General features: G+C 54.2%; 23 protein-coding genes and 1 non-coding gene across 24 annotated transcripts; 13 read left to right on the top strand and 11 right to left on the bottom strand.

Annotated features, from left to right (window-relative positions):
* Positions 1 to 2,811: 2,811 nt before the first annotated feature.
* Positions 2,812 to 5,450, top strand: COL26b_000932 (uncharacterized protein; the record flags this gene model as incomplete). Its single annotated transcript, XM_053173894.1, has 2 exons — positions 2,812 to 5,131; positions 5,197 to 5,450. 2 exons carry the CDS (start codon positions 2,812 to 2,814, stop codon positions 5,448 to 5,450), a joined length of 2,574 nt encoding a protein of 857 aa, XP_053042011.1.
* Positions 5,451 to 15,717: 10,267 nt separating this feature from the next.
* On the bottom strand, positions 15,718 to 18,775 carry COL26b_000931 (uncharacterized protein; the record flags this gene model as incomplete). Its single annotated transcript, XM_053173893.1, has 2 exons — positions 15,718 to 16,063; positions 16,116 to 18,775. 2 exons carry the CDS (start codon positions 18,773 to 18,775, stop codon positions 15,718 to 15,720), a joined length of 3,006 nt encoding a protein of 1,001 aa, XP_053042010.1.
* An 804-nt stretch (positions 18,776 to 19,579) lies between these two features.
* On the top strand, positions 19,580 to 22,304 carry COL26b_000930 (uncharacterized protein; the record flags this gene model as incomplete). The annotated part of the gene is made up of 4 exons (XM_053173892.1): positions 19,580 to 19,671; positions 19,740 to 20,355; positions 20,406 to 22,001; positions 22,053 to 22,304. The coding sequence occupies 4 exons, from the start codon at positions 19,580 to 19,582 to the stop codon at positions 22,302 to 22,304; spliced, it is 2,556 nt and encodes an 851-aa protein (XP_053042009.1).
* Positions 22,305 to 26,416: 4,112 nt separating this feature from the next.
* Positions 26,417 to 27,291, bottom strand: COL26b_000929 (uncharacterized protein; the record flags this gene model as incomplete). The annotated part of the gene is made up of 4 exons (XM_053173891.1): positions 26,417 to 26,643; positions 26,745 to 26,799; positions 26,853 to 27,000; positions 27,173 to 27,291. The coding sequence occupies 4 exons, from the start codon at positions 27,289 to 27,291 to the stop codon at positions 26,417 to 26,419; spliced, it is 549 nt and encodes a 182-aa protein (XP_053042008.1).
* Positions 27,292 to 33,393: 6,102 nt separating this feature from the next.
* On the bottom strand, positions 33,394 to 33,485 carry COL26b_000928. The gene has a single exon. It is a non-coding gene; the product is annotated as a tRNA-His (tRNA).
* A 770-nt stretch (positions 33,486 to 34,255) lies between these two features.
* Positions 34,256 to 36,297, top strand: COL26b_000927 (uncharacterized protein; the record flags this gene model as incomplete). The annotated part of the gene is made up of 3 exons (XM_053173890.1): positions 34,256 to 34,342; positions 35,005 to 35,024; positions 36,090 to 36,297. 3 exons carry the CDS (start codon positions 34,256 to 34,258, stop codon positions 36,295 to 36,297), a joined length of 315 nt encoding a protein of 104 aa, XP_053042007.1.
* Positions 36,298 to 38,278: 1,981 nt separating this feature from the next.
* COL26b_000926 (uncharacterized protein) lies at positions 38,279 to 42,355 on the bottom strand (the record flags this gene model as incomplete). The annotated part of the gene is made up of 4 exons (XM_053173889.1): positions 38,279 to 38,719; positions 38,780 to 41,376; positions 41,433 to 41,465; positions 41,518 to 42,355. 4 exons carry the CDS (start codon positions 42,353 to 42,355, stop codon positions 38,279 to 38,281), a joined length of 3,909 nt encoding a protein of 1,302 aa, XP_053042006.1.
* A 10,772-nt stretch (positions 42,356 to 53,127) lies between these two features.
* COL26b_000925 (uncharacterized protein) lies at positions 53,128 to 54,214 on the bottom strand (the record flags this gene model as incomplete). Its single annotated transcript, XM_053173888.1, has 3 exons — positions 53,128 to 53,514; positions 53,565 to 54,087; positions 54,141 to 54,214. 3 exons carry the CDS (start codon positions 54,212 to 54,214, stop codon positions 53,128 to 53,130), a joined length of 984 nt encoding a protein of 327 aa, XP_053042005.1.
* A 3,511-nt stretch (positions 54,215 to 57,725) lies between these two features.
* On the bottom strand, positions 57,726 to 59,307 carry COL26b_000924 (uncharacterized protein; the record flags this gene model as incomplete). Its single annotated transcript, XM_053173887.1, has 3 exons — positions 57,726 to 58,005; positions 58,058 to 58,912; positions 58,964 to 59,307. The coding sequence occupies 3 exons, from the start codon at positions 59,305 to 59,307 to the stop codon at positions 57,726 to 57,728; spliced, it is 1,479 nt and encodes a 492-aa protein (XP_053042004.1).
* A 2,333-nt stretch (positions 59,308 to 61,640) lies between these two features.
* Positions 61,641 to 63,314, top strand: COL26b_000923 (uncharacterized protein; the record flags this gene model as incomplete). Its single annotated transcript, XM_053173886.1, has 5 exons — positions 61,641 to 61,779; positions 61,836 to 61,861; positions 61,922 to 62,332; positions 62,385 to 62,839; positions 62,891 to 63,314. The coding sequence occupies 5 exons, from the start codon at positions 61,641 to 61,643 to the stop codon at positions 63,312 to 63,314; spliced, it is 1,455 nt and encodes a 484-aa protein (XP_053042003.1).
* A 151-nt stretch (positions 63,315 to 63,465) lies between these two features.
* On the bottom strand, positions 63,466 to 64,777 carry RMT2 (Arginine N-methyltransferase 2; the record flags this gene model as incomplete). Its single annotated transcript, XM_053173885.1, has 2 exons — positions 63,466 to 63,500; positions 63,553 to 64,777. 2 exons carry the CDS (start codon positions 64,775 to 64,777, stop codon positions 63,466 to 63,468), a joined length of 1,260 nt encoding a protein of 419 aa, XP_053042002.1.
* Positions 64,778 to 65,599: 822 nt separating this feature from the next.
* Positions 65,600 to 68,131, top strand: COL26b_000921 (uncharacterized protein; the record flags this gene model as incomplete). Its single annotated transcript, XM_053173884.1, has 3 exons — positions 65,600 to 66,145; positions 66,198 to 67,796; positions 67,850 to 68,131. The coding sequence occupies 3 exons, from the start codon at positions 65,600 to 65,602 to the stop codon at positions 68,129 to 68,131; spliced, it is 2,427 nt and encodes an 808-aa protein (XP_053042001.1).
* A 925-nt stretch (positions 68,132 to 69,056) lies between these two features.
* Positions 69,057 to 70,915, top strand: COL26b_000920 (uncharacterized protein; the record flags this gene model as incomplete). Its single annotated transcript, XM_053173883.1, has 3 exons — positions 69,057 to 69,239; positions 69,365 to 70,081; positions 70,139 to 70,915. 3 exons carry the CDS (start codon positions 69,057 to 69,059, stop codon positions 70,913 to 70,915), a joined length of 1,677 nt encoding a protein of 558 aa, XP_053042000.1.
* A 903-nt stretch (positions 70,916 to 71,818) lies between these two features.
* On the bottom strand, positions 71,819 to 75,986 carry COL26b_000919 (uncharacterized protein; the record flags this gene model as incomplete). Its single annotated transcript, XM_053173882.1, has 2 exons — positions 71,819 to 72,748; positions 72,804 to 75,986. The coding sequence occupies 2 exons, from the start codon at positions 75,984 to 75,986 to the stop codon at positions 71,819 to 71,821; spliced, it is 4,113 nt and encodes a 1,370-aa protein (XP_053041999.1).
* A 4,579-nt stretch (positions 75,987 to 80,565) lies between these two features.
* On the top strand, positions 80,566 to 83,903 carry COL26b_000918 (uncharacterized protein; the record flags this gene model as incomplete). The annotated part of the gene is made up of 4 exons (XM_053173881.1): positions 80,566 to 81,009; positions 81,062 to 81,128; positions 81,184 to 82,549; positions 82,643 to 83,903. The coding sequence occupies 4 exons, from the start codon at positions 80,566 to 80,568 to the stop codon at positions 83,901 to 83,903; spliced, it is 3,138 nt and encodes a 1,045-aa protein (XP_053041998.1).
* Positions 83,904 to 86,386: 2,483 nt separating this feature from the next.
* COL26b_000917 (uncharacterized protein) lies at positions 86,387 to 88,617 on the top strand (the record flags this gene model as incomplete). Its single annotated transcript, XM_053173880.1, has 5 exons — positions 86,387 to 86,431; positions 86,498 to 87,050; positions 87,111 to 87,703; positions 87,754 to 88,123; positions 88,178 to 88,617. The coding sequence occupies 5 exons, from the start codon at positions 86,387 to 86,389 to the stop codon at positions 88,615 to 88,617; spliced, it is 2,001 nt and encodes a 666-aa protein (XP_053041997.1).
* A 1,050-nt stretch (positions 88,618 to 89,667) lies between these two features.
* Positions 89,668 to 91,111, top strand: COL26b_000916 (uncharacterized protein; the record flags this gene model as incomplete). Its single annotated transcript, XM_053173879.1, has 2 exons — positions 89,668 to 90,233; positions 90,301 to 91,111. 2 exons carry the CDS (start codon positions 89,668 to 89,670, stop codon positions 91,109 to 91,111), a joined length of 1,377 nt encoding a protein of 458 aa, XP_053041996.1.
* Positions 91,112 to 92,179: 1,068 nt separating this feature from the next.
* COL26b_000915 (uncharacterized protein) lies at positions 92,180 to 92,878 on the bottom strand (the record flags this gene model as incomplete). The annotated part of the gene is made up of 4 exons (XM_053173878.1): positions 92,180 to 92,195; positions 92,252 to 92,421; positions 92,491 to 92,571; positions 92,630 to 92,878. The coding sequence occupies 4 exons, from the start codon at positions 92,876 to 92,878 to the stop codon at positions 92,180 to 92,182; spliced, it is 516 nt and encodes a 171-aa protein (XP_053041995.1).
* Positions 92,879 to 94,606: 1,728 nt separating this feature from the next.
* On the top strand, positions 94,607 to 95,319 carry COL26b_000914 (uncharacterized protein; the record flags this gene model as incomplete). The annotated part of the gene is made up of 2 exons (XM_053173877.1): positions 94,607 to 94,639; positions 94,849 to 95,319. The coding sequence occupies 2 exons, from the start codon at positions 94,607 to 94,609 to the stop codon at positions 95,317 to 95,319; spliced, it is 504 nt and encodes a 167-aa protein (XP_053041994.1).
* Positions 95,320 to 96,167: 848 nt separating this feature from the next.
* Positions 96,168 to 96,901, bottom strand: COL26b_000913 (uncharacterized protein; the record flags this gene model as incomplete). Its single annotated transcript, XM_053173876.1, is given in 2 exon segments — positions 96,168 to 96,219; positions 96,234 to 96,901. The coding sequence occupies 2 exon segments, from the start codon at positions 96,899 to 96,901 to the stop codon at positions 96,168 to 96,170; spliced, it is 720 nt and encodes a 239-aa protein (XP_053041993.1).
* A 5,075-nt stretch (positions 96,902 to 101,976) lies between these two features.
* Positions 101,977 to 102,825, top strand: COL26b_000912 (uncharacterized protein; the record flags this gene model as incomplete). The annotated part of the gene is made up of 3 exons (XM_053173875.1): positions 101,977 to 102,226; positions 102,285 to 102,587; positions 102,644 to 102,825. The coding sequence occupies 3 exons, from the start codon at positions 101,977 to 101,979 to the stop codon at positions 102,823 to 102,825; spliced, it is 735 nt and encodes a 244-aa protein (XP_053041992.1).
* Positions 102,826 to 105,178: 2,353 nt separating this feature from the next.
* On the top strand, positions 105,179 to 105,452 carry COL26b_000911 (uncharacterized protein; the record flags this gene model as incomplete). The annotated part of the gene is made up of 2 exons (XM_053173874.1): positions 105,179 to 105,235; positions 105,297 to 105,452. 2 exons carry the CDS (start codon positions 105,179 to 105,181, stop codon positions 105,450 to 105,452), a joined length of 213 nt encoding a protein of 70 aa, XP_053041991.1.
* Positions 105,453 to 109,028: 3,576 nt separating this feature from the next.
* COL26b_000910 (uncharacterized protein) lies at positions 109,029 to 110,153 on the bottom strand (the record flags this gene model as incomplete). Its single annotated transcript, XM_053173873.1, has 1 exon — positions 109,029 to 110,153. One exon carries the CDS (start codon positions 110,151 to 110,153, stop codon positions 109,029 to 109,031), a length of 1,125 nt encoding a protein of 374 aa, XP_053041990.1.
* A 2,230-nt stretch (positions 110,154 to 112,383) lies between these two features.
* On the top strand, positions 112,384 to 114,255 carry COL26b_000909 (uncharacterized protein; the record flags this gene model as incomplete). Its single annotated transcript, XM_053173872.1, has 2 exons — positions 112,384 to 112,435; positions 112,493 to 114,255. 2 exons carry the CDS (start codon positions 112,384 to 112,386, stop codon positions 114,253 to 114,255), a joined length of 1,815 nt encoding a protein of 604 aa, XP_053041989.1.
* Between the last annotated feature and the right edge of the window lie 2,483 nt (positions 114,256 to 116,738).

Below are 116,738 nucleotides of genomic sequence, written 5' to 3'. Positions count from 1 at the left end.
CCCAAGTTCGAATTGCCAGGGCTCCCGGGCTGGTCGCGGGTGACCAGTCCAGAACTGGGAACAGCTTCTGCCGTTGAAGGCTTGAAGCCCCAGGGTCCGGACGAGAGAGGACACAGCAGAGGGCTTCAACTGCCGCAACTGGTGACACTTGATTGCGACGCTGTAACTTGCGGGAAATATGGTCAAGGCTCGGAAGGGCTGTCGCTGGAATCGTGGTGATCCACCGGCGAGCTCTCGGGGGTGGTGCTCCAGGGTGATGAACCCATGGTTCGTGAGCAGCAATTAGCGACGGGAGAGCTCGCTAGCTCATTGCTCTGCTGGCCACTGCTTAATTGGCACTGTTCCTCTCGAGCGCGAACGGACGGGGCAGAGAAGGACTAGTGTCTGTAACCGTGGGATCACAGACTATTGGCTCCTGGCGGGCTTCTAGAGTCGAGTCAAAATCCGCGTCTCGACGCAGGGTGGTGATGAGAAACGGATTGAAGCGCCCGAGTGGCTCAAATGGAAGGTGATTGATAGACACGGCCAATAACATCTGCCCGCAAATGACAGGACAAATTGGGCAAGAGCCGAGGAAGAACCACAAACCAGTCAGATGGGGAAACATGGGTTGTATATCAGAATGTTTTCCCATGACAGGTCCGCAGCCCTTACAAGTTTTATGTACAGTATGGGCCAGCAAGATTGTCAACGTTGCAGAAGCCCATTCTTTCGTCGTGGATTTCGGAGACGGAGATAATTACTATGGTACACGTAAGGGCGGCGCGCACGACGGGTGGATGGTTCAGTGGGCGTTTCATCGGTCGTCGTAAGGGACGGAGCTCTAACAGCGACTGGGCAGGGAAGCTTCGCCCTGTTCCCTTAAGGTTGACAGCCGGGCTTCCTGAGCTCCCCGCGATAATCCAGAAATGTGCAGACTGGATGAAGACCCTCGGGTGTGCTCTCTGTGACTTGGCTGGAAGTATGGATATTTTGACTCGGCGCTACCACTTGTTTGTGAGAAAGGGAAAGGCAGATGGAGGAGGCCAAACCGGATGGAGCGCGTGCTTGACTCGGACTCGTTCAAAGAGTTGGAGTCTATCTGTATATTGGCCCGGGCCATACTGAGTTGAGAGCTCCGTGTAACATTGACGATGGAGATGGAGACGGAGACGGGCGGAGGGTGAGGTAAGGTAGCCTCGCATGCGCCGTCGTAGCATTTGCGGTTTCGTGCAAAATCAATAAAGCGCTGCGGAATGCCCTGCCCAGGACGCAAAAGAAGGCTTTTCTGGATTTATTTTATGCCTTGTGCATGTCGCGTCGGTCGGTCCTTGGTTCCTATTTCTGGTGCTTGTCGCAGCTTGTTCCGACCCAACACGAAGTCCCATACAGAATCAATTCCAGACCATGCCATACTAGACCATTTCGATTCGATTCGGAAGACGCACATTTCCTTTCCATCTTCCTCTTTCCTTCTTCCAACCGCGGATCGGCGCGTTCTTTGCTTCTCTTTGCGTCTCCGTCTGACCATTGCCATTCGTCAAGTAGCCACAGCTTGGGCGCTTGCTTTGGCTTTGCTTTGGTTTTGGCTCTTGCCCTTCTTCGTCGCTCCCTCACATACCGTTACAGCCTCCTGCTGCTCATCCTTCATCTTCTTATTCTTCCTTGGCTTATACTTGTTTGATCTTTTTTTCCGTCTCAACTTACTTAGATATTCACTACATCCAGACACTTTGGGAGGCCCTTCCCAGTCGAACGCTCTCTACCTTTTTTTCCTTCTCGTCTCTCCTTCTTTCTTCCGCTTTCCCCTCTCGTACGTCTTCTTTCCCTGACTTATGTTTGCGCCCGAACAAGGTCCAACCCAGCATAACTGGACACGCAGCCGGATCCAAGCAATGGTCGCCTCGTAAAAGGCACGTTGGAGCAACCGACTGACATTCCGCCGGCTGCGAAACGATCCGCCGCCACGTTCTTCCTTACCTGCTTCGTTTCCGACTTCCAACGCTTTGTGAAGGCACCATCCCTCACTTCATACCGAACGAACCGATTCGTCTATACCATACCTGACGCAGTCCAACCGATTCTACCAACCCTTTCCCATCCTAGACAAGGCGAGGCCGCCAGATCTGCACCTGCTCTGCTGCTGCTGCTGCTCTCCCCGTGCCTTACCCTAGGTATCCTGCTCACCAACCAACTCGGTGCTAAGACGTTGCGCCGCTGCATCCCAGCCCAATCGCGTGGTCGCCCAAAAAGATTGCGCGCCAAACGACTGGCGTTGCCCAGTCCCGGTCATCGTTCTTGCAGCTCTTGCAGCCGACGCAGCGCACACGCTCCTGCGCCGCCAATAACGACTGCATTCCCGTCCTTCGGCTCCTCTAGATCCCCTGTTGCCGGACGCCTTTGCTCGTTTCTGTCGTACATCTACCCTGTAACTGAAATCGCCGGGACCCCACCGACTAAGGCATTGACAACAGTGCGCTCGACGAGCTTGCCCAGGCATCCAGCATTCCCAGCATTCCAGCGCCGCTCTTCGATCCCTCTCATTCGGCGGCCTGCAGCTCAAGCGACCGAACCCAGCGAGGATCAGTCTCCTTGACCCAGTTATCACTCAAGCTCAGGACCACCGGACCCAGCCAACCCACGAACCGGCTCAGTCGTTGTCGGCCGTCCTGGCTGGACACGTACAGCATTGCGCCGTACCTAGAGACGTCTATCTCTGCGGAGGCACGCGGAGGGCCGGCCGCCTTGGGTTCAGCACCGAAGGGGAGGGTGCTCGGCGTCTTGAAGGACGATTCGTGACTCAATCAACACACAGGCATAAGCACGAATAAAATGTCGGCCGAGGGAGCTTCCGCGCCAGAGGAGGCAGATGCAGCCCACGCCAACATCACTGCAACCGCAACCGCTGACGCCGCCAGTGCCGGCGCCAAAAACTCCGTCTCCAGCCACCAACTGCAGCACCCACAGCACCCACAAGACCAGGCACAGGCCCCTCCAACAGCGGACCTTGACCTGGGCTTCTCTGACGTCTCTAGCCCCGAACTTTTCCAACTACAGGCCCCATTCGATGTCGTAAACAACAACAACAATACCATCGCCGACACCGAAAACAATCACACAAAGTCGCCCGCAAGCTCGACCCGCAGCAAATCCGCATCCTCGCATCTTGCTACATCATCACCATCCGGCTCACCCAACGCGAACAAAGCAATCCAACCGCGCAAGCCGTCGCCAGGACTCGCTGCACGCCTCAAAGCACTTGGCTTGGCCTCTTACAAGAAACCAGCAGACTCGTCTCCTAACCAACCAGACAACGTCGGTCGCCTTCCCGAAGATCAACTCCGCCAACTCGACGAGAACCACAAGTCGAATTCACTCGACTCGATTATCCATCGCCGCGGCCGCCCTTGGAAGGGTCTCGTACATCACAAGGCCTCGGAGACACAAAAGACACAATCCGTAACCTCAACCGAAGAGCCCGATACTGAGCCATCGCCGTCCACCGCAGACGTTGCCCCGGGCGCGTCTCTCGTCCTACCCGAGATCACAACAACAGAACCGCTGAACATGGAGACACACAAGTACCGCCTGCCCGACCACACCAATGGAAATGGCACCAAGGTCCAGCTCGAGACACGACGAGAACATCTCGAACGTCAAAACTCCTCGGATGTCCCTCCTCCTCCACCCCCGAAGGACACGCCGCCTATCCCCCAAGCCGAGTTCACGCCCGATCTCTCCTCGTATTTCAACCCTAGCCACCAGCGCCCCGGCTCAATCTACACACTTTCCCGCGCCTCCTTTGCCAATCAGCTAGCACAGCTCACTTCCCTCCAACTGCCCGACGCCGAGTCATTGTCTAGTAAAGTTTCCGCGATTCCAACCGCGCAGGTCGCCTCGAAGGCCCTCATCAATGCAGCTGAACAGATTAGGAGTTGGATTTACAAGGCGTCCGAGGTCATTGGTGGCTTGGATAGTGACGATGACGTCGAGTGGGCCTCCGCGGGCGGGCGTGAAGGCCTGGAGGAAGTCGAGAACGCTATCCATCGCTTTGAAGATTTGATCAAAGTCTACGTAAGCGCCATCGAGGAGCTGCAGTGTCGTCAGGATATTGCCAATGTTCCGCCAGCAGACCTCCACCGGGCAGTCTCTCAAATGGAGGCTATCATTGAAGAATGGGCCAACATTAAAGCGACGCTGAACACCGTCAAGGGTCAAGTTGAAATCGCCATGGAATGGGAAGAACTCTGGAACTCAGTTTTGGGGGATATCCAGACCGAAATGGACGAATTGAGTCGCTTGGTCTTCGAGATGGAGGAACGCCGGCACAAATCGCTCATCGCGGCTACCTCTGGCGACGGCGTTGACATAGGGGATCTTGAAAACATCGTTGACGACACGCCGGCGCCGGCACCGCCACCCAAGGTGCAAGCCCAGAACCGATTCTCCCTACCAGGCCTGGCCCTCAGCCCTGGGTCGACGTCGCCAGGGACACCTACGCTGTCGCAGGATGATTCAAGCCTGTTGGCTCTGTTCGCCCGGATGCAACCCTTGCGCGCATCACTCGATTTCCTCCCCATGAGACTCGCGGTCTTCGCTGCAAGAGCTGAAAAGTCGTTTCCTACAGCCTGTGAGGAGCTAGAGATGCGACGTGAAGGTCTCGACGGCAGCTACAAGAAGTTGGAGAAGGATGCCGAGTCTTTACGCAAGGAGCTGGGAGAAGATCGCTGGGTACTCGTTTTCCGTGGCGCCGGACGGCAGGCACAGAAGATGATTGAATCCGTCGAAAGATCGATGATCAAGTTGAGAGAGGCCATTGACACTGGCATGCATTTGAGCAACCCCCCTGCGATGAGCAAGAAGATTGAGGGTTACGACGCCAAGAAGACGCATTATGGTCCTGCTATTGAGCGTGTCTTGGCCATCATTGACAAGGGTGTTAAGGATCGACTGACGGTGAACGGCGAGATTCTCCGACTGCACGCGGAAATGCAATCCAAGTGGGAGTCAATCAAGGACGAGATGAGAGAGATGGATGTGGTGGTTGATGAGGTGCAAGCGGACAACCGCGGCCAGCAGTTGAGAGACTCCATCTCGAGCATGTTGTCGAATGATCGCTCAACTATAGGCAGTGGACGCGAGACTCCGGGCAGTTCGCCCCCTTCATCAGTCATCATGTCTAGCCTTGGCTTCGAGCCAATGACACCCACACCCAAGATCAGGAACCGTTCAGCGAGCAGCAGCAACCTGCCGCAGCCTTCGGGGCGAAGACAATCCTCGTTGCCAACCCCATCTTCTCGGAAGACTCTGACCTCTCGTCTGTCAAACATGACTTCACGACTGGGTACGCCATCGGCCAGCAACACTGGCAGTATTCCCCGCGCTCAGTCGACTTTGCCAAATCGCCCTCGGTGGAATGGGTCCACGAACACAGCAGATGTCGGCATTGGCCACAACTTCAAACCCCTTAGTCTCACGTCACCCAGCCCCTACGCTAAGAAGACATCACCTGTCCCTCGCCCGCCCTCGTCCCTGACCCCACGGTCTTCGTCACCCGGTGGTAGTAGGTTGCCATCTATTCGTGGTCCGCTCGGGCGAGAATCATCAGCTTCGCCCATGCCCGAAGACACGCCGACGAAGAGGGCCACTTCCAAGCTCTCGTTCCGCGAACGTCTTGCCTCTCCTGGCCCTTACTCACAGCGCACGCTGTCGAAACCGCGCTTGTCCTCGTCTTTGTCTACCTCTGGCCTGGAATCTCAATCTACTCGACGTGCATCTTTGCAGCCTCCCAGGACCTATTTGACCGCTGACGATAGGACACCAAGTCGTCCAGCCAGCTCTCTAGCTACCACTCGACGAACCAGCTTGCTGCCACAGCCTAGAGGGCCAAGCTCAAATGGCAGAGAAACCTCGTTGGGCATCACGCCTCGTGGGGCTACCCGCAAGACTCTACCCGAGCTGTCCGGCAGCACTTCCGCTGCGAGCAGCAAACCCAGATGGAGGGGCTAGGAGTCTTTCGTTGGGCACAAGAGGAGGACTGTCAGCTCGCCAGCAGCTCCCAGTGGTGCGGGTGCCGACGTGATGAGCAAGCCCCGCTGGCGGACTTGATACTTGATCATTCACAACGGAAATGCACGAGGCTTCCAAGTAGTTTGATGAGGGGGCCTCGACAGACATCGCCTGAACACATCGTTACGACTCGATACCAACTTTGTACATATTCGACTACGCTCCTTAATGGCTCACGGCAGGGCCATTTGGACGACTTCTACTTCTATTGCTTTGCGGCATGGCGTCGGGTTAGGAACCGTCGGATGGCGTATTTTCAGGAGCGGGAAAAAGCCTCTCCGGCGGTCTTGATTTATTTATCTTTTTTTTTTTTTTTTTTTTTTTTTGGAATGTTGGCATTATACCCGGAAGGTGGGCTGGAGTCTGGTCAATGGTGTATTTTGGGGGCACAAATGGCCTCCAGACCGGGCCATCCGTGGATGGATGGGAAGAACCAAGCCCCGTTGCCGGTCAAGACGCGCATCGTCATGTCCGGTCAACGAGGGGTACGAAATCGCTCTACCATACGCTACTACAAAATACCATTGGGGTTAAGAAAAAAGAAAAAGAGATTCGGTTGTTTCCGTTTGCTGCGATCGATGTGTTGGAACCCCCGACGAGACTTGTGGCAACCAAAGTGAACTTGGCTGGAGTATGTCTGGCAGTCGCAGGGGGAGAGAGGCATCACAGCGGGGGGAGGATGTGGCTAGATTGGCAGGCCGAAGACGTTATAAATTGATCATTCGCATACCCTAAAATGAACATGACAGGCCAAATGATCGCAACATAGCACCACATTCTCCCCGGTGATGGCTTATTACTCGCGTCTTTTTGGGGGTGAACTTCTTAGACACTTTAGACGAGACGAGGAAGGTAGGGACTGCTCAAGTATAGAAATAACATCATCCCAAGGAGGGAGGAAATGGTTCGTCATTGTCAACATTAAAATGCCAAATGTGCCTACGCTGCGCCGGAAGAAGATGCCCTGCCAAAACCGGTTCGACGCCTGACCCGCGCGAACCGATATCATGCTTGATAATCGCCCACTCCGCCGCCATGAATATAAAATATGCAGACCGATCAAGTTTCTTCCCTTGTTCACTCCCTCCTTCTGCCGCTTCGTGACCATGCCATGTAATGCAGTGTAATAGTTTTCCGTCGTCGCCAGTTCTGTTCGTATCAGACGTGTGCACATCATATACCCCTTTTCCTCTCTCTCTCGACTTAATGCGGCATTAGTCCGATGCTGCCGCCACCACCGCTCCTTCCACCGCTGCCGCCACCTCTCTTGCCGCCTCTAGGGAAGAAGGACGTGACGGTCGAATTCCTGGAGCTGGAAGCCGTCGTCCCGCCGCTACTCCTTCTGCTGGCCCCGCCTGAGGCCTTCCGTTTGGTCACCCCTCCCTTCTTGTACCCTCCGCCAGAAGCTCTGCGGTATGGCTTCTTCCCACCGCGCGCGCCACCACGGCCTCGTGTGCCTGATGATCCTCGTGTCGGCGGCGCTGTCTCGAGCTCGTTCACTCTCATTTGTTCATTCCACGCTTCCACCTCTGGTCTCAGCGGTGGTGGCGGGCCATTGAAATACTTAGAAGCCTCCTCTTCCTCCTCGTCGTCGTCATCTTCCATGTCCTCGTCCATGTCTTCATCAGAGCTGATCAAGTCAACAATGTGCTGATCACCGGCGTCCATCTGATCAGCTTCGTCCTTCGCCCCTATCATGGAATTGTAGTTGTCTCGGCAACGCTTGACCATAGGAATAAACTTAGTCCCGAACTTGTCAACTTTCTCGATCTCGATGCCTGGTATTTTGCGCATTTGCGGCAGCGTTGTTGTCCAGCGAATAGCCATTTCTTGGAAGCTTCGCTCAGAAAACAGTGGCTTTCGGAGACTTTGCGCGTTGCGCAGCTGCTCTTCGAGCTTCTTCGCCTCCTGCACAAAGTTGTGGACCACGTCTTGATGCAGTTCATCAAGATCTCCCAACCGACCGTCTGCCTCTATGCGAGGACCAACATCGCGAGAAGCGTGACTTCTGTTGCGAGACTTTGGCAGAGGCTCAAACGCGTCGTCTTCGTCATCCGACATGACAAAGCCATCCTTTGCGTAGCCGTTTGAGTGCAAAGACAAGTCCTGCTCCTCCATTTGTTGCAGTAGCATCTCTTCCTCTTCGTCCGTATCGAAGATGGTTGCCATGGACTTGCCCTTCTTCTTATTCTGAATTCTTGCCTGAGCAGGCGAGGACACATTAGTCGAGGGCGGGACATGTCTAGAAGGCCCTGCGCCTGTGTCTACATCATCGGCCTCTTTGCTCTTCTTTGTTCGCTTTTTCGGCTTTGGAGCCGAGGATTCCCTACCCCTATCGGAAACCTGAACCGACAGCAACAGCTTGCGGCGCCCAGACAGAAACATATGCGCATTGCGACCAACCTAGCACCATGTTAGTCACGATTGTAGTTATTAGATAAAGTAACATACGATGAGGTACGGGATGGCAATACCAGCCCGCTTGTTCACCACGTTTGTCTCCTCGAGTGCTTCCTCAGCAGTAAGTCTGTCGAGAATGCGCTCGACTTCATGCTGTTTCATCCCCCGAGCTATCCCGTGGGCGTCGTCTGGGTCCTCGTCTATGTTCGGGGGGTATTTCTTTCCCAAGAGAATCTCACGGCACTGATTGACCGTTAATTTTTCGTGGTTTCTGATGGTCTGAATAGCGCCAACAGCCTTGTCGGAGAAGTCCTGCTGCTCAAAAACAGCCCCCGCTCGACAGTTGTCGCACGTCTTGTTGCACTCGTCTCCGTTGAATACCTCGCCAAAGTATCGAAGAATTTCGACACGGCGGCAGTTCTCCCGATTGTCGCAGAACGCCGTGACCCGGTTGAGCATCGTTCTCTGCCGCTCTTTTTGGTCCTCATTGCCATCACCATCCGCGATCATCTTCCTCAAGGTGACGACATCTTGATATCCAAAATACAGAATGCAATCGGATGGGTTGCCGTCTCTGCCAGCTCGCCCCGTTTCTTGGTAGTAGCCTTCCAAGCTCTTGGGTACCGAATGATGAATAACGAAGCGAACGTCTGGTTTATCAATCCCCATGCCAAAGGCAATTGTTGCCACAACGACATGGATTCTGTCCTTCTGCCATTGCCTTTGAACATCAATCCGATCCTCGGGTGACATCTGTGCGTGGTAGTGATGGGCTAAAATGCCGTACTTGTCTCGTAGCTTCTCAGCCACCTGTTCAGATGTCTTCCTCGATAGCGTATAGATAATACCGCATTGCTGGTCGTACTTTGACTGAATGAGGTCGGCGATTTTGTGCACCAGCTCCCTCTCCTTCCGGCGGACTTCATACGTAAGATTCGGCCTGTTGAAACTCTGGCAGAACACCTCGCAATTATCCATGCCCAGATTATGTTTGATGTCAACAATGACGTTCTGGGTTGCCGTTGCTGTGAGCGCAATAATAGGTACGGTCGGAAAGTGATTCCGTAGCTTGCCCAAAGCCTTGTAGTCTGGCCGGAAATCATGGCCCCATTGACTGACACAATGCGCCTCGTCAATGACTATACGAGCAAGTCGTTTGCCTGAGTGGAGCGTTGTCAAGGCCTTCATGAAGGAGGGACTATTGTTCAGCATCTCAGGCGTGACGTAGAGTAACTGAACGAACAACTCAGGGCTTCTCTCCTTGAAGGATGAGAAGATTTGGTTTCGCTTCTGAGAAGTTGTTTCTCCGTTGAGAGAGACCGCCTGGATGTTCAGCGCAGACATGTGATCTACCTGATCTTGCATCAGACTGAGCAGAGGTGAAACCACAATCGTGATACCCCGGGTCTTCCCGCTGTTGATGATTGCCGGCAGTTGATAACAGAGTGATTTTCCTCCACCGGTCGGCATTAGCACAAAGGCATCCTTGCCGGCTAGAGTGGCATTGATAGCTTCAAGTTGATTAGGTCGGAACCCTCTCATCCTGAATCTGTCCTTCAAAGCCCTTCTGACATCCGGGGACCAGGGATGTTTCATCAACTCGGGTGGTATCGACAATTTTGCTTTAGACACTTCCCTCTTCTTCAAGGGTTCAGTGGATTTGGGAGGCTGAGCGAGATTCCCTGACGTTGCAGTAAGGACGCTTCTCCTCCTGGAAGCCGTTTCCGCAGAAGACGAGTGACGCGATTCAAAGTCTTGCGCGAGCGCAAGCATGTCTGCGTCCGCATCATCGCCGTAATCACTGGACATATCCATGGCGCGAGGGCGCGATGCTTTGACAGGGCTTCTGCGGCTTGGCAACGGCCTAGAGATCGGCGGCTCCGGATCAAATGCGCCGAAGTCATCTTCAATATCATCCAGGTAGTTGTCTTCGAAATCATCTCGTCGACTGGCTTTCGCAATCGGAGGGGCTGATTTCTTGGCGCTCTTGGGCATGGGGGGTTTGGACCGTGGGAACGGCGGCGGAGACCGATCTCTGGGGTCGGTTATTCTCGACGATCCGGGGAATTGTGTCTGATGAATGACTTGGTTGTCATTCTCCTCGACTGCCTGTGCAGATCTCAAAGCTCTGGCCGGGGTCTTGTGGCTAGGTTGGGTGCTCATTACAATAGCCTTAGACCTGCGGTAGTCGTCGATGAAAGATTCGCCGTCGATGCCCACACTCGGAAGATGTCGCTCGATGGATTGCTCCAAAGCCCTAACTTTGTCTGACACTTCATCCAAACGAATCTCGTCCTGCTCAGTGTCGCCACCGTCACCGTAGGCCGTGGCGATTTGTTGTACAAGCACCTCTTTCTCGCCTTGAAGTTTCGCGTGGGACTTGAGGAGTTCGTATGCTTTCTTGAGGCAAGATTGCTGTGACATCAACAACTCTTTCTCGGCTTTATGTTTATTGCGGTCTTCCCTTGAGCCATCCATCAAGACGTTCCGGAAAGTTTCGGAGTTGTGCACGAGCTTCTCCTGGATCATCGTCTCCTTTGCCTTCATGGCATCTGGGTTGTCCAAGATGAACTTAAGTACCGTGGACCTTTTCCCTTGCGAAGAGGGCGTCGGCTGTGATAGTGTATTCGTTGAGTCATCTTGGACAGGGTCTACCTCGAAGCTCATTAGGGAATCATCCGGCAGCAACGTCGTTGGCTGCGGCCTCGAAGGGGTATCAGGCGCAACGAGCTCGTCTGATGAATCTGCACCTCCAAAGGGAACAGATGCCGGTCTGGAGCGAGCCGCAGAGGCTGGCATGAAGTTACTTCGACTCGGTGTGGCCAGAAGCTCGGCGTCAAAATCCCCGTCATCGAACTCGTCATCTGAATCCTGTATTACCCGAGGCCGAGGACGTTGTTGAGTCGACTGTAAACCTGCCGATTTCGCCCGTTGATTCGACTCTGGGCTAGAAGAAATCCGGAAGGCCTTGCTCGGAGTGCGTCCGATGGCACTCTGGCCACCAACAGCCATTGGGAGCCGACGTGGCGTCCCCCGTTCTTGAGGATCATCGGCCATCTTGTACGTGCGCTGGGTTCGGCTGATTGTTTGTGTGATAGTCCGCTCTTCCACCATGCCCTTGTCTGTATTCGCCCTGCGGATGCTCGATGGTATTGTTTTGGTGCTCTTAGCCGCTCGACTGCTCTTTGGGGCTGGGGTGCCCAGCGTCTTGTAAATATCTGGAAACTCGTCCGAGTCTGAATCCAAGTCTCCTGTCTTGCTCATCTCCGTGCTCTTTCTCTTCTGGCCGCGCTTCGACAGCGGTTCCGGCCTCGAGGCCTGCGCTTCGTTCCATACCGTAACTCCTTCATCGAATGCAACCGAATCTGACGACAAGATCGTATCGTTACCAGTCAGGTCAAGGATTTCGTCATCATCGTCAAGTAGGTCTGGTGTTGACACAGGCGCCGGCTTATGGCGTCTGTCTTGGGATGATGAAGGAGCCACTCGATTTTTTCGTGTACTTTCTGCATCTCCAGTTCGTTAGCAGGTGCGTTTTGGCAATCGTCTTGCACAGATAGCCCACCTTGTTGCTGAAGTTGGGCAGTGATGGCTTGTTGGAAACGCCCACCACTGGTGGTTGAGGATGGCGTCAGCAATTGCTGCTGCTGCTGTTTCACAGCCAAAGAAGGCTTCCTAGTCTTCGAGGCTGAGGTCAGTTTCGCCATAGAGCCAGCCTCTGCCGTTATCGCCACCCTAGAATCCTGCGTCGTCTGTTCCACCGCGTTGGAGGCATGTAATGACGGTCTCGCATTCGTACGGCCAAAGTCCGATTGTGACACGGGTCGATTTGGAAGCTCCTGCTGGGATCCAAAGCCCCCAAAACGGGATTGTTGTGATTGTGACGGATCAGTGCCTGAAGGATCGCGAGCCGGCGGAAGGGAAAGATCGGTGGGTTTGCAGATAGAGATATTGCCGAGCAGCCAGGAGAGTTGATCCCCGAGGTTATTTCGAGTCATTTATTCGACGACGAGGGAAACACCTGGGGGCTGCTAGGCGTCATCGGAGAGGTATCTTGAGGCGCAAATGAGGCTCTTTGGCAGTCGTCTACAAGGTTGGTCGCGGTGTTTATGCCGAGCTCTGCACTGCGGGTGTCAACCGCGTTTGGCCCCCCACCCACTTTAGCTAGCGTGTTAGTCGCGTTCTGCCTTAGTCAGCATGTCAACCTCGACTTCACGTGAATTGGCGTTGCATGGCTGCCCGGCAAATCTTCGGCTTTTCCTCCTTACGCGTGATCTAAGTGCCATCCATGAGACCGAGCAATCTACAGGCTACGACTTGCTCATCAATGCATGTGGAGTGTTGTCCCGTGTCATTGTCTTCCATTGGATTGCCTCGACGACCAGACTTGGTGATGTTGTGGTCAAAATTTGGGGATAAATTGGCCGTTGCAGCCTTTGGCAATGCTATCGCCCTTGATCGAAATATGACTTCAAAACCCGATAGGAAGGAAATATAGTCGCGAAGACACAGAAAAAACTAGACTATCTCTTTTCAGGCCAGGAAGTCCTGCTTAAGCGGCCAAAAGCTCGCCATCCGAAACTGTACCTGCCCGTGCCATTTCTCAGACTGGGTATGGTTTGATGATTTTTCCCCGGCTAGAGGAACATGCAAGAGTTGAGCCAGAAAATGCTCTTGCCGTGTCCTGCTAGCCGGAAGTGTCCAAAATGTTTTTTCCTCTAAAAAAAACAAACGAAGCGCGAATCTTGGCTGCGAGTTACATTCGGGTTATGGTGATCAACAGGTATCAATAACATCTGCAGGAAAGTTTGTTGGATGGATGGAGGAGGGCAAGACGTAAAGTAAAAGAAGGTAAAACAAAAAAAGACCACCTATTTTTCCTGTGCTAAGGCGACTGCTTTTCCTGTGGCCTCTCTGATCACTCCACTACCGTCGTCGTCGTCGTCGTCGTCGTCGCCGCTTCTATTATGATCGTCGTTATTGTTATCCTCGTCCTCAGTCTCGTCCTCATCCTCGTCCTCGTCTTTATCGTCGCTGTCGCTACTATCGCTTTCAGTAGTAGTAACCAAGTGCACAGGAAATATAGCTGCGTAGACACAGGAGAATCAGGCGATCTCAAAAAAAGGGTTAAAAAATTCCAGATGGCAAAAGGCAGGGTTTGAACCCATAACCATATTAAAATCCCAGCGAGAAGAGGGCAAGGGACATCAGGGCGCAAGCACTTGGCCAGACCTGACCAACTGAGCCATTGACTCCCCCGTTCGATGTTGACCACGGTGGGAGAAACCCGTACTAAGTAGGTCACCCTTTAATGCGAGCCAAGGCCACTATCATCCTTCTCGACCATCGAGCTATGCACCGGAAACGACTGTATTGTTTTGAAGCTACATAGGTAAAGCATTCCCGTCGCGATCCTCATGTATCCATGACCAGGCTTGTTCCGCTAGCTTATTCTTCGCGGTCACTTACGATGCCGCGTCCCGAGCGTGTCGTCCTCTGGAGCCAGACCATTAGCTTGTGCATTGGAATCTAGGTTGTCTTGAATCATCTCTTACCCCGAGTGTGGTGTAGTCGCTGAGGTCCCCAGTCTCATCGGATGTTGCATCAGTAGATCCTGCTTGAACCGGTGTAAGCGTTCTGAGTTCAACATTTGCGAGCGACGAGGTGTTTTCTCACCAGTGTAATCTGCCTGGGAAGCAGAGACTTCGTTTCTCCCGCCAGATCGTGCCGCGGTACTGGAGGACAAAGCCTCGAGGGCTTCCTTTGATGGATCAGTGTACTCACCACGAGCATCCTGGGCAGCGATACCCTCCGTGGTGTTGTCAACCTTTCCCTGCAAGAACCCACCTTCCCGCAGTTTCTTCTTCTCCCCAGCTACCACATCTTCACTCTCGCCCCCTAACTCTTCATCCAACTTCTTCGACTTCTCATCATCGTGGCCTTCACACTCACAGCCCTCCTGAGTCCCATCGACACCCTCCTCACCAGACTTCAACGCCTCCTTGTTCCTGCCAGAGTACCCGGCAACGACATCCTTTCCCAGCTGTTCCTTCTGCTTCTCGTCGAGATCCCCTGCATCGGCTCCGCGATTGTACGCAGAGTACGCAGCCGACGCAACGCCCCCAATCTCCTTGTAATCGGGACCCTTGCCTTGAGCTTGGTGGGCTTGATAGTTCGCAAAGGCCTTCTTGGCGTCGTCGCCGACCTTGTCCCAGCCTTGCTGGTCAGAAGTCTGGGACGAGCTCTGCTGGTCCTTCTTAGCTTCGTCGTTGCTAGCAAGCTGCTTGGCAGTGTTGAGGATTGTGTTGAAGCCCATGTTGGATAAGTTGAACTGAAGAACAGGATGTTCAAAAGTGCTCTATGTGAATGCTTAAGAGATAGTGTGATGATAACGTGTGTGAACTAGATTCGAAAGGGCAGGATCGATAAGAAGGTGTCTGATGCGGCGCTTTTATACTTGCCATTCAGTCCCCAACTTCTATGCCCGCTTGTATGTTGACACGAAAGCCCAGAGACCCGAAAACGCAGTCCCCCCTGATTCCGCCGAACACATGCAACACGTCAAAACGCATCAGCCCTGGCCGACGTGCGTCCACGACCTTTCTTGGCATCACAACAACACACAGCCCAGCTGAGGCAACCACAACAGATGGATCTCTTGGCGAAGAGAGCACATACAGCCAGCTGAAAACACACAACTACCAGACGAAATCCTTGGCAACGAAGAGAGAAAAGGATCGCCGTTCGTCCAATTGAAGCCACGCGGGTTTCGAGATCGACAGTAGTTGCCTCCCGTAGGAAGAGAGCACGGGCGCACGGGAGAACACATCAGATGGTGATTTACATTGTACGACGTGGGACCGTGCCTGGCATCAGGAACAACAATCCAGGAACGTCGGCGCTTCGATCGGTGTCGCTTGAGGAGACAGCGCGTCGTCGCCTCTCTTAAGACGACCAATAACGAGGAAAGATAACCGACGGCAACGTTACTATTGTTTGCTGTCAATCTCAACGTGAACTTGTAATATGCTTTTATAAACTACTATTGTATATGTGTAGAGTGTAAGGTTGTCCTTCGTAGCCAGTCGCTTCTTCCCATTTGAACTCTGTAATGACTGTACACGCAATCGAAAATATAACCTGAAAGTCGCAAATCGCTTTGTTTCTCGTCGCACGCTATGCCGGGGTATGCTAACTTGTTTGTGTAGAATGTACTCGTCGAATACTGATACAGTCTGTGTGTATGTGCTTCGAAAAAAAATGGACGTATTAGAAACTGAGAGAATAGGACACGTCAGTCCACACCCCCGTCACTTCGATGACGACGTTGACGATGGTGCTGACTGTCCAAATCGCAATCAGGCCCCAGCCGATCTTGCGTGACATGATCCACTTGTTCATCGGAACGATGAGTAGGAGACCCAAGAGGGTGAGGAGGAGTGTGATGGCTGATATCATCAGGGTGCCTCCGATTTGAATCTCGTATGAGTGGTACTTGAAGGGTTTGTCAGGATGTTTCTTGTGCCGATGTTTGGCGGCCTGGACCATCATATAGACGCCGCCAATGCCGATACCGAGGAGAATGTTAAGCATGGGGCCGCCGAAGCATGCGGAACTACGTTGCTGTTAGTAAACTGTATGCGTCGAAAGGTAACGTTGCAACTTACAGAGCCATCACAGGGTAGCCAAGGCGGGCAACGGTGATGTCGGCGATGAGATCGCCAACGCTGTTGCCCGCAGCAAAGATGGTCAACCCGAGAAGAGCCTCCGAGATTCCCAGAATGACTCCGACAGCTTTCAAAACACCAACAACCTCTCCCGCAATGGTCGAGATCCAAGCTATTGCAATGATGAACCCCATGAAGCATAAAAGGAAATGGAACTTGGGTTTCTTGTCAGGGCTTGTCGTCATGAGTAGCAGGCCAAGAAGTATGGTAGATGCCAGCAGGGTATAGAGAATGAACCTGGCCAGCACTCTGTATGGGTGCTGGAAGTCCTCAAACATGTTGGCCCACAGGATGACCACTGCAAACAAGGGGCCCGTGAAGATTTGGATAGCGACAAGCCACCGATTCCACTGACCCGAGTCGTCAACAGCGATGCTACTCTCAGAGGGTAGAGGTGCCGCCGGCTTGACGTGTTGTGGGTGGCTCGTGGGTGCCTCAGCGACACGCGCACCGCTCGGATCATCGATGGCAATCAACGCTGGAGAACCCTTGGGAGAATAGGTGCGCTCGAGAGACGGCATGCGAGAATGCGTCAGGGTGGCTCTTCTAAAGCGTTGCCATTCCGACTCTTGTTCGATGGGCTCGCCCTCAGGCAATGTTACAGATCCATCGCCAGTGGTGTCCAAGCCGATCATGGGGTCCACCATGGTATCGTCAGACAAGTCGTCTGGACTTTCACTCTCAACGACCGGGAGGGTGAGAACGAGTAGCAGAATGCTCGGCACCGATATGGCACTGACGAATCTGTCCCAGTGACTCTTCTGCTGCCATCCTAGGAGTGTAGGAAACAATGTTCTCCAGAAGATGTGAGGGGGCGGCAAGATAGCATATGGCCACCATCTCACCGGCTTCGGTTCGATCACCTCGTAGGGCGCGAAGGGCATCTCCATGCGAGCTGGTCCAGGAGGCAATATGAATTCGGGCGGATCGGGTTGGGCTGCTGGCGTTAACACCATTGGAGATTCAGTGTATCCGGGAAAAGGGGATGCTGGCGAAGAGGTGCTGAAACTTGTACGTCTGCTTGTTGGAATCTGGAGGGAAAGCTGGCCGAATGGTCTGGGGTCAAGAGAATCGCTGCCGCCAGTGTCTTGTCGTGGGGGCGCCGCGTCCAACGGAGGAGGCGCCAGATTGCCACCAATCTTGTATGCAGGGGATGGACTTCGATTCCTGGCTTCCTGGGCTTTTACCTGTTGGATCGGGTTCGCTGAGCCTTGAGGAGGGAAGCGCCAAGGAGAGTGATCGCGACTGGGTTGGCGGGTAGAAACCAGTGAGCCGGGAACATTTCCAGAGGACAAGGCCCTATTCCTACTCTGGCCGAGACCTTCGCCGCCGCTGATGGTGTATCTGCCCGAATCTGAAGGTGGCCCCATAACAGTGCCTGATTCGCTGTTGCTTCGAATGTTATTAACTGAGTATGCTCGCCCGTGCATCGGTCGCATCCTCAAGTTGCTCTCCCTCTGCAGTTGAGCCAAAGCTGATCGAAACTCCAGGGCGCCGACCAAACTGGGACGAATCGGAGTAAGAGTGTTGCGTCTGCGGCCTCGGGGACGGAGAACACGCATGTTGCTCGCCATCTCCGCCACGACGTGCCTGCCATGATCGCTCTCCTCAACCTCGTCATCGCCCTCGTCCTGACCTTCGACCTCAATTCGCGGCCCAGCCTCTAGTGCACTGATATCACCGGCATTGGAGGCGCTGGCGGACGTAACTTGACGATCCTCGTCGTCGGGATCATCCCGGTACGGCTCCGGTGCCAGTTCATCGTATGGATGCCCCACTGCTCCGTAGACATGACCTCGTGCGGCTGCTTCCCGGACCCGCCGCTGGCTCCGCCTTTTCGAGTAGTAATGCCATGTGACAACGAAGACCACGTAGAAGATGTAATAGCAGACCATGGTTATGCACTCCCATAGGTGCAGGTGCCCGTCAGCCAGAAACACCATGGTGAAGCAGACGGCCACGATGAAGAAGCATAAATCGCGGACGTAGGTCTGTCTCCCCACTTTAAACTCCCGAACCAAGGCCATGGAACCGGCGACGACGGCGGTGATAAAGCTTGCAGCGCCGATCAGCTCGCCTACAGCCATGCTGGCGCTGTTGGAGCCCATGGCTGCAAAGGTGCTGAAGACATCCGGGGATCCATTTCCGAAGGCAAGGAAGGTAACACCCGCTAAGCTTTCGCTAAGGCCAAGGATCGTAGAGATGGTGTTGAGATTCACGCTGAAAAAGTCGCTGGCGGCGATGCCAATGGTGGTGAAGAGCAGGCCGAGCCAGCAGACGAGTATGGCGAAAGCGACTGGCTGAGCCTTGCCTAGGTTGCAGTAGTACAGGGTGAGATATGAGAGCAAGCCAGCCTCGTCCTCGGCGCAGTGAGCCTTGACGAAGGCACACTGATCCTCAGCGCGGTGAACATCCCGGCATTCCGTCAGCTCGTTCCTTCTCAGGAGCGGAGACGAGGCGTCGACATGCTGCGGGGCGAAGTGTCGTTCCGTGGCCTTGGTAAAGAATGACCATGTCGCGAGCAGGGTGAGAAGAAAGACTGTCGTATAGAATGGCCGCAAGCGAAGGCCGCTCCCCCTAATCTTAGAGGTAGCTGGCATGCTGACGTCAAATGTGGAAGATAATTGGCTCATAGGAAGCCATGGCAGAAGACTTGTCGCGGGCGCGTGCCTGGTGATGCCGCTCGTTCCGCTGCGGTGCGCGGATGAGGAACGAACGGGTGTCGCTGAGTCGAGTCGATATGCAAAAAATAGGATACGCAGGAAAGTCTGCTAGCGGGTGTGAGGTGAGCCGCAGGGCAGGGCGAGAAGATGCATGCGCTTCTCGCCTTCATGTACGATTCATGGAGACTCTGGGAGGCAGCCCGGGAAAACCTGCCCAAGGTCTTAAGGAAACGGCTGTGTCGCAAGTTCTTGGCCAAGATTTGCTGGTCTACGCAAGGCCGATGCTCTGATAGAGCCGAGGACACGCGTGGTAAATCCCCCTCCAACGTGGCTATGTTTCTTTGGAGCGGCAACTTTAAGAGAGGAGGGCGTGTTGCAACGGCAAGTGTAAGAGAGCGGTTCCAATTGGGCTCGGCAGAGAGCATCATCGCGTCACGTGAAGATAACAAAGCCAAGGGGGGTTGGATGGGGGGCGGCAGCAACCAAGTAAACGCTGGCAGTTGGGACGAAACCGCTCGGGCCCGGGCTTTCAGCTCCCCGCCTTGTCCCGTCCGGAAACGGTAAATCTGACACCTAAGATTTCAGGCACCAACTCTTTATTGTTGTTTCGCGTCGTCGTTGGGGGCGTGTCCAAGTGGGGAAAGTAAACATTGGTGTCGGGCACTGGGCTACCGACGCACATCGCAAACAAATCCAACATCCAACACCGCCGGACGACAGCCTCATCGCCGACAACACAAAATGCCTCGAGTGGCTAACGTACCGCGCGCTGGCAGCGTCAGAGCGACCTCCGGGTCGATGAACGCTTCGCCCTTCAAGAACTCCCCCGTCAAGTACGTTTGCGACACCGCCGATTCACCCATGTTCCACCCGCCCAGCAACGGTACTAAACAGTATCCAGAATCCCCCTCAACGACGATGTGGAAGAGAAGGCCCGGAGAGCGCAATCGCGCCATGCTCTGCAAGAGCGCCAGAAGAACGAGCTGAAGGCTGCAGCTGCGACACCTTTGCGCAAGGGAAGACACAGCTTGGAGGATATCGAAAATTCGCCCGGTGGCTCCCGGCCTAAGACGCCAGGTGCCCGCGGCAGTCGAGCCCGAACAGTCGTCGACGAAGATGACGACGATATTGTCGTTAGCGGAAGCACAGTTACGCCTATGAAGCGAGTCCCGATTCTCGCAAACTTCGAAGAGTGGATGAAGATGGCCACGGACAACAAGATCAACGCAAACAATTCCTGGAACTTCGCGCTGATTGACTACTTCCACGACATGTCTCTGCTGAAGGAGGGTGATGGAGTCAACTTTCAGAAGGCCAGTTGCACATTAGACGGCTGCGTCAAGATCTACACGAGCAGAGTTGACAGTGTCGCAACCGAGACCGGCAAGTTGCTGAGCGGTCTTGCGGACAGCAACAACAAGAAGAGAGACCGCGACGGTGAAGGAAACGAAGGTGAAGAGAGTGAAGAAGACGAGGTCGATGAGGATGGAAACGTCAGGAAGAAGCCAAAGCGAAAGGTATGCGACATTCAACCCAGAGTACACGCGGAAATGCTGACTTTGAACAGACGCAACGTTCGTCAGAGGCCACTCTTGCACCTAGCTTCTCGTCACTCCAACTCAAGAAGTTCGAGCTTGAGTTCGCCGTGGATCCCTTGTTCAAGAAGACCTCCGCAGACTTTGATGAGGGCGGTGCCAAGGGCTTGCTCCTTAACCACCTCATGGTAGATGCCCAGGGACGCATCGTATTTGACAGCAGTGACGACGTCGGCGATGCGCACACCTCAAAGACAAGAAAGAAGGATACCGCGGCTGATCAAGACGAGGAAGAGGGTACTCCTGAACCATCCATGGTCGAGGAGCCCGAGCCGGAGGAGGAGACTGAAGACGTAGAGATCGATCTCGGTTCTCTTGGTTCTAAGTTCTTCCCCGAACTGAACATTCTGGACGAGCTTGATGTCTGCCCATCGTTGAAGACCTTCGACCTTGGCAACCCCTCCGGTTCTCTGGATATTCCCTTCCTCAGGGCACCAGAGGACTGGAGAGGTGACCAGGACAAGGAGAAGACGGCTGATTTGCTTGGTGATAACTCTGGCATGTTCATTGACGGTGACAACGCCGCTGGTTTCGATGATGACGATCTCGGTCTCGGTGGATTTGACCTGGGCGCGGATGTCGCATTCGGCGAGGGTGGTGAGGCGTGGGCTAGGGAAGCTGCGCTTGAGCCGCAAATGCGCGTATACGACGCCGGTCTCAACAACGACGGCGGTGAAGGTGGTGACGTTGAGATGCTGGACCAGGACAATGGCGACTATGTCATATCCATGAGCCACGCGCAGAATGCCGACAAGATGCATGAGGACATCCTGGGGTACTTCGACCAGGCCCTGCAGAAGAACTGGACCAGCGCCGAGCACTGGAGAATCAGGAAAATCAAGGACATCAACAAGCCAGCAGCTCCAGCCCGGCAACGCAAGGAGAAGGAGCCGTTCGAGATCGACTTCTCCGCGCCGCTGGATAACAACCTGGCTGACGCGCTGTACACAAAGGCCACCAGCAACTCCGCAATCTCCATGCCAAAGAAGGACTGGATCTCCAAATCAAGGAATCTCCTGCCTGACGACAAGCACTTCAACTCCAAGTCTCTTCTTAATCTTTTCCTCAAGCCCAAGGCCCGTCTCAGCAAAAGACGTGTCCTTGGCACCAGAGGCGGCGCCTTCGGAAGCGGCGGCCAGGACAGAGACGTCCCGGCAGGCGAGATGGACGAGGCGTTCTGGGCCAATCAGAAAGAGCCGCTGCACGGCGCCGAAGAGACGGACACGTTGCCGCAAGGCGACTACGACGCCAACTTCTTCCAGGATGACGCACTTCCCTTCGCTGGTGGTCTGGAAGATGAGGATGATGAGTTCGCAGACGCTCGCGAGCACTTCTCGCCTACCGCAGAGGGCGACCCCGGTGTTACTGAGACTGCGGGTATGACTGCTCTCCTCGGCAGCGACGCAGCGACGAATGCCCTAACCGGCGCCTTTGGCACGACGCTAGTCACCCAAACGCGCCGTCTGCGGCCAGACTATGTGCAATACGCACGTGTGGCCAAGCGGGTGGATGTAAGACGTTTGAAGGAGGAAATCTGGAAGGGCATGGGCCTCGAAAGCCTTGAAGCTGTAAGTCTTAAGTCATCCCCGGACGCAAACCCAACGCTCACTCATGTGCAGGAAAACCTTCCCACACCAACCCCGCCCGAGGACCCGTCCAAGGACCCAACGCTAAAGTTCACCGATGTCATGAACAACCTCCAATCAGTATACCCCAGGCCGATGATGGAGGACATCTCTACGAGTTTCTGCTTCATCAGTCTGCTGCATTTGGCTAACGAGAAGGGTCTCGTCGTCGAGAAGACGCCCGATCTCACGGAGCTGATGATCAAAAAGGACTGGACGGCCGAGATCACGGCTGGCGGAGACTAAACGAGTAGGAAATGCATAAAAAGGAACGGGAGCGACGGGCGGATGTGTCTTTGCGATCGTTTGTGCCGCGTAGGCCTTCAGCGGCGTTAATTTGCTTGTAACGACGACATGTTTGGTTTTGCAATGTTGATAATGAATGGGCGGAAAGAATCATTTGTTCCACGCCTTCTCTGGTCTCAGCTGCCTCCAACCGAAGGCATCGCGGGCCGAGTGGGCTCGGGAAGTCCTGGAGTGACGTCTTATGTAATGAATGACAATCGACCGGCCCGAACGGTTTGCCTCGAACTCGCATTAAATAACGATATGCCTGCATTCTCACATCATGCGTCTTGACCGTTTTAATCTGATGAGGGGACCTTCTGGAGTTCCCTTCATCCTAAAGCAATGCCGCTAGCACACGTTCCAACGGCTGGTCCAACCCGACACCTTGGGTCTGGGAAGGGGAGCTAGAGGATCAATCGTGGCCGCTTGGGTCCCCATCCGATGAAGGGTGCCTTGGAGGCGACGGATGCGCTGCTGCCATGCTGTGCAGCATCCGATGTAGGGACGAAGGAAACAACCCGGATCGCTCACCGACGAAACAAGTGTCTCGGTGTTGTGCACGATAGGATGAACACCAATCAAAACAAAAACAGATGCTGCCAGAGTACGTTGCTGGATTTTTTCTTTGCAGTCGGGCTGCGCTGTCGCCTTCTGGGGTCCCTCCTCAAGGAGCATATCCTCCGGGCCGGGAACCACGCTACGCCATAACCCGCATCTCCTTGAGGCCTGAGACATGGTCCTTTTCCCAAACGGCCAGGGCAGCCAATAAAAGCCTGTCCTCAGTACCCATAATACAAAGCCACCAGCAGAGGGCTGGCAGAGAAGTAACGAGGCAATCGAGGGCTTCCGGATGCGGTCTTTGGAGGGACCTCTAGAGCCCTCCAGGCCCTCTAAAGCCCTCCTAGCAAATCAGAAGCCAGCGTTCGCGCCACTTACCTATAGTACTTTTACTACCACTACCTACATAGGAGACGTTGAGGTAGCTATAGCGGGCAGGAAAAGGACCATGTCTCAGGCCTCAAGGAGATAGGCCGTCGTCCCATAGCTAGACTAAAGATCTAAACTTACAGATTGTAGCGCCTGTTAGCCTTATTACTCGCTCTCCAGGGTATAGGAATATATATGTACATATCTCCTTGAGGCCTGAGACATGGTCTTTTTCCAAGCTACCACAGCTACTTCAACACCACCTACGTAGGTAGTAGTAGTATAAATTCCTAGCTAAGTGGCGCAAAAGATAGTATCTGATTTGCTAGGAGGGCTCTAGAGGGCCCTCTAAAGACCGCATCTGGACAGATTACAGGCCTCGTAGGCCCTTAATACTTCCCTACTAGCCCTCTGGTAGTGGCTTTGTATGATGGGTATCGAGGGCAGGCTTCTATTGGCTGCCCTGGCCGTTATGGAAAAAGACCATGTCTCAGGCCTCAAGGAGATGCTTTCTGGGTGGCGGGCTGGGATGGGATTTTTGAGCATGTGTCTGCTTCAGCTTCTGCGTGCGATTTTAGCATGTCTGTGACCTTGCAGCAGCAGCGAACGGGAGATGTGTAGTATGTCTTGAGTTTGTGTGTGATGTCCTATTAAGAGCACAGCTTCTTTCCCTCCTCTTCGAAGTTCTTGTCCTTCCGTCTCTCCTCTCTGCTTGCTTCATTGCAACTTATCTACTCCTCGGTCACGACCAAACCTGCCTTAACGTCGCATACTTAATAGCATGCTACGTTTGCCTCTCCTCGATCAGCTTAGCCTCACCACCTGACGCCCATCGTCAGGTCACTGGTCGAGATCGCCGTTGAGCACGCAGGGTCTAGCGATCGGCGCGAAAAACGCAGACGAACCAAACAAACAAAAAGAAGAGTCGAGCTTCACTGGTTCAGCATGCAGTGTTCACTCACACGGCAAGGGGGGCAGACAATAATACTACAAGGGTCCTCGCTCGGTCTGTGCGCCAAGGCTCGGAAAGGCAATCTACACAGCAAGTTTTTGAGGGCCGGGGAGGGGAGGACCCCGAAATTTTGAGCACACGATGACGTTGGAGGCTCTGGGAATAAGTGCGAAATGGATGCGGTGGTAAGGTATGAACTGACTTGACCTGCATGGGAATGATGTATGTGCCAGGCGGGGTTCGACCGACGCGCCAGACAAAACGAAACAGGGACCCCTTTCACCTTGCTTATTCGCTATTCGCGACTGGGGGAGGGGGACCCTTAAACCTGCACACACATACACACGCACCATGCGCCATGCGCCTGCCTCGTTGGTTGCTCGTCACCTTATCCACCTAGCGGCCGTCCGCATATGCTACTCGCTTCCCTGGCTTGCTGCTTGTGTGTCTGCCTCAAGCTTGGTTGGGCTTGGGCTCGGGGAACTTGGACGTCTGGTGGACAAGAAGTAAAAAGGGCGTCTTCCCACCACATCTTTCTCATTTACGTCACCTCTTTTCCATCTTGTCCATTTGAGATCATCCTTTTTCCTACCCATGGTACGCAGTTCTTGGGCCAGTCACCCATCAACCTGATCAACACGGGACAGTATTTCGTTCAATTTGTACATTCCACTGCCGTCTGTCCTGCTATCTCATACCATATCCTGTTGATTCAGACCTTTTTTCTTTACACTGTTTATATGATTTTCAGCATCTCTGGCTACCAAGAAGCTTCCCTCTTGTCATGCCATTTTCAACCCAGTTTCCGTTTCCTTTCAAGATGAACCATATCGTCTGGTCGTATCGCACAACTCATAGCCTGCTTAGGCAAGAAAGAAAATATCCAAGGTCCGCCATACCCAAGAACGCCAGTGAGGGGGCTTCCAAATACGCCGCCATAAAGTTTCCCAAAAACAATGCCCAGCAAGATGCCAACTCATGAGGGTATTTCAGATAGTCGAACACACCACCCTAGCTGTCCAGATTCGATAGACTCAACATATCCACATCGACGAAAATAAGCAGGCGGGTGAAAGCTCCTCAGGAAGGCCCGCGGCCCGGCAACAAGAAAAATGCCACTGTCTCAACACTCCTTTTCTTCAACAACATCAAATGGTGGCTACATCCACTACGACATTTTCTCAACGTCTGTTATTCAACAACTCAGCTGCGCGTGACAGTTGGTTCAACCCATCAAGTTTCGGAGTGCTTCGGTCTTGGGCCCCCAGTGAGGTCTGCGAGGAGGCATGTGAGGGTGCGTGTGAAGGAGCTATAGACCCCTCAGTTCCCGATGAGGATGAACTGGACTGGAACCGCAACAGCTGCGGTGGCGAGTGGTATCCTTGAATCTTGTTAGCCCTGAGGAAAGCGGTACTCTTGAGGGGTGAACATACCATTCCGACCGTTTTGGGCGACGGTGGGCATATGGGGGAACATTGATTTTTGTTCCTGGAGTGGAGGTGGTGGGCCCGCAGGGAAAGGTGGTGGTTGCACTTCAAATACGGCTGCCCGGGGAGGTTGAGAAACTGGAGAAACCTTGCCCTCGTTGCTGCACAAAGCATGGATCGGGAGAGGGTTGTGACTAGGCGTATGAGGATACGACGGTGCGGAGCCGGATGAGGCAGTACTGCCTGCGGAAGGAAGTGGAGGTGGGAGAGAGTTAGGATGTCTCGAAGGTGCATAACCAAAGCCATTCATCATCTCGGGCGATCTCGAAGCACCATTCAACGATGGTAACACACCCGAAAACGAAGAGATTGAAGGAAGCACTTGAGTTGGGACAGCCTCGGGGTTGGATTGCGTGTCGGTCCATGTTGGGCGACGACTCCGGCTGTGGGTTGCGCGAGGACTTGTCGAGTGCAGGCTCTCGCGATCGAACTGAGTGCTGGTAGGTGAGTGCACCGCCTCATCGGCTGGATGTTGATGTTGCGAAATAGGCGTGGGGACAGCCGTCGAGTATTGTGACTCAGATAACGAAACGACAGACCCTACACGTTGCTTTCTGTTCGGAGGCGGTTCGCTTCCTGGTTGACTCTCGGTTCCGCTGCCAGTACTGCTCAAACTTCCTGGTGTTGCGCTTGCACTTCCGTTGGTTAGTCGAACCCCGGAGTCGAGTTTCTGACGTTTGGATGACTCTTTGGCTGAGAATGCATTAGTAGTGCATGGGAGTTGGAATAAAGCATAGCATCTCACCTTGATTAGCGCTGGCTTGCCTGGCCTTGAAGTCTGCGAGGTATGCCGTGTACTTTCTGAACTCCGGAGTCTTCTTGTACTCGGCCAAATCATGGTTGTACTTCTCCTTTGCTTTCAGAGCCGAGGTTTCATACGGTTCCTTTTCTGCGGGAGTGAGGTTCTGCCAGTGCTCACCAACCAATTTGGCTATTTCGGTAAAAGTCAAATTGCGACCTTTCAACTCGTCGCGCATTTCTGATCCCGAGTTAGTTATGTGACCTCTCTTTCACGCTACCAATCAGGCTTACTGTTGGAAAATAATACATAGGCAGAAGGGGGGCGCTCTGGCGCATTCTCATCCGGCTGACGAGTTGTCAGTGCATATTTCCCATACAAAGCAGTTGCTCGACACATACCTTTGGGTGTCGTCGGTATTTGCGCTTGGCTTGAATTGGGCCCTCTTTGTTCTCGGGCCGCGGTTGATCGGGCCGCTGCGTCTCGGTCTTGGGCTCTTCTACGCTTGCTCTCGTTGGTGATACTAGGGACACATCGGGAGCGTGGCCCCTGGAGTTGGCTATGCGCCTCTGCAATTTCTGTCCCCGATGTTAGAATCTCCCGTTGACATCAGAGTACATGCCAGCTCCTTACACGTCTGTGGCCCAACTTGACACCAAGTGCGTCGCTGAGGCATACGTTAGTCTATGGTGCGCATCGTCGAGGGCGATGTGCTACTGACAGGTCGGATTCCGTGATATCCAAAATCGTGTCCCACGTGTCAAATCCTTGCTCCAGAAAGATGTCGAGATACTGGGAAATGCCCAGCTCCTGAAAGATGCTCTCCAGATTTTGGGCCATCGTGGCAATATTTGTGCCTCTGAATTGGGCTGGTTGTTGGGCGAGTGCTCGTGGTGTGCGCGTCTCGATACACGGCAATATACGGCGTTGAGGCTGTTCAGGGAGTGCCTCGATTAACCAGCGTTGAAGGTTCGTTTTCCGTCGGTCAATTCGTTCCCATCTGATCTAATCGTCTGTTGGAGACGATTCGCGCCGTTTTCCCTCGTTCGAAGTCGAAGCACTTCTAGTCCCTCTCTGTCCAGCTAACAGTCATTGGAAAATTCCGGCGAAAATCAAGTCGCGTCCACTAGGCGGGGAGGCGAGGGCGATGAGGCGACGAGGACGTGTACTCTCGAAATGCTCTGCGCTCCGGGCGACGATGATGGTGCGAAAGCGCTGTGTTGGTCGATGTCGATGCCTTTTTCGTGAAATAGGCGACGGTCTGTTATGTCGAGGTTATTAACGGAGAGTGATAGGGACGGAGGCATGCGGCAGGCCTGGCGTGGATATACCAATATGGTGGCTGCAATGTAAAGAGGGATCTCGATGACATGGTGAAGGAGACCGAGCTCTTGGGTGTGGGACAACGGGATGGACCAAGCAGAGAGGGGCTTTCAAGAATCGGGTGGGATGGATGGATATGTGTGTGTGTGTGTGTAGAGTGTACCGCGTGTTGCGTACTGCGTACACTGACAAGGAAACTGGAACAGTGAAATCGGGAGAGGATACGTACAGAAGCGATGGGGTTTTCTTGCTTTCTAAGCCTGGCAGCAGTCTACTACAAGCGCATGAAGGATAGGGAAAGGCAGACAGAATTGGCGTTGCCAGAGAGAGAAGGGATCTATTGAAACCAGGAGAGATGTCGGCGCGTCAAAGTGGGCGTGGAAGTCGTCGTCGTGTATCGAGACTCCGAGTGTTGCTTGTTCAAGGAGAAGGAAGAGGCTGGGTTTGGGGAAGAAAAGACGAAAGGCCCGCCAGCAAAAGTCTTTTTTTCTTGTCTCCCCTGGGGTTGTTCGAAATTGGGAACGGTGAAGAAACACCAGGGGGGGTCTGTCGACGGTGCGAAAGGTGATGGAAGAACGGAGCGCGAGTTTTCGGTCCAAAAGCGTGAGTGACAGGATGACGAGGTGAAGACGGAAGGGAACCGTTTATCGAGGTGCGAGCTAGTACCAGCCCCGCGGTGATCGACGCAAATTGAAAGGTGAGGTCAGAGGTGTCAAAAGGGAATCTGTCGGGTGGGTGTGTATTGAAGTAGCCTCAGACGTTGCCGCAGAAGTGTGATCCGGGGTGGCATGTCTTTCCTTTGCCCTCTATCACTACCTTATTAGACTGCATAGTACGTCGGTAGTAGGTAGGTAGGTAGGTAAGGCAGAAAGATGCAGGACAAGAAGCAGAAGCAGAAGCAGCTGGAGAGCTACCTAACAAGTACAGGCAGGTCAGGTATGGGCCACCAGAGTTAACAGGCGGATGGTTGTTTGTGTAGTCCAAGGCACCCAGGACGACACCGTAAGCTCCCTGGCGTCTGATCGCAGAAACCGACTTTTGAGGAATCCAACACCGTCACGACGAGGTTTTACTGGAAGCCCATCGCAAATAAAAGCGGGATTCGTCCAGCAGTGACCATGGGGGGCTTCCTAGCCCATGGCAGACCGGGATGCTTGACGAGTCAGGAACAGGAAACGGCCGCTTGGGGGGGGGAGGAGGAACTCTGGATACCTGAGAGGGGCGTACCGGTACATGCGTCAAGTGCCCTGAACCGCCTTCGGCAGCTAACCAGCTGTATCTCGTAGCCCGTACGAGGCACGGGTCCAGTCCATCTCAGTTCAGCGCACTTCAGTCCGTCAGGAATGGGCTGGGCTGGCGTTGGTGTTCAGGTCAACAACGTCCATCCACGCCCCTCTGTCACTCTCACCTGGCTCGCTCTCACGCTGTATTCCGCGATAGGATGCCCGAAGACTTGCAGTAGACGTTTAGCACTGGGTTACCGCTGTGGGTGATCCGTGCCTCCATCAACAGCGACTGTACCAACCTCCATTACCTGAGTCTGGTTCGTACCTGCTTTTACCTCACTCCGTACCTTCTTCCAGCGTTCTCTACCCCGGCTACGTTCGGGCTCTTGAGAACATTGGATGCGGGTAATTCCGCTGTCTCTGAGCAGACATTCTTCAGCTCGACAACAATGGAAACAGGCTTCGACCTCGACCGCTAGAGACGGCTGGCTGGCTGGCTGGCTGCCAGCGACGGTCCACAATTCGCTGCAGAGAATCCGTGGTCGAGATACCTGGCATACCGTCATCACCCAATACCGCCGTTCAAGATTCAAGATTCGAGACTCCCACAAAAGACCATGGCCGCGACCACAACCATGGGCGGCAGGAGATGCGACATCACGTAGCTGTGGTGGATCCCATATCAGCAATGACCAGCCCATGAAGAAGCGAGGGAGAAGAATCCGACACCATGAACAACCCTGCAGTCCTCCAGAGACACATACCGTCGCCTGGGTTAGATGAAGGTCGAGAAATCAAGCAGCCCAGCTCGTGGACCTGGATCTCGATGCTCGACTTCCACCACCGTCGGTCGACCTGCACTTCAAGAAGCCTGCCCCAGACACGCCAGAGTCGCGCTTCTCGACGTGTCAGCGTTTGACCAGGCAAACCCAACATGGCTAAACCCACGCCTCTATGCGGGGAGACGGAGCATCCATCCATGGGCGCAAAGGAACCTGAAATCGAGAATTGCGCCGCGATCGAAAGCCGCTACCACCCCTGCCGTAGCACACTCACGCGGACGTATCTGGCCATTACAGCACCCTACAGCCCACATTGGCACGCTACTATCACATTCGGGGACAGAGTACCCGTCTACCTCGCGGCATTCACAGCCTGGGCTACCTTACCTTACCAACCTGCCTTACTGTGTAGGTCACCACCGCCTGCTGTCGTCCGCAGGCAAGGCGCCGTATCCAACTGTACGGCGCGGGTGAGACAACGGCCGGCGAACCATGACTGCCATGCGATCGCATACACGGCTGCGACGCCGACAGTCACGTTCGCCGTCTCTGGGTTTTGCGGAAGAAACCCCGTGGAAATAAACTCGTCTTCTTACTGGCTGTGTGTTGGACGGGAGTGCCCACTCAAGCGAGCGAAGCACTGCTGTTTCGACGGCTTGTCATCCAGCCGCTCCCAAGACGGGCGACATCTTGAGAGGTCACAAAAACAACACTTCCTCACGAGGCTTCCTATCATTACAGGACAGGCGCTCGCCAACATCACACGGCAGTCCCTTCTAGGGCGCATCGGGTTCTTGATTACTGATGGCACATCCATGCGGTGAAACGCAGGAAGGCGCCGGGCCAATTCGCCGTTGGCTCACCCGGTAACTGTGCGCCCCATCAGTGCACGATCGGGAATTTCGTTTTGTGGCAAAGGGGGCCACCAAAAGCCATCGTCAGCCGGTGATTGCGCATTTGGCCGCAAATGGCATTTCCAATTTTCTTACCTCTCAGTCACCCATTGTCGGGTGTGAGGCTGAGAAGTGCATGCACCTTGACCGGGTCGTCACGGCCCCACAATCCATCAAAGCGTTCTGGAACTTGGGCCATCTCGACCTCGACCATGACCACTCGCCCGCCCAAGCCAGACGCGGACCAAGGCCAGCGACACCGAGGTCCATGATCCAGACGCAGAGATGCCCCATTTGCCAAGGTCATGGAATGGAAACTTGCATCCAGAATGGTTTTCCGACGTTGACTTGCTCGTCCTGCAGATGTGACGCCGGGGCACACTCTCCAGGCAGCCCGTCTCAAGGATCACGGATACTTCATCAACCATGTTCTGCCACTCTGCCTAGGACTAGCTCACACGGGATATCCACAACCACGTTCGGCCTTGATGAATATCAGGACATCGACGATGACCTGTCAGCTTCATTAAGCTCTGAAAAATATGGAACGACGCAGAGTTCTGATGGCAGCACCACCTCGCCTCGTCCGAGGGCAAGTGCAACTAAGCTGTTGCACTGTTGTTTATCCATGCATCAATCGTCATGGTTATGGGCCCTCGCTCGTCCGGGACGTTAACTGAACGTTCTGGACTCTTCAAGCGAACGCTGAGCGAACGTCTGGGCCAGCAAACCGAACGCAGCCACTAGGTATTCAAAGGCCAACATTCTTGTCGACGCTACCCTACCGTATGCACACTCCAATCCGACCGAGAAGGATGGGGGAGGGCGTCGGCCTATCGATTTTCCAATTAAGGGCAGAGGGTTTCGCTGCGGAACGCGCTACACGTCAAGTGGTAGCGTTACAAAGCACCGATGCGCAAGTCACCTCCCAACTCGACCATCGATAGGCTTCCCGCCGTGACGTAGATTCGATGCGGCGCGTGGCTTTCGGAACCTACCACTTCACTGGGGTCCTTGGGGCCTGATGGCCATGCCGACTGACGTTAGGTTGTAGGTAACGGCAAGGCGCTCGCGGGCCACAGTTTCATCAAAGATGGGAAATAGCGGGCAGAGAAATGGGCAAAGAGGTGATGTGCGCGCATCGAGGAGCGATCGGCTTCTCCAGGCGCCGACCGAATGGAGACTGTTGGTGTGGGAGACATGGGAAGAGGAAACAAAACACCAGCATGGACAGTACGATAGTACGAACACTGACACCAAGGCTACAGGATCGTCAATCGAGTTTCGCTGCTGGGCCTTTTGAGCAGTGACTCTTCGTCATGGTAGTGTCACCTCCATGGCCTATATTTTGTGGTGTCTGATAGATGTAGGACGGCGGCACAGACGATCGCGATGATCCAGCGGCAGAGGCAGCAGCGACAGTGAGGGTACCAACCGTATGTTACGGAAGGGTGTGGTGGTTGTCGCACACGGTGAAATCAACATCTCGATCCTCGAACGCCCATTCCAAGTCATCGAGATTCAGCAAATGCCACCAGTTGTGCTCGAGAAGATTGGACGCCAGTGCGTCAGAAGGGGTAGCATCCCATGTGCTTTGTTTGGGATCTGATGGTTCTCGATGAAAGTCTCTGAAAATCCGATCTGTGTGCGGAGGGGTTTTGGTCGATATCTGGGCTTGGGCTGCGGCATCGAACAGTCAGATGGAATCTCCAAGAAAAAGCAAGTGCGCCATTGACGAGCCTAGTAAGGGGAAGGTTGACAGTTTCCGGTCTCCCAACTGCTAAGTGGAGCGACCTAGCAACATGCCTGAGGAGAAAGCGAATGGAAGTCGCCAGGTACCCGCTCCAAGTATCGATACCAAGGCCTCGTGCAGCGACAAGAACTCGCATCTGTCTTGGTCTTCAGCTTCCACTTTTCGCGCTTCAGCAGGCTTCGTATCGTTTTACATCTTTGCAGACCCTACAGCAGCACAGTCTCTGGACAGCCTGACAGGCTTCTCTCAGCAGTCCACCTCGAGGCTTGAAGGCTGGACCTGGATGGCAGCTCAGATGCTAAGGCAAGGTATCCGTATGTGGCCAGGCATGCGCTCGCCGTACCGATGCTCTACAGGCACTTACACAGTCACACACCCACCACACCCACTGAAGCTGCTGACAGGCCAAGCAGGCACGGCATTGGCTGCGCCTTCGGCGTGCACTCCGGTGGTCATTCAATAACTATGCACAGGTACGAATAGAATAGCCTGACGGCGGCCTTCCAGGATGCGACAACATCAGACCAACGCCGATGCACTTCGATGCGATGGTACCGCCGGTCATGATACTTCTTGACCTTAAGCTTTGGAATCTGAGCATGAGTTGGCTCATTCAGGAAGAGCAGGCCATCTCAGCCATCCAACTACCGAATGACGATCGACTGAAAGAGTCAGGTGCTGTGATTACCTTCAGCCGAATGGGCCGCGATAGTTTTGGACCCTTGCTATCGTGTCCCATGTCTAGGTTGTATCTGAATCTTTCTCAAGGATGTATGGCGTATCACGGCCATTGGTCATGTATAAACAACTTTGTTGCCAGATGCAGCCTAGGAGTCATCTGTTCGAGAAAGCCCATCTCGATGAACAACTGGGGAATGAGGCAATTGGTCCAGGCGAAAAAGAAAGCTGGCTGGAATCGGCCGATTGCTTAACGTGCACCGGGGAATCAGACGCAAAAAGTGTAGTGCCCAGAGGCGGATTCGAACCGCCGTCAACACGGTATCGCTGAGTGATGGAGACCACAACGTATCATCCTAACCAACTAGACGATCTGGGCGACCAAAGAAGTTGAAAGTCGCCCTCTTTCAACAGGCTATAAAGGTGTGAGTGCAAGTGCGTGCATCCTTGCGGGCAGTGGCCTCCATCTTTTCGCGTGGCACCTGCCCAGTGGCATCCCAGTTGCTTCACCTCAGGCAAGAGCGCACATAAGGGAAGGCATCACCTAAGCAAAGCAAACAGAAGGAGGACCCCCACCCGGTCTGTGTGTCCCAGTGTTTTGGGAAGGAAGTGAGGGGTTTGAGCCATGACGGCAATTCTGTCGCCCGACGTCAAAAATTCCGCCCAAGTCCTTACAAAATCCCATTCCTCCATCCTAGAAAACCCGTGTTAACAGACCCTTGAGACGACACCGAATTTTCGCCATTCGCTCGGCATTACCGAATTCCTCCAGCCTCACTAAGCTCAGGCCACCGCCAACACAACACGCCTTCCTGAGCCAAACCGAATTCACACGACTCTCCCGCCATAGCCTCGAGAAATCCGCTTTTGAGGGGGTCTCCTTGTGAAAGAAGCTACGAAGTACGAACACACTACCGCGTATCTCCCAGCCCGCGTGGTTCAGGCATCGAGCGTTGAAGAGAGGGTATCCGCATTTCCCACATTACGGCAGACTTACAACAAAAGGCGAAAGAGCCCGGATACAGAAAAAGAGGGCGACACTCCATCACCGGCCCCCCAAATCAGGCCACATTCTACTGATTTTTCCAGCTATTTTTTTCCCTACCTCCAAAAGCCCTCCATTCGCTCGCCCCGTCGCCGTCTCCGAACATGGCCCCAGCGTCTCAGGAGCCCGAGTCCGCCTCCGCGACTACGACCAGGCCCGACAACGACTCGTCGGTGGACAACATCGCCCAGGTATGTACGAATAGCCCGTATCTGCGCTTTTTTAGAACCCCGACAGAGCAAGGGGGCTGCCGGGGGGTCATGCTTATGCAGAACTTCTGCCTCGAGCTTTCAACCGGCGTCCGCCCCGTCCTCCTCCCCTGGGTCCTCGGTCACCGTGGTTTGTCTCTCACTTTCGCTCTCATCCTCGGTTCTCAGGCTCGCTCCTCCTCAGCTTCTCAATTCCGGGCCTACGCCACGCTCCGCTCCTCTCCCCGGCGCTCCTGCACCATTGAGACCCATTCGCCGTTATTTTGTCACGCTCGCTGATTCGCTCAAAGTTCCCATCCATCGGAACTGGAGCGGTCTGGGCCCTCCCCTGTGTTGTGGGCGTTAAGGTGGGGTCCAGGACCGATGATGTGTCGAGACGGCAACAACCAGCGAGCCGCCGGTTGGTTGGGTTGACTTGGTTGCTGGTTCCCGGTGTTGCAGCCGAGGACTTGAGGAGTAGCGAGCCCGCCTGCCCGCCGCAAAGAGCAAGCACTTTGCGAGTATGAGAGAGAGCAGAGAGCATAACCACTAAGGCAAGGGCCCAGCGGCACTGCGGTAGAAGGGGGTGGCAGGATGTGACTATCTATGGGATACCCCCCCTTTTTCACTTTTCCAGGGCTGACCACGTTTGGGGCGCGTTCTAGGCCTACAAGGACCTCCAAAGGTACGCTCAATCAACGAGCATTTTTCCATCTTCTCCCTCCCCGCTCCCTTTTCTGGAAGGGCGAATGCCAGCACTGCCTTTCTGCATGCGCCCCCTAGGTGTGAGCCATTGAAACGCCCCTCTTCCCCTACCACAACAGTCGGAATGGCATGTTTGCACCCTGGGCTTGAAGACGGAGCTGCCTCCGAAGCTGCAAAGTGCGCTTAGGAGGAATGAACCCGGGCGAGCGCCACAGCCAACCATCCACAGCACAGCGCAGTGAAGCACAGAGTGCAGCACCTCGCCCAATCTGCTTTCGGATCCCTGCGCTGCGCAGCAACACCAGGTCGCCAACAGCTTTCTGATCACTTTTTTACGGAATAACGTCCGCAGCCCTGGGCTCCTCGGACTTCGGTGGGCGCAGGTGCATCTCGTTTCCGGCTGAGGATTGCGGTCTGGACCAACCCAGGCCTTTTCAGATTTGGATATGGCCAAACCACAATCTCCATGGCAATTTTCCAACAGAAAGAAAAGCCATCGATACCATCAATTTGCTCGCCACTCCCTACCGCTCCGCTCGTGATGTTTTTTGTCTAGGACGATGCATCGAAGCGAGACACTTGCCGGTCTCTTTACCAGGTAGAGTTGAAGGAGGGGTAATGGGCTGTGGTACGACTGTGTCCAAATCCTCCCGTCACCAGACAGCGTGAGATGAGGGCTTTCGGTTACCGCTCCCCCAGCAAAGCAGCCACCTCGGGAAAGGTTCTAGGCCCTCTAGTCAGACCGTCCGCCCAGAACCCAGGGATGAACGCGCTTTCAACAGTTCTCACACGGGGATAAAGCTCCCGTTCCGGTCTCAGCTGGTGGCCATCTCGATGTTCGAGGCCATTCTTTCGTGTCTGGCATGGACTGCCAAACCCCCCTCCCTAATAGCCACCAACCCCTCTCTCTTGCGTCCGGTCCAGCCAAGCGGCGATGCGGAAAAGATAGATTCCCATTCATATTTGCCCTTCCAGCCGCGTCCTCGTGACCGCTTTTTCTCCACGCCGAAATTCAGATATTGGACTAACCGAGAACCGCAAACAGAGGCGAGCAGGCTGCCAGCGCGCTCGAGGCGAACCTGACGAACCTTGAGAATAGACTGGACGCCCTCCTAGCTGCCTTTGAATCTTCCGAAGGAGGAGCTGAAGCTCCGAAGGACACGAACGACACCCACAATGGAAACACCCCCAGCGGCCAGAAGCACAATGAGGGGTCCGGGCCCGATGCCTCAGGAGCGGCGAAGAAGCCTTAGACGGACAGGCCGGATTCCAAAAGTGTTGTGACGAACTTACGTGGGTCGAGAGACGGAGCGATAACCACTTTTCATGTTCTTCGGTACCGCTGGTCGCCCTCTCTTCATGATCCTGAAATCCGACGATCAGTGCTGGGAATCGATGCTAAGGGCGGACTAAAACATGGGGATTTGCAATTGCTGGTATGGAAACCGCTGGGTGGCGATATTTGGGGGCAAGTTCCCGCGTGGGCGGACACGACGATCCCTTGTCGGAGATCAGGGGCGGTATTGATCAGCATGGTCCGGCTCTTCCTCCCCGACCTGTCCTATCACATCTCGTCTTGTCGACTGCATCCCATCCTATCTCGATAATTCGTCTGTTTGATCGGAAAAGATGTGCGGATTTGCGGTTCTGGACGGCCGGTGATTATCGTAGGAAGCGTCAAACGCACGCGGGAGGAGGGGAGAGGAGGGGGATGGGGTGGTCTGTTTTCTTTCCTGTCAACATTCTTTTGCCACTCGCCAGGGCTGGCCAATATCTGCAGCTGCAACACATTATCGCCCCCTAGGACTTATCACACATATTCGCCATCCTGCGTCTTGCCCAGATTTGTGATCGCGATGTCTTTTTAGCGTGTGTCGCCTGGTGATTTGGAGGGAAAACAAAGTGACTTTTGATATTTGGGCCGGTACTTTGATGCCATGGTGTGGTGGTGCAGAGAAGCTATGGGCTGCGGAGGAGGGGGTGGAAAGTGTCAACAAGTGAGGGGCAGGGAAAAAAAAAACATGGGTTTGTAGAATGCCGCTTAGGACCAGCGCAGAATTGCATGCCTTTTGTGGTGTGATTGTTAAATTCGCGGCCGATTTCCCTCCCTCGCTCCTTCGGCCGGCGAGCGAGCGAGCGAGCGAGATGCTCGGATGGAGCCCCCCGCCCCCATCCCCCTCATCATCGTGTGCGGCTGGTTTGCTTCACATCCCCCTCGCACGATTCCCTCACATTCAATCGTTGGCGAATTCAATATAGTGTAGATGGACATCAATCACGACAGTAATTTGTTTCGACGAGCTCGGCAAATTCAGCCTTTCCTTATACGGCGGCCTTGCTTCTCTTGATATCAATGATGTAGTCTCGGGACCCCCAACCCATCTGACGCCCTTGTTGCTGGTAAACCTGATTTGAGCAAGGAGAAAAGGAAAATCAAGAAAATTCAGAATCCCATCTTTCCCCGCTATCAACCGTCAATGCCTGTTCTTGAGTAGTGGAAACTTCTTTCCCAATTCTTCGTCTTCGTCGTCGAAATAGCCCTTCCAACCAACAGACACAGCCCAAAGCTGTTCAAGCTGAGGGCTAAGCTAATCGCCCTATATAGGAGACAACCCAAATTCACAGCAGGCCCATATGTGGATGCCAGAAACTTTCATCTCATCCTCCTGTCTGTCCACCCCTGGGTACCAACAGTAAAACTACAATCGAAGGTTAACGAGATTGTGAAGAATGCGGGCAGTGTGACGCCTGTCCCTCCCTCCTGTCTGAAATACCAAAATAAAGATAAAAACTCCCAACGACCTCCATAATCCCATTGACCCCCTCCCTTGTGTGCATACGCATCTTAAGAGATCCAGTGTGCTCAAAAAAGAAACTGTCTCCCCCTTGTCGCATGTGCTTGCACACTATGCACAACCCGTCTTTATAACGAAACTCGAAAACAGTGCTTCTTCTTGTCTTGAAATGCCTTCTGCTGCTTGAAGGAGTCGTGCCGCTCGTAAACAGTTGTGATGGGAGAGATGTGTCGGATAAATTGAGCAAGCAGCGGCGTCCAGGTGCTGTATCCATCCTCCAATGCTCCTCCATCTTTCTTGGGTATTGCTTCGTAAAACGATGCTACTCGTTTGGCTTACTCGGGTCGCCACTTGCGTTTTTTCTGAGCCTGTCCCTGCACATCCCAGTTAGGAACTATGTGACCTCAGCAGCAGCTACGCGCACGAACAAGAAACCAAGTTAGCTTGTTAGGCTGCGCGAGTCGGAAAGGCCGTTACGTGCCCTAGTTATGGGATCCTCCTGATCCGCCGTGACCAAGGACGGGCTAGCCAGACTAGGCCCTGTCATTGGTTCTATTGATGAAAAGGCTCGGTTCTCCAGAGGTGGGCGGAGGTGAGACTGAGGTTGCTCATTCCCGGTGGCCTTAACCCTGGATTGTTGAGCAAGATCTCTCTCCCTGTTCTTCTCCAGCAGCTGACCCCCCAGGGTAGCACACTTGAGAATGGTCTGGATGAGGTGGTTTTGCTGCAGGGGCTTGGACAGGTATTCGTCCATCTGGGCCTGGATGCACTTCTCACGGTCACCCATCATGGCGTGGGCTGTCAGGGCAATGATAGGGGTACGATGCGAGCCAAGGCTTCGCTCATACTCGCGGATCTTGCCAGTTGCCTCAAAGCCGCCCTGCCGGGTGGGGTTAGCTCGCAATCAAGATAGACATGTAATAGAAATTCCGGGACTTACCATGATGGGCATTTGTACGTCCATGAGGATGACGTCAAACTTCTTCCGCTTGATTGCCTCGACGGCTTCAAGACCGTTGCCGACAACAGTGACCACGTGGTGGTACTTCTCGAGGATCTTGACTGCAAGCCTCTGGTTGACTCGGTTGTCTTCTGCAAGCAGAATCTCGAAGGACTTGGTGTTATCCGCAAGCGATGGCGTGGCGCGGTTCTCGAGGGCAGGTATCATGCCATTGCCCAGGTCAACCGCTGTGCATGGTGTTGTCATATACGACGTGATGCCCAGATCCAAGCAGGACTTGAGGTTCACATGAACGACAGGCGCCAACAGAACGATAGGCAGGTACTTGAAGTCATCCACCGACCTGAGTCTGCGAGCGGTGTCGATGGAGTCGACGATAATAACGTCGTATGGCATCGCTTGAGCGTCTCGAACTCCAGTGAGCAATGGGTCCTTTTCCGACTGAACAACGACGGGCTGCAGGCTGATCTTATGAAGCATGTCCCGGATCTGTTCGCCGTACGAGGTCTGGGCCTTGTCGACGAAGAGAACTTGGTGACCCTTGTAGGGCTTGATCTGCTTCTCAATGGACTCGACGCCGAGATCTGACAGGCGAACGCGACATGTGAAGTGGAACTCACTGCCCTGACCGTGCTGGCTCTTAACCCACAAGTCACCGCCCATGAGCTTCACTAGACGCTTCGAAATGGATAGACCAAGTCCGGTGCCGCCGAACTTTCTAGTCATGGATCCATCGGCCTGCTGGAAAGTGTCGAAAATGAGGTCGAGCTTGTCGGCCGCGATGCCAATACCCGTGTCGGTAACAACGAATTCAATGGCATATTGGTCGGGGTTGCACTTCCAAACCACCGGATCGGCCTTCTTAATTGTAAGACTGACCTCTCCATGCTCGGTGAACTTGATGGCGTTGCCGACAAGGTTCAGGATGATCTGCCTAAGACGGAACGAATCGCCAATGACATGGTCGGGTACTGAGGAGTCTACTCGGTACGTGAGGTCGAGGAACTTCTCGTTGGCTTTCACAGCCAAGGTCTTGAGAGCATTGAAGACCGTACCACGCAGAGTGTACGGAATCTCCTCAATGACCATCCTCCTAGCCTCAATTTTGGACAAGTCCAAAATGTCGTCAATGATCGTGAGCAGACTGTTGGCAAGACTGTTGACGATATTTAACATTTCTCGCTGGTATTGTGTCAAGTCCGTGTCGAGGGTGAGTTGTGTCATGCCGATAATACCGTTCATGGGTGTGCGAATCTCGTGAGACATATTTGCCAGGAACTCCGATTTCGTCTTGTTCGCCAACTCTGCCGCCTCACGAGCTTGTGTGTTCCTCTGGATACTATCCCGTAAGTTTGACACCATCTGATTGATTTTTCGTTTCAGTTCGTCCATTTCGCCAGATGCTTCAACCTCGACGAGTTTCGTGAAGTCCCCGTCCGTCGCCAGGTTGGTTATGTCAGAGAATGCGCGCACTTGAGTCGTCAAGTTGCTGGCCATGGTATTGACGTCCGTCGTGATCTCCCGCCAGCGACCCTTCAAGCCGGCAGGGTCTGCTTGTGCACCCATCTTGCCGTCAACACCGACGTCTCTGGCTACTCGCTGCACTTCGTTGCAGAAATTAGAAAGCCTGTCAACCATGTTGTTTATGGTCTCTTTGAGAACCCGGATTTCTCCTTGAGCCTCAACTTCGATCTTCTGGCTCATGTCGCCATTCGCAATAGCCTGTGTGACGGTTGAAATGCTGCGGACCTGTAACGTAAGGTTTGAGGCCATGGTGTTGACGTTTTCTGTGAGGTCTTTCCATTTGCCTTCCACGTTGTCGACCTGAGCTTGTCCGCCCAGAGTTCCGTCAGTGCCGACCTCCCTCGCGACTTTGCTGACCTCGAAAGCGAACGTGCCCAGACGGTCAACCATAGTGTTGATGGTGTTCTTGAGATCAAGAATCTCACCGCGGACAGGCACTCGGATTTTCTCTGTGAGATCACCGTTGGCGACGGCGGTCGTGACCTTGGCAATGGCTCGAACTTGCGTTGTCAAGTTCATGGCCATACCGTTGACGTTCTCAGTAAGGTCTCTCCAAGTTCCCTCGACATCATGAACGGTGGCTTGACCACCGAGACGGCCTTCGGTGCCGACCTCTCTGGCAATCTTGGTGACTTCCCGAGCAAATTGTTGAAGTTGGTTAACCATAGAGTTGATGGTAGACTTGAGGTCGAAGATCTCGCCCCGGCAATCCGCTTGAACCTTTTGAGTGAGATCTCCCTTGGCGACGGCAGTCGTCACCTTGATGATGTCCCGCACTTGTGTCGTTAAATTGTTTGCCATAGCGTTGACGTTGACCGTTAATTCGTTCCACATGCCCTTGACGCCTTCAACATCAGCCTGTCCGCCGAGTATGCCCTCGGTTCCGACATCACGGGCGACGCGAGTGACCTCAGATGCAAATGTCCGCAGTTGATCCACCATAGTGTTGATTGTTTGTTGCAGTTGCAGAATTTCACCACGAGCAGGACGTTCAATCTTCTTGGTCAAGTCACCGTGGGCGACAGCCGTGGTTACCGATGCAATTTCGCGCACTGCGCATTTTGTCAGACGGAACATGTCGCGAAGACCGTTGTTATCGACGACTTACCTTGATCCGTGAGATTCTGAGCCATGACGTTGACTGTCGTCTGGTTAGCTTATGCACTGAAGACTGCATTGAGATGCATGCATACCGTTGTCCGTGAGTTCTTTCCATGTACCATCGACACCTTCGATGCGGGCCTGACCGCCGAGCAAACCTTCGGTTCCGACCTCGCGGGCGACGCGGGAGACTTCGCTTGAGAATACCTGCAGCTGATCCATCATGGTGTTGATTGTCCGTTTGAAAGTAGTGATTTCCGGGTCCATTTCGACGGTGTTCATGCGGACCTTCTTGGAGAGGTCTCCGCGTGCGACAGCTGTAACGATCTCACCAATTTCCCGCAGGGCCTTTTGGAAGGCCTCGTTGGCCTTTTGGTGTTTCCATAGTTCCCGTTCCAAGGTAGCGACTCTTTCTTGCTCGATCTTGAAGAAGGCCTGCTCTTGCAGTTCCTTCTGCTCAAGAAGCTGGGCGCTAACACTACTTATTTCCTGTCTCGCGCTAGAAATGCCCTTCTCCTGATCAAGTACCTTCTCTTGCAAGCTTTCCAAGGCTTCATCAGTCAGCGGGCTGCCTGCGAGGCTTGGGTCGTCTGAGGCGGTACCTTCGCGTTGGAATTTTGGCCTGGGAATGGGGCGGCTATTTGACGATGATGGCGATGTGGCCTCGGAGTCGTCGCCGAACAGGGAATCGTGGACCTCGTTGGGGGTTTCCGGGAAAGCGACGGATGCGTGGGCTCTGTTCTCGAGCTTCTCGATTCTCTGGGCAAGCTTGGCCAACTCGGCCTCCAGACTGCGCTTCGCCGGGGTGTCACGACCGGGGAGCTCGATTCGCGCGTCGGCCTTGAAGGGGAGGGACATCGGTGTCGAGCCGTCGGCGGCGAGGGATTGCACGATGGCCGCCGCGGCGGCCAAAGCAGAGTCGTCGACCATCCTGTTTCTGTACAGTTTACAACCTGAGCAGAGAGAGACAGCTCAAGGAATTGGTAGAGAAAAGGTATTTGCGGTCGAGGGAGTGGAGGCCGCAGAGGGTAGTTCGGTGGGAAAGGAACGGGGCGGATATAGATTCAGAAGGAGTCGTGAGCAATCGGCAGCATATTAGCTCTGGTCAAGTCCTGGAACCAAAGTGAATACAGCAGCGAGAGGTGTGGTGGGATAGGCGAGAGTCTTTTCACCGCCCGAACCTCGTTGATTCGCCGCGTGTTAGACGATGGCGCTCTTGTCTGCGGTGGTGCAGGAAGGACTGATGGGGGTGAAGTATGGGATGGTAGGTAGGTAGGTAGGTAGGTAGGTAGGTTATGTGAGAGGAAGTACGAGGGAAGGAGTTGGTGTAGGTGGGTTTGTCGGTATAGGAAAGAAAGAGGGTGAGTTGAAAAAGCAATGAGGCGAGCAAATAGTGAGTAGACACGCCCCAAGAATGGTCAGGCGGATAGGACGAGCTGCTGCTAGAGGTCGCAAAGAGCCAAAGCGAGGGAAGGACCACTGCACTGGAGAAGAGAGGAGATAAGGCGGAACAAGATGCAACAGGGGGGGCTAAACGGATACCACAGCGGATGGAGAGGAGGGCGGATGTAGGGATTGGGGTGGGATGGGATAGGCAGGCGAGGGGAGGGGGGGGCTTGTGGGAGGTGGAGAGAGGATTGGTTCGACGAGGCGAACCTCAGAGACGGTGCGGTGCAGGTGAGAGTACGGATGCTGCTGCTGCTGCTGTTGCTGCCACTACCGCTGGTGTGGCTAATGCCGCTGCTGGTTGGACAAGCACTTGAAGGTGCGGCACAGGGTTGGCATCTGTACAGCATACCGGGACAATTCATATCCAAGAGGTGCGCGAGCATGTAGTTGTACCTCGAGTAGGTTTCCGAGGCGGGATACACTCGGTCTACCTGAGAGGGGGGCTACGCAGGTACCTGCCTTGAGCCGCCGTCTTCCAATGAGAGGGGAGAACAGCGTAGCGCTAACACCATTCTGTCCAGCCTTGCGTACCTTCCTACGCCAAAACTGCAGCTACGGGTACTTTCTGAGTCGAACGGGTGTCCATATCATCCAGCGAATAAGATCGGCCCAAGTGTGGGGAGCGTGGTCCGGCAAGGGTGGACGGAGCCTCTCTGAGGACACAACAATTCGCTCTCCCTCCACGGCGACATGGAATACGAATGGTGATCGATCGATATTCTTTCCTAACGCAGCACAAGCGTCGACGCCCGGAAGGCGCTGTTAGCGGTCTCCTGTGTGCTTCTCCCGGTCGCCCAGTCTGTCTGGCGACTGGCATTGGTTCGCCCAGCCTGGTGTGCCCCTCTCCAAGCCTGAGCCTGTCCTGAGATTTTTCTCGTGATGCGACTTGAGGCATCTGTACCGTCAGAGTATTCACCTTCAGGTCATCACGGCAAGATACATCTTTGAGAGCTGGTAGCTGATAGCCCATCCGTGCACGACTTGTGCTTCAGCCTGTCCGACCCGACGGCTCCTGCCAATGGACCAGCCCAGTGTATCCTATCCGTCCTATGCAAGGTATCTTCTTACCGCTTCCCTCCCCCCTTTCTCATGCCAATGCTAATGCCAATGCCAGCCGGTGGTGTCCAGTCCGTATGGGCATATTGTCTCGAAAATGAATGGAAGAGGCTAGTGCAGGCCGTTGAAGCAGTCTACTCCCCGTCTGGCTCGTCCGGCCGCCCCAGCAAAACGCATCGGGGCATGTCGGCCGTTGCCACTGTTCAAACTGGCGACTGGCTCGTCTGCCCGCAATGTCGTTTGTGTCGGGCCTGTCGTCTCCCATCACTCAAGCGGAAGTCGAGACTGCCAAAGGGCCCATGTATGTGCACCTGAGGTCAGACAGGGCAAGGCAAAGCATCTCGCGTCTGCTCGAGAGATGGCAAGACATTAGCAGTACTTTGGATAACCTAGCAGGGGTAGCACCACATGTACTGGCATCCCGGTCTGTCAGCGCATGCGCTGATGTGTCTACCGCAGTGTGGCTGCTTGGGCACTTGCAGGAGCGTCCCCCGAGACGGCCTAGCGTATGGATTGGAACCGTTTTCTCTCGCGTTGGTGTGGGGAAAACCAACGCATTTCCTCACTGTGGAGTTACCTTTGAGAACAATTTTTCTCGAAAAAAGGGGGTTCGTGGCCGTCCGTTTGCTGCTTTTGGGGGACTCGGAAACCAACTCGAGTCTCGAGACTCGCCATGTTGCATTTCGGGGTCACGACTGGACTGCGAGGGCAGCATCATTCTCTCCGAGCCCAAGGGGAATCGATTGGTAACGACAACGGGAGGCAAGGTAGCATTCCCAGGCTGTTGACGGCGGGAGGCTCCTGGTGGCCCCCATCAAGAGCAGCCAGTGCCAGCGCCCCATGTGCTGCTCGGCTTAAGAGCAGTGCGGGACGTCGCTATGTACCGCGATGTGCAGTCTTCCAGCAGGCATCTCAGCAGCGTAGCGTTGCGTTGCACCCCTCGCTCCGTCTCCACCAGCTGCACCGCCGTACCGCTGCAGTCCCTGGTCGGGGCCCGTCGAGTCCAGTCCATCTCTCTCCCGTCGCACGCTCTGCAGCTGTGCAGACTCCAGAGGCGGGTGCAGAGTGTTCTAGAGGTTCTAGAGGCAGTCCATACAGCGTACGGCAAGCCTTGCGCTGGGCTGTCACATGGCGTACCAGGGACTGCCCGTACTTGGTTGCGTCTACAAACCAAGCCTTCCCTACTCAGCTGGTTGCGAGCAGTGGGAACCAGTTCCAGAATCCTGCACATGACGAAGGGATCGAGATCTTTTTCCCCCTTCGATCGCAGGACAGCAGACGGGGAAAGAGGGATATCCATCCAGCCAGCAGGGCGCTGACGATTTACCAGCTGTCTGGCTGGCTAAGTGTCTGCGTGCCCTGCTTGCCTGCCTGCGGCATATGCGGTTCCTCCGCCACGGCTGCTGCCAGCCGGGAGTGCGCCGACTGGGAGTGCATTGGACGCAAAGTCGGGCTGCTGGTACCCGTCACACCTGAATGCACATCGGATTGGACTGGGTTGGATGGATGGAGGGAGGGGTCTCGCACTCTCAGCGATGCATGCCGGGCATTGGCGAAGGAACGGAGCAACGTCGATGTAGCCGCACAGTAGGCGACGCTGAAGACGGGCACCCCTTCGCACAGTCACCTCCTCTCCAAGCTTTAGAAGCACGCGGTGGACTCCTGAACAGACAAAAGTCTGAAGTCTGAGGGTGTGATAGTGAATTGGAACTGTGTTGAAATGGGAAGGAATGGAAGCAAGCGCGCAGGGTCCGGGTCTTGCTTCCCGTCGTCCCATCCCACTCTCCCAGTCCTCTCTCTCCCTTCCGCCCAAACCCAAACGGGAGAAGGAACGAGAGCAAAAAAGCAAAGGGAAACCGAGGAGGGGGAATAAGAAAAGGTTGCTCCATTTTTATTTTTTATTCTTTTCTTCTCTGCCTCCTGAGGTAGCAGCAGTAGACAGAGTGCGTGTGCGCCGCTACCACTGCACTGCTGCCCCCGGCAAGCCAGTAAACGACTGGCCGCCCGCCCGCCCGCCCGCTCACCCGCTTTCTTTCCTCAGAGTCCAACAGAGTAGTGCTAACACTATGGTGCTAACACTTACACTAACAGAGTTCCAACACATAATGAACGACAGACGAGATGGTCTCACGCCTTCGGATGCCGTCACCGTCACAACTCAGCCAATCCTTCTTCCGATCGTCAGGGTCATCTTCAAGGTTTCCACTTGTCAAAAAAGACCAAACTGAAATGCCGTTCTGAGATCGTCGTGCATGGCCAACTTCGCCCGTTTCAAGACCCTCGCGTCGCTCATCCTTTCATATTAAACCGTTCAGCTGGCGACCTATCATCATAACAAGCATCCCGACAACCACCATCACCGCCGCGGTCAACAGGACCCCCATCTCTCGCTATCCCATCCCTCCCGCCAACGGTCAACGGCTGCAACACCTGCAATATGCTCGCGCTGCGTCCAAGCGAAGTCACCTTCTTCCCCCCGCTCGTCAACTTTTCCCCAGAAACGCTCTCACAGGTCGTGGATTTTCAATAACCGACCCTCGCAAACCGAGACAACCTAATCAGCCTCCCACCGCTCCCTTACCTTACCTCCGACCAAACATCTCAACCGTGATACTGGATACCTGCCGCCTGCCGAAAAGCCCAAGCCGCCGACGTCACTGTGGTCCTAGTCGTCGCTAATCTGATTCGGCCCTGAGCCACACCGCCCTGCCTCAGGTCCAATCGCGGTTGACTCGACCGTCGCGGCTACCAAGGGTATTCCCATTCCCAACCCGAGCCCGGGGAGGTACCTGTTTAACAATCCCATCGGAACGAGGTCGATGCCAGTAACGACATCGGAATCTCCCTGACAATGCCGTCAACCGCCCACAATCCCCTGAGCCAGACACACACCTCCCATTTGTCTACGCGGTCCAGTTCAGTCTGGAACTTCACCGACCATCCCATTACCACAACGCGTTCCCGCACCTTGGCTGTCTGTCACTCACCCAGACTCTCCGTTCAGGAACTGGCTGAAAAGGAGGCAGGATAGCGCCTGGACCATATCGTTGAACCCCTATTTCGATGCGCCTTGCCACCATGCACGCCAGATTGACTTTCTTAGCAGCAACACACTGACCGAGAACCCCTACATCACCGCTTCCGACAGGAGCTAATGCAGACCAAATCCTCACGTCGCGGCTTGATGGGGGGCTTCTTGGAAGCTGGTACCGATATGCTGTCAGCCGTGGTGGCTTATGGTCCGACGCTTCGTCTGCTTCAGCCTTCAGCCAACCGTATTGTCAACCAAGCCAAGCATTATCCGCCATCTGTCAGTTCTCATCGCAACTGGATGAGTGGCCAGCGGTGCTGCTGGCGCTTGGTCTATCGGACGTCTTCCGTTCACGATGACTGGACGAAACCATGGGTCAGTTAGCTTGTGTACAACCTGTGACCACGGGCTCAATCCGTACGAGTACCCCACGTACGATTTGAACCAAGTCAAAGGAACATGGCAACAAACCTAGTTCCGAGCAGAGTTGAACATCATGCTACTACGGATCCAAGCACGTCTAGTCCGGTGAACGAGCACTGCCATCTTGCCTGGACTTCAATGTTGATCGACAGCATCGGGCTGCGCTTGCGAGTAACAGCCTTCGCGCTACGGATTCCCAGATAAGCTGTTTCTGCTTCACGCGGCCGCCTGTGACGACATCCCTCCTTATGAGTCGGCTGTAACCACCAGGATCGAAGCCATCTCTGCAAGCGATGGCTTATCAATACATTCATTTACCAGGTGCCTCCTAGGACGTTCGCCTCGAAGCGTCCTCCAGACCACATGGCAGGCCCCAAGGAGGAGTCTTCTAACCTGAGCATTGTCTCCGCCGGACTTGCGCGGCTGGGAATTCGGGTTGCGGTTACACGATGCCGTGCCTTTGGGCTGAACAACGTATCAAATTTCAGCCTGCCACGGAAGACCCAGCAGCGGCGATTGACTCGTGTGGGCGCTTCGGCCAATACGCTCCCAACTCGTGAGTCGTGAAATCAAGGGTGCGATCACCTCCGCACTAGCCGTCCGCCAAGCCGCATCCCGTCGAGCAACCTCAGCATTGTTCTCGACAAAAACTCTCCTGCAAAGCCGCCTCCAGCCACAAGTCTCTGACAGATGATCAAAAGGAAAAAAAGAATGGGTGGAACGCCATGCGAGACGGTGCTAGACAGTTTGGGAAGCGGTCACTCCGTGGACCACGAAACGGGACCATTTCTTTTGCTTCCTCTGCCCACTGCGCTAGGACTTGTACAGACTTTTTTTCTGGATCACGGATGCGTTCGTCTCCCCCCGCTCGTCTCGTCCAGTGAAAGGATGAAGACAATGGTCCCCTGGAATGAGATCGGGGGGCTCGGCTGGCTTGCCACTGCAACCCACGTCCACTTGGCCATGGATTACATGCCGGTCACCGCTTCGGCCTGCGTCTTCTGTATCAGTGACTGGTCACTTGCCAGGCCTCCCGTTGAGTCGGTGTTTACCGGTTGGAGGGAATATCAGGCCTGCCTCAACCACTCCGTAGCTGATTGGTCAGTTTTAACCTCTTGCTCGTTGCATTCACCATCTTTAGAGGGGCGCCGGGGTCTCATTGGTGCTAGGGAGCCGTTTGGCGAGCAACCGTTGGGAGACGTTGCTGTTTAGGAGGTTGTCTGGAGCAGAATGTCACGCTACCCAGCCTCTTTTCCCGCAGCTGTGGGCCATCGCCCGGCGAGACAACAGTACATCGAGGACCAACATGCGGTTCGAGCGTCTAACCCACATGTCGAGCAGAGCTCCTGCTGCGCTGCTGTGCTGCTGCGGCGGTCGTCGTGAACCATCCTGGCAGGTTCTTTGTTCACATTCAGTGGGTTTTGGGAGATACGGGCTGCCCGGCCGGAACCCATCGGACGTCGCTCGGAACTATTGTGGCTTCATTAGCTGGCAGGCCACTGCCCTAGAGAGCTGGCTCATCCGTCCCGTCAAAATCTAAGCGTCGAAATACTCATCGTCGGTCTGTGGATTTTCGAATTGCGTGTTAGCACACGTGGATTCTGAGGTTTCAGGACTCGGGGTGTGATGCAACGTTGGGATGCATTACATACTGCCTGATTTGGCAAAGATGGGGAGCTCTCCATCTTTGTCAAGTGACGCTGGCCAGCGGAACAAACCCCAAAGAGCTTCACCGTCGTCGTCCGAGTCAAGCTCTCGTCGATCGGAGCACAGCGGCGGTCGTTACTCGCCAATAGCAGAAGCCCAATCATCCTTTGCACCAGGAAAAAAAGGGGTCCACGCTGAACGGGGCTGTTCTTAGTCCCGTCTGTTATTACGGACGCTCGTCCGTTTCTATGGTTCTCGAGTCTGAGACGACCTCATCTTCTTCCGAATCTCGGGCCCTGATCCAATGCAAAGCTTCAACGTTCTATATGCTTTCGCTATATTACGACCCAGGAGCCCAAGCACGGGGGATCATCCCAGAAGTTGAACTCAATCCAGCTCCACACGCAAACCATCAGGCAACGTGTGGTTTCGCTACAAATCGCGCGCTATCGCATGCCATCACGATTGTCTACCCCGTATAACGTCATAGAACTGATAGCTCATGACACGGGAAGCTTCAAGCTGTACTCGGAGAAAATATATCTCTGACATGCCAGAGCCTTTTTTTATTTTGGCTTCAGAGCCCTGGCCAGGAAGACCCGACTTCCCCAGGATTCCCAAGGCTTACAAACCGGCTTGGCACACATGCGTTTGCGCAGACGTGAGCTAGCTACCCCGTCACCGGCGGCCCCGCGAAGGACCAAAGGGAGGGGGGACGATCGCAATATGTCTTGAAAAGCCTCAGTCTGAAGTTTACAACAGGGTCGCGCAGCACTTTTGAGTTGGTGACGTGTTGGCCTTTTCTTCACATGCGCACGGCGCATGGTTCGGTTGGGGTTGCACTGGCTGCGCTTCACGATACCCTCAACGCCAACGACGGCACAACCTTGGCAACCTTAGCATGCAGCGCAAAGTTGCTTTCTGCCCTCCTTCTCCTCATCTTCCTCGGTCGTTCTGTCTGAAGTCGGACCAGGCAGGGGTGTGTTGTGAGACTCGCAGTGCCGGCCGGTCCCGCGGCTCCCTTGGGCACCAACCCGCCGTTTGAAAGTCTACGTCGACGACCGTTTGACGGCCGTAAGGTGGAGTCGCTCCGGAACTTGGCTCCGCGAAGCTTCCTCGGCCGCATATCGAGAACCATCCCACAGCACCGCACCATTGAATGCGTTCATGCGCTTGTGACAGTCTCGGGGTGTCGGGTTTCTCTTCGAGAAGGCTTTTTTCCCCTTCGCTTGGAGCTTCGCGAGTACGACGCATCGGTGTGATATATGTCCATTGCCGATCGAGTAGCTATATCTGCCGTCCACGTGATGCATCATTTCACAAGCTATCATATTAGTGCTCTTGGTGCATGTTTGTGTCATCAGAGCTCATCCTACCAGGGCGAGCAATCTTCAGTTGTGAACCATTGCACGGCAGTTGATGGAACACAGTGGTGTTTGTGTTTGCCCCATTGACTTGGGACAGTTTGGTGGGCTGTCGCTTGTCCTCGTGCCCAGCGACGTACTACATTGTATGAACCTGCAGGATTCAGTTCGTGACCTTATAATCTACGGTCGACTATTGGTCTTGCCCAGCTAAGTGCAATACACCTGCAAGGAACCACCGCGTGCCAGCATGCCCGAGAACACCCAAGCACCTAGGCAATCTCCATTGCAGCCACCGCAGCGTGTGTTGCGCATGAATTTGGCTCTCGCCAGAATTTCACTATACTCATAATAAGATTCCACAACAGGGAAGCATTCTCATATCTCAGCCCAGTTTCAACCTCTCATGAGTGACGAAGAGTTACAATGTGGGGGGAGAACATGCTAGCTATTGGGCTAGAGAACGCAGGTGTTAGTCTGTGATTCTCGGGTGTTGTTCAACTGCACGGCGGGTGTCGTTGAAGGAAGCTCGGGTGCTTCGCATTTGTGTGAAGCATGGCATCGGGTTTCGCCCCGTGGAGTCGATTTGTGATCTCGAGACAAAGAAGTGACAAGCTTGCGGACAGAGTGAGAAAGCCCCACTACGTATACTTGACTCTTGGGAAGATCGACGGCATGTCAACCTAAAGAGATACTGGGAACACGGCCAACAACAAGGTTCTCGGGAAGCGACTGCAGGAGGCCTCTTTATCAGAGCAACTCAAGCTAATGGGGTCAGTACACGCTCATTATGTGGCGATGAATGGAACATTCCTTCAAATACGACAGTTACATGAAACAGATCAAGACGGTTATGTGTGGAGAGATGGGGTCTCTGGTATCTTGTGATATAGCACTGTAAGATTGGACATCTGTTATTCGGCATCAAACTTCACTGTTTCCGCGACCAGACATTTTACCAACCATGCTGTAGGGATCTAGCTGCATGATCAACTGGCCAGCACTTAGGACATCTCATATTCGGGTTGATTTCATAGTCGTGATGCCCGGAGAATATACGTGCTTTTGCGAATCGTGGCATCACAACCTAACATGTCTATCGACTCTGTTTGGAGATTGACTTTTATATCCATGAAAAGATAGGAGTTCATTCGGAAGTATAAGATATGAGTTGGAATAAACCGTCTATGTCTCTGACTCACCGATCGCGGTGTATTTCCTTTGCCGTCGGGAACCAGTTCGAGTTGGTTGCAATGAACGTCAGTCGACTTCACACTTTGCTAGGTCATATAACGCAGAATACATAGACTAGGCGAAGATAGTGTATATAATGATCCGTTCCATTATTATCGAGTCAAATGATGAATTCATCACCAGGTAACCTGCGTGAGCAGCCAGCCATGGGTGTTTGAGACGTACCCCTGAATCACTCGAGGACCGGGGATGCCAAGTTTGCATCAATCCACCTTAGCCAGATTTTCCGAGTATCAATCCATAGCTCGGAGACCTCGAATGTTCAGGAGATTTACCCCAATTCCGATTCTGCGACGTATACTATACTACGCTGGGCTTGCCTACTCAGATAAGCATGAGATGCTGGAACTGGTTGAGCTGGTTGGGAAACAGCCCTCGTCCATCACGGTTTCTCTTATTGGAACGACCCTAACCCGTCCTCTACTTAGACCTTCGGTCGAAAAGCTAAATATGACGTTGAACGTTTGCTCATTCACCATAATGGTCAATCTTCCTAGAGACTGCGGGAAGATCTTACTTTCTGAGGCGCAACGGCTCTAAATCTCAGTGAAAAACGAGCTTTCAGTGGATGGCCTGGCCTGGGGGCAGCTTTGTTAAAATTCAAGCATCTCGACTGGACCAAGACTATCAAGATCCGCCACCCTCTCCATCTCCATGCTTCCATCCACATGGGCTCCTGTACCGGAGGCGGCGTTGTCGCGAATATCCGGGGCTGCGCCCTCGTGACCATTGCTGTAGCTCTCCGCTCGTCGTCCCATCACCTTTCCCGTCAAAGGATAAATCGATCAGTTGCCTATTTCCATCCTAGCCCGGGAAGAGGCATCGATTAGAGGTATCGTCGTGTCTGTTCTACTTTCTCGTCCACAACTCTCATCAAACATGAGAAAGCCGACAGCATGCAATTTCTCCACATGCTCATGGCAGAAACCATCTGCACTAAGACCAAATCAACGGCAGAGAGTGGATTTTGTATCAGCAGCTCTTACAATATGAAGCCTTACAATATGAAGCCTATGGCTAGAGTAATCTTTCTTATTCTCAAGATTCCCTGAAGCATATCCCTCGTTTGGTATCCATACGACGAGGCGTGGCTAGATTCTGGCGAGAATCGGCCGTATCAAGGAAAGTAGAAACCAAGACCCAGTGACATCTCAGGCTTACTAGAAGCTCTTCATAAGGGTACAAAAGAATTATAAGGCGGATGGCGATCAAGTTGACAAATGGTTTAGTCGTGTAGAGTCTGCCGTTTCGATCTCATGGTATGAGCTCTTATTCCACATCCATTGTCATGTGGACTATAACGTCTTATGTCGAGAAACGATTATTTCGCATTATCATTTAATCATTGAAGGACGGCCGTATCGATGGTATTACATAAAACAACGCAGCATCAAGCACCCAAGTCCACCATCCTTCCAGTAACTCCCTAGGATACCGAAAATGTATGCCGATAACATCCTTCGACCACGTTCTCGTGCTCAAGCCACGCTCTCGGTTTGCTTAGTACCGTTGCTCGAGATGCTAGCATTGTCGGTGCCGTGTGATTTCTCCCCAGGCACTGAGCTGGCAACGATCCTAGCGTCCTCGTCATGAATCTTAGTCTGAGCATCAGAAAAGGTGTCGGTCTGAGGAGTGAAGTCTTGGTCTGGTGACCAGTCTCGGAGGTCGTCCTCTGCATCGTTCAGAATCTGCCGCGCTTGCTGACCGTGGTTATACGTGGGATGCATATCGCCGGGTACGACAGGGGTATCATCAAGGAGTTGTAAGAGACGTCGACCGTGCTTGGCAAGGATGATCTGCTTTGCCGCGCGCTCAATGGTGGCGGTAAACTCAGCCTCATACGCCTCCTTCAGTTTCTGACGAGTCTGGAGGTTGTTAGTACAAGTTGAGAGACATCACCGAGCTTCAAACTTACGATATTCTTCAGCTGAGCTTCAGCGACCAAGTTCTCCGCCTCGGCTCTAACGAGCTCCTGCTCAAGCACAACAAGCCTGGCACTTTGGGGCTCCTTCATCTTCAGCTTCGCAATGTCGTCGGCAATCTTGTCCTTGCCGTCACGGCTCGGCTGGACACTCTTTTCGGTGTTGCGGATGGCTTTTAGTACGCCCCGGGAGTCGTCGAGGGAGTGGGCATACTGGTCCTCCTGCTCGCCAAGCTCGCTGAGGATGACGCCGACCTTGTCCGAGATGTCAGAGATGGCCTCATCGTTGGTCTGTTCGCCCCATTCGGAGAGCTGAGTGGCGATGGAGACGCGTTCGCGGCCGGCGGTCTCGTGAGCGGTGATGAGGTTGTTCTCGCTCTTAATGAGGCGGTAGAGCTTTCGTGAGAGCTCGGGCTGGACGTTACCGCGCAGGGAGTTGAAGGAGAAGCCAGTTCGCTTAGAGGTGTTTTGGGAGCCGTTGCGGCGGTGGCCGGAACGGATGGAGAGAGAGCGGTTCCTACTGCGGTGTTAGCATGACAGCAGAAGAAAGTTGAGAGTGGAAGTCGGCACGGAGAGGACGTGATAGCCGTCACTCCGCAAGGGAGTTCAGACTCCTCGCTGCGGGAGGAGAAGAAACGACGCATCGTGGTCACACTGATTTTGGTGGCTTGTTGGGAGACAACATCGCTTACATGATGGCAGCTGAATAGGAACGATTGGGTGATAACCCGGAGCGTCCTACTGTTCTTTCACGCAGCACCTACGGCCAAAGAGATGATCGGTTTTAGATATTTGGAAAGATGGAACCTTGTCCTTGCAGTTGGGATGCGCGTCTATGACTGGGGAAGGAAGGCTCTTCGATGGGATGGCAGCTTCGGATACTGAGAGCCAAGACTCGTGTGGACCTTTCTGATCGGAAGTATGCAGCAAGAATAATGCGCCGTTAAGGAAGGGAAATTGCAGTGTAGGATGCGACAGCCGCGATGCAACAAGGGTATCAGGAAGACTTTAAGAAGGGGAACAGGGTCCTCGGCGGTTGACTCGGGAGGGAAGGGCACCGAGTGAGACAGTCATGTCATAATCTTGCAGCAGGCAGGTGGCATGCCTCACCAAAGGAGGGGAACCGGAGAGCAGGTAGCTCTAGCTCTAGCTTAAGCTTTAGCCATGTTGGGATCAAGAGGGCCACGAAGGCATCCAGCGCACATCCACCAACTGTGCTGTCAAGCTGTCTAGGAGTAGCTAAGAGGAGCCTTGGAGGAATGGCATCAGGCTGGCCGACGCAGCCAGCTCGATAGTTGCCAATTTTAACGAAAGCCGAGCCGCGCCAGCCCGTCGTATGCACCTTCTGCACTTTTTCCCCGGCGTAGTGTTCTCCAGAGGTGCAGCGATGATGATGATGATGAAGATGACGAAGGGTTAGGAAGGTCGCGCTATGATGTCATAGCGGTGACGGGAGACCCAGGCGACACCTCGGGAAAAAAGGGTCTTTCCCTGCCCCTCCCAGTCCCCTCATCACCATCCTCCTCCACTTCTCCAATTCTGGCCCGTCGAGCCGGAGTGATCACTCCACGATCACGGCTCCCGGCTGACAACCGCCCGCAGATGCTCCCACTCTACTGTGTTGTGCGTTCCGATTGCTGGGGCCTGTCAGATGCAGCGTTCCGGCTTGGGAGCCGCCTGAATGTGCTCGTCCCTGGCCTACGATCATTTTGCGGTTTCTCCCACACGGATGCCATCACAGATCAGTTTGGAATGCGCATTTTGTCGCGGTTTGAGCACTCATGCGTTATTATTCAAGAGTCTAGAAATTGAACTGCCGAAAGGCTAAGACCAGAACCGTGATTCATACAACATAGATATTTCGTGACATTCATGCCGACCCAAGTATCGCAAAAAAAAAAAAAAAAAAGACACGCCGTGAATCCTACATTACAAACTCCGTGCCCCCAGTCGAGATGATGTTGCCCAGCTTTCAGACGACTTGTGAAATCCGTCGAGTCTTTTGTCGAGTCGCCAGCTCGGCAAATCAAATACCCAATACCAGTGTCTTCCCAAGTAGACCGACGCCATCGCTGCCTGTACTGCGCTGCGCTGCGTTGTCGCTCATGCTGGCTTGAGACAGCGTAATAAACTTTTTTCGTCCCGTCTCTTCTCATTTCGAAACGATCATGCCGCTCCGTTGCAGCTCGTCTAATCCCCCTCCCAAAACAAGGTTCGTCCATCCGCATTCCCGCGGAGCTACTCTTTTCCAGGGCTGAAGCTGAATTTAATTTCGGCGGTTGGTGCGGCTCGTTCGCTCGTAGACCACAGGCTCAACGTAGCTGACTCGCGGGCTGTTGGCGACATACGAACGCCTCACGCTCGTGTAGCTTGCGCGGGGCGAGTGGTGGTGGTGATGGCCATGGTGGTGTCCATGGTGATGATGGCCGTGGTGGTGGTGGTGGTATCTCGTGGGGATGACCTCCTCGTGGTAGTAGTGCTTGCGGCCGCCGGTTCCAAAGCACATCTTGATGTCGACTGTAAAGATGGCGAAGTTGGTTAAGTTGTGGTGCGTTGTTTGTGTGACTTGCTCGATGTTCAGTTCTCTGAACTAGGAAGAGCGTGGGTAGGTTGGTATTAGTTATGCTGGCCACTCCAATGTAGGTAGAGCCGGGTAAGTGGTAAGTGGTAGACGATAGATGCGGGTAGAAGATTCAACGAATGTTCTTCTGCGTAAGTGTCAGGCTATACGATGCGCCAGGCTGGAACGGGGTGTGGGCGACGGGCCGCCTTTTATGATTTCCCTACTCATCCCCCCTCCACAGATCTGGCCTGGACACATATCTCCCGTCTCCCGTTCAAGTGTGCCTTAACAAGTGCGTGCTGGTTAGTCAACGATGTCAGGGGACTCAGGGCCAAGGCGAAGCAAGTCAGTCATCCATCCCACTCTAGCATGGATGGATGGCCCCCCCTCCCTCTCGCATTCAGACGGGCCCGGGAAACAAAGTGAGTACGGCCCTCACCGAAAACCCTGCGTGCTGCGAACAAGGAACCAACTTGGTTGGCTGGCCTTGCCGTCTAACCTTACGTATTATGCAGTTGTGGTAAGTGGCTCAGCGCATCTCTGCTGCTCTTTGCTTCCAGGTTCTTGGGCGCAGCTGCCCTGGTTCTGACCCTTGCTCCGTTCCGCCGCCATCAGCAGCGACGGCGGCGGGGGACCATCGAGCGTTGGGCCTGCCATCCTTGCTTTTTAAAACTGGCGCCGCCTCATTCACCAGCAGTCCAGTCCAGACCGCTGTGCAGCAGCCAGGGTCTCCCCAACTGAGTTTGATCCGCGTGAGACATCCCGCCGAGTCGCCCTAGCAGAAGAGTCCCCGAAAAAAGGTCAGAAGTTGGATTTTATTTTGGAATCGACGAGGGCAGGGGAAAGAAGAGAGAGGTCTAAGTTGCAGAGAGTTTGATGTTTTGAGTCACAGATCGTGTAGGGCCTCAAACCAAACAAAGCTTCCTCTGAGGGCCTGACTTTCTCAGCTGGCCAGAGCCGGGCTGTCATTGAGTGAATACGGAAGCCGCCCAGAAACGGCAACAGTGACCGTTACCGTTACAGTCGTTGCGAGCTCGTCCTGCAGTGAAAGCAAGAAACATCAACCAAGAAATCAACCAAAAACCTCGACGGATCCAACCCAGTGTAGTGCAGACGAGCCTGGACTTCCTGTCCCATGAATCCGTGGACGATCCCATCGGTGGGACTGTCTAATTGATGACCTCCTAGTGCCCTCTGTATTGCTAATAGCAGAGTTAAGATCTGATCTTCCCAGCCGATCCACTCACACTCCGTCTTCACCGCACACACCTTGGTCAGCCCGCGACGTCAGCCTGCATCTCCCCGGCGGCTTGTAGGAAAAGCAGCAGGGATGACTTCTCGAAGACCTTCCCGACAGACCTTCCGAGAGCTAATCTTGTAGGCGTAGGCCCTACCCGTAATATTTGCTGAGGGAAAAGGTACCCTTCCACACAGGTTCAAAATGACAGCGGTCAACTATTTCTCAGCGCGAAGATCAGTGTGCCAGTCCAATCATGATTCTCTAAAGCCATCCGTTCCATCTGCTTTTAGATGCCGTCTGATGATAATGTACAAATGCTAGGAAAAGCCGCCTCCGAGGTCTATAGTCTGTTTTACTTCTTCTTCGCGATCGTAGGGTTCAGTCCATCAACAACCCAAGCCGCAACAAAGACAAACACCATGCTGGCGAAGACGATGAGAGGCTTCCGCAGAGCAGAAACCACCGAGTAGTCGTATGTTACAATCACCTCGCGGTCTCGGAACTCGTCAACAAGGTTCTGAGCCTTGAGGGTAACAGAGGTGCGACCGACGGTGTCGAGGTAGGTCTGATGGACGCCAACAGCCGAGTCAGCGATGGCCGACTGGGGAATGCTGGTGTAGAACTTGACGTTCCTATTCGCAAGTTAGCGGGCCCTCGCATGAGGTAAATTACAATGTTACTTACGTGGCTCCCTCGGGGAGAAGGATGCGCAGGTTGACCTGGCCGTATTCAATACCCTCGGGCTGCTTAGGTCCCTCGAGGAAAGGCACATTGACAACGTACTTTCCGGCGTCAACGGTGCGGACGAAGTTCTTGGCATCGGAGTTCCAGCCGATTGTGAAGGGGTACTTCCAGCCACCAAACACGGGGTAGCGGGGCTTGATCTCCAAGAGAGCCTCGCGCTTGTTGCTACGGAATCTCGACGTCGAAACGTTGCCAATAGCATCGGTGAAATAGGCGTCGGCGCTGCCAACCTTCAGGGGAAAGCGCAACTCCTTCAGAGCGTAGGTGTTGGGGTTGAAGTATTGCGACTGCTGCCACTTGACACGGTTGAAGAGCTTGGCCAGGTTCGCACCGCGGTGGTAGAGCTCGTATCTCTCCTCGAAAGCCACGTTTCCTCCCCAGTGGCTGACCTCGATGTCACGGTCGAGCTTGGAGACGTGAGTAACGGGCTTGGTGAACTCGAATCGCACTTGGGCCTTGGAGACGGCACCGGCGGGCTTCTCGTCAAAGGGGCCGTAGGTGAGCTTCGAGCCGGCCTTCTGAGGGAACTCCTTGATGTCACCGCTGCCAGGGAGCTTGGTGTAATCGGGGATGTTGGACGAGTGTGACTTGAGCTCGGTCTTCTGCTTCGTCGTGACGTAGGCCGAGGGAGCGTACACTGAAAAGTCGTAGGCGAGGAACTGGTTTTCCTCTTGGGCGATCGCGGCGGGTAGGGGCTTGTAGGCCTTGAGGAGGTAGTAGGAGATGCTCAGGGTCTGCTGGCCGCCGGCCTTCAAGGGCGCGGGAAGCTTGATCTTGTAGTACTGAATCTCGCTGCTAGGCTGTCAGCACAATGGTGGGCACGAGAAGGATCAGGGTTGTACCGACCTCGAAGGATCGAACTCAACAGCGTCAACAGCAAAGGGTCCAGCTTCGGGGTCCTTCCTATCCTTGGCCTCGAAGCCGCCAACGCGCGACATCTGGTCGGGGGTGAATGGCAGATAGTATTCATCCTGGGGTTGCTTATCAATGTTCTCGATCAGGACATTGATTGACTCCTTGACGTAGTTCTTCTCGAGGGAGATGATGTGTACAAGATTGGCGTTCTTGAAGACCTGAGGCGGCTTGAAGGTGGATGGTTGATTGACTTCCGACTTGTCTGCCGCGGCGGAGCTTGCGACAACTGGGGAGAGCAGGCTCAGAAGCCCAGCGGCGATGGCGAAGGCTCTCATAATGTGGAAAAGTCGAAGGAGATGCTCATTTACAGAGCGCTCCCGGCAGTGAGAATCAGAAATGGAAAATAGCGGTTGTTGAGGCGCAATTGGGGCTTTCACTCCATTGCCGAGTTGATGATCTGGCTCCTGAGACAGCTACCCCCAGCCAAAAGCTTACGGATACGTTGCTTGACGGCGCGCACGGGCCAACTCCAGCTGGGAACCGCCGGCTCGGGTCAATGCAAGTCCGGCAGTCCTTCCCGCCAGTCAGGTCGGGCCCGTCCTCTGGCACCTGCCACATTTCCGGGGGCAGGCCACGCGGCCAGCGTCTCTAATCTGAGGCTAGAGAGCATAGCTCCAGCCACACTTTGGCCGTCCACCTCAACGACATTTTCTGACACTTCAGCTTGCTTCTCGCTTGGCGTTGCGGGGCACCTGCTTTTCCAATGACGATTGGCTTCGGGTATTGGTGGGGCAAACAGCTTCTCTCTGCGCTGTGGTTGAGCTGCGATTTGCTCCACGTCACACACCGAGAGCTCCGGAGTTTGGGATGGGTGTTGTGTCAGGCACCCTATCCAAGATCCTGGAGATGCTGGAGTTCATCCAAGATACCGTCTGACCCGGGCATAGGCACCGGTCTTCAAGCCCACCGAACACGTATAATTGACCTTATTGAAGCATGTCTCGGAGGCTCAACATACCCCTACCTAGCAAAGGCTCAGAACAATTAAGTTCAGTTTAGCCCTAGAAAGCAACCCGGTCCACAACAGACCGCTATCGCTACGGCGTTCCGGGGCGCATCCCAGCTGAGTAAGGCCGCTGCAAATCTCGTAATAACCACTGGACGGGGCTTGACGGCTCTGCTCCGCGGCACCTAGTGGGACAGACGATGAGTGAGAAAAAAAATCGCATGTCTGAAAGCTGCCAATTGGCCCCGTTCAGTCACAGCTTTGGCAATTCAAGGTGTGCTGATTTTCTACCTCAGCGGTTTCGGGGATCAGGACTCGACCCAAGACCAAGAGAAAGGCAGGGGCCACAGATTGTGCAGGAGCGTGCAGTCTACAGTGTGTGCTAAAAATGAGGTCTGGTCAAGGTCCCCTGTGAGACGCCTTGCTTCCAATCCGCGCAGGACCCCTCCACGCTGCACCTTCCTGAGCCCACTCAAGAAGCTCTATTCGTACGGCCGACCTCTCACCTTCAGTCATCTGATCCACGCACCTTCGCCCTTTCCTCAACGTCACAGCAGTTGGTATCTCTCACCACCACGAACTGCTTGACCGCCCACCTATACAGCAACACCACGGATTTGTCGTCCTCGAGCATTTCACTTCACATTTGAATCGACCTACATCCCCGTTGCCTCTTTCACCACCTACAACCTAAATTCGACCCCTCACCATCTTTACCCCGCCATTTTCCAGAGCTACCGGTCAAAATGGTTGGTCTTGGTCCCAAGGTCCCGCCCTCTAGGAAGGGTAAGTTCAAACTCACGATTTCTTCCATTGTTTTCCCCGGATCGACTGTCCGAACATTCGAGATGGAGGGAACGGAGCCATCGGACCCTGGTCTTTGATTGAGACAATGCTCGAGACACCCTACTATCGAAAGTGCTGGCAATTGTACCGCTCCCACACCACGCAACTCATGCAGGCGTCACACCCTCCCGGCCTCCTCAACGCCTCATCCTCCTATCCCCATCCCGCACACACCTACATCATCACCCAATGCCATTCCTGGCTGCCACTTTGACGTTTCCCACGCCTCCTGGGTCGGAGTACACGGTGCGCCACAAGGCTGGGCTGCTCTGCTGAGCTACTCCGACGGAGATACCCCAGGGCAAAGGGGTAGCTTGTCAAGCAATGCCTATTTCATTGGGAAAGGTGCCCAAATACTTAGCGTTGAGCTGGGACACGGTCTCACTTATCAGACACTCCCCCACCTTCACCCCAGCTTTCTTCTTTCCCCAGAGCTGCCAGTTGGTATAACAAGCTGGCAAGCGCCGTTCCTGTCTGCTTGGCTGCTTTGTGTTGACCGCTCCCTGCTTGTCTGTTGCTGTTTGCCCTTTGTTGCTCAGATCTACACATCTGCTTTCACTCCTCGATCACTGGTGATACCCTCACACGAAACAAGTCGCGTGCCCAGAGGCTGAGCAAATAGCTTGAGAGCGGTATTTCCAAGCACAACCTTTGTCTAGTCTTATCCCTCTCACCCTTCATCATGGTCGACAAGGCAATCGCGCCCCATACAAGGGAGCGCTCCTACCACCATACCGATATCTTTAATCCCAATCCCTCACGGAAAAGCAAGCAATTCCTACCAAGGAGCCTATCTTTCTACTGCGATCGCTAACCATGAGTGAAATTCTAGGCTCCATGGCCGATGTGCCCAAGGACCTTCTTGCGGAGGTCCAGAAGCTTGAGCAGCAGTTCACGGTGCCTACCGAGAAGCTCAAGGCTATCAGCAAGCACTTCATCTCGGAGCTTGACAAGGGTAAGTCTCAACTGTAAATAAGGTCGGCATCTGAATAGCCGCTAATATGAAGATAGGTCTGAGTGTCGAGGGCGGTAGCATCGTAAGTCATGACAATAAGGACTGAGCCAGCTTCTACATGGTTTTCTGACTACAGTACTAGCCCATGAACCCGACCTGGGTTATGTCCTTCCCAGATGGCTATGAAACTGGCACCTTCCTGGCTCTCGACATGGGCGGCACCAACCTCCGTGTCTGCGAGATCACCCTCACCGACCAGAAGTCCGAGTTCGACATCATTCAGTCTAAGTACCGCATGCCCGAGGAGCTCAAGACCGGAAAGTCTGATGAGCTTTGGGAGTACATCGCCGACTGCTTGCTGCAATTCGTCGACACTCACCACCCCGATCATCCCAAGGACGAGAAGATTCCCCTCGGTTTCACTTTCTCCTACCCTGCTACCCAGAACTACATCGATGAGGGTATCCTTCAGCGCTGGACCAAGGGCTTCGACATCGACGGTGTTGAGGGACATAATGTGGTCCCCTTCCTTGAGGAGGCCCTGGCTAAGAGAGTAAGGGCGCGAAAGGTCCTTGGATTTGCCGCATGTGCTAACATGTCCCTAGAACGTCCCTATCAAGCTCACGGCTCTGATCAACGATACTACCGGTACTCTGATTGCCTCGGCTTACACCGACACCAAGATGAAGATTGGCTGCATTTTCGGCACTGGTTGCAACGCCGCCTACATGGAGAACTGCGGCTCCATTCCCAAGCTCGCCCACATGAACCTGCCCCCTGACACCCCCATGGCCATCAACTGCGAGTGGGGTGCCTTTGACAACGAACACCGGGTCCTGCCTCGCACCCCCTACGATATCATCATCGACAAGGACTCCCCTCGTCCCGGCCAGCAAGCTTTCGAGAAGATGATCGCCGGCCTCTATCTCGGCGAGATCTTCCGCTTGGTCCTTGTTGACCTCCACGACAACAAGTCCATCCACATCTTTGAGAACCAGGACATCGCCAAGCTCCGCAAGGCCTACACCCTGGACTCTTCTTTCCTGTCCGCCATCGAGGAGTACGTAACAATCTGGCACCCTGTGTGCGTGTAAGAACTAACATGTTACAGCGACCCGTTCGAGAACTTGCAAGAGACCAGCGATCTGTTTGCCTCCAAGCTTGGCCTCAAGGCTACTCGCCCCGAGCTGGAGCTCATCCGCCGCCTTGCTGAGCTCATCGGCACTCGTGCTGCCCGCCTCTCTGCCTGCGGTGTCGCCGCCATTTGCATGAAGAAGGGCTATGAGAGCTGCCACGTTGGCGCTGACGGTTCGGTATTCAACAAGTACCCTCACTTCAAGGCTCGTGGCGCCCAAGCTCTCCGCGAGATCCTCGACTGGCCCGCCAAGAAGAGCACCAAGGAGGAGGACCCCGTCGAGATTCTCGCTGCAGAGGACGGCAGCGGTGTTGGTGCCGCTCTTATTGCCGCCCTGACCCTGAAGCGCGTTCAGCAAGGCAACATGGCCGGCATTCTGCACCCTGAGAACTTTAAATAAAATCCCAATGGAGCGGTATGAAAAAGGAACGCGATAAGGTTACAGGATTAGACGGGATTTTGCTGATTCGGTTCCTATCTGGACGGGCTCATATGGTTACGTTTACCAAAGCTTTTAGATAGCTCATACAATCAGTATCCCTATCTGGGAGTTAACCCAGGAATGTGCACGTCGGCAGTCGGAATTCTGAAGTGGTGTTAGTACGTGACCAGTGAGGTAAAGTCGGGGGTTAACTTACTGTCCAAAGTCCAGTACCGGCGCTTCACACCTTCCCACTCGCCCTTGCCTGCCTCTTCCAGACCCTTCATGTCGACGTCCATTTCATCCCATTCGATGTCCAGGCCTGCATCGGCCATGTGCATCTCCACAACCTTGGTATAAACATCGTAGCATATCTTGCGGTCAGCTCCAAGGCCGTTAAAGAAGCTGAAACGGCCTGCCTCGTCCATCAAGCCAGGTATGAACTCCGTGAAGAACATCTTCAGCTGGCCGTAGTCCTCGCCGAAAGTGTCGAAGTAGATGGCATCGTAAATTTCACCCTCCTCCAGTAGCTTGGGCACGATATCCTGCCAGCGTCCGCGGTGGATCTTGTATGCGCCCTCCTCGGGTCCACTCGCCTCCCACGCTGCCCCGAATTTGGAGTCGGACTTGTCGATGTGCTCGAGCACCTCGGGGTGCGCCTCAACGACATGGTGTCTGGAGGGCTTGGTCTCGGCAAACATGGCGTCGATGATGCCCATACCGAAGCCGACGTTGAGGATCCGCTTGCCAACAGCCAGGCCAGGGAGGACAGCGTCGACGCTCCTGCGCATGATTTCTGTCTCCCAGGCCATCATGACGCCGTTGCCGCCGTCATCGACAAGCTTGCCGTCTGAGTAGGTCAGATTTGAGCGGAGGTACTCTTCCGATTTGACGTCCGGGTCGGCGACCGTCGGCGGTACGAACTTCTTCTCCACCTCGACGAGCTCGGGGGCCTCTTCACCATCTTGAACGTCAGCCTCCATGGCTTCGGCTTCCTCGATCACCTCCAACTCCTCGTCTTCGTCCATCTGAGAGCCCAACTCCTCGTAGCCGTCCAGCAAGCCGAACAGCAGCTCGGCGCGCACGCCAGCCTCTACGCAGAGCTTGTAGAGCTCACTTTGGCCCAGGCGCTGAGCAAGGCAGCCTGGTGTCTCGTTGTTGGCATCGACGTCGTTCCAGATGGCGCCTTTAAGGAAGAGCTCGTAGACCGTCTCCTTGGCCTCCTCGATATCACCATTCTCCTTTGCAGGTCCGCATGCGCGGATCGCGGCATGGAGAGGTGTCTCGCCGGTCGTGGGGTCTTGCACGCTTGCTTTGCCAGGGGCATCGAGGAGCTTCTTTAGCTCGGAAACATCATGGCTCCAGGCGTGGAGGAGGATTTGTCGGGTCTCCTCCGGACAGTCGGTGGTGATGCGCGCTTGCAACGAGTCGTCGATCGCCATGATTGCGAGGTAAGGGGTTGACCGGGCGTAGCCAAGGGCGGTGTCCGTAACCGGAGTGTCTGGGATCGGAAGGAAGGATTCGGGTCTGAAAAAAGACTTCGATCGGGGATCGGTGCGGCGGGGACCGGTCCGTGGTAATTTGGAGGCCGGCCGGCGCAAAGCAAGCCTTGCAACGAGTTTTCTCTCGACGGCTCCGGGTGGTGGTCCCCCGCCGCTGCAACCCCGCCATGGGCCAAAAAAAAAATCCTTCCTCACACTGAAGGCGCTGTGACGTACGGGGATGCACGTGCTCTTTTGCCGTTCTCCATTGGCCAATGCCCCCTGCCAAGAGCTCTGGGTAGCAGCGGGCACTGGGCCCAGACGGCCTGGAGCTAGCCGCGTCTAAGCTGCATTTTACTGGGTTTGGGGCTCCATCGTCAGAGCCACTTCTGCTGCAGGCCAGGCAATCCCCCCTGCCGGAAGCTTGTCTCGTAGACCGTCGGCCGCTTCCATTCCATCGCCTCCCATTTGTTTTGCCTGGGCGACCCGACCGCGACAGGCGAACGTTCCTCAACTTGCGCATCTTTCGCACCAACTATTGGAACATTTTACTTCTGCGCCATCCGGGTAGTACGGCTAAAAAGCTGCATAGGTGAGACCCCATCTCCATTACGAAAAGGTATCCCTTTCGATAGACTCCACCGTTTCCCTGGAACCTTGGTCAACCTATGCCTCAAAACGCAAAAGGCACCATCCTTGGTTCGGTTGGAAGGCTTTCACCGACAACAGACTTTTAAGTCCCTAGTCTCCGAAAATGGTCTCCTTTCGGCGCGACAATTCCTCATGCTAATTGTCCACGACCTGAAGACACAGGAACGAACTTGGCGACCGAGTCTAGCACCCAGCGAACCCTGGCGCGCCCGTCCTGGAATCGTCGTCATGAAGTTCGGCGAGCAGCTCCGTTCGAGCATTATTCGCGAGTACCAGTGGTACTACATCGACTACGATGCCCTCAAGGCCGACCTCAAAACAGCCACCGGCCCGGTCATCTCGACCGACAATGGCAAAGGCAAGGGCATCAAGCGCGAGTGGTCCGAGGAGGATGAGGGTCGCTTCGTGAAGAAGCTCGAGGCCGAGCTTGACAAGGTGCACACCAAGCAGCAGGTGAAGGCCATGGAGATTTCGAGGCGCATCGCCGTGAGCGAGCGCGAGGTTAGAGGCGTCGTCAATCGTCTCATCGAGCGCGGCCCTCGCGAGGATGGCCCCAGCGAAGAGGAGTTCATGCTCTTGGAGGAGGACTTGAGCGACATCATTGCCGATGTGCATGATCTTGCCAAGTTTGTCCAGCTCAACTATACTGGGTTTTATAAGATTATCAAGAAGCACGACGTAAGTTTATGCCGTGACTTCGGCAACTGGATGTTGGGCTAATGCGACGCAGAAAATGACTGGCTGGCACCTCAAGCCTGTTTTCGACACCCGACTGAAGGCGAAGCCTTTCTACAAGGAGAACTACGATGCCTCCGTAGTGAAGCTGTCGAAGCTGTACGACTTGGTGAGGACGAGAGGAAACCCGGTTAAGGGTGACAGCGCCGCTGGTGGCTCTCAGGGAAGCTTCGTTCGTAACACGACGAAATACTGGGTCCACCCCGACAACGTGACCGAGTTGAAGCTCATCATCCTGAAGCACTTGCCCGTCCTGGTTTTCAACGCCAGCAAGGAATTCGAGACACAGGACTCGGCAATTACATCCATTTACTACGACAACCCGAGTGCCTGGGACCTGTACGAGGGCCGTCTGAAAAAGACGGAGGGAGCCGAGGCTATCCGTTTGAGATGGTACGGTGGGATGCAGAGCGAGAACATCTTTGTTGAGCGCAAGACCCATCGTGAGGACTGGACAGGAGAAAAATCCGTCAAGGCGCGTTTCTCTCTTAAGGAGAAGAACGTCAACTCGTACATGCGAGGTGAGCTTCTGCCGGCAGCTCTCTTCGAGAAGGCGCGCAAGGAGGGCAAGAAGCCTGAGAAGCAGATTGCCGAGGACGAGAGGCTCGCTGCGGAAGTCCAATACTCTGTTCTCAAGAAGGGTTACAAGCCCGTGTGCCGATCCTTCTACAACCGCACTGCCTTCCAGCTCCCCGCCGATGCTCGTGTCCGTATCTCTCTGGACACTGAACTCACCATGGTTCGGGAAGACAACCTCGACGGCGTCAATCGCTCCGGCGACAACTGGAGGCGGATGGATATTGGTATTGACTATCCCTTCTCGCAGCTTCCGCCAAGCGACATCGTGCGCTTCCCGTATGCGGTCCTCGAAGTCAAGCTGCAGACGCAGCTTGGTCAGGAGCCTCCGGAATGGGTGCGTCAGCTGATATCCAGCCATCTTGTGGAGGCCGTGCCCAAGTTTTCGAAGTTCATCCATGGTGTTGCTTGCCTATTCCCTGATCGCATCAATCTGCTTCCCTTCTGGATGCCGCAGATGGATGTCGATATCAGAAAGCCGGCTACACACGACTTTGGCATCCACAGACCAAACCAGTCGGCGACGGCTACAACATCAGATGACGAGGATGATGACCTTGACTCTGATGACGAGGAGGGAGCTTTGATACTCAGCAACAACGGTACCACGAACGGTGAGTCCAGTCGCCAAGGAGCTGCGAGGAATGGTGCGGCCGATATCGAAGACCAAACGACCGATGCCCTCGAAGGCGAAGACTTCTTGTACGACTCGGACGAGGAGTACGATGCGGACGAAGTTCTGGAGGAGGCGCGCAGAGTTGGCGGCTGGACTTACTATTCGACTTTGGCATCAACGAAGGCCCGCGCTTTCGGGCAGGGTGCTGTCGATGTGTTGAAATGGGCTGTGCCCCATCCCCGTGGCTCAGTGATTCCTAGGCGAGAGGCAACCACGCAGCTTTTCGGCACCGGCCCTGTTCAGACTAAGAGGTTCAAGGCGCCCAAGGGCAAGAAGATTTACGTCCCCGTCCGCGTTGAGCCCAAGGTTTACTTCGCAGCTGAAAGGACCTTCCTAGGCTGGGTAAGTTGCCATAAGAATCTGACATCAGAATTGCTGCTGACTTGATCATCTAGCTCGAATTCTCAATCTACGTCGGCACTGTCGCCGTCACGCTGCTCAACTTCGGCTCCAAGCCTACCAGTGCCTCGTTCATCGTGGCCGGAGTCTTCACTTTGCTGGCCATTCTGTCGCTCTGCTACTCTGTCGCAATCTACCTGTACAGAAGCCAGGCAATCCGTACCAGGAGAGCGGCCAAATTCTACGACCGTTGGGGTCCCAGCGCGCTTTGCGGTGCGTTGTTCATCGCCGTGGTACTCAACTTTGCTTTTGAGGGTAGAGAACGTCAGTACTGGTGAGGCTTTGTGTTTTTATCTCCCGGAAAATAGTTTCCTTGTATCTTGTAGTATGAAGCGAGTGCTCTATGGTCGATCAGCATTGGTGGTTTTGTCAACCCTGTTTCGTTTGTTGTGATGCATTTTGGTGCCATATCAATGAGTATTGGATATATCTGTACCTAAGAAGAGAAAGTAGACAAAAATGGACGGATCAAATGGTTCAAGATAAGTCGCTAACCGAATGGTCGCGTTGCCCTCTCCCCAAGCTTATGCGTTGACATAAAGCTTGCGCAGATGCGCGCTTTGCTTCCAATCCTGCGAGGTCTCATCGCTCCAATGATATACGTTCTTGCTAGCACTTCTTGCCGTTTTGAGCTCTGCTGTCGCGCCCCGTAGGATTCGACATTCCATGCTGACGTGAGCAACCCAAGCTTCTGGTAGCTCGAATCCGACGTTGCGAATGATATGCAACCTTGTTTGTCTACCTAACCCAATCTTTTTTCACCCATTGGTGTGCTGTGGGAAAATACCCTGCTCAGTATAGTCGTTCTTTTGTAGCTCAGATGGGAACACCGCCCCACAACCCCGACATCTCAGGTTGTTGACAATGGCTGGTGGAGATCGAGACACATGGAGGTGCAGGCGGCTAAAGGCAGCTTCGCAGCTTCCATTTGCCTCCCTAGGGGCGGTGGGTATGTCTTACTTGCTGCCTACCGAGCCCCTCTTTGGCTGGACGATATCGCAGGGCCGATGGATTTAGACTGTTAAGTCCACTCCATAGGTAGGTATCTTCGTGGCGTTCATCTCTCCGAACTTGTGGTCGTGTCAGCCCCCGCTCAGCTGTTGGAGTTATCAGCTTCCAACTCTTATATCTGCTTGAACTCGTTCTTTTCCCCAACCACAGTTGGATCTTCATTTCCGTCAAGGAATATTATAACGACGCATCATGCCTGTGCTCAAACCAGCGTCAGAATTCGGCCGTTGCGTGCCTCCAGATTCTCAATATGGCATCACAACCTACGCACCGGGTTGGGATTCCGCCATTGCCTTCCGTGAAGGCGATCCAAACATCATGAAGCGAGTCGTTCACATATATCCAAGATTTGGGCCTTTCGGCCCCGTCGGCGAGGTCAGCACTTTCCATACTAACACGTACAATCAACATCGAGATCCCGTCCGTATCATGTGGCTGAACCATAGCTTCGCTGACGCACATCCGTCCAGACACTCAGAGCTATCTGCGCCAAAATACAGACACCAGAGGGTCATGGAGCCCTTTACTTCACTTCGCCCCAGTCTCTAGATGCTGTCCGCGCTCACTCTACCCATCCTAATCGCAAGGAGAAGGTCTTGGCGGAAAGTGACCTCGGACATCGCTGCGTCGACATTGGAGGTGTGCGCATCTACCTTGTGACGTTCCCCGCCGCGAAGACGCCTGGTGTCATTGGAGCCTGGCAGAATCCCGGTATCGGTGTTTCCATCCGTCTCGCAGAGTACTTGCACAAGAACATTGACTCGTTGACCGAAGTCGACTTACCCGACCGTTCGACGGTGCCTCCCACAGAGTACCTTTCGGAGGGAGAGGCCCACGGCAAGCTCAAGGAGCGCATTACGGGGCTTCTGCACAGAGCTGCCATCGAGCCAGAGAAGATCAAAGTCCAGAGCAAGGATGTGTTCTTGTACCAGACGGGCATGGCTGCGATTTTCAGTACCCACCATGCGCTACTTCAGTATCGTCCTGGCAGTGTAGCGATTCTGGGCATCGTGTTTCACAGTACTGTTCACTACATTCAAGAAAACTCGCCCCATGGCTATAAGCATTTCGGTCCCGTTGATCCCAAGGGCATAGACATCTTTGAGGCGTGGTTGGATGAACAGGCCGCCGTTGGAAAGGATGTGAGCTACGTTCTCACCGAGTTCCCTAGCAACCCTTTGCTGGCGAGCATTGATCTTGCTCGTCTGAAGAAGCTGGTCAGTCTGATTTTGCATCTCCGTTGACCAACGTCGCATAGCTAACACCGGCAATAGTCTGAGGAGCATAACTTCGTTCTCGTCCTCGACGATACAGTCGGGTCCTTCGCCAACATTGACGTTATCGCACAGTCAGACATCCTCGTCTCATCACTGACGAAGACATTCTCCGGGTACGCCAACGTCATGGGAGGTAGCGTCGTCTTGAACCCTCTCTCGCCACACTACGACGACCTCTCCTCTCACTGGGCCAAAAATTTCCACAACGAACTCTTTACCGCTGATGCTGAAGTCCTCCTGTCTAATTCAGACGACTACATCGCCCGAACTGCGATCCTCAACCGCAACGCCGCGGCCATGGCCGCCCACCTCCAGCGCCTGGCTGAAGACACTTCCTCGCCAGTATCCAAACTTCTGTACCCAACGTGTCTCCCAGACTATGATATTTACAAATCTTACCTTAGGCGGCCAACCCCTGAACTCGAGGAGCCAGGCGCGGGCTGCTTGCTCAGCATCGACTTTGAGTCCGTCGATACGGCAAAAGCATTTTACGACCGCCTCGCCTTCTATCCGGGTCCCCATTTGGGCGCTCACCGCACGCTCAGCTTCTGCTACAACACTCTTGCATTCGGCAAGGACGCCGACGAGGCGGCGTACCATCGTTCGTACGGTATTTTGGAGGAGACGATACGGATATCGGCAGGGCTGGAGGACGTGCAAGATCTCCTGGACACACTCGACGACGCGCTCGTGGCCGCTAATGAAGTCAAGCAGCAGCGGTTGCAGGCGCCTACGACGGTCGAGGCGGTGGCTGGTACTGGTGTTGCTTCATAGAAATGGGAACTCAAGTCAAAGTCGCCGTCGCGGCTTAATCATTGAACCCCTAGCTCTCAATCTCTTCGGCGCACATATAGCTAGCTGTATTTGGCTGTGAAAAAAAAATTGTCATCAAATCACGAAGCTACAAAACTCGCCTTATTCGAGATGAACCATCCAACTTGGAGCAAACGTACATGTCAGGGCAATTCCCCTCTTGCTTGTGCTTGTCCCTGCCTGGCTGTAGTGGTTAACCCTTCCCAGTTTGTGACCCAACCAGCAATAGCAGTAGCACTTGTGTCCTGTTTTTGTTGCCGTCGGACACGTTATGCTGATGAATCGATGACTCTCCCCCTTGGGTAACCGCAATTCCTCAGTTCTACAGCTAAACCCCCATCTAACCAGCAATTCCTGGACAAACGACACTATACAAGCCGCACCCGCACAAAGACAATCACAGGCAATAGAAAGCACAATCGTACGGTATGGTGTCGCATTTCTCCAACTGCTACCAACTGCAATCTAATGCCAACCAAGAGAGAACGCAAAAACCATGAACCCCAAGTCTCCGTAAACAAAGGCGCCGCCGTCGGTCAAGGGGGGTGGTGGGATATTAAGAATCGTAGCGAGGGTATCTACATCTTGTCATGATTCCTTGGACCGCTACCAAAGATTTGTTTGCAGAAGGAAAAGAAAAAGAGATATCAAAAAAGCCGTTGCTGCGTCGTGTGTGTGTATGTCATGTCTCCCATCCCGTCAACCATTCGTTCTGCTCTCTCGGCCTCTGGTATCGAAATGTTCCATCCATCTCCTTCTACAACGAGCAAACAACGCACGCAAAAGCCAAAAAATTGAAGACCGAGGAAGCCAACGCCGCCTCCGTTCAACAAGAAAACATCGAGCTCATAATGTTCACCTTCCTCACCTCCGGGGGAGGTTGTTGCGGCCGTACGCGCCCGCACCACCCGAGTTCCACCCTTGGTTTACGCTGTTCTTGACGATAAGTGCTGCAGCGGCGGCGGCCGCCTGTCGCTCCTTTTGTCTGTGTCTTTCGCGAAGGTACGGAGCCGCCTCCGGCCTCATGCGGAGAATACGAAGAATCATATCGTCGCTGGGATCCGCCTGGGCCTCTTTGCGCTTCTCCTCCTTGGCCCGCCGCATCGTTCCCAGATTTCGGCTCATCATGATGGACTTGCCGCGACGGATCGTGCCCATGCTAGCAAAAGAGCCGGGACCGCCGCTGAAGGTTGGACCGAAAGTCGCCGGTGCGGACAATCGGTTCTCGTGCTTTTCCTGTAGCAACATCTGCTGCGCCCGCTGAGCGTTGGCGGCAGCCATACGCTCCGACTCTCGAATGAGATTCTGTGTTTCCTCGAAGTAGAAGAAATTCAAAGCCGCCAGCTCATGCCACTTGGGTGACCTCAGCACCTCCTGCGGCACACCCAGCTGCTCGCCACTTTCGTCCTTGGCATTGAAAAAGTCGAAAAGCATCTCCAGCCACCTGTAAACGATGTCCGATTCTTTCTGTGACAATGGTCTTTGTGACGAGGGCTTTTCTGAGAGAGGGGGTACCAGAAGGCTCTCAACCGCCATGAGGACTTCCTTCCAGAGGCGTGTCATGACCGCCAACATTGTGGCATCCGTTAGCGTCTCTTTCATAATGGCGAAGTTCTGATCAAAGTAGTGGAAGAGAGGTTGCAAGGCGCTCTCGATGTCGGCTTGGGTAGTGACAACGGGCATCGTGGATGCTCGCTTTTTCCATAAGGCAGTCACGGAAGATCCGATTCCGTTACCCTTTAGTAGACTTCGTAAAGTCTCATGGGATATGGTGGCGCTGATCTGAGCTCGGAGCTAATCGGGGGTTAGCAGACTCTTCTTCGTCAGCGATATGCATTTGCTTGCTTACCTTATCCGTGATCTTGCGAACCATATCTCGTTCCGTTCGCTTAAGATGTCTGAAGGCCTTTCCGAAGTAGAACTGGATGTCGTCTCGCTCGCCTTCCATGCTGACACGCAATAGAACTCTGCCTTGCGTATCCAAATCCAACCAGTATTCTCGTGGCAGGTAATCACTAAAGTGAATAGGATCAAGCTTTAGTGATGTACGACCAACAAAGTCGTGGTCACCAAAGGTGTCGTAATCCCATATGGTGGCGATGACGTTGAGAGGACCCGATACGGTGATATCGACCGATTCGTCCCATCGTGGGTTCAAGTTCCTGTACACGATCCGCGTCTTGTAGAGACGCTTCTGGTACTCGTCCCCAAGCACCACGTAAGGATCACTGTAACCACCAGGGTCGCATGCCTTCAGGTCTTCGGCTTCGACGACCTTGATTGTGAAGACGTACTTGTTAGGTCGTCTTGATTGCTGCTTAGCACCTTCCGCCCTCCGCAAAACATCAGCGCATGCATCAACATTCATGCTCTTTTCTAGTTTATCCAACTCCTGCATGGCGTATTCGATATTGTTAAGCTTGACAAATGACTGCGGGTAGAACTGGAAAGGCTCGGGCGCCTCCTTGCTGTTCCAAGCATCCCGAGCAATCTGAGCGTATTGCTTGAACATTTCTTGGGTTGTCTTGTTGGCCGCCGCTTCGTCCTGGGCAGTCGGCCGATCCATCTCCTTGGCGAACATCTTCTCAACTTCTTCACAGTACTGCCCTATTCCAGCTGCAAAGGAACGAGCAAGGGCAGTCATGAATCGGGCATGGTGAACATCACTATCCCACTCGAGCTGATACACCTGTTCCGTGGTCTGCCTGAAGAACATGAACATGTCAATGATGGACAGACTGTGGCGCTCGGCGTCGCTGGGAATATCGTCGGGACTCCGTTTGCGAACTTCAAAATCGTCTATGTTGATGGCGTTGCCCACGAAGTCAACCATCATAGTCTCAGCGTTGCGCACCCATCTCCAAACGAAGTCCACAAGGAGCTCCTCAATCTGAAACTCGAACGGCTTGTCTGGTAGAGCAGCGTGGTGAGTTTGTCTCAATGAGACTAGCTCTTTGTAGAGATCAAAACCATCTTGCATGTTGATTTCCACACCCTTCTCCTTCGCAACGGCAATGGTTCGTTCGATGATGTGTTGTGCGTCTCGCTCGAAACTTGGAAACATGACTTCGACTAAGACTTGCCAAGGCTGAACGCCCATGATGTCGGGAATGTTCTTGTACCGCTTCTTGATCTTGTCAGAAAGCTTGGTCACAGCCCGGCCAAGTTCGACAACATGTGTAAATTCCCATTCGGAAGCATGATTGGGGAGTTTGTCGTGTACAAAGGCGTTATAAACCTCTGTAGCGGCACGCTTCAAGCCCTCCGTAAGATGGTTGGCGAATTCCCGAGTCTGTTCTGGTTTCGGAGAAAACGCAGGATCCTGCAGAATGTGTTCCTCAAGAAGCATCATCACTGATACAATTGGTGGCGGCTTGGACTCGTAGCATCGAATCATGAGATCGTAGAGATCTCGTAGGAGAGCATCATAGAGCGCATTCAATGTTTGCTGGTAGATGGCAAAATCGTGCATTGTCCAGCGACTCTGATCGATCGAAGCCAGTCCGAGGTTGTACTGATGAAGATGTGGGGGCTTCTTCACTTCGGGCGAAGAAGACTTGACGTATTCCATGGCGACAGATAGCTCATCCGCACCAATTTCTCTGTCTAAAAACTTCTTGGCAGACGCTTCAACGAAGCAAACCAGTCTCGAGAATTGTGGAATGCGCCAGTAGACGCAAATTTCGATTAGTAGGTCGGTCGACTGTTTAGAAATGGGCGTCCATTCGGCAGCAGGATCTGCATGTAATTGATCATATGTCATGCACACCTGTAGTATGGCCTTGTAAAACGCTCTTGCGTCTGGGGGAATAAACGTGTAGACAGCCTCCTCAAAGCTCTCGTTGGGGTTTTCGAGCCCCAAAGAACCGAGGCCGAGGGAGCTGTCGAAGTTGAGAATGGACCCATCGGGGCTAGAGATCGCCTTGCTGATTTCGGAGTACGCCTGCTGGTTGCCAAACATGGACATGGGTCGCCCAGGGAGAGGCTTATCAGCTCCTGATGACGTCTTAGCAAGTTCGGGCCGTACTGTCAAGATGTCGAGGATGATCTGTGACAGATGTGGTGCCTCGGATCCCTTCCACTCTTGAAAAGCGTCTTCGAGGTCAAAGTCCTCGCTTCTGAGAGCGCCAGGAGCGTCAGAGGCGAGACGCTGTTGATACGCTTTTACGTCCTTCAAAGCAGATTCCTCAGTCCAGACTTGGCGGTTGGCATCGATATCGGTCTGGACTTCGGAGTTCAGGCGGCCAAATATGCGAGCTACCGTTAGAACCAGTGGCATATCTTTCACGTCGTAGCTCAAGGGGACGATGACCTCGATCGTAGTGCCTCCGTCCTGGCTGGCGTCAATGGAAAGGTTCTGATCCCTAGTAAGCAGCTTATTCTCCAGCGTGTGCAGTCGGCTCATCAACTCGGGTCTGTCTCTGTCATGCCCCTGATCGCGCAGGGTTTGCGCCACCAGTCGAATAAACATGGCCATATGTCTGTCGGCCACTTCCTTCCACGAATCGTCAGCTGCCGAGGTTAACGCGGCGTGCTTTTGGTTTGCTTTGGTGGCGGAAGAGTAGAACATGAGGACATATGGCTCCAGCTTGCGATCCTTCTCGACAGACTTTTGAAAGTTCTTCTCGGTGAAGGCTGTGTAGGCTTCGGCGAAGCTGCGCTTGAGAGCTGCATCGTTGAAACCCTGCATCGGCTCCTTTCCGGTGAGAACGTTCTTAATTCTCTTCTCAAGAGGTTTTTGGAAGCCATGCGGGAGCTTGATGCTGTTGGAGCCGCCGGAGACGAACTGGCCAACAAGCTCTGTGACGCTCGTATGAGAACGCTGGGCAGGTTTTGGTGCGGGCACATATTGCTTTCGCTTCTGTCTCGGTTGCAGAAGATAGTTGAGGTAGGCGACACGTAGGGCAAATGTGTATGCATCATCGTGGCTGACGACAGCAGCTCCTCTGGAGAATCCTCTTGGTCTGGTGCTCAGGCGGTTGCTACTCAGACCACGGTTTGGCATCCACGAGCTCCTAGAAGCGGACGACATGGTCGCAAGGGGTGCGTAAAAGCGGGGATTCGACGATCGGATGTATACGACGGTATCGAGAGAGCGATTATGTCGAAAGAGTAGTCATTCTCGAACCTGCGCAGTATGGCCAGGTGTGCAAGGCCCAGGTATAGTACCTCGACTTGAGGTACTGGGGGCAAGGCAGTCGATGGGGAGCGGTGGGCAGTCGTCGAGATCGTGGCCGTGGTAAACTCGTCGTGTGTCGTGGTAGACCGCGGCTCGGCTAGTTGTCAAAGAAGCAGTCTGGGTCAGCGGAGGCGAAACGAGTTGGCCGGTCTCTCGTCAGAAAGGAGGTGGACGACTTAAAGTCGTAGAGGGCGGCAGTGGAGGTGGAGGATCGGTGGTGGTGTTGTACGGTCAAGCAACCGCTCGGGGACCCTCTGTAGGTTTGGGGTTGATGTTTGGCCAGCAGGTGACACACGTCATTGGCAGAAAAGGGGATTGTGGTGACTGCCGGGACCCCTTGTACTTTTCAGGAAAAGGTGGCACGGTGGTACCTGCGGCCCTGCGCGGCGCTAAGCTGCCCCAGTCGAAGGTATTTCTGTAGGGTGGCCACTGGGCTTGACTGGGCCACAGCGCCTGAGGGCCGCAGAGTCAGGTTCCATACGATGTGCTTCTCGACCAGAGCTCACTCCTCTTTCCCTCTAATTAGCATGTATCGGGTATCGATGATGCCTGACGGGACCGGGCCATGGGCACACTGAGATGGAGGGGAGGGGGGCATCACAGGCCACTGCAGCTCTGGCCTGACGATACGACGTTCTCTTTCTTTCAAGTGTAGGTAGGGCCAGCCCGGGACGGGAGCTGCTCAGTGGTGCCTCTGCCAATGGATCTACACGGCCTGGCCCTGACATCTCAAGGGAGCCATGCGGCGAAGACGATGACCAAGGGCAAAAGGCAAAGGCAAAGGCAAAAAGCAGCAAAGGTTTCGTTGGTGAATCACCTCGATCGACTGCCCAAGGGGGAGGATGCGTTCCTTTCGAGGTCTGTTTCAACAGGGCTTTTCTTTTCACCAAGAAGCCACCTCCATTCCCCTGATTGATGACACCCAATTACATGACATGTGTCTCCAACTAGAGATACTCGAACAGCATCTCATCATCATGTCTTGAATGGCAGCTGCTGACTGGCTCCTGCAGCCATCGCCTCAAACCATGTTCAAGCCTTCTGTCGCTGCAATAATCTTACAGCCAACGGCATGCTGCAATTGCATTGCAGGCAACGGGACGGCACCTCTACCGAGAAAACAGAACCAACATCACATGTTTCCGGCCGGCATTGTTTCTTGGCTGCTTGGGTGCTTTTTTCCTGCTGTGTTTTCTTTTCGTGTTCTCCACCGCATCGCCCGAGACCCAGGGCCATCTCCGTGGCTGCTCGCACCAGCAAATCAGTGTGGTTCGTCCGGACCATGGACGAGCGGTCTGAACGCGCATGTCCGTCATGCGGCGGCAACTCTTCATTTCCCGGCTCTTATCACACTCACCATTATCATTTCTCATGGTCGCTGCCGACCTTATATTATCGACAGCCAATCATCAACAAGCCATACCACAAGCATCTGTCACGTCGGATCGAACACGGATTCAATTGCAACTTGCAGGAAATATGACTGTCCCATGGATGACCGGTTTGCATACCTTTGCGTAATGGGCAACATCGGTGTTAGTCAGTGTCTGGCAGAATACGAGCACATCGGCCGACACGACGGGCGATGCGATGAGATACGTTGGGCCAGCCTGCAGAAGAACGCCATACGAATGTCTAAACCAACGGTGGATCGACGATGCGTCTCAACGACTAATAAATCAAGCAGCAGCGGCAGCAGCAGTAGCAGCAAAAGCACCCGAATTGCTTGCTGCAGAATGCAGTGCAGTACTCTGTACCGTGGCAGACAATCCGAACGCGACCTCCCCAATCCCGTCGACGAGCTAACAGGTCCGTCCCAATTTTGTCCGAGGATCTTCCTTGCCGGAGGCTGGGAAACTGGGGATTGCATGGTCTGTTATTTATTCCACACATGGTTTGCATGCGGCTGTCAGAGCAGCAATAAGGCGCAAAGGAGAGATGCCCAACCCCAAGTTCACCCAAAGAGGCATTGTCACGTCACAGGCTGTGGTCCTGTGGTCGCGGGCCGGCCGAGGACTTGGGCTGGCGATTTGATTGAGGAAACGCCAACAATAGGTGACGGTCCACAGGGTGAAATGCGAGGAGTCATTCGGAGTCAGTCGCATGCGGCATCGTCAAGGCGGCACGTCGCATAAGCTCGCACCGGCCAGGCGGTTGCGCAGGAACTACTGGCTGGCAGGGCTTTTGACTTTGGTCCGTCGCACGTTTCTCGCGCGCAGAAGCATCTTCTACCGCAGCGGCAGCAGCAGCAGAAGCATCCAAAGGGAGGGCACGCAGGACTCTGAAACGAGGTGTTTGTTCCTCAGGTCGCGTGGGCTGCTGCCGGTGCCGAGTTTGAACGACCCAGGTCCGTTTGACCCATTGGGTGAAAGCTAATCCAACAAACAAGAGTGAGGTGATTTGAGGAGTGGTTCTTGTGCTGCAAGCCGCGAAATGATGCTGGCAAAAGATCAGCGATTGACTTTTACGCTGGTGGTCTGGCCGACTGGGAAGCCCCTCTCCAAAACCCCTCCTCTTGCGCAGGCGTCCCTTCGAAACGTATCTATCTGGCCCCTTTTCCTCCTCCCTGGTGCAGCAAGAGGGAATGTGGTGAACGGATTTTGTCTTTTGTTCTTGTCTTGGCGCGACTCGGTCTGTGAGCAGCCGTTCATCATCGCTTTTTTTTTTTTTTTTTTTTTTTTTGGTTCCCTTTTTCACAGCGAGTTCGAAGACAAGCAATTGGATTCGTTCCAGTAGGTAAGGCGACTGTCGAGCGTCCTTGCATCTGGCTTCGCTTCCCCAAGTCGGGAGGGGCAACGACGACGGGCAGGGGAGACGGCGGAGGGGCGTCGTCCAGTCAGCTTCTCTGGAGCGCTTCAACGTGCAGGGCAGGTGGTGTGGTGATCCCATGTGCTGCGGTCACTGTTGACGGACATTTGTGCTGCTGACCCCACCGCGAGATCGCTAATGAGAGGCCGCCGTGGTGGTGATTCTGCGATCTACCTACCTACTCGTGCGCGCGCATAGCGTCCCTGAGATGAGCGTGATTGATGCCCAGCATTTGGAATCGCAAGCCTGCCTTCCTAGCAAAAATCACACGCTAGGCATAGCGAATTTGATGCAGGAGTCAGGACCGGTGCAGACGACGGAGGACCTCACCTTAAGGTCTATCATAGCCTGTATCCGCAGTACTACCTGCTAGGTACGCAGCAGGTAGGTAAGTGGACAGGGGTCGGGATAAATGTGAATCGGCGCCAATCTCGTCTTTGCCAACCTTGAGCCCGGAGTGGGCTTGATTCAACGTCACAACGGGGAGGTTCCTGAGTCCCGTCCTTGACTCCTTCCTGTGGCCCTCCACGTCCCGGCTAGCCAGAGTCCCTGGCACCCTTTCCTAAAAAGCCAAGGTGCCCTGCTTGGTGCCTGTCCAGCTGTGCGTGTGGAGAGAGAGAGAGAGAGTGACAGTGAGAGGAACCTAGGAGAGAGAGAAAGCGAAGCTGCAAGGTACATGCTACCTCCCGCTCATGCTTGAATTTGCATATTTCCCAAGTACCCACGACTGCCCGCCGAGCGAATAGAACACCTACCTAGGAGCAGCACAAGCACCAAGAAGTCAGACGCACCAGTGGCAGTGGCAGGCCTCTGAGGCAGACATGCCGCAGCCCAGTTCCTCTTTTGATATCGCAACATTCAACCTTCGCATCTCCATGACCCTCATGCTCTCCCCTTTCTTCTATTCTTCCACTTACACTTCTACTTTACTGCCATCGTTGTCATCTTAGCTCCCGTTGCCTACTCGAAGCGACGCCGCCGACGCCCACGTCCACGCCTCCCCGCCCTCTCGTCGCAGTCTTCCCTCTCACCCTCTCCCCTCCGCTCAGGCCGTCGTCGCCTCCAGCGTCTCAAAGCTGGCCGCCCAGTCCACATTCTCGTACAGGCTCCTCGTGGCTGTGGCTTGGCCTTGTCTTGCGCCGCCAAATGTCCACGATCCTGGCCAACCTGCGACCCCGCGCTGCGAAGCCCGCCCACGATTCCAGCGGCTCTCCTTTGGCTGCCGAAACCTCGACTTTCTCCTCTTGAATGCGCACTTGACCCCCGGATGAGCATCTCAACATGGGCATCGTTAGCAGCAAGCCCGACGACGGGGCGACTCTCTTTCTAAGAGACCAGAATCGACGTGCGCTCTCCCTCAGTCCCATACCTGCACCGCCTGCCCTGCTTGCTGTTCATGCACGCAGCCTGGCGGCGCATCGCAGTCGCTTTCCACTGACTTTTTTGCTCTCTCTTGAATAGTAACCATATCCTCCCTCGTCATTTCGAACCCAAAAAGGCGTTCCTCTATAAACATTGTTCCCAATGCATTTCCTGCCACCAGAGTATCCGCCTCTCGCCCCCTCGGCGATAGTAGTCCCATAGAATTCATTCAGGTTCGTCGGCGCAAATCATAGGCTCCCCCATGCCCAAAAACACCTTCCAGCCTCGTCTCGGGCACCAGACACTGACTGCCGCCTTGCAGGACACCGAAGTTGTTACTAGCCCAGGCGGCGCTCCGAATTTCATCCTCAAACTCACACATGACGAAGAGCTAGTCTTCACATTTACCTTTATCATTCGCCAGGGACAGCAGTTTGTTACCAGCGGCGCCACCGATAACATAGCCAACATCGACACCCAAATCAGCGGACTGACCTACGTGTACGCCTCTAACCCCCGCGAGGTTGAGAACCTCGTTACTCGCGAATTCCATGCCGACCCGAATCTACACAAGAACTCCAATGTTGAACTGGTAGGGGACTTTGGGACCGGAGGCCACGCCTCGGTTTCTTTCGAGTGGACTTGGAAATGGAAACCTCCGAAGCCCATTGAAGACAGAGGCGGTGGATGGAGGAACTCATGCAGCGTACGTTGGCCGCCGTGCCTCCCACTTGTGGCAGTATCTGATCCCGCGACAGTTCGTCGAGTACGACCCCCGCGCTCACCGGCTACACACCTTGGCCAGCTTCTCGTATTGGGTATCAAGTAAGTTCTCGTGATCCCCGGACGACATCTGCGGCTCGTGACTGACCACCCGTAGACGCCACTCTGCCGCTGAGCCACCCGAACTCGCCGTCTCCTCCGTTCCTCTTGACCGCGCCCCCCAAAATCCGTGTCGCATCCTCACAGTCTGTCGATTCCCGCATTAGCAACGCCGAGCTAGATGAGCCCTCTTCACCCTTGCCGGTCAACACGTCTTCGTCCACACTCCTCCCCGTACAGCCACCCCTAGCCCAGGAGCCTGTGAAGGTTGATGTTGCGTGCCCGAAACCAACCGACGATGTTCTTGTGCCAGACGATGGGCCGGTTTTCAGGGCAACGATCAAAGCGCTGGAACAAAAGACGGGCAACATGCGAACACAGATGAAGCGCGTGCTAAAGATGGCTAAGCAGGCGCATGAAGCTCAGGTGGAAGCCAACAAGAACTTCTCCGAATTCATCGATACACTCCGTGAAGCATCATCGACAAATGCGAATGCTGTTCAGCCAGCAATTGAGCACTACTTCGACAAAATTGCCAGGGAAATTCTGTCCTACGAGCGACAGAATACCGTCAATCTCAAACGCATTGTCATTGATCCATTGGACAAATTTTACACGGTGGATATCAAACAGGCTGAATCCAAAAAGCGAGACTTCGAGGAGGAGAGCAAGGATTACTACGCTTACGTTTCTCGATATCTTGGCCAGCGCCACGACTCGGTCAAGGCTAAGAAGCTTGCGGAGAGCGACTCCAAGTATCAGACGAAACGCCGCAACTTTGAGCTTAAGCGGTTCGACTACTCTAGCTTCATGCAGGATCTTCATGGTGGACGCAAGGAGCAAGAGGTTCTCTCTCACCTCACAAGATATGCTGATGCCCAAACGAGGACCTTCTTGGAGGCCGCAAAGAAAATCGACACTTTGGTGCCGCAGTTGGAGGCGCTGTCGAATGAGGTTCAAGAGGCTGATAAAGAATATCAATACCAGAGGCGCGAGCGAGAGGAAAAGAGGCGACTTCTGGAAAAGGGCAACCAAACTTACAATGAGCCGGAGCCAGTCCCGTTGGCCAGCACTAGCTCAGTCCAAGTCGCGGGCTCAAACGGAAACGCGTACGTCTCCGACAGCGACCTTGGTCGAGCCGACAGTACCGGCTCCCAACTGAAGGTCGCACTGACCTCCGGATCCAACTCGACCGTGGCCATAGTTTCTCCCGAGTTGTCCAGGTCTCCAGGCAGTCTGGGCGCATCTTCAGTTGGAAGCCCTGCACAGGCCTCTAAATTCAAAGGCATCCGTGACTTGGAGGAGAAAGATTACGGAACGTCAAGTGCAAGCAGTGCCCAGCGCAAGGAAGGTTTGCTGTGGTCTCTCAGCAAGCCCGGCAACCATGTTGACCCTCGCAATTTGAAGCAACAGGGCTGGCACAAGTAAGCACTGCCCAAAGTTTTGGCGGATGTACCCATACTGACGTGATGTAGATTTTGGATTGTACTTGATCAGGGTAAGCTTTCAGAATACAGTAACTGGAAGCAAAGGTTGGATCTTCACATGGATCCAATCGATTTGAGAATGGCCTCTGTGAGAGAAGCCCGTAACGCTGAGCGTCGATTTTGCTTTGAAGTCATTACGCCACATTATAAGCGAGTTTACCAGGCCACTTCCGAAGAGGACATGAACAGTTGGATCTTAGCTATCAACAATGCACTCCAAAGCGCTGTTGAAGGCCGAGTTGCCAGAGATAAATCCGGGCCTGGGGCTTCCGACTCGGGCTCTATCAGGAAGGATATTGGGTCCATCCTGACGGGCAAGAGCCCTTCAGTCGGGCACAACAGCCACCATGCGCATTCCAACAGCGGTGCGCCGATGCGCCGAATAACTGTCGGCGCCCGGCCAAGCACTCATCGATCTACCAGTTCGAGTTACGACGACAACCCTGATAAGCTATTGCAACTACTCCGCGACAACGACCAGGGCAATTGCTGGTGCGCGGACTGCGGATCCGGAACCAAGGTCGAGTGGGTCTCAATCAATCTGGCAATCATTGTTTGCATCGAGTGTAGCGGTATCCATCGCTCTCTTGGTACGCATATCAGCAAAGTGAGGTCTCTGACCTTAGACATCAACTCTTTCACCCCCGATATTGTCGAACTCTTGTTGCTTGTCGGAAACCGGGTGTCGAATATGATTTGGGAGGCAAAGCTCGAGCCCGGCATGAAGCCTGGACCCCAGGCAACGCGCGAGCAGCGGCTGAGGTTCATCACGGCGAAGTACGTGGATAGAGCGTACATTGAGCCCATCTCGGCGACATTATCTCGTTACCCTACACCCGAAGACACTTTGCTGGCGGCGATCAAGAAGAATGAAATCCAGCAGGTTATTTATGCATTGGCTCTCAAGGCCAGTCCTAACGTTACGGATCGTTCGAGGGGTACGCATGCAGTGTTCTTGGCGCTAGCAGCGGCTGATCCGGCATCACCTTCACCAACCCCTGGCCAACCATCGGAGGCGGAGAGGGTGGTGCCATTTCCAGTCGCCGAGATGCTTCTTCAAAACGGGGCGGAAATACCTTCATCGATGCCTGCATTCCCCCTGAGTCGAAGCGCTCAATTGTATATTGAAGAGAAACGGGGCAGAAACACGGGATTTTCGAGCGATACTGTCGGGACGCTCCCTGGCAATATGAGCCCCGACCAGAAGCTAGCGCGCGAAAGGGAATCGCGTCTGCAGAAGCGAGTGAGCGCAGGAGGCCGTTTGGCCAAGAGTCCGATTCCGGAAAGGTAGCGACCTGCCCGTCTCGATCGACTGGCACACTTTGATATGTGCTTCACGTTTGCATACCCAGCATCTAAACGCGGCTCCAGTTATGATGACTCCTTTGGTGGGAAACAGGCTTCAACGGATGAGGATGACTATTAAAAGTGCAATGATACACGAGGGCATATCGGCTTTGGCCAGGTCATGGGAGAAACGCTTGGCGTACCCGACTGTCGTTACCAGATTTTGACGTACGCTTTGCGCGTCTGGTATTTTTGCCGAATGAATTGCCATGGTCGTCGCACAGCAGGAGATGGATCAGAGAAACAGTTTCTCACATGCAGCATGTATGCTCTTTGGCGACAGACGTCTGCAAAAAAGCAGACACGTTGGAGTAGTAGTCCTCTATTGGAAAGACGAGGTGCTGAGAGACAGTGATATTCGATGTGCGCATGAGTTTATCAGTGTGTATAGTAATAATAATGAAATGATGAACACAACGAATGCTTTACACTAGGGATGAAATTCCAGATCGGTCTGGACCGATCTGAGATCAAATGGTTTTCGGTGACTCTCGGTGAGGGGGGATAACTCTACGAAGGAGATCGCAGCCTGTGGCAGGTGAGCTACCCACGTGGATTGGCGAATGTGGATGACGTCTCGAGGTTAGCGTTATGGCTGTACTCCGCGGCAGGCGAAGCAGCGCGACGTTGAAAATGGAGATAAGATTCCGCACGAGCACGCATGTGATGAGAGATGGCGGGCTTTCGCTCTCTGGCTGGGACCAGTTGAGGTGCTCCCTCCGAACGACGCGTGACGATATGTCTCGGACGGCGACTCGAGATGACAGCACGGGAGTTCGCGTAAGGCGTTTCACCGGATGGTAAACCAGAACCAAGTCCTGTCAAACCAGTAACGGGTTCTACTAAAGGGAGCTTTCCATCCGCAGGGGGTAAAAGCAGCTGGCTGACCAGAATGTCGGAATCTCGATCCTTGTAGCTTGGGGGAGAATGCACCGAATGATTCATGGGGGCTATCATCTGCGGGTGTTCGACCTAGTGTGAGGTAGTCGGCAGACGGGATGGGCACAAGACACGAACGAGTTCCCCGCCACTTCGTGGAAGACGACTCGGACGGGAACCATATGAAGGCTGGACGCCATCTCACGCGGCGATGTGTCCCAGGTGGTTTCTCGGCTGCCACGATCGAGGTTCAAGTGCAAGTCGGAGTGAAAGAGGGACCCTTTTTTTTTTTTTTCTTCCTCCGAGACTGCGCGATCCCATGTTGAACTGATCGACAGTTCCACCAGCATTTTTTCCCCCTCTATCAAGCCTCTTTCCCGCCTGACGTCTTCCCGCAGGAGGCTCTGCGACCCTGCAGCTCCCCGTCGTCACTGCTCGCTCACTCGGCTTGCGAACCGGTGCCCACACTGCACGCCCAGCAAGACGGGACGCCCCAGAAGCAAGCCCGCTGATTGTCGCCCGTGGATCTGGATGGCACGCTCTCCAGGTTTTGGACAACCGGAAGACAGTGAAGTTTGGAAACTGCTGGTGAGTTTTTCCGGATTATTGTTTGCCACACTCATCAGACGGTTGTGGAGGAGAGGGGGAGCTGATATTCATGAGAAGTACACAAAGGATTGTATGCGGAACAACCGATGGACCGCATTTCTAGGCTGCAACTCGCGCCAGAAAGTTGACATCTCGCTCGCTGCGCAGTGCAGTCATACAATCCCTATCAGAGCATCAGCGTGAAGAGTCAAAAGCGCGGCGACCCACTTGCAATTGCACGGCCCCCGATCCGAAGTGAGGAAAGCCCTGTCTGACTCTTTCCTGCCTGGGAAATCCAGCCCAGTCCGCCGAGCAGCCGTCCAGCGCAGGTGGAAGGCCGCCCCAGAGAACCTAAGCAGGGGAGGTCCTGACCTGGTAGGGTAGCTCGCACCTCACAGGGCAGGGCGCAGCGCCTGGTGCCGGCGTAGTTGGTGCTCACACCAGTACCTGCCTCAGCTCTACCGCTCATACTGGCCTGACCTGGTCTCTCATCCCCCCTGGTCACCTCAGCTGTCTGGTACTTTTTCCAGGCCCAAGGTCCAACACTGGAAGGAAGGTTCCCTCTCCACTTGGAAGTCCCGGTCCAATACGAATACCTACACCACCTACCTACCTGACCTTAGCTTTCCCATTTCCAGGCTGCACACCGTCGCTCCGTCCTTTGGCCTTGCCTTTCTTGCACTCTGGTTTATTAATGAGAGCCTCGCCATCTGCTCTCCCTTAGGCAACACTCCCACAGTTCCATCATACAAGTTTCCATATTCACGCTCGTACACATCATACCCCAGGCTGTTGTGCACAAGACCGCTTCTCTATCCTTTCTCGGCCTGTTATACAGACCATCGCCACATCATCTTACCTGGGGATCCATTATTACGTCTCTACTGCTGCCTCTCAATACCACTACCAATCCACCATCACCCGCGAAGCACGCCTTGACTGCCTCGTATAACCGAGGCCATGGCGCCCCCGCGCGAAGAGAAGAGCCAATTGAAACGTCCAAGAGTGAGTCGCTTGTTAATCTGCCCGGCCTTCTGGTGTGCGATCCTAAACCGTCTTCCCCTGGCAAAGGGTTCTCTGCCAGACTCAGACACGGAGGCGAAGAAGCCCCGCCGCTCCGAGAGGTTATCCGTCGATAAGACCCCGGTTTCCCACAAACAGCACCTTCCGTCGCCCGTGACGCGATCCGGAGACTCGGACGATGTGTATAAGGAGCCTACCGCGACGCCTCCCGAGGGTCGCCCCAGCCAGGTTAACCACCGCGAAAAGGACGACAACTCCCAGTCCCAGGCACACACCAACCTCTCCTCACCTCCACAGGACACACAGGCTTTTTCCCAGTACCCGGCCGATAACAAGGATGTGCTATGTGACGAGGTCGAGGACGAGGTGAAGGAGGGCGTCTGGGGCTACCTGTTCCCGCTAGACACCAAGTACGGCAAGTGCTTGGTCATGAAGAAGAGGGCAGCATGCCCTATGCCGGACAAGCTCGAGGCTAAGGAGACGGAGCCGGTAGATAGGAAGGGCAAATCGCCCCTGAAGAAGGAAGAGGAGGCCTACGAAAAGACCAAGATCAAGGGCGTCGCCTCGGGTGGATACCTGATTGGACGTCATCCGGAGTGTGGTAAGCTTTGCGAATTGGGTTCCATTCTAATGGGGTTACGACAGCGCTGACAAAAGGCAGACATTGTTGTTGAAGACCCGGTGGTATCAAATCGACACTGCCTGTTATTTACGGAGAACAAAGGCGGTGACACCGTGGCTATCTTGGAGGATTTGTCTAGCAACGGAACTTATGTCAATGAAGCCAACGTGGGTCGCAACAAGCGCAGAGAGCTCCAGGAGCAGGACGAGATCGCGGTGCTCGACAAGGCTCGTTTCATCTTCAGATACCCCAAGAGCCGGCAGACGAGCGCTTTTCTTCAGCAGTACACGCTACTGGAGAAACTTGGCAAGGGCCACTTCGCCGAGGTCTTCCTTTGTGTCGAAAAATCTACTGGTCAAAGGTACGCCGTCAAGATCTTCACAAAGACTGCCGGCATGGAGGAGAGATCGAAACAGGAGGGTCTGCAACAGGAGATTGCCGTTCTCATGGGCGTTAGTCACCCCAACGTTCTATGCTTGAAAGACACGTTTAACGAACGTAATGCGGTGTACCTTGTCCTCGAGCTGGCTCCGGAAGGCGAACTATTCAACTTCATCGTCATGAAGCAAAAGCTTACCGAGGATGAGTCGCGCAAACTCTTTACGCAATTGTTCCAGGGCATCAAGTACCTGGTAAGTTTTGCGACGACATTTGATGTCCTCCGCCCGCTAACTTTGAGAAGCATGATCGCAACATTGTCCACAGGGACATTAAGCCAGAGAACATTCTGATGGTCGACAGAGACTTGCACGTGAAGCTGGCTGATTTCGGTTTGGCTAAAATTATTGGTGAAGAGTCATTCACGACGACGCTGTGCGGAACACCCAGCTATGTGGCGCCTGAAATCTTGGCCGAGGGTAGGCACCGGAAGTACACCAAGGCTGTCGACATTTGGTCACTCGGAGTTGTCCTTTACATCTGCCTGTGCGGCTTCCCGCCGTTTTCAGACGAACTGTATTCCAAGGACTTCCCGTTCACGCTGTCGCAACAGATCAAGAGCGGCCGGTTCGATTACCCTTCGCCATACTGGGACTCAGTAGGCGACCCTGCTCGTAGGTGACCCAGAAGCGCTACAAAACGATGCGTCATGACTAACATTATGATAGTGGACCTTATCGACTCAATGCTGGTAGTTGATCCCGAGCGTCGTTTTACAGTTGACCAATGCCTCAACCACCCCTGGATGACGCAGAAGCAACCAGGAGTCAACGACAGCACCGACGGCTTGGTGGGCGGCATACAGGGCTTAGAAGTCCATCGCCGCGGTGTCGTCAGAGAGCGGACACTACTCAGCTCAATGAACTCGGTAGCAGTTGCGGAAAGATCCCCTGGCCCTAAGCAGAAACCAGTCAAGATCTATTCCAAGAACACGACGAAGACGACCATGACACCGAAGGAGGCCGACCCTGCGTCACAAAGAAACGTTGACGAATTCGTGGAGATGGGCGGCAAGGGAGATCAGCCTCTGTTTGGCGATGACGGCGATAGCATCTATTCAAAGGCCGACATTTCTACAGAAGCCCAGAATGGTAGCAAGGAGGAATAATGGGTTATAATAACTTTGGTGAATTGTTAGGAGCATGGTTAGGGTATGGGACGCGCGAGTCATAGATACAGTCGGCGAAGGTCATGGATTTGTTTGTTTCTTGACCATCCGAGCCATGGAGACCATTTCTGTGTTGACTGTAGGGCCGGTGATGACATCCCCTCAGTGAACAGGGGGTGTATTTATTTTTGTCTTATTTAGGTGTCCGAGAGGCTGGATGGGAACGGCAAAAGTTGGCGTCCTGACATATCTGACATTATGGAGACAATATAAACCTTTTAATGAGGGCAAGGCTTTCGGCATGCTACGCATAATGGATGAGAGTGTGTGTTGCTAAACCTCAGATTTTGTCTCCGAATATGCAGTATCCCAAGCGTTCGGGTTGTTTGCTACACCGGCACCGTTTCGACAAGTAGGGCGGAAACAACTGCCGCTGCCATACCGGCTCCGAGCGGAAACCGGAGCCTCCACTGTCATTATGGGGCAGCCCGAGGTGGGGCCGTGTCAACAGAGGAACTAAAAGCGTTTCGACGTTGTGGTCTAGAAATTTGGTGCAAGATTTTACTTCTGAGAACACGACTAGGGCCATTTTCACTTGTCTATGAAGTAAAGCTTTGAGTAATAAGCTTTCAAGTACAGTTCTGGTGAATACAGAGCCTCATCCATCAAATACCAGGTCACAGTGGTACCCCGCCACGGCGTGGGGCACCGTGGCCTGGCTTCACCGCCTTCGCCTAGGTAAGCCCACAAGTCGGTCGGGTGGCAGAAAACAGCGAAAATTGCCCTCCTCCACCACACCCCTCCATCGAACCGCAGGTCGACACGGGCTTCGCAAGAGACATACCGCACGACAGAGCGACCCCCTGTCTCCGTCGTCCGCAAACCACACGCCCCTCTACACACTTTCGCATTCTCTTTTTTTCCGGGGTCCCTCTCTTACTCCTCCTCCCAGCCAAATTTGCCAACACCTCCGCAATCAACCGCATCCCACCCCCCTCTCAACCCGAAGGCCCGACAACCCTCGTCAGATACCGCGAAAAACCAGCAATCATGGCGGCGGGAGCGAAGCAACAGGCGCAGCCTCAGCTGCTCTTCGTCGACGGCTCCTTCCAGGAGCTCGCCCGCGAGATGGCCGACTACCTTCACATCGCCGACGAGGTGAAGCCCCTCGTCGAGAACGAGGCCAAGAAGGAGGAGGTCCTGTCCAAGCTGGTGCGCTCGTCGACGGCCCTGACGTCGGTGGCCGAGAAGGAGTTCACCGCCGCGTCCAACCTCATGGTCCACCTCGTCCTCCAGTCCGAGGACCCCAAGAAGCACCTCCCGACCCTCTGCCAGGCCTTCTCCAAGCCCATCGCCTCCAGCCCCGTCAACGGCGTCGGTCTGAGCCTCAACGCCCTGAGCACCATCTTCAACCTCATCGCCCCCGAGAACCCGATACGCTACAACGTCTTCATGGCCATCCTGCGCTTCCTCAAGGCCAACGCCATGTTCGACACCATCCAGCCCTACCTGAAGCAGCTCCCCGACTGGTTCGCGGACTGGAAGACCAGCGACGAGTTCCAGAGACAGATGTACGAGGAGATTGCCGAGGTCGCCAAGGAGGCCGGCAAGGAAGAGTGAGTCGTCTCTTTTTTCGTTGGAAGAGTTGGAAAGACAAAGCATCGGAGACTAATACCCAGACAGGGAGAGCTACGAATACATTCTCAAGGCCCTACGCACCTTTGACGCAGACGATAAGGACGATGTCGGTTCCGAGGACGCCCAGCGCCTGTCCCTCCGCGCGGTCCGCGACGCCCTGCTTTCCAACACACACTTCCTCTTCACCGACATCCGCAGCATACCCACCGTGCAGAACCTGTCCGAGACGCACCCCGTCTACTCCCAGCTCCTCGACATCGTCGCCGAGCAGGACCTCGAGGACTACAACGACTTCAACGACGAGCACCAGGGCTGGCTCGAGAAGGAGAAGCTCGACCACGACCGCCTCCACCGCAAGATGCGTCTCCTCACCTTCGCCTCCCTCGCCGCCCAGACCACCTCCCGCCGCATCGAGTACTCCGCCGTCGCGAAGGCTCTCCAGGTCCCCGCCGAGGACGTCGAGAGGTGGGCCATTGACGTGATCCGCGCCGGCCTCGTCGAGGGCAAGCTCTCCCAGCAGGACCAGGTCTTCCTCGTCCACAAGGTCACCTACCGCGTCTTCGGCACCAGGCAATGGCAGGAGCTCGCCACCCGCCTGGACAGCTGGAAGGGCACCCTGTCGAACCTGCACGACGTCATCCGCAAGGAGCAGGCCAACGCCAAGGCCCAGAAGGAGCGCGAGGCGCAGGAGGCGGAGCGCAAGCTGAACGCCGACAAGGAGGGCGGCAGCGGCGGTCGTCAGCAGAGGGGCGGCCAGCGCCGTGACGGACAGCAGCGTGAGCCCAGAGAGCCTCGCGAGCCCCGCGAGCCTAGGGAGCCCCGTGAGCCCAAGGAGAGGACGGACAACGACGAATAAGAGAAGGGCACCTATTGAGCCCGGTGATTTGTCGAGAGATCGTCTACGCGGAAATTTCATGAATGTGGTTCACCTGTTGTCTTCTTCGCTCCGTTTTAACCACTTTGGCCAACTCTTTCACATAGCGTCATGGTATGGGTGGGAAGGGAAGGGTTGGCGATCAGGTTAAAAAAAGAAACGAGAGCGAAATTTTCCATGGGACAAATGGGGGAAACCTTTGAACGTGTGTCTTTTTATGTAATTACGGCGAGGAGGGGAAAAGGAAACGGGACGTGTGTGGATGGAGGAGAGAACCCGAACCAAACCATCGAGTTATAGAGCTGATGATGAGCTGAGAGAAAGGGAGAAAAGTGAGGGGTCCTCTGGGTCTCTTTTCTTTTCTACCTACTTTTGATTTTTTTTCGTTTTAGAGAAAAGTTTGGTCAAACCGGAGAGGGAGGTTCGTAGGTCGACAGCGGCGTCTCAACGAATCAGCGTAACAGGATCATGATACAGACTCTTTCCGAACGATTGCCGTGCGCTCATGCCGTGGTGTGTAATGTGAGCGAACGATGTTGCCGTCGTCAAGAGAAGATTCATCCCCACCAGTCACGGCTCAAGGTGCCTCTATACTGTATTCTCATGGCTTGCTTTTTCATTTCGTAGAATGTGAGAAAGTTAGTGTACAACTGTGAAGACGCAAACTGATGCCTTGCGTCGAAATTCTTTTCAATGGCGCGCTCTCTCTTTGACTGGGGCATGTGTACGCCCCTCTTGCCCCCCAAACTTTTGTCTATCTTTTGCTTTCTCATAAGCGGCTCAATTTTGCAGAAAATGGGTCCGCGAGTGGTTCTCGTGGCGGTTCTGCCGAAGCCCGGCCTTCTTGCAGCCACGGCTTCCTCTTCGCTGATGGGCAAGACTTCTTGCCCTAGCAGGAAAGGATGTCCTCCAACACGGTCGGCAAATGGGTCTAGACGTATTGGCTTGGCTTCCAGCGGTGGGAGCAGTGCCGCCATATACAACGGAGAACGGCTCGGCCCAGTGGCGCGGGGCCAAAGCCTCTTGGATCCATTCGTCTTTTCAAGGTTTCTAATCCTGTAGACAGCTTTTCGAGATGTTTGTGAGCGAGGCCAATCGATGGTTCCCTGAAGGACAACATACCCAAGGTAGTCCTCCTTGATACTGCCAATGGCCCACATCTCACCGACTTCCGTTCTCGTACCAATAACCTTGACGCGCACATGCGTGCCAGGCTCAATGATGGTGTCCTCATTGTTGGTGAACTGTGGCGGCGTGGCATTGGGATCCCACTTGATCTCAGAGGGAATCAGCTAGAATAGAGAGGCTCGCAGTTAGTGATTTTGAGGTCCTGCCTGGCTGGCGCGGAAGCGGGGACGTACATGAGCCGACACGAAGAGGCGCAAGGGTCCTGCCTGGGCGAAGAAGCCCTGGTGGTTGACCGAGTAAACCACGGCGTCAACCTGGGGGTCATGTCAGAATCCGCTTCGCGACAGAGCCAGGCAGATTTGTAGCATTTACCGTCTCGCCCTTGAAGGGCCTCCACACGACCGCGCGATAGCCCACGGTGAACTCGGCCAGACCGCTGCCCGGAAGGATGCGACCCTCGGAGATATCGAAGGTGTCCATGATAGAAATGATGTAGTAGCTGCCGGCGCAGGTTCCCTCGACGTCCTTCAGCAGCTTGCTCGTGACCAGCTCGTGCATGTTGCGCCCAAAGTACGAAGGGTGCAGGGTAACCCTGCGCTCCATATTGTAAAGGAAGAACATTTTCGCAAGAGGTACGGCGTGCTTGCGGGAGGTAGGATCGCTTGCTAACTTCAATCGGCTCGTCGTCGCCCAAATTTGGTCGAGCAAGAAGTCAGGTGTATATCGGACGCGATCGAGGAGGACACGATGGGAGGGGTTTGCGCGGCGGAAGGTCTAATTGGACGACGCGATCGACTTGATAAAGAAGGTGGCCTAGATGCGCGAGTTCCAAAGGTGCTTCTTAGAGCTCTATGGCCTTCAAAACAGCAGGAGCGAGCGATCGCGTGTGACGTCGCTGGCACGCTGGAAGTCTCGTGAGAGCAAGCGCAATATTAGAGTACGAAAGAGAACCGCAAATTGTCAGGAAACTTTTAATGGAAGGTGCCACTGCGCGCCGTTGGAGGAAGGTGATGCGCCGTCGTCGGTGACTCGACGGTTGAAGAGAGAAAGGTTGCACAAGGCGAGGCTGAAGACGATGGGTTGAGTTGAGGTGCAGCTACCAAATGTGGCTCGTTAATTTTCTGGCCTTGCCCAGCCACATCCGGCGCAGAGAGTCAAGCCACACACGTATATCTGTGGCTCATGCTAGGACTGCATGTGCCACGAATATACCAGCCACACTTTGGCATGTCGCACTTAACGCGCCTGCGCTAACGCGACATGCTCGTGGCCCCCCAGTCTCCTACCGCGTACAATGCCGTACCTCCCTTACTCCATGGACAAGAGTCGGGATGAAGGAAAGTCTGCATGGAGTGCGAGGCCCGATTTCAGGACTGTATGCACGATAGCAAGATTGGTGAGATGACAGTGTACGGGCCGCGAGAGGCGAAGGAATGCGACAGGGTGGCGCCACGGACGGCAGAAACCGCAACCCTAAAGTCAGTCGTGGTGCCGTCCAGACTAAATTTGAGTGGTGATGAGATGAGGGCTGGTCGGCTTCTTATGCGGTCAAGGTGCCTCGGGTCAATTGCCTTAGTGTCTGTGTCTGGGCCTATGTCTGCTCGGCCAACCTCTACACTCCTCCAAAAACCGAATCACGTCGTTGAATCTGGGCAGCCGGTCGAAAGCCTCTCCAGCCCCCCAACGCGCTCACACGACAAATCCACGGCATCAGATTGGGCGAGGCAGGTCGTATGTTCGCTGCATGCACGTTTAGCGGTTTTTAGTGGACTCGATCACCCAAATCTCCAGTCAGAAGCCGCTCCTATCGCGCTTGTCACCTGCTAGCCTTGGGCTCCGTGGTCCTTCGACCTGCCTTTTGGGCTCCTCGAAGTTAGATCCCAGCGGTCCTTCCCCTACAACCTCCCCGAACCGAAGCAAAAACGCGCCCAGCGGCCGGCCCCACGGGCGTCCACTTCCACCGTACGGCGCACTCACCCTTCAGGCGTGCTGTGCGCGAGTGGGACGCATATGAACACCATTGCAACCCTGTCCTGTCCAGTCCGGAACACCGCGGCATTCCTTCATTTTCCATCCTACTCTACGGCCTTGACATCGCCAACCCGACCTGTCGCAACATACAGCACTCCCATCGTTGGAAACTAAGGTAGAGATCGACACTGTCTAGACTCTGGGTCGCACCACCCTTCGCCCGTCTAATCTGCTCGCACTCCCGACCATCCCTTCTGCTGCGGCTGAGCCTCGACCCTGCTTGCAGCCTCGTTCAGGTCCTGCAGCAATCCTCGGCTTCCATCACCTGCCTCGCTTTGGCTTAGATCTCAACATCATCCAATCTCCAAAACCGCAAACATGTCTCTTGACTTGGAAAAACACTTGACCTTTGTGAGTTTACAGCTTAGCCTCTGAAGTCTCGTCGTCCGTTCACTGCTAATTTCGTCAAAAAAAAGTATGGCGCATACCACCATAACACTGTCAATATTGGCATTCACATGGCATGCGTGCCCATGATCCTTTTCTCGGGATTTTGTCTCGTAAGTGACTAATGCATTGACACTCGGGTCTTTGCAGTTCAGCTTATTCATATTTCTTAGGCCACCAACACAGGAACTCTCATTCCTCTCCCAAGTTGGCTCACAGTCCCCAATCTAGATCTTAACCTGGGAACACTTGCAGCGTTGACCTGGGGTGGACTGTATGTGCTCCTCGAGCCTGTCGCCGGCACCCTGCTGGCCGCCATCTGCTTGGGCGCCACTGCAGCCGGCAACTCTTTCAGGCTCGAGAATCCCGACCTGACCAACAAGGTCGCCATCGGCGTCCACGTCGTTTGCTGGATCTTCCAGTTCATCGGACACGGCGCCTTTGAGGGCCGTGCCCCTGCTTTGCTGGATAATCTGATCCAGGCCGTCTTCCTGGCCCCTCTGTTCGTCTGGCTCGAGTTTCTCTTCAAGCTGGGCTACCGCGCGGAGCTGAAGGCACGCGTCGACAAGGCCGTCCAGAAGGAGATTGCCAAGTTCAAGGCCTCTAAGGCCAATGGAGAGGCCAAGAACGGCAAGGCCCAATAGTTTACACGCAAGCCAGCCAGCACAACCTCCACGATGGCAATGCGAGTATTCCGCAATTCTTTGAAAAATCGCACTGTAGACGCCGGCCCGACGTCAAGTGCCGCACTCACCTGTCAACAGGTATCAGCAAACATAGGGCAACGAGGTTACAAGGGGAAGCAGTGGTTGAACAGAGAAATCAACGGGCACAGGACCCGCCGCATGGAAGCATTCGGGCAGGCGCCATCACTTCACAGGACGGAGTACTTTCATCAGATACCAATTTCAGCCCACGCGTATACAGATTGTCAGTCATTGGATCTGTATCTTGGTCGAGTCATGACACTTGCCAACGAGAGTTTGCACTGGACCCTTGCGCGTTGCTTGTTTTCGGTTATTGTTCTATTTGGGCAGGGAAAGGAGGCTCTATCTGTCTATGTCAATTGCAGCAAAAATGCATGAAACGAGTACATAGTTCAACAGGACGAAGCATTCACTCACCAAATCGTCTTCACAGACCGTCATCGTACCCAGCGAGGGTGAGCTAAGGCATCCCACGTTCCACCGCCAGAGCATCTTGGCAAACCAATGATTCGGACTCCGAGATGACGGAGTCTGTACGGGCATTCGGGCGAGTGGGTGAGCTGAGAATTCTCTTGAGATCATGAAACTGGGCCAGTTTTTTCGGACTCTTTCCTGCCAGCTTTTGGCTGTGCGTCTTGCGAAGCGACCCGAAGGACCTCAGGGGGTTGGGCCTCTAGCCCCGCCGACCACGGCGAGGCCGAATCGGCTCGTCGTCAAGCGGCGACGTTGGCGACATTGGAATATAGTCATCTGAAGAACGAGAACGAGGGGGGAGTCGAAGAGGATCAGGTCTCGCCCTGTTTGGTCTCGAGGGAGCTGGTCTGCTCGGCGTCAAGTCTCTCGATGCGTACCTAGATTTGTAGCTTCCATGCGGGTCGATGCCATGTTCGCTCTGCTGTTGCTCGTCCCGTCGGTACTGGCCATACCCATACCGATCCACGTCGGGTCGTTTCACGCTCACGGATTCATCATCGGGGTCATACTCATCGTCCGCAGCCGGCGGCATGACTTGCAAAGGGCTAAGGGCGCCGGGCCGAAGTGCACCATATGACGGTTCCTGGCTCATTGCCCGGTTACCCAGCGGAACACTGACGACAGACGGCATCTGCATGGGCGGGTGGTCGAGGTAAGCGGTCGCATTTCGCCGGGCGATCTGCCCGGCAATGCGGTTGTCCCGGTATGCGGCGCGCTCCGCCTCCTTCTTCTTGTCCGCCGCCTCCTTGCGCAGGCGCGAGGCACGCAGGCCCTCGGGCCCCAGCTGTGATTTGAAGCGGTTATGGGTGGTACGGCTGTGCGGGAGAGCCCCGGACTCGTCGGCGGCCTGGCAGTCGGGACAGCTGTGGGGGACGTTGAAGTGCTTGTCTGCGCGGATCTGGTCGCATTGCTCGCCGGGACGGGCGCCGCAGAGGGTTGTCATCACGGCGTGGCAGCTCCAGGGCGCGTCTTTGGGGACCTCCCGGCAGGTGAAGCGTTTCTTGATGCTGTGGGAGCATGAGTATGACATGATTCCGTAGCACATGGTGGCGGCTGCTGTTGGTTTTGTTTTGTTGCTGTTGGTATTGGTCGCGATGGGTTCTACGGTTGTGGTAGTCTAAAGTGTCTCTTGTTCCCTAGGGGGATCGGATGGGTTGCGATGCTCTTGATTTTGGTGTTTGCGTAGTATGATAAGTATGTCTCTGAAGAAAACAAGAAATTCGTTGACTGTCGCTGTTGAGATCTTTTCTACTTATCAACATCATCTTCTCGACTCTTTCAGAGACTGGTGCTTTCCAGACAAAGGGAGATATGAGGAAACACAACGGCTTGTTATCAGACAACATATTTCAAGCTTGTTGCCTTGTATTATATCCACATGATTTTCTTTGGCAAGCGTTCATCTTCTCTTTTGTTTCATGTCATTCAAGGTATCCTTGTAGGTAGTTGAAGAGTGTGATAGAATTCGTAACATTGAAATTTGGTCCTTTGAGGTGAAAGAATTGCCTTGTTGATGGCTAAGTATGAACACAGGTCTCTCGTGAGGGTGTTGTTTCTTTGTATGGGATCCAGATGCTACTATTGATGCGAGAAGATTCTGTCTCTATTGCAATCTAAGGGTCGTTATCTGCTAACCCGTTTGAATCCAGGTTCGCTAAAATAGATTTTCTCCTTGATTTATTGAATACTCGGACTATTCAGTCTTATACCACAGTCGTATATTAGCCTACAACATGCACCTAAACTTCAGGCTTGGTATATATGATGAATTGCTTGCAGGCATGAGATTTCAAGCGCTCTGTAGTTTCATTTTGATATTCACTCCATGGACATAGCGTCGTGGGTTGCTATTTTGCACAGAACGTGAGCGCATTTCTTCACTTGGGGACTCTCTACACTTTACTGATCTTTTTCAAAGTTGCCATGAATACAAACTTGCCATTCATACGACCCAACGAAACTTTTATCAGCTACTTGAATCGCATTCATTCTGCCTTCAAAAAGATGTAAAACCTTCTAGGTCCCCGAAAGCTTCAGGGACATAGATGCTACACATGTCGTGATTAGCAGTCACTCATAACCACAACCTATGGATTCTGAGACCGAAGTATAGATGTTTACAGAATCAGCAAGCCAGCTCCAGTCGAGTGCCATGTATTTGAGATAAACACCCGCCGACCTTCCGAGCCTTCTAAAGCATTCAGTGAAGTCGACACATAATCTCGCCTGTTCGCCTAGTAGCAAGACCGTAGACTTGTAGACTAACCCTGAATGAAGACTTGCTCGTGCAAAGCATATTCTAGTCTGTCATCATGCGAGTTTGGTAATGGGGATGAGCCATAATGAATAAGCTTGGTATCGCTTCGAATGATCCCTCATGACAGAGAGGTAAGGTGTCTGTGCCCGTGTGAAAGGAAACATGATTTTTGTTGCAATATCATACATCAACAACAGCAACAAGCTTGCGATATCCCAGAAATTGGCGGGAGCTTCAAGTTTTGAGGCCAGGTCTCCGTGTGCTTTCAGTACCTGCTCCCCATCACTGTCTTCGCTTACCTTTCCTCGTCTCCTCAGTTTGGGTTGATCATCACACCTCCATCGAGATTTCCAACACATTCAGCACGACATTTCGCAGATTCTCGTACGATCATGATGTCGCAAATTCAAAGGCTTATTGCAATCTTTTTTGTGATGATGCCCAAGGGAGATCGTCTGGCGCCCGGAATGTTGACATTGACAAGACTGAACAAAGGCATCCGACGCAGGTAACGTAGTGTTCATCTCCGAAGAGATGGATGCCCCCCTGTCTCGCATCGAGAACATCAAAGTCAAACCTCGCAACTTTGACAAGAAAGACGAAAAAAACAAGCACGCCATCGAATTCCGGGAGGGAGATCCCTCCGGCCGAAACCCCAGGGCTCGGCAACCGACCCGTCCCGAAAGACGGCCTGATTAGGAAATCCTTTAGGATGAGGTGGTTCCTCCTCTGCTTCGGACTTGAGTGTCTTCCATCATCGTTCACGTACCAATGATCAGCTCATGTTTGCCGCCCTCAATCACCGAAGTTGCTTGGCTCGAGTAAGGAATGAAGTTTCCTTGCCCCGGAATGACGATGGATGATGGCGAAGGCTTGTTCGAGAGGGTTGTCTTCGCCAGTCTCTTTGGGGGTCCCATCGAGACATTCGACTTGAGGTTGGAGAAAGCTGCCCACCTGCCGCGAACAGGACGTTCTCAGGAGGCGGACCCGCCCACCTCCGCGCTCGAAGGGGCGGACCGTCGCATAGCGCGCAGAGTGTCTTGTCAAGGGAGCCTACCGCGAGCAGCGGAGCGATCAAAGACGGGGCCCACGTGCAGCGGAGACACGAGGGATTTCGGATCAACAGTCTGGCCACTCTGGGCGCGAGGTACGGCACGAGAAGTAATAGCTGGACACACAGTAACTGGATGAGTTGGCTAGGCTGTGCGGGACGGAGCCAAGAGTGGTCTGACCAAGTGCAGCGGCGCCACGGAGAAGACAGAAGAAATCCTGCTTACACTGGGCATTCTTGGACGTGGCTACCACGAGAACCGCGCTGTCTCTGTTTCTCGTCACGTAATCCCGTCGAAGGAAGGCCTATCAGAGAAGTCTCGGACCCGTAGCCGTGGAAATTCTCTGGAGGCCTGGACTCGGCCCCGAAAGCCTTCACGAAATGTGGCAGTCTTCGCCTGTACGGGTGGAGGCCCAGACTTTCCCTAGTCATTACTTGGCACTTCTGGCTCGGCCGTGATGATGTGCGGACATGGACGGGTCCGGTTTGACCTGAAAGACTGACAAGTGTTTTACACAACAGCCGGCTGACGCCCTTCGCCCGGGAGCAACTTTCAACTTCGAGGTATTGCTCACGCCCTCGACCAAGGAAAAGATGCAACGTGACGAGCCTTCCTGACGCAGCATTTGCAGTCTGGCCTCGAAGTAAGGGCGAAATCTCCTCTTGGCATGTCTTTTGGATCTGAGAACCCTTCTGACTCGGGGTGACAGAACCGGGAATGACGTTGGAGTCCGGGGGCGGACGCTTGTTGGCGAACCGGCGGCAGGCTGAAGTTGTTGAGTCCACCTACGTATGGGCCAAAAAGTGTCTCTCCCCATCACCGATGAGTTGTGTGACGAGATCGCCTTTGTCTGCGGCGCTTCGGCATGACGTGCGGCTAAGCCATGGAGATGCCATTCCATTCCTCTCACGATGCCTCTAACTGGATCAGTTGGTGTTGTGGAAGCGAAACTTGATCTCGGATTTCCCAGATCTTGGCGGGAAAAGTTCGCACTCGGCTTGCAACGGAACATGTTGATTCAGCCGCCAACAGCAGTCAGAATCCCTCGTTCACGTCCCTGGGCTTAGAAGCAGTCCAGATCTGGACTGGTGCTAACAAAGACTGCTGCTGCCTTGGCTCCCACAAAAAAAACGAACATCCACATTGCTTGTAAACTGCCCAAGGCGGCCAAGTTTCTCAGCCTCAGAGGATCCCATTCCGGTCACGTTGCGCACAATGTCTTGCGTTTTTTTTTTTACGATGGCGACATATCCCGCTAGAGAGATGAAATCCTCCTCAACATATCCCGCGGTTAACTTGGCCGGACGGGAGGGAAATATGTGCGACAGCGCCGGCCCGCGGCCGTCTGTTGCCAAGGCAGAATTCTTGAGAACGTCCATATGACCCGGGCACGCATCGTGATTCGACAGGTTTTGGCGAGACTTGCGATCCCTCAGAAAGCTGTCAGTTGTCACGTTTTCCCTTCAGCTCAAGCCGCTTATGCTTGGGCGGCTCAAACGGGTAAAGGTGGGAATGCAAGCTCCCGTTAGGGAGAACGGGAAAGGAGGTAAGTGGAGGCTCTGAGGCTGGCCGGGCTGAGACAAAATAGACTTATTGTTTTCCTCACTTCATACGTAATATTTTCCTTCTCTGTCAGAATTCTCTTGATGGCATCAGGACGAAAGCAGAGGCTACGGCCAAGAGTCCAAAAGAGAGAAGAGGGGAAACTTAGCAAGAGTATCAACAGAAAAAAGCCTCGTTGTCAGGAAGAAACACTCTCCAGGAAAAGCAGGTTTGAACGATCATCTTTGGGTGATCTTTGGCAGCTTTGTCGACGATGCCGGATGCCGCAGGCATTACACCACAACATCACATCACTCAAAAGCTGTGGTATGCAATTCTACCGGTGATCGGCGGCGGGAGCAACGGTGGAGTCGGAATGGGTTGACTCTGATCACGAAATATCTCCCCGCAAACGTCACGACAGCTTCGGCCGAGATGTTCGGTCCTGTCTCAGTGAGGGGTACGGGTGGATATGGAAGTGCGCGCTTGCCCACAGAGAGTAGAGGCTGGGCGGAAATTATGAGCCCCGTGACTCCCATTCCTGTTCCCGTTCGCAGAGATGCGGTCGGCCAATGAGCTTCCCAAGAGACAAGATGTTGCGTCCCTCCACCACGTAGATGGTGTCTCACTTTTGAGTTATCCATCAGAGACACGACGGACGGATGAGGCAGCGGGCGGCCATCAACACCAAACTTCCATTGGTCGAGTTTCGCGGAAGGAGCTGTCAAAGGCGCATGGGTTGAGACTCCCGCCCTCCCTAGACCTTCTTGGCTACAGCCTAGCCCTAGCTTCAGGGTCGCGAGGGTCCACCGGCCGGCAACTTGGTCCGATGTTGAGGGTGAGGATGACTTCGCGTGGAGTTGCCAGTGTGTGTTGTGATGTACCTCATTCGGAAATGCGTCTGAGGCTTCACGAGTCTTACACGCTGTGCGGCTGGATGTGCGTGAAGGCCACGTTCAGAATTCTTCGCTACCTTGGCGTCGAGGGGGCGAGACGAGGAACAGGACGACGAAGACGGAAAGCCAGAGTCGACGACATGTGAGGTTGGCAATAGGATGAGGGGAGCTTCAACGAGGAGAATCGTGAGCTGGATGAATTATAAAAGGCCTCATCTTCCACCGTCTGGATCGGAATATGCTCTCTCATCATCACACACAGCTTCAACTACAGGATAGTCAGCCGCTTCTTCTCTCATCTCTCAAGTCTTCGGAACACTTCTCTCTCACGCTTCAAGCAAATCACTTTTTCAAACCCCTCCCAACCATCAAAATGAAGGCCTCCGTCGTCACCCTCGCTCTCTTCGGCGCTGCTGCCATCGCCAACCCTGTCGCTGTCGAGAAGCGCGAGATCGAGCCCCGTGCCCTCAACCTGGTCCCTGCGCTCACCAATATCCCCGGCGCCGCTGGCCTTGGCACCCTGGGTAACATCGCAGTCATCACCACTATTCTCAACGCTGCGGATGCCTTCGCTGCCTTTGCTACTCTTAGCCAAACCATCCAAAACACCATCGCCACCCTTCGTAAGGCGCTTGCCCCCCTTAACATCAACCTCAGCATCAAGACTGACATAATTCGCAGGCGCGGGTGTTCCCGGCAATGCCCTGGCTCCCGTCACCGCCATTACTGGCGTCACCGGCAACCCCGTCTCCGCCATCCCTGCGGGCACCACCCTCACTCCTGAACAGATCTTGGCCCTGGCCACCAGCCTTCAGTACCAACTTGGCAACCTCACTCTCCTGACCTCCAACCTGCCCACCGGCGGCCTTCTGGGCGGCGGACTCAGCGCCACACAGCTCGGCTCTATTCAGAACGCTCTCGGTGTCCTCCAGGGCGCCCTCACACCCGTCCTCAACCCTACTGGTCTCCTGTCCAACGTTGGTAGTAAGTCAATATCCTCTCCCAGCTTCGTTTGAACCAACCTTAACAATGTCAATCAGACCTCGGCGGTGCCGCCGGCGCCACCGGCGCCGTCTCCAACATTTTGCCGCTCCAGAACCTGCTCGCCGCTATCCCCAACCTCATCGGCGTCGTCACCGGCCTCCTCGGCCTCCTCGGCGGTCTTGGCGGTCTCGCTGGCGGCAGCAGCGGTGGTCTCCTCGGCGGTGGCATCGGCCTCTAAGCTGAGAGCTCCGTCACAGCTAGGAACTCAATTCGGGCAGGCCATCTTGCAGTCGACAGCGTCGGCACTTTTGCACACGAAACCCATGAAGAGTTCTTGGCTTGGCTGATAAAGCATCCCTCTCTCCCCAATTCCTTTGGGGTCGGGGGCTCCGCTTTCTCAGACTTACACGATCATACCCCAACCTTCCGATAACGCGGCTCTGATTTGACATCAAAAGTTTCCGAAGACTTTCTGAAGATTACTTATTCCTGGAAGCGTTCAGCGGTGTGGATCATTCATCATCTTGGGGACTTTCAACTTTGTTGCGGGCACAATAGCGCGAGTCCCAGTGGCTCCCTCTTCTCGCCTCGCTTATAATCTGGAATTGTCTTTTTTAATCATTTCTTACAACCAAAACTTTCTCTTCTTCTTGTCCCCCTAGACTCAGCTCTAGACAATCAATAAACAGTCAATCCTTGCTATAAAACACTTGCCTTTGTCCTGTAACTGAATGTGAACGGAAGTTTACGGCTGATGGATGGTTTTGGCAATGGCAGAAGCTAAACAGTCTCGCAGGCCAGGGTGGTCAGATCCGGGAAACTGGGAGATGATATTATCTCTCAAACTCAGCTTTCCAGATTTCATGGTCCTTCACGTTCCAGACCTGTCTCTTGCCGATCTTTGTGGCTGCGTCTGATCTTGGCAGTGATGGGCGGCCTTTGGAATGAATGACGATGGTAAGATGAACGTTGGCGGACTGAGTGGATCCCGATCTCTAGAGCTCCATCATTGGGATCACGTGATGCTCCTTTCCCGATCGACGCAGCCAACCAGCCAGCCACTTACCAAGGGGGCTCCAGATTAAACACTGCAGCGAACACACGACCAAGAGACGATCGCAAACCCGCCCTGCCGCCACCGCGTCTATCTGAGATGTTTAGCTTAGCGGGCACGGCGGGCCCGTCTACATCATCCATCAGACCAGACAATCGACAGTTCATCCTCCTGACGCTGTCGAGGATGCCGGAAGCTTCGATCGAAGCGACCCCTGCATACGACAATGACATCCTCTTTGCAGCCGTAGCGTACGATGAAGTCCCCCGATCCCAAGCACACCGCCGTATGGGTCTACTGGGGACAGGGGACCCTTAATGCAGCCTGGCTGTTGGCGGCGTTCAGGCGCCGCGGCGCGCCGGTCGAGGTCCCCGCGTTATCGGCCGGCGCTGCGCCCCCCTATCGCTTTCTCTCTTCCGGCGGTGGTGCATGGTCTCCCCACACTTTTGCCCACGTCCGCGGACGATCCTTGCCGTGCGTATCAAGAACGCCAATGATGGATGATCCGTACATACGCAACACACCGTAGTATTTGCCCATCCCGTCCTGGGCCAATCTCCTGCCACGCATGTGTCTACTGCTTACTTTTTGCCCGCAAACCCTTCGTCACAGCTGCCTGTCGTGCCTGTTGATGTTGCAGGACGTGCCAATCATCGCCCCAATCGAAAAAACAATCACGTGTCCAACTCATGATTCGCGAGGGTTTTGGCTAGAATGCTGCCAGTGTTTCGCCCGCTCGTGTGTTTTTCTAATGTTGCTTGTCCATCCATGCCTGGGATCCCCCTCCCTTGCCTTCAGCTCTCTGGTCTGGCACAGAGAGAGGAGGAGAAACACTGGGAACATGGCCCCTTTGCTTGAGATCGCCGGCGTTTGACTGGCTATCCGGCCATCTCGGCCCAGGACGTGATCAGACCACCAACCTGGGTTTGCATGGCCTTCCCGCGCGGGGTAAACCTCGAGAGGAGAAGAAGCGAGGACCAGCAGGAGGTACCTGCCAGAGCTTACACGGCAGAGGCCGCTCCAACAAAGTGACAGCATAAGCACCTTCGGGGAGCACGATTTGCAGAGGGGAAAGGGTGTTTTACGTACACAAACATTCAGGGTAGCTTGATGTAACCAACCCGATTTTAGGATTCGTCGTAAAAGTATACATACGTATCCCCCTAGAACTAAAGAAGTGCGGCGGGCGCTATTAGAGACCTCCGGTGATGAAGCGAGCGAGTAAACGCCGTCATCGTCCTGACCGGCGCATCGACAAGCTTTCCCGCATCCCTTGTGTCAGAGGGGTGGGCGCTGGCCTCATTGGTGAAGTCATCCGTGGAGAAGGGAGACGAGTCTGGAATACCCTAGACGGGATACCTCTGGGAACTCTGTTCTGGCAGGTCAAGCTAGGTGAGCTTAGGAAGAGCTCAGTTGCTTATATACCCTCTTGCTGCCGCTCCTCTGTTCCTCATACAGGCAGAGCATATCAGAAACATATCTACACAACCTGAACACCTCAACAAGCAAAACAACCACAAATTTCAATACCTCCATCATGGACTCCGGAAAGACCAACAACGCCGCTGTCTCCCCTACCACCGGCCGCAGACGCGTACGTGCCTCCTCATCCCGAGTCCTCGAAATGACGTAGCTAACACTCGCACCCCGCACAGAGCTCTGGCACTCTCTTCCAAGGCCTTGTGGAACAGAAGCGTCACGATGGCACCGCAGCACGCAGACAGTCAATGACTGATTCTAAGCCGGCACCTGGATTCATTGGCCAGATGTGGCAGAAGTACGATATACACAACCTACTACATAGAACATGAGGCTGACTTGGACTAGCTGGACTCGTGGCCCGAGCCCCCCGAAATAAGTGTTATCAATGACCGTCATTTGAGTACAGGAATAATGGAGGCGTTATGGTCCGGTCCTTCGAGACTGTGAGTGTACTGGCACAACGGCGTTCGTACGAGATTGTGTTTAAGCATAGCAAGACGTACAATAATGGATTATTTACCATTGCATAAATTCACCATCTTTGCTTGTCGTTATGTGTTGCTAGGCTGCAAGCAGAGTTAGCGAATGAAGCATGAAAAGAAGTGTTTAAATGCCGCGAACAACGTTATCCCTCACCATGGTGCCCATACCGAAAGGAAAATGTGACATTGCGCTAGGACTTCAGCCAAGTTCGCGCCAATATATCCAACGTGTCTCGGACGGTGTTGTAGCGTTGAGAGAGAATAACATCAAGTTTGTGTCGAACATGTCGTCAGGGAATCATGAGAAGTACAAATTGTTGCACTTCTCCAGTAATTATCACACACCATATGAGGTAGTAAGCTGAAGCATGACGCCCTGCGGGAGGGTAAGTTCTGACCAAGTCGATATGGACGCCAACCAAATGCTCAAATGCTTTCCATTGTTAACGAGCGTGCCCCAAGACTTAGACAACTCATCAGCATGGCGGACTAAGGCATTGGCTGTTTGCAGGTAATTCGAATGGATGCCATCTAGTCACCAGTATAGCTCTTGATCAAAAGGTAAAAGAGTCTTCACGTTGCGAACGCCATGTTTGGGGACAAATGTCAGGCTTGAATTGCGGCTGTACAGGACTATCTTGAAGCATAGAGAATCATAAGGCATCTCTCCCTGCCCAGAAATCCCCCACCTGCAGTCCCCCTTATCGATTTTTTGCCCACTGTACCAAACCCCGACACTGTGATCAAGCATAGGGTTTTTTGAAACGGTCACAAACATGACCGTGTGTGAGAGACGCGACCAGCCCAAACCCATGAAGCCCCTCGGCTTCCATTCCAAACGTTAGCCCCACGTATTCGGCACCCAAAAAGTGAGTGATGGCGTGGTTCGTGGGGCAGATCCTCCTCGGCCTAGTCCGAGATGCTGGCTCCGGAGCAAAGTAGCCTTGCTAAGACTGTGCAAAGAAGGCCCTTACTATCGCGCTTGTCTCCTTCAGAAAGGATCCCGCCTGGATGGCACGTGGACAGGACCAACATTAGATTGGATCCTGCCCCCGTCTGTCAATCCACGACAGCGGTTGTGTCACTTGATCTTTTCAACAGCCAACCACGGCAGTTACAGCGGTTTCCGCGTCAATATGTGCTCCGCAACGTCAAAAGACGCGATGCGGTCTCCAGGAAGTTGAACGCAGAGTTACCCAGTTTTGTTAACACAGTAGTTTTCACACAGTAATGATCAGAGATCAGTAGTCAATGATGCCGATCTCAACGAAGATGGCAGATATCACGCCTCGACTCCGAAAATGAGGAGATATCCACATGTGCAGATCTTGTTGTGATCGTTGATCAAGGGGCCAATGCAGGGTCGAAGCTCTTCTTTGGCAAAGCCAGAGCAACCATCAATGGTATGATGAAATGAGTCTGCGGGCCAATGGTGGCCAATCGTTGGAGAACGAGCGTGGCCAAATGTCGAGAGCGGAGGATTGTCGGTAACCAATCGTCCGCACAAGAGACAGTTGGACGGCGGCAAATGCCCGCCCAAAAGTCGTGAGGCAAGGCTAGAAAGGCAATCCATCTTTCTAGCCACGAGATGTGACAGGAGCACTCAGAAGGCTCCCGCGTCGAACATCCAGTTGATCCGGCATGGCATGGCAAGGCATGGCATGGCAGACCAAGGCAGTTTTACGTCCTGCCCAGGACAATCCATTGGAGCCTTTTCAATTCATGCTCAGGAGAATCCATTTGAGCCTTTTCGAGTCATGCCCAGGACCAAAGACACAGCCGAGAAGCTGTTTTTGGTTTTGCTTTTCCGAATCCTGTCCTTGGATATCAATTAACATGCCTCAGTAGCACACAGCAAGCCGAGAATGCACGTGCTACCCAGCGCCGGAGTCGGCCAAAAAGAAAGACCCGAGAATGCCGAAGATGGAGACAAATGAATCATTATTGTCGCGGTTCATCAGAATTAGGAAAAATTTCCGAGGCTCTAATTGCTGAATGAATGAGATGCAGTCGTTCGTTTTGGTTGCCCAGGCTTGGAGACATCACAAGTCTAGAGATCGTTACTGTTGTGATTGTTAGCATCGTCACTTGGCAGGTAGTCAGCTTGCCTACCACATGTGACTCCGTAGCGAGAATCGTAACCGTAATGCCCATCAAAGATGCTGAATGGGAATCTTGCCGCTCATTGTAGCTTCCTTGCAACGCCGTGGGCCTTTTTACGTCCTGCCCAGGACAAGCCCACCGGTAAGAGTCAACTTCGCCGAAGCGGCAAGTCCAGTGTGTTGGGCAATTCTAGGCTCTTTGAAACGAGACTACAGCCTCTGTGATGCTTCGCCCAAGCATTGTTGAATTATTTCTGGGAATCTTGTGACGAAGGGCTTATCTGATCACGTTGGACTTCGACGCCAAGCGGCGTTCCGGCTGTGGCTTGTCGCCACAGTCAACTACGGCGGTCTAACTGACCAAACATTGTTAGCTGACGGCTTTTCGTAACATGTTTGCAAGGGATGTGTTTGACATACCTTGTAGAGGTTGGGCTGGGAGGTCGCTGTCTAGCAGAACATCGTGATATTCCGCTTTACAGGAAGTACAGCATGATCTTGTCCCCAGAGACTGTCTCAGTCACCCAGGGAGCCGGTCCAGCATGGCTGGTAGGAGAGGGGTAGCCCTCGATGACACCTCGAGGCCTTGCGCGGCCACGGGTCTTTGAAATCTCGTCCTTAGTAGAAGCCAGAGGTAAACCAAAGGAGAGGGAATTGTGTCGAGAGACCATGTTGAGCGGAAGCATGACGTTAACGACCACGTCGGAGTCACTGCTGGATCACAAGGAGATGGAAGAAGAGGGGAAGGTGAGAAACATGGCGGAGGGGAATGAGCTATTTCAGGCCGAAGATTGGGCCGAAGTGGTGTAGGACATATCGCAGAACGGTGCCTGATTGCCTGAGGTGTTCTGGACAATGGGTCCGAAGGCGAACCTGAATGTGACGGTGGTCATGTCGTGTGGCCAAGGGTGGGAGAAGAAGAAAGGAAAGCCTGTGGGTGGTGAGGGACGTGAGTGGAGTTTAGGATATGAAGACGTGCGAGGTGGGCTTGCTTACGTACATGGTAAGGCGGCAGACTAAGGTTTAATTGATTGCCTTGGCTATCTAAGTCGCGTCCTTCCGATAACGCGCACGGTCGCAGCGGTGAGGAAACCGCGCGCAGATTCATAAATGCACTGTGTAAGTACGCGCATGGCGCCAGAAACTGCTGAACTCAATGATCACTTAAGAAGACCACTTTTCCTCTATTGAAGCAAATTCATGATAGCTCACGCCACGGTTCGGAAGGGCTACGTTTTGTCATATTCGGTACGCTATTGCATGCCATCTTATTGTTATGCTATTAATCATGCTCTCGCGTGAATGATGTAACTAGAGGGTATCACGACTTGCGATCAACCTCAACGGTGTCACCAACCCGAATGGTGGGATACGTGGCTGGCCTCAACGTATCCGGGCCGGGGTCATGACCCATGTGCGTGCCGAAGTAGACTTTTCCGTCAAATCTTCGAATCTTCGCCAGAGTCACGAATGGTTCTTCATGCCTCTCACCGCTCTCCTGGTCCACACAAACCATCTGGCATCGCCGGCAGGAACCCATGAGCTTGAACTCGTTCTTTCCTATTGACAGAGTCGTCCAGGTGTCCTCCGCCCATGCTAGATCCTTTGAATCCGAAGCTGGGCCAATGACAACATTGGCACGAAACGCCGCCGACGGTACTGGTTCCCCGCCGCCGGCCTCGATTTCATCATTCAGGGCGCGCAGACTCGCGGTGTTGATAAGGAGAATGGGGCTTTCGTTGGAGAGAAGAATTTTGCCTGATGGCTGCTCAGAGTCCGAATCTGGTGGAGACGGCAACTCTGGGAAGGCTCCTGGGCATACTCTGGCCGCTGTTGTTCTGATTTGTTGATGCTTCTGGGGTTTTGCTTTGGCGTGACGCATAGCGGGACCTTGTCCACCCGCTGGGAATCGTGCTAATACACAAGGAACACCAAGAGCGTCGGTGAAGAAACCGTTGATGGCGTCAGAATTGTAGATCTGGGGCGTGATGTTGTCGCCACAAACACGGGAAGATCTTCCACGAGACGAAACTTTTGAGTCGAACTGGGTCGGATCTGCGGAAAGGGGTATCCGAATCTCATCGGGTGCGTGAAAGGCCCTTTTGCCGCTGAAGGAGACGCATAAGTTTCCGCTCTTGAAGTCAAGGGAGGGCTTTATCAAGGCCATCTTCGGATATCGTTTCTGACTGAGAACTTGTCCAGATCCTTGATGAACGAGGCACCATTCTCTGTCCCAAGCTAAGCCCTCGGGCTTCACCTCCCATGCATCGCCCCGAGGTACGGAATAGCCTCCGCAGCTCTTGATAGGGTAAATATTAATGTCCTGTACCTGGATCTTCTTGCCGGGTATGGAGATACCTGGTTCCACGTCGACGAGCATGGCATCTTCTCGATAGAACTCGTGGATGAAGCCAACGAGGAAGTCCACATCGGATATGGTGCTCATAGCGCCAAGGCTTGCGCGAATGATACCTGTCGGCTTTCCAGAAACGATGTCTTCGTCTGTTCCACATCGAAAACCAGCAGAAAAGTTCCTCCGCATCTCCCAGGGTTTCAAGCCAAGTACTGATGCTACACCTCCAGGACTGCAGACACCCCCAGTCCGAACATGCAAGCTTTTCAGCGTTGCCAACTTTTCAAACTCATGGAGGCTAACCCAAGCACCAGCCGAATTGCGGAGGTTGAATGCGACGAGTGGGCCCGATCCGTCAGATGTCGCGTCGTCCGTGGGACGTTGCGAGTAGACGGTACAGATCGGCGCTCCGTTGCCGTGGGTGAGAGCTGTTAGGCCCTGGTGAAGACGCCGCCTGAGAAACGCCGTGTGCGATGCCACACAAGCCATAGTTCCGAATAGGTCAGCATGTGCATCAAGCGCAGCATCAAGCGCAATAATACTGTGAAATGGTAATGTGCCGTCTTCAAGTCGCTCGTGCAAAAATGTGGTCTTTGGCGAATGCCACCGTTCTCTGCCGCAGATGACCATGTCGACGGTGCCGCCGCCAAAATAACGCCTACTGTCGAACACCGATTCTGCTTGTTTTCTGATGATGAGGGCTCCAAGGTCTGGGAAGCCAAATATCTTGTAAAGACTGAGAACAGTGAAATCTGGTGCGGTTGTTGCGTCACTGAGATCCAGAGGGGAAGTAGAAGCTAATGAGGCGGCATCCAGAAGAGAATAAAGACGGTTGCGGGGTGGTTCAGCCGTCTGTCTAAGAAGTGCTGGCCAGCTTAGGGGGTATCGACAACCGTCCATGTGAGACTGGGCTGTATATGCGAAGAGTACGTCTGATTCAGTTTGGTTGAGTTTAGGAGATGGGACTTGCCCCGATATCCATTCTTGGACTTGAGAGTCATTGACGCACTCGCTATCGCGTGCTTCCTCGCGGACTCCGACTATGCTGGTATGGCACGCCTCATGATAAGCGAAGAAGAAACCGTCCGGTGAAGCGCGAAATGCATCAGCAACAAGTTTAATACCAGCTGTGGCGTTTGCCACGAAGACCAGGTCGAACTCTGATGGGTCGGCGTTGAAGAATCTCAGGAGTCGTAAACGGACATCTTCAATTCTGGATGCCGTGTGCTGAGAAGGCGACGAAGCTGAATGTGGATTTCCGAATAGATTCGACATCATGTCGGCAGAGAACCTATCCATGAGGGACTTTGAGTAGAGAGTTGTGCCTGCATGGTCAAGATATATAGAGTCTGTGAGGGTGGTCAACAACACTGGAGTTGTGTGGACTCAATACCATTGGCGGAGACTACCTTTCAACATGGGGTACTCTCTATCCCGAAACCCCTCCACACGAGGGTTGTATCCTTTCGCCTCGACATCAGCCATGACTGAGTAGAGGAGAACAACGGTAGAACGATGCTCTCCAAACGATGCAGTCGCGGATTTCCTTGAACGCGGAGGGATGAACAGCACAGAAAGTGGCTGAGAGTAACGAAAACGCCGGTTGCCCCGTGTATAAGAAATGCGCCGGATTAGGTGAGACAAAGCGGTAGACCAAGACCGTGCACTCGAGATGAACTACACAAATGAAAGAATATTGCCACGAGTGTCATTGCAGAAAAGAATTGGGAAACACGGCGAAGATGGAGAGGTGGTTTTGATAGTATCGTTGGAAGGCGGCCCTGCCCGCCATTCATGCTGGTAGTACCGGGCACCTCCGCTACTGTCTCGTCGCTTGCCACAGCATACTTCGCGGGGAAGCACAGTGGGGCACAGCACGATAAGGCGAGACGCGGAGCTGACCCAGCACTGTGACCCCTTTCAATGTTGCCTCAGGGTGCTTTAGGTAAGCGGATGAACCCGAGCACAGACCCGCCAGTGGAAAGAGGGTCCAAGTCCCGTCACCCGCGTACGCACGGTCCACGTTCCGCGGTCAGCCGCACTAGCCACAGCAACCCATCTGTACCTGCTCAGGAGCGCGTTTTCTCGCGAATTCAATTTACGCGACTCCAGGAGCAGGCGCGTTTCCCGGCCATCGTCGTGGCCCGCGCCTACCACCCTATTTCTTCAGTTCCACTCGCAACCGCAAATCCACTCCTTCCAATCTCTCAACTTCTCCTTCTGTATGCTCGCCAAAGCTTCGACCGAACTTTCCCCAATTGTCTTTAATTTGCGAATTGTCAGTTGCGATTGCCTCTTTACTTTACTTTAATACATTACCGCAATGTCTCGCGCCTCACTCCTCGGCAAGCGGACTAGGACCGTTCAGGACCAAGGTAAGCTCGACCGAAACTTGTCAACGGTCCAAACTTTGTTGCTAACTGCCTTGCCAGATGAAGTCCAGCTTCCTGCGAAGCGAACTAGAAGACAGACTCGAGCCGCACAAGAGAATGACGAGAACGCAGACCCCGACACGAATGCCACGTCCGAAAGCGATTCACAGGTCGACGATGTTTATGCTGAACCCTCTCCGAAGAAGCTCAAGCGTTCCCGCTCCCAGACTCTGGCTAAGGCGATCCCTGTCACGCCTCAGACTCCCCGGCACCGAGATGTCTTCGCCAATTCCCCTTCAACCCCTCGAATGGCTGTCAAGTCCGCCGGCAAGCTATTCCAGAGAATGACGCCGCAATCTCCTCTCACCCCCGGCTCTCTTCAAACCGTCTACCACTCTGCACGACAACTCTTCGCCCGCGGTGCTGATCCCGGTCAGCTTGTGGGACGAGAGCAAGAGCGCGAGCAGCTCTCTCAGTTTATTCAACAATGCTCATCTACGAACCCCAGCGGATGCCTCTACGTCAGCGGACCCCCTGGAACCGGAAAGAGTGCAATGGTGAAGGAAGTCACAGAGCACTTGACCGAGTCAACAGCTGTGCGTCAAGCAACGATCAACTGCATGAGCATCCGGTCATCCAAGGATCTCTACAACACCCTGCTTGACCTCTTGGGGCATGACAGCGACCTCTCAGAAGCATCGGCAATGGAGGCGTTGCAAAAGATCTTTGTGACGAAGAAGAAGGATTCGCCTGTCTACCTCGTTGTCTTGGACGAGATTGACCACATCTTGACCATGGGTCTGGAGAGCCTGTACCGCTTGTTCGAATGGTCCTTGCAGCAGCCATCCCGACTCGTTCTCATCGGCATCGCAAACGCCCTCGACCTCACGGACCGATTTCTGCCACGCCTCAAGTCGAAGAACCTCAAGCCGTCTCTGCTCCCTTTTCACCCCTACTCAGCGGCCCAGATCAAGAGCATCATCACCACGCGCTTAATGTCGCTGCTCCCAAAAGACAGCAAGCAAACAACGACTCCTTTCATTCACCCTGCAGCTATTGAGCTTTGCTCAAGAAAGGTGTCAGCTCAGACGGGAGATCTGCGGAAAGCCTTCGAGATTTGCAGGCGCGCACTTGACTTGATCGAGTCAGAGACAAAACAACGACACGAAAACGAAGCAAGAGAGAAGGTTTTGCAGATGACACCTTCTCGGAAGCCTCTTGGCGAAAACACCAACATGGCTGCAACTGGCGGCTCCAGAAGCGTACCTCACGTTGCTGCGGCGTCTTTGAAGGCCCTAACAGCAGAGACGGCACCTCGAGCTGCTATTGGACATCTGAACAAGGTGACGGCAGCAGCTTTCAGCAACGGCACCAACCAGAGACTGAAGGCGCTAAACCTTCAGCAGAAGGCCGCGCTCTGCTCATTGGTCGCCCTGGAGAAGCGTAACAGATCGGCGAAGATGGCAAACGGCTTGGCAACTCCGACTAAGTCGCAGTCACTCGCCCCCACAGTCAAAAGCTTGTGTGAGACTTACACAATTCTTTGCACCCGAGACTCTGTCCTTCACCCGCTGTCAAGCTCAGAGTTTCGCGAAGTCATCGGAAGTTTGGAGGCGTTGGGCCTGATCAACCAGGTTGATGGAAAGACAGGGGGCCTTGTAGCAATCCAGACGCCAAGCAAAAGAGGGCGTAAAGCGGCGATGCCAACCGGCGAAGACAAGCGGGTGGCTAGCTGCGTTGGAGAGAAGGAGATGGAGAGCATCGCCGAGGGCGTTGGTGCAGCCATCTTGACCCGAATTCTCAGTGGCGAGGCGTTGGATTAATTCTTGTATTATGGCATACCACATGGAGTTCTTTGGGAGACTTTTTTCTGCATCGCAATAGGGTCTGGAAAAGCATGGCACGTGGCGTTTAGGGGATATAACGCTGATCGATGGACATGATCAGCGTAGCATTAGACGTCAGCAATTGTCTGAATATTAACGGGATAGATGGTTGAAGGGCGTGATGTAAGATGAAGAGAAGTGTGGAGGACGGACATCAGCATGGTAGATGCTCGCGTGTCAGCACGCAGATGGTGTGAGAAAGGCATTAGAACGAGACATTAATAGCATGATACCAGACGGTTAAAACGAAACAAGGCTTGTGGAGAGCAGAGCAGACAAATGGTGCCCGAGTCGCAAAATGCAGCAGACGCTCAGATGTGAAGTGCAGTGAGACGATGAGGCGAAACGGAGGAGCTGCGGGCGGACGCACCGGCGTCAGCTCGGGATTTGGTCAGCCCATGAGCCCATGTGGAATGGAATGCCTGATGTTCTTGGGCCGGAGAATTGAACTGTCTGGTGTTTCTCCCGCAGGCCTGCGGCAGGCACACAAAGTCAAGTTGGAGACAGGCTCCAGGTTCACAGTTGCAACCAGATCGGGTGCGATCCGCTGCCGCCACGACAGTGTAACAAGACAAGACTTTCACAATGTGCATCTCCCTTCCCTCATCACTACCTTATCTTGCCTGCGGTCTTGGCTTGGCACACCTTACCGCCGTTAAGGTCAACGGGGGTACCCACGCAGGGCGTTGCTCAAACGACCTTGCCCTTTCCCTTGCCTCCATGTTCTGACTGTTGCATACTTAGCATCTTTTCCCAACTTGCATTTCCCGTTGAAGAAGAGACGCACACGGTCCAGTATGACAACGCGGATGGAGAGGCATTTTAATTCTGTCTGAAGCGGCCGGATGGACTGTGTAACTTGCCAGGCAAAAAAGGTACTGCACACTGGACGGAGCATCGAGCGAGGTACCCACTCCTATTTTTAAGTCTCGATGTTACTGGCCAGAATTGAGTCCGAAATGCCTGCTTCATGTTCAGAGTTGCCTCAAAGAGGAAGCAACTAGCAACGCACTCTGCCCAAGTTGATCGTACTATTGAATGGTTGATTGGTTACTTGTTGTCTCGATTGTGTGTGGTTATCCCGTTGGATAGACGGACGTCGGCATGGAATGCAACACCGGGCAGGCTCCAGAAGCACATGTTTTGTAAGCACACGGCGCTGGCAAGCTGGACTGGACTGGATCGGATTGGATGCAACAGGCCGGGCACAGGGCACTTCGCACAAGGGCAGCTCAGACGGCAAGGCTCCGGACAGGCCCCAACAGCGGGAGTGGCATGTCTTGGGTTCAAATGGAAGTGTTTCCCTGTCCCGGGAGGGTATGTCGAGGTACCCGACGACGACCCGAATCCAGTGCCGTCCCGTCGCCCTGAGGCCGTGAGGTGCCTTAGTCAGGCGTTAGCAGCCCCAATGACGAGGCGAGCAAGACAACCTGAAGACAAGGACTGGTCCCTACAATTGGGGCTGAGCTGAACCATCCGGGGGTACGTATTCCCACGGTGCGCCGGTCGTGGTGTTTCTGCTTTCTTCCGTTCTTTCACAAACCACACACACCAACGCTTCATTCAGACACACATCGCCAGTCGGCTGGCCCCCGCCCTCCTGGTGCCGTCCTTCCGCATCAAAAATGGGGCTCTTTCGGTGTTAGTGCAACCGACTGCGAAGTTGTTGGTCGATACCAGCCGGGCCTCCACTGTCACATTGCACATTGTCGCTGACACAGGCGCCTCACACTTCCTGCGCGGTTCCTCGGCCTCGTCACCTCGTCTCGTCACCCGTAGCAGGCCGTCAATCTCATTCTCGTTCGGCGTCCAGTCTCCCCAGAGCAGAGGTCTGGGTCCAATAGTCCGTCCGTCTATCCGTCCAGCCATCCACTTGCCTACCTAGCGTCTGTACGGATATGCTCCCCGCCCCCTCCTCATCCACGGTAGCAGGAGCAGCCCCTTGGGCATTGGTCGGTTGGCTGGGTGGATGGACTGATACAACTGATACCTGCCTGACGGCCCTTTTTCATTCTAATATCTACCTTACCCATCCGTACCATACAAGTAGTTGTCAGGCGCGCACCTTGGGTATGAGACTGCGAGTTGCTAACAAAGAGGCCCGCGCAACAACCAAACGTCGAGCAATATACATCCGGCGCACCATCCGTAGAGCAATACGTACAACACACTACGTGGCCCTGGCCCTGGCCCTGACACCCCCCTCTTCGTCCTAAATTGCCCATTGTCCATCCGCCCCCCGTTCCCGTGCCTCAGGCTTGTTCTTCTCCTGATCCCCGGCACCCACGGGCAATCTGAGACTGTGAACCCTCGAGATTTCCAGAAAAAGCGAAGCTTTCTTGGCAAGGCTCCCTCTTCGCTCTTGGCATATGCAACCAAGAAATCCGCTGCCAGCATCTCTCAAAGATCCCAGCCTGGCA

The sequence above is a fragment of the Colletotrichum chrysophilum genome (genome assembly GCF_026319265.1).
Source record: "Colletotrichum chrysophilum strain AFK26 chromosome Unknown scaffold_4, whole genome shotgun sequence".
Taxonomy (NCBI): domain Eukaryota; kingdom Fungi; phylum Ascomycota; class Sordariomycetes; order Glomerellales; family Glomerellaceae; genus Colletotrichum; species Colletotrichum chrysophilum.
This window is presented reverse-complemented; position numbering and strand designations above follow the sequence as displayed.